The 141,840-nt window shown below is 49.7% G+C and overlaps 3 protein-coding genes across 3 annotated transcripts; 1 reads left to right on the top strand and 2 right to left on the bottom strand.

Moving 5' to 3' along the window:
• Positions 1-40,633: 40,633 nt before the first annotated feature.
• Positions 40,634-64,081, bottom strand: LRRC74A (leucine rich repeat containing 74A; the record flags this gene model as incomplete). Its single annotated transcript, XM_081127552.1, has 13 exons — positions 40,634-40,720; positions 40,855-40,962; positions 42,851-42,997; positions 45,462-45,557; positions 48,332-48,526; positions 49,227-49,312; positions 53,173-53,254; positions 53,627-53,676; positions 55,841-55,937; positions 56,912-57,019; positions 59,642-59,814; positions 62,464-62,592; positions 64,045-64,081. 13 exons carry the CDS (start codon positions 64,079-64,081, stop codon positions 40,634-40,636), a joined length of 1,395 nt encoding a protein of 464 aa, XP_080983678.1.
• Positions 64,082-71,581: 7,500 nt separating this feature from the next.
• ANGEL1 (angel homolog 1) lies at positions 71,582-91,971 on the top strand. The gene is made up of 10 exons (XM_081151506.1): positions 71,582-71,741; positions 74,393-74,968; positions 75,901-76,127; positions 76,589-76,658; positions 77,575-78,008; positions 80,249-80,375; positions 80,680-80,790; positions 87,556-87,631; positions 88,141-88,304; positions 89,056-91,971. The coding sequence occupies exons 1-10, from the start codon at positions 71,666-71,668 to the stop codon at positions 89,214-89,216; spliced, it is 2,022 nt and encodes a 673-aa protein (XP_081007632.1). The 5' UTR covers positions 71,582-71,665; the 3' UTR covers positions 89,217-91,971.
• Positions 91,972-96,778: 4,807 nt separating this feature from the next.
• Positions 96,779-114,593, bottom strand: VASH1 (vasohibin 1). The gene is made up of 7 exons (XM_081151525.1): positions 112,961-114,593; positions 106,945-107,033; positions 105,705-105,761; positions 104,095-104,169; positions 101,073-101,454; positions 99,380-99,492; positions 96,779-98,462 (listed from the first exon to the last, which is right to left on the bottom strand). The coding sequence occupies exons 1-7, from the start codon at positions 113,255-113,257 to the stop codon at positions 98,390-98,392; spliced, it is 1,086 nt and encodes a 361-aa protein (XP_081007651.1). The 5' UTR covers positions 113,258-114,593; the 3' UTR covers positions 96,779-98,389.
• Positions 114,594-141,840: the final 27,247 nt, after the last annotated feature.

The raw sequence follows: 141,840 nt of genomic DNA, 5'->3' as shown, positions 1-141,840 counted from the left end.
GATCTCAGAGGAGCAAGGCCCTCTCCTGGGGGCTGGGGGCCATAGTCCCAGTCTGAGGCCTGAGAGGCACGGTGGGTGGGGGGTGAGGGGTGGGGGGGGTGGCAGCGCAGGAAGAGCAGTGTCCCTCTTTCTCCTCCTGTTCCCCCCTCCTCTGCCTCTCCTCTTTGTTCTCTGGGTGCCTCTCTCTGCCTTTACAGCTGGCAAGATTAGCTGGCTGGGGATGAGCCAGGGCGAGCCCTCGCCTCCCCTGTCATCTGTCTGTCCATCAAATGAGGGTGGTAGTGGGAACTTTAGAATAATCTCTCAGGCTCCTGAACCCCCTAAATCCAGGAGGTTCGGATTTCCAAGGTGCCTGGCTCCATTCCCAGTGTGTTGACGGCAGGTGGGGGGAAGGAAACAGAACAGTGTGCCCTTGGCTGAGGACAGGAATCTGCATGACGTTTTCTTTGACCTTGAGCATGCCTTCTGCCTGCCCTGCCTCCCAGGGGACACAGGGAGCTGGAACTTGCCCCTTTGGCACTGGCAGCCTGTGTGCAGCCAGTTCTCTAGCACAATTGAGCCATAGTCCCAGTCTGAGGCCTGAGAGGCACAGTGGGTGGGGTGTGGGGAAGGGGAGAGGCCTGGTGCTGATGCATATCCTTGGGCCTCTCAGCACCATTGTTGTCACCTCACTATCCGGCAGATGCCAGTCTCACTATTGGCCTGCCTTACCTGGGCTGACAGCCTTTCTCTCCAGCTCTGACTCAAGATCCCTGATGCCTCTTTCATGCCACAGCTGAGAGTCACCTCGCCTCTCTGGGTCTCAGCATGTGACACGAGAGGCCGGATCAGTCCCATCGCCTGCTCCAGTGTTCAGGGAGAGGAGCCTCTGGCTTATTCTACTCTCTGGCCTCTTTTAAGTTCCCTCCCCCTTTTTCCTCTAAGGTCAAACAAATAAATATTTTCTTCATTCTTTTTATACATTTAATACATGTTTGCTGAAGAAGAGAAGCAAAAAAGCTATAGTTACAATTACCACCTAAAAATTAATCACTATTAAGACTTTGGTGTATCTTATCTCTTCTCTCTGCCCCAGACACTGAGGATTCATCAGTGACAAGGCAGGCAGGGTGCCTGCCCTTCAGGTGCTGCATGGCAGTGGGAAACACTGCACGTAATCTACATGACACCTGCTGACAAGTAAGATGGAGCTCTCTGTATGTTCCCTTTCCCCTCTGTCTCCATCTCTATTGCCATTGATTTTCTCCCCAAGAATCTTTCTTTTTCTTTTGCACATCCAAGCTGTGGCAAAAAAAAAAAAAGGGCTTTGTATGCAATTTGAAGGTGCTGGACATGGCTTGGGGGTGGGAGGAGAACACAGCTCCCACCTGGCAGTGGCAGGATTTGCTTGGGTCCTTGCCTAGAGTACCCAACATTGCTTGTGCCCCACACTTTGTATGGCAAAAGCCACATCCCACTGTGTGAAAGGAGGCTCCCTCTGGGCCCAGAGACAGGACTAGTCAGAGGGGTCGGCCCACATGGCGATGGCCCAGCCAGGGGCCAGGACCCAATTTGCTGCAGCCACGGTGCCCAGGGCCTCCCACTGGCCTTTCTTGCAAGTGATGTGAAGGAGGAGGGGGGGTGGTGAGGTGGTGAGGAAGGAAGAGAAAGTGAGAGGGGAGGGATGAGAGGGGAGGAGAACCAGCCTCGTTTCCATAGCAACCACACATGTGAGCCAGCTGCTGTTGCCATAGAAATGAGGAGAGCCGGCTCAGAGGCTGCACTGTCTCAGGGGAGACACGATTTTTTTTTTTTCTTAAACAAAAAAATACCCTTTGATAAAAATAAAGAAAAAATAATGAAAGCCACCCTCTCTGGGATTCAGGGACATCGCTGAGTGAGGTGACAAAGGAGAGAAGGGGGCTGGGCTGCGGGGAAGAGGCTATGTGGCTAGGCACTGTCTACCTGCTGCAGAGAACTGCCGAGTCAGTGTTTTAGAGCCAAGTGGCCTCGGAGATCACCCCCACTTGATGGATGAGGAAGGGAGAGAGGCTGGGGAGGGAGGCAGGTGGCTCACTCAGGGTCCCAGGACAGGAGGAAGCAGTTCCTGGAAACCCAGGGCCTCTCTGGAGGAGGGAAGGGTTCTATGGGGTGGCTGAGTGCAGCCCGTGGGGGTCTTCATGAGCTAGTGTATGGAGACTGGGAAGGAAGAGACAGACAAATGGCCAAGTTCAAGCCCCTTTAACTGGAGTGAGGAGTGTGGCGGGTGCCTTGGCTTTTTTCTTTCTTTCCCTTTACCCCATTCCTCTGCTGAGCTCAGCTTCCCAGGTTTTGACTATCTCTCAGAGGACCAAGCCCAGATAAGTCCCCACCAGTAGAGCTGGAGAGAAACTGTCAGCCAGCAACCATGAGGCAGGCTCCTAGTCTAAAGACAGGAGAGGGGAAAAGGGTGGGAAACGCCCAGAGGAAGCTATGCCACCTTCTCCAGGGAAAGCCTCATCAGCCTAGCACATCAGCGTGATGGAGCTGGGACAGCAAGGCATGGTCACAGGACACTTGGTTCCCAACTAGGTATTTGACCAGGAGATGCTCTTGGCAGGTCAAATCCAGGGGAGATCAATCAAGACATAGTTCATACAGGAAGGTAAAGGCTTAAAATAATCAGGGCTTGAATCAAGGGTTTCTGAACCGCAGGGTTCCAGGAAGCATAACTGGGCCCCTGGCCAGATAGGGGAGGCACAGGGTGGCCTCTGAGTATTCCCATTTCACCAGGAGCATCTCTGCTTTTATCTCTTTTATATGTTTCTTGTCTCACAAAGCACTTTCCCAAATGTCATCTCATTTGCTCCTATCTAACAACACTGAGAAGCAGATGTGCCCATCACCATTGTAAAGCTGAGGACACAGTCTCAGAGAGGTTAAGCCCCTTGCCCAAGGTCACACAGCTGGAAGCAGCCAAGCGAAAATTCCATCCCGGCTTCAGAACAGCTGCCAACCCCGTTTCACAGGAAGAGGAGATGAGACACCAGAGATCCTGCCCAGGATCTCCCCTGATCTCTTTTTGAAAAGACCTGAGCATGAGATGCTGCCTCTCGGCGCATGGCAGGGGCACAGACCAGTGCAGGTCAGGGACACGTTTTGGGAAAGTGATCTTGCTGCCTTTGCCCAGAAGCTCCATCTCCTCTTTTCCAGGGAACTTTGAGGGGCCTCAGTCAGGGGCCCTGGAGGTGAAGGTGAATGGCAGGAGGGATGCCTGGGGGCTGGGAGGGTGGGGCTCTGTCCTCACCTTGCGGGAGTGCCTTGTACCTCCCGTGAGCTGCCCTTCACCGCTCCCCGCTTCAGCCTCTAAGGCAGAGATCACGTGGGTGAGTTGCCATGGAAACTGCGGAGTTCCATTTGAAAGCGAGGCACGGCGTAATCTGAGCTGGCTGGGGGAAGGGTGTGGGGCTCGGCCGCAGAGGTGGGGCAGCTACACCTGTTTGGCTCTTAACCTCCTAGCTGACCTCTTCCCACCAGAAACCATCCTTTTAAAGACCTTGCCACCCTCCTTTCCCGTAAATCACCTGCCTCCCATGGTCCCAAGGCCATTGCCCTCTTTCCCCAAACTCATTTGAAATCCCAGGCAGTGGCCACACAGGCCCTGCCCTGATTCCCCAAAGAAGGAGTGATTATCCCCGTTATGCAACACAGGATGGCAAAAACCCAAGAGAGATCGTTTGTGCCATACAAGGGTTAGGACAGAACCTCAGGGGTTATCAGGATTGCAGGCTGTGTCTGGGGGAAGGGGGAGCAGCTGTGGGGACATGGTGTTCCAGAGACTGGAGCCTGGACCCCACCCCTTTCTCGCCACTAAGGTTCAACTCCAAGGATTCAGGCGGGCCGACCGCTGAGACAGGAAACAGGAAGGCTCTGAGTCCGACCTGAGGGTAGAAGGTGGGTTTGCATTGGCCTCACTTAGAATTTCCCCATAGTTATACTCAGGTCCTGGCTGTCCCCTGCTCACGCCTGATTTAGACAGCCTGCCTTGGTCTTTCCTGCAGTCTCTCTTGCTGTGTCCCTCCATCCTGCCCTAACTAATAGCAGAGCAGTTAAGAATTTTGCTTTTCCGCTTTGCTGTGTGACTTGGGGCAAAATGCCTCGTCTTGCTGAGCCTCAACTGCTTCTTCCATGAAGCAGGAATAAGAAAATAACTGTCTCATAGGGTTGCTGGAGGATTAAAGGAGACCATGTATTCAAAGTGCTTACTTAGCATAGCACCTGGTGTCAACAAAAACAGACATCTGATTAATATCATTAGGCATCCCCCTAAAATAAGCCCGGCCTTCAGCAAACCTTCCTTTCTCTAAGGAGGGAGGAACCGTCGCTTAGGAGCAGCTACCATGTACTAAGTGATTCGCATGCCTCTTATCACTGCATTCTTGAAACAGCCTTGGGAGGGAGGTGCTCTTCTTGTTACCCCCATTCTCCAGAGGTGGACACTGAGGTGCAGCGAGTGCCTTGCTCACGGTCACTGGCTAGTAAATAAAAGCAGGGTCAAGAGTCAAGCTTAGCCTGTCTGGTTTCAAAGCCTTGTGCTATCTCTACCACAATGTGCACCTCACATATATATGACCCTCTCCAAGCCACATTCCTTCCAGTTCAAAGCAGGTTATTATTGCTTCTGGTTTCTTTCTTGCCTTCTCACTGGACCCCTCTGCACCAGGGCAGAGAGTAAAGAGGTAAGCAGAACCAGGGAGGGCCAAGACTCAGACATTCCCAGCTCCACTGGGAGTTTCTACGCAGCGGGGAGCTGCAAGTCAAGCAGGGTGGTTGTAGGTAGCAGGTGACCTGGCGTAGGAATCCCCAGGCAGGGAGAGGGTTCCAGGTGCTGGTGGCGGTTCCCTGGATACTGAAACAAGCTCTCCCCAGCCCACTCTGACATTCCGCTCAGCTCTGAGCTCGGTCTCTGGGCCCCAACCTCCCAGACCAGGGCTGGTGAGACCTTGATAGATGACCTTGACCTAGCTTTGTCTGTCTGGGGACTGGAAGTGTCTCCAGTAGGTGAAGAGGAGACAGAGAAGGCTGGGGAGAAGGGGGGAGAGAAAGGAGAAGCCGGAGGAGAGGAGGAGGAGGGAGGAACTGGAGAGGGGGAGGGAAAGAGAGACTGCTGGAGGGGAGGGTGGTGGGAGGGGGAGAGTGCCGAGTGCGATTCTGAGCTCGGAGGAAGAAGAAAGGATGAGAAAGCAAGAATCGGCTTCCAGGGAAGGATCAAAGAGGGAGGGAACCGAGGTCGGCGAGGGAGGGAGAGAAAGGGGAAGGGGGAGAAAGTGAGGGAGGGAGAGATAGAGCTGGGGGAAAGGAAATAAAAGGGTGGGGAGAGGTGAGGGAAGAGAGAGAGGGGAACAAAGGCAGAGACCCAGCAGCTTCCGAGTCCCCCTCCTGCCAAGGAAAGGCCTCAGATGGCCACGAGCGGCTGAAGGAGCTGGGAGCCAGCCGTGACTCAGTCTCAGGTCGCTCCTGCCCGCCTTTCTGGCGAAGCCTTTCTGGCTTGGCAGTTCCGCAGGGGAGGGGACTCCACCATCCACCCTTTTCTGGCGTGGCATCCTCTCTGAAGCCCCATGATTTCCCCACCTTCCAGGTCTTTGTAGCTGGTGTCTGCTGCCCTCAGATTTCTCCCAGGTGCACTGTCCCGGACAGACCTTCTAGAACCTTCCAAGGGGGCAGAAACCAGTTGCTCTGTGTGTGTGTGTGCGCGCGCGCGCGGGGGGGGGGGGGGGGGGGGTGTGGATGGGTGGAGGGGAAGGGGTAGCAGGTATGCATGCAGCCCAAGGAATTCCCCCTCCTCACTGCCCAAGCCTGGCACAATTCTAAGGAGACAGTGCCCAGCAATGGGCTCCACTCTAAGAACTAAAACGCATTGAGAGCTTAGCAGGAGCTAAACAGGTTACATGTTTCTCATTCCATCCTCATAGCAACCCTAAGAGGTTTGCACTCTTGTTTCCATTCCCCAGGAGGGGAAGGAGAGCTAAGGTTGTTTGTCCAGTTCACAAAGCTAATCAGAGGAGGGACTGGGCTTCTAACGGGTTGGGACAGAGGTCATGGCCCTCCTGGGGTTTAAACCCAGGGCAGGGGGTACAAGTCAGGGGTTGGAAGCTCTGAGGGGCCATGGAGAGCTAATGGACTGTGATGGTTTGGGCAGGTTTCAGAAGCCTGTGCCTCCGTTTCCCCATCTGACATCACTGTTGCTGTAGAAATGCACCTGAGGAGAGATGACCAGAGGAGCCAGGACACAAAGTCTCTGAGGGTCTCTGAGGCTTATGTCCACTTGGAGAGAGGAAGACCTGGGCACTTGGAAAGGGAGCTGTGTAAATAGTGTTCCCCTCACACCAGCCCCAGCAGCATCCCCAGGGAAGGCCAGAGGGGTGGTGATACTGCCCTGTTTTCATGGGGCTTCCTCGAACCTTTCTCTAAAGCACTTTCATATGTGGGTACACCCCCCCATTTTTATCTGCACAGCCGCCTTCCATGGCACAAAAAGTTCTCCTGGCTTTATTTTATATGACAGGAGGAAGCCAAGATCACACAGCTGGCAGCAGGGAGAGCAGATACTGCCTGGGTGCTTGGGCAGTGAGATGAAGTTCTGCCCTTAGGCACCTGTGGGCTCTCAGGGAAACCTATGGAACACTCAGCACCCACTCTGCATCAGGCCTCAGCCCACCTCCCACCCTCACAATGCCCAGGGGTCATCCTGCAGAGCCTGCGGATGCCATTGCTCCCTTGGCACGACCTGGCAGCCTCTCTGCTTCCTCTCCAGTCCGAGTGAGGAGCTGTGCCTTCTCCCTGCCCGCTCCAGGGCCCTGGTAGATTCCCTGTCACTTTTAATCAGGGCCTGTGTTAGATCAAGGGTTTGGAAAAGGGCTTCCCCTCCTCCCCCCTACCCCCAGATGGCAGATCCCCTTCCCCAGAGACCAGGGATGCAGCAGCTCCGGTAGCCTGCAGTTGCCATGACAACGGCTATGCTTGGTTTCTGGGGTTGGAGGGGAGCATGTCAGGAAGGGTGTGTGTGTGCATGTATGTTTCCATTTTCAGCCCCAGGTGGAGGAGACTCAGGGATTGGGATCCCACCCTCCCAGGATGGGGCCAGCTCCTCCTCCCAGCTCAGTCCCAGCCAGCTCAACTTCATCCCAGCCACAGGGAAGACTGCAAGGCAGAGAGAGGGACACTGGACCACAGAAAGATGCCCCAGATAGAAAACTGGAGGGGGAGGGCGGAGATGGGCATCCACACTGTTGTCAAAGGAAGAAGGCCCGGATGTGTTGTGGGAGCTGTAGGAAGGAGGGAGCCAGGGTAGCCAGCAGGCACAGTGAAGGATCCAGAGCCTCAGAAGGGGAGACCAGGGAAGGGGTGGGCGCCTTGTTTCTGCTCCGCCTGCCCAGGGAGCCGTGGCGGGGGGTGTGTGGGGGTCTCCTGCTGCTCTTCCTCAGCCTAGAGAAGGCCTCTCTGCTCCTCCAACATGATCTGTAATTTCCGGCAGACATTTGAGGTCCCTGACATCTGCATAATGTGGGCCAGTCTCTTAGCAACGGGGAACAGCTGTCTGGCATTTCCAAGATTAAACTGTAACTATACACGGTCCTTGCCAGGGGGAGGGGGAGGGGGGAGGGGGTAAACACTGCCTCCTGGCATTTTCAAACTCATTTAGCTTTTATTCATTTCCTGCCTCCAGTAAAGAGGCCAGGGATTCGGACTGGGCCAGGCTGTTACTGCCTCTGCCTCCACTGCTGCCGCTGAGCTTGCAGATGGCTCTTCACCCAGATCACTGTTTGCTTGCAGATGGGGAGAGGAGAGGGGACTGCATTGGCCTTTTTTGTTTGTGTTGTATTTATTTTTTGTAGGTGTAGTAATCCTGCCACACAGTGTAGGTGCCCACCCAGGAGGAAAGTCCCATCAGTTAAAGCCCCCAAGGCGGTTCCAGCCAGGTTTAATTTCATCTAGCTCCGTTGCTAATATTGTGTGACCTTGGGCCAAATCCCTTTACCTGTCTACACCTCCATCTCTCCAGCGGCAAAAAGAGATAACTCTTCCACCCCTGTGGGTTACTGAGAAGATGAACACGCACTAAGGCAATAGAGCTGTGACTCATAATTGCATCTCTGGCCACCCCCTGCCCCATCCCCAAGGGCACAGAGTCACAGCCTGGTTCCCTGGGAGCCAGGACCTTGAACAGTTCCCCGGAGCCCCAGGAATGACCCTTTTGCCCCATAGGACTCAAGCAGAGCTCAGTAGTCCCCAGCAAGGTCCTCTCTGCTGCCTGGTTCGAGGTGTCCCGCTCCCCTGGCCTGCTTGGGCCCTGGCAGCTGTGTGTCCCAGCCCCCCTGCTGCCAGCTCCTGCCATTTGGCCCCAGCTCCTGAACTCGTGAATGCGGTGTTTTGGTCTTGCAGCAAGAAGGAAAAGTAAAAGGGCGGGTGTGGGGAGGGACAAGAGGGGGAGAGGGAAAGGGAGGAGGAGGGAAAAACCCTTTAGCCGCCTGTACTGGCCAGTTCCAGGAATGTGTTCTGGGACATCGGTGCCAAAGGAGTGACCCAGGCGAGGCGGCCAGGCTGGAGAAGGGAGAGGCCGGCTCCAGGACCGGAGCTCGCCTCCTCCCACCGCTGCCTCTGCTGACTCATCTCGGCTCCAGCTGGCAGGAGCCTCTTCTGGGGATGGCTGTTGCTAAGATTCCTCAGAGATGACTGATTGCTTCTCTTTGAGCTTGCTGAAAACATGTTTGTAGACTGCACGCAAACACACACACACACTCCTGTGGGCTCGCACGCCTAGCCCGATACCTGCACATGCATGTTTGTGCGGGTGCACACGGAGCAACGAAATATGCTTCCTGTTCCCATCGCCTTCATGACATTTAGGAACTAATATGTGCATACTTGTGTAGACCAGCACCTGCCCCCACAAAAGGGGCGGAGACCTGCCAGCTTGTCCCCAGGCCAGGAACTCAGGCACTGGGGAACCACCAGTGTCTGGGCCTGCTTTACTCTGAAGGCGTTTTCAGGTTGCCCTGAGACATTCTTGGCCTGGGTCCCACCTCTTCTCCCTTGGTTTCTCCCTTTCTTCCTTTCCCTGTGATCTAATCGTCCCCTCCCCCTCAGCCTGCCAGATTTTTGATGTCTGCTGTTCCAGACATCAGCTGGGAACTAGAATTCTCTGGAACTGGATTCCTGGCCTGGACCCGATGTCCTGTCCCCCCTGCCAGGGGGGCTCTTGGGGAGTCTCAGTGCCTCTGTTTTCCCTGGAGAGAGGGGACTGCTGTGAGGACTCATGGATGGAAAATGCAGGCCTTTCTCTGGGCTCTGCTGCTGCCAGGATTCAGGAAATGTCTGCTTCTCCTCTGTGTGGGCCTGAGCCTTTGCTGGGGGTGAGCCTGAGAGCTCAGGCAGCAGGCAGCCCTGGACTTCGGCCTCCAGGGCCTGGTGGCCAGTGGTGTGTGACCTGGGTCCCACTGGGTTCTTACTGCCTTGGTTTCCCCACCTGCTGGGCTGAAATTGGACTCCTTGCTGAGTCTGCCAGGATTTTAATGCGACAGGACTTGGCAGGCGCTTGGGCACCAGGCAAGGTTGTTTGTCACGGGTTCCTGAAGGGGCGGAGGGGGCAGGCGCCTGTGCCAGGACGGCACCCACACTCCTCTTACCAGCTCTCCGGGCTCAGGCTCAAGTGTGGCTGCTTTAAAGGGACCTACCTTGGGCCTATCCCAGGAGTGCTCTGGGCTGTGATTCAGCAGCTGTTGCTAAGGAAGGCCTGGTACCTGGCCTCAAGCGATGAGCTGTGGCCAGCCTGGATTCAGCAGGCTCAGCAAGGCTCCCACCAGACACAAGAAAAATATCCGTTTGTGCTCAGGGTCCTCATTCCTAAAATAAAGACAAGACTGGCTCCACGGTTCTTGCTGGTTTTGACATGCAATGATGCAGAGCGGGGGTGGAAATTAAGAGAGTAAAGCAAATGAGAAAAATAAAAATGAGCCGCACGAAGAGAACAAGTTGTGCAGATGTCAACAGCCTAATGTAAGCTCTGGATGGCAGGAGCTCTCTACAGGATGTGTATTTTTTATATCGCCACAAGAATAAACAATCCCAGGGCAGGAGAATACACAGCATCGTGTCCTGAGGACACTGGCCTCCAGGCTCGGGACCTATCAGTCTGTTGCCCAGTGTACCCAGCCCACGCATTCTTCCCACTCCAGCTGTAGGACAAAGCTGGCACCAAGCAACTCGCCCGCTGTCCTATTTCCACCAGAGGTGGCCAGAGCTTCTTCTGTGAGTTGCCTGCTGGCCAGGTTTGGGAATTACAAGGTAAATCAGTAAGAAGTGAAGCCTGGGAGCTGGAAGCCCAGAGGGGTGTGCTCTGGGCCTTAGCTGACATAGGCAGGCTGGAATCCTCCTGGCCAGGAAGCTAGCAGATAATAATCATAACGATGCACCTTGATCCAGCTTTTCCTGCATGCCAGGCAGCTTTTTTCATTTGTTGAGTATATCCGTCTATCTCGCCTTCACAACAGCTCCTGAGGGAGGTAGTGTCATCACTCTTGTTTTCCAGGTGTGAAAACTGAGGCCCAGAGATGTTAAGAAGCATCTAGCAAGTAAATAGGGCCAGGATCTCAGCCACAGATGTTTGGTTCCAGAGTCCAGCCCTTACCACTTCCTTCCATTGTCTCCAACTGATTTTCATGCTCCAGGTTTGCACAGCTGACACCAGTGCCACTATCTTCCCCACTGTCGCCACAGGCAGGGAGAAGGCAAGTGTTCTGCTATTCCATTTCCAACGCCCCTTCTGCCTCTGACCTCCGGGAGCTCCCACATCAGCCGAGACAAGCCTCCCGGCCACTTTATTAACTTGTTCACTGCTGAGTGATCCCAAGCGTTGGATTCAACCCTTGGACCTTTTCTTCTCTCTTCTGTGCAGCATGAGACCTAGGGGCCCCCTCAGTTCCTTTGCTGTTCTGACATGCAACAACTCTTAGAAACTTCTTCCTTCCAGGGCTACCAAGCACAAACTTGCAGATGCTGCCTGTGTACCTGGTGATGTGCATACATACATGTGCACACACATGCACACACATGAACATGTGGGCACGCAAGTTTGGACAGAGACCCAGGCGCTATGGAAACTGGGCAGAGTTTCCAGGAGTCTCGCAGGTTTGTTTTGTGTTAGGCAGGATCAGGGGGCAGCTACACTGTACAGCTGTCGATGGGTTTTCACCGCCAGCGCTGTGTGCAACGCCTCGTGGTCTAGACTGTCACACCTTTGAGAAGAGGATGTTTTCTGGTGGTCCCGTTAGTGCCAGACATGGTGCAGCCTCTCGTCGGCAGTCAGTGTATTTGTGCACAGACACTAGGTGATTTACGCTAGGGGGATTTTTGTCAGATGCATCTGCCATCCCAGAGGTACCTTCAGTAGCCATCACCCAGACCAACGCCACAATGTCCTATCTAAGCCGGCTCCTCACTCAGCTGTCCCACCCCGCCTCCCAACACCCTGCTTTCCTTGGGCCGCCTCCACTCCTCTGCCTTCCTTTTCCATCTCACACAGGCCTTGAGTGCACTCACTGCCTTTCCTGCTTTGATGTTGCTTTAAAGTGAGACATGAGACGCTCGTTGGAGGCCTCTGAGTGGCTGTTGGAGAGAGAAGGACTTGGAGCTGGAGGGGCTGGACCTGAGGCCTGGGGGGATACCCCCTCCTCATTGGGACCCTCTCTCCCCTGAGGTCCGACTGGGGCACCAGATATGCCAGGACTGCCACTGGACCTCTGGGTGCTCAGGTGGGATGGGCCTGAGGAAAATAAAATGGTCCAAGTCCTTCCACTGCCTTGTCCACGGTCTCCTGCGCGTGGAGCTCCAAGGTCAGAGGCTAGAATATGAGAGAAAAAAAGTGCTCCCACCAGTCTCCCCCCCTGGGCCCAAGGAGGATGGGAGGGGGCCTGCTGGTGTCTGGATGACACACCTTTAGGACTTGCATTGGGCTAGAAATGACCAGTCAGATCCTCCCAGCCTTGCCTGACCTTGAACCAGCTTTGATTGGGTGAGGGCCACGGGCTCTGCCCTCTGGAGCTGATGAGAGGTAAACGGCTTCCCCAGTGACTGTGCACAATCTACCCAGCGGGCCACTGACGCCTTCTGCGGGGAGGGTGCTTGGGGAGCCCTAGGCAGGGCCCCAGGAAGCTCAACTGAGCTCCTGGATGGGGTGTGCCGAGGGTGGAGGGAGCCTTCAGTGCCACCCAGTGGCTGGCTAGATGAGAAGGTGGGGCCCTATAGACAGGCTGGGAATTGTTCTTCCTCCTCACACTCCTCTCATTTTAAGCCTTGGATAGAGACCTCTGTCCCCAGCTCACAGACCGTGGCGAATGCCTTCACAAGGGTTCTTCTGCTGGCCTTGAGGCTGGGGGGACAGGGCCACTGCTCTGCTCTACCTGGAGTCCCGCCTTTGCTTCCCAGTCAGTCCCTAGGTGGTGCGAGTGCCAGAGAAAGCCTCTCGCCATCACCCTTCATCCTGCCAGCAACACAACGACACCTGGTGGGGCTTAGGCGCCATCACAAGGAGAACTTAGAGGCCCCTTGTGGGCCGAGTCTGGGTTTCAGCATCCCACCAGATGTCTGAGGAGGAGGGGGGCACCACAAGCTCCTGGGCTGTTGCTCAGTCCATTCCCGCAGGGGCTAAAATGCACCATTTCCCCCCAGCCCAGAGTCCTGGGCACTGGGGACCACTTGGGGACAGGAGAGGAGACTTGGAAGGATTCAAAGCCCCATTACACAAGGACTTTCAGGGACCTGGCCTGGTTGTGATGTTGTGGCACTTGACCACTAGGGTTGGATGAAGCTTCCAGAAAGGTCTGGGAGAGGCTGGGCTTGGGGTGAGCCCTCGGTTCCAGTGCCCAGGATGTTCAGGTACAAAGCAGGTTCTGCTGCCCTCCTGAGGGCCGAGGTGGAATCCACGCCAGGCCCTGCCCCGGGATTAGACACCGAGGAGGACCTGCAGGGTAGACTGGTTCTGCACAGTTCTCCTTGTACCACCCACACCGAGGGCCTGTGCCCACATGTTTTCAGGACCACAGAATGAAGGGGAAGGGTTTGGAGCAGCTTTGTCATCTGCCTCTTATTTTCATGACGTGACTTAGGCGAGGTCACATGGCTACTGAGTGGAACACAGAGGGCCACGGTGACAGATCACTTCCTGTGGACCGTGAGGAGCTGGGGAACCCACGTTCATGCCACAGCACAGCCCTGGCAGGTGTCTAAATGCCAGGCTGGAAGGCCGAGGCTTTTATTCCTGCCGATCTCACCGGTGATCCTGGGCAGTCTTTTCCTTACTGCTTTTCTCAGTTTCTCAGGGTTGACGCGGGCTAGATTCGGACTGCCAGGGCTGGAATTCAGTTTTACAGTATTACTGTGTGAGCTTGGTTCCTTAACCTCTCTGTGCCTCAGTTCCCTCATCTGTATAATGGTTATACTGCTGCCCACTTCACAGGGTCCTTATGAGGACTCAGTGAGCTAAGGCAGGGAAAGTGCTTAGAACAGTGCCTGGTAGATGTTAACCACTGAGAAATCTGCTAACAATTATTTTCCCACTCCCACAGCAGGGAGCACGTGGGCCTTCCTGTGGGAGTGGAGGGGAGTGTGTCTTGGCTCAGGCTATCATAGCAAAATGCCACAGACCGGGTGGCTGAAACAACAGACATTTATTTCTCGCAGTTCTGGAGGCTGCAAGGTCAAGATCAGGGTGCTAGCATGGCCGGGTTCTGCTGAGAGCTCTCTTCCTTGCGTGCAGACAGCCGCCTTCTTGCTGTGTGCTCACAGGGCCTTTCCTTGGGTGCCCATGCTTGGAGCAATCTCGCTCTTTTCCTTTTCTTATAAGGACACCAAGCCAATTGGATTAGGGCCCCGTGCTTTGACCTCATTTAACCAAATTGCCTCCTGAAGGCCCTATCTCCAAATGTAATCACATTGGGGGTTACGGCTTCAACATATGAATTTTGGGAGAACACAGTTCAGTCCATAGCAGATGGTACACTACTCCAAGAACCCAGATACTGTGGGCATAGCAACCAGTGACAGGAGGACCCTTCTGGGCCCTCTGGCTGGGGCTGGTTTCCCAGTCAGCAGCTTGAGGCAGTGGGAAGGACAATTCCAACTTGCCAGGCATCAACCTGGCTTTGTGGGCTTCAGGTCTCTGGAATTCCAGTGTCAGGGGATGCAGACGTCCCATGATGGGGGTGGGTATTGAGTGCATAGCCCATGCTGATGTGCACTACACCCTAAGGACCCCTGCTTCCCATCTCTGGGGAAAGCTTACTGTAGGCTGTGCATGACAAATTTCACTTGCCTGTTTCTTGGGGTGCTATGTTACTGGGGGCAAGGACATCTTTTTTCAAGGCTGTTATCAAATTTGAGCTTGAAAAATGTGCATGGTAGCACTGGGCCATGGATTAGGTTAGGAGGGCACCCCTCCACAGGCTGAAGCTAAAAGACTGTCGAAGCACATAGCAAGAGAGATGTGCCAGGGTTCTGGGGTTTGCTGCTCAAGCTGGAGGCATAAACTGGTAGATTCTATCCTTCCATGGACTCAGTACCCTACTCATAGTCCTACTGCACAAGTGTTGTATTTTAGGACTCTTCCAGTGGTAAGTTAAAGAAACCCAAACCAAACAAGCTTAAACAAAAAGGGAATTTATTAATCCACCTGAAGGCATCACCTTCAGGCACAGTTTGATCCAGGGGTTTAGATAATGCCATCAGGGCTTTATCTTTCTCTTGTCTCACTCTCTATGCTGGATTTATTCTGTAGATGGTCTTTCTTCCTGTGTCAGGAAGATGGCAGCTGGTAGCCTTAGACTCACATCTTTCCAGCCTAATAAGTCCCTGGAAACATCATTTCTGTCTTTCCTATCTTAGTATCTTAGGGAACAGTCTTACCTGGCATGCTCGGGACCAAGTCCATTAATGAACCAATCAGCATAGGAAGGATTCTCTGATTAGGAGGCCTGGGCCGCTTGCCTACCCTACATTCTTGGAAGAGGGTAGGGCACCATGACTGACAGCTGCATCGATATCACCTGGGGAGGGAGAGAGCTCTGCAGGGAATCTAGAGGAAGGGGGAGGGGAAGTGAGTTGGATGCGCAAAGCCATGGCTACCACACTCTTTTTCAGAGGAGCTTGCCCAAGAGGACTTTCATCTTCAAATCAGAATGTCAGCCCAGGAATGCTAAAATTCATTAAGTCCACCCCAACTCACTTGACAGAGGAGAGAGCTGAGGCCAAGGTAAGTGCTTTGCTCAAAGTCATCCTCTGTCCTCCTGCAGAGGCATGACATCATTCCTGGCTCGGCTCTAATTACTCCAGTCCAGAGCCAAGCGCAGTGGCCAAAGGGCTGTCTGAGGATCCCCTCCTCCCCCAGAGGAGCTCAGCGGAGAGCCAAGAGGCTCCTTACTGATCAGCCCAAGGCATTTGTCTCCGCGGCTCTGCTCTTCGCCCTTCTCGGGGTTGTAGGCCAGGAGCTCCCGCCCCTCTCTGCCTGCTGAGGCCAAGGAGACTTGCAAGGGGCTGTCAGGACCTGAGAAGGTGTGGCTGGGAGACTGGCTAAGAATGAAGAGAGATTACACAACAGCGAAGTAGACCTCACACGCGTGTCCGTGTGATTCCTCTGCGGCTCTGAAAGTCATGCTGACCCCTGTGGGGGGCGGGGCGCAGCGGGCTTGGAACAGTCTGGTAAATTCCGGTCAGTGTGGGATCCTCAACCAAGATCATTTCAGGCGCCGTCCTAATCAGGGGTCCTCAGGAGAGGAGCCGGGAAGGAAGGCAGCTTTTTCCTCCGTCTCGACGCATGATGTCAGCTTTTCTCCTTATGCCTGTGCACTGGGCCACCTGGACCCGCTTTCACATGTCCTTGCACGTCCACCCCCTTCCTGCTGTACCCATGTCACTCACGTCCCTTTCCCTCGGAGCGCTGCCCCGCTTCTCTCTAGCGCTACCAGCATCTCCAGACCTGGCTCAGACTGTGCCTTCTCTACGGTTCTGCCTTCACTTCTCTAACAGTGATTCTCAACTTCATTTGTGCCCTCCATGGGGCATTTAACAATGTCTGAGACATTCTGGTTGTCACAAATAGAGGGGATGCTACTGGCATCTGATGGGTGGGGGTTATTAGCAGGTATGCGGCACAGGACAGCCCCACAGCAAAGGCTTATCCAACTCCTGGGCCTGGGGCAGTGGGACTCATCTGTGATCTAATCCCCTCAGCCTGAGCCTCCTTGCCAAGGAAAGCCAGTTTGCCTGGGGTTCGAATCCCAGCTGCACTGCTCACTAGCTTTGTGACCTTGGGCAAGTATCTCAACCTCTCTGGGCCCCTGCTTCTCATTTGTGAGATGGGTCTAATAAGAGCACCTACTTCATAGTGTTGTGAAGATCAGATAACTTAATATATGTTTCAAGAGTTTAGATTGGTGCCTGGCTCAGAGAAAACCCTCACTATGTGCCAGCTGCTATTCTTCTAACATGGTTCTCAGGGTTGCATCTCCCTAGGGAGAGTTTGGAAATGACAAATTTACTTTCAGGTTGTTAAATTATTACAAAATATATAAAAATAAGTTTTCAAAGCAGCGATGGGTCTTAGGGGGTTGAGGACCACAGGTCTAGATGAATGAATGCATAGTGCCACTCTTGTTTTGGAGTGAGGGCACCCCAACCCCTAAACTAAAGCCATGGCCCAAAGGCACACATTTAAGCAACTCTCACCAGCTCTCCACACCCCCTCCATGCACACCCAGGATAAACCCAACTCTGCCCTCTTCCCACCCCCAGCTGGCTGGAGCTCCTGGCCCTGCAAATTCAAGCCCCGAAGAATGGAACTCAGTCAAGAGTACATTCTGAGCTGGGCAAAGGTGCCCACAGTTGGGGCAGGCACCCAGCCTCACCTGCCTGCTGCTCGATCTAGAGAAAGTCTGATGTGTTCTGAGGAAGGGAGTTGCTTCCCACCCCGTCCTCGCGCTACTCAGCTCCAGGATCCCACATTTCAGTGTGGGTCTTGCTTGACGCCAGCCCCTTCCCCAGAGGGAAACATGGCCTGGGATCTTTCCTTCAGGTTCACCTTTGCTACAAAATGGTCAATGTAAGAAAAGAAAAGATGGACAAAGTCACAGATGAGAAATTACACCTATTCCTGTTATGTGGAGAAAGTTGCTGCTAATATATAATTTTTTCTTGGAAACCAGACCTCTGTATTTAACAACCCATTTGAACATGCTGTTTTGTAACTTCTTCCCGCCCCCCCCCCCCCAGGATTATATATCTTAAACATCTTTTCAGCTCACTAAATATTCTTTTACCAAGCAATGTAAGAAATGTCAATGACTGCCCAGTGTTCCAGAAATAACCCGTGATTTATTTAACCAGTCTATTGATTGCTGGACACTTTGTACCTCATTCTTGACCTTGTTTGAATCCTGGCTCTTTACTTAATAGCTGTATGATATCAGGAATGTCGCCTGCTCTTTCTGAGCCTTGGTTTGCTCATCTGTCAATTGAGTCGTCTAATGCCCCATGCCCTTGGGCATTGCTTTGAAGATCCCGCAGTGGTGTGTGACGCAGGGCTTGGCACAGTGCCTTGGCACATCCCCCAAAGTGTTTTTTGTTTTTTTAAAAATATATCTTTATTGATTTCAGAGAGGGAGAGAGAGACAGAAACATCAATGATGAGAGATTCATTGATCGGCTGCCTCCTGCACACCCTCTGCTGGGGATCAAGCCTGCAACCCAGGCATGTGCCCTGATGGGGAATCCAACCATGATCTCCTGGATCATAGGTAGATGCTCAACCTCTGAGCCACACCAACCGGGCTCTCCCCATTTCTAATGTGGGATTTCCAACCCATTCGGGCCAAGAAACTGGTTCACCGAGCTTGCCAGGATTGGTTCCTAAGAGTCAAGAGGTGCGGAACCCAGTCCCACAGGCTACGATGAGTCACATGCATGAGCTCTGTGAGCCTGACTTAGGCGGGGGTGGGGCTCAGTGGCTCTAACAAAGGCAGGAGGTGCCAGTGACAGGGGTCCTGGGCCTTCAAGAGGGGTGTCCAGACACCAAGAAGAGACTCTGGTGCCTGGAGGGCAGCTTCCTCCTTCCTGGTTCGACTCTGGCCTGCTTCCCTTATTCTATTTGGCCATTGGATCCTGGCATCTTTGGCTTCTGCTCCCCAATGTTCTGATTCCCAGCCACCCCCACGCCTTACTTTGCTCCGAGGCATGCCTGCAGCCAGGCAGGTGGAACAATAGGCTGCTTTCCTCCTTCTAGGTCTCCACAATGTGGAAAGGCAAGGGGGTTGCACTGGCGGCCTTGGGACCAGCAGGGCTTCGCCACATTTGGGTTGGGAATGTGCTGTACGTACGATGTGCCAACACTCTGTTCTTGGCCCGTGCTCGCTCATTCCAAATTTTTAAGGACTTCTTTGGTTGCGAGTGATGGAAATGAACTCTGGCTGAGCTGAGCAAAACAGGAAATCTATTTCTATTGGAGAGACCCCAGAGGTATCTCAAGAATTTCAGGATGGGCCTGTCACTGGGCTTCAAGGATGCACTGAAGCCAGCGACAGGGGCCCTGTGGGAGCACAGAGTCCTTCCTCCCCTCTGCTCTCTGCTTCCTGCCTCTCCCTCCCCATCTGCAGCCCTGCTTTCTGGAATGTACAGAATTTGGGGTAGAAAAACCAGTAAAAACAACAGCAGCTGGTTTATATGTCCTCCATTCATAGGAGCAACCAGCCTAGGCTGGAACCTCTTGGTTCTGATTCAGAATTTCTGGGGGAAGACTTCCATTGCAGATATGCAAATAACACACTAGGTATCCATGGTGACATTTATCTTGATGGCCAAGACAGGACACTGAAAGAGAGCTTGTCAAAGATTTGGAAGGAGAGCCCCAGTTTTGGGTGATGAGCTGTAAACGGCTAGGCTGGGTTGAAATGAGAGCAGGGACTCTGGGTAGGGCAAGTCTGTGATGGAAAGGGAGGGCCTGGCTAAGGTCTCCTCAACCCAACATGCTTTTAGGAGAAATGACTATAGCTCCAGTCCCCAAGGAGCTCCCCCTCTGGGGAAGGAGTCAGACAGAAAATGTAGACAGAGTGCCCTGTGCATGACAGGGAGTGGGGTGGGGGGTGGGGGGCTAACTGCCAGGGCACATCAGCTCAGGAAAAGCTAGAGGAGGGAACAGCATTTGAACAAACTGAGCCTTGAAGGATGGAGGAAACATCTGGTTGGCTGACCCAGGGAAGAAGGACATGCCTGAGCTCATGGGAAGCCCTAGGAGTCTTGTGTGACCACAAATCAGCATCCATGGGAGGGTTTCTCCTTCCCCTTTTCTCACAGTCCCCTCCCTTCACAGCTCCTCTGGCGGTTTCCTATTGCTGCCGTAACAAATCACCACCAATTTAATGGCTTAAAACAACACACATTTGTTCCCTTACTACTCTGGAGGCCAGACGTCCGAAATGAGTCTAATGGGGCTAACATCAAGGGAGTGAATGAATCCATTTGGCCCAAGGAGAATCTGTTTCCTTGCCTTTTCCAGCTTCTAGGGGCCACCTGCCTTCCTTGGCTCATGGCTCCTTCCTCCATCTTCAAAGAGTATCCCTCCAACATCTGCTTCCATCACGCCACCTCCTCTTTTGTCTTTGATCTTCTTGTCTCACTCCTAATAGAACCCCTGTGATTGCACAGGGTCCACCTGCATCATCCAGGATAATGTTACCTCAAGATCCTAATCATATCAGCAAAATCTGTTTTGCCATGTAAGGTAAGAAATTCACAGGTTCTGAGAATTAGGATATGGACATCTTTGAGGGAGAGGGGGATTATTTGCCTTACCAGAGCCTCCTTTGCCATCCTTCTCACTCTCCTCCCTGCTAGAGGCAAAGTCACCCATCTGATTGGATTCTGAAGGGACAGCTTGACACTCCTGGGAAGGGTACCTCTCAACAGTGGTGGGGGAGCAGCTGGTGCTCCATTTTTGGCTGCCCTGGATTAAGCAGACCGAAAAGGTCTTCTCAGGCTGTGGGGTCCAGCCAGGCCCTTGTTCCCTGGGTCCTACTTTCTCTAGCTCTGATTGGAGGGTATGTCAGAGTTGTGCAGGGTCTAGACTAGAGGAGGCCCTTCCTACTCTGCATCCAGCTCTGTGTTAGTAAAGCTCACCCTGCATGCAGGTCCCTGCTCAGCTCCTTCTGGTCTGTTCTTGATGGGCCAATAGCCCAAGGGGAGGAGAAGTGAGTGCAGCTTTGCCCATACCTGCCACAATCAGGGCTCAGGAGACCCCCAAAGGCGGCTGGGTTGTGTGAGAAGGAAGCACAGTGCCTGGAGCAAGGGAGGTAACCAGCCCCATTGTCCTCCATGCTGTGGAGACACAATGGAGGCTTGTGTTCCATCAGGGACTACGTTTAAAAAGGAACATTAAAGCCGATCCTGGGAGCATGTCCAGGAGGAGAGGAGAAGAGAAACATGTCACATGATGAGCAGTTACAGGAAGTAAGAGAAGAATTAACGTTTGTTGTGTGTCTAAACGTTAGGGTACTTTGCATGGAGGTGCCCAATCACTCCAGAAACCCTTGAGAGAAACACATACATCCTCTTTAAACAAATGAGCAAACAGGAGATCAAAGAGCTTAAGAATATCTCCTACAGTCACACAGGCAAGGAAGGAGGGGGCTGGACTTGGGGTCTATCTGATCCCCTCCGCCGGCCTCCCCCAAAGTCAAGGCCTCACTCAGCCTCTCTGCAGTGCTGCCTCTCCATAGAAGGACTCAGGAGAAAGCTTTCGAAGCAACTGCTTGTTGCCTACCCAGTGCCCAGTCTCTCTTTTTTTTCTTTACCAATAGCCCGATTTTATTTGAGGCAGCAATGAGTGCAGATTTAAACAAATAAACAGAAGATAGACTATTTTGCAACCAGCTGAGGCCATGAACACAGTCCTGGCCTGCGTGACGTAAACAGAAGTCAGCAGGGTGTTTCTGGGGAAGTTTGTTTCCTTGAACTTTCCTTCTTTTCATTTCTGCTTGGAGTGTGGTTTGGAGTCTGGAGGGGGAGCAGCCACCTTGCAACTGTGAGGCAACCATAAGGATAAAAGCTACCTATTCAGGATGGTGGAGCAGAAAAATAGAAAGGAACGGGGACATTGAGGACCTCACAGAGTTGTTGCACCAGCTCCCAGCTGCCCAGCCAGGCCTGTTGTAATGTCAAGAAATATCTACCACTGCATTTGGTTAAGGCGCCGAGGTCTGGTTTCTGTTTCATGCAGCTGCTCTCAATCTCTGCTAGTAAAAAGGGACACGGCATCTCCCCTTAAAGGCCTGAAGACTGTCTTTGGAAGTGGATTTGGACTTTTCCCATGTTTCTAGGGACTGTGGAAGCTTCAGGGAAACAGAAACTGGCTCCGTCAGATGGAGGAAGAAACTTCTAGCTATGCTCTTGGTTCTTGGCTCAACGGAAAAGTTGACGGTGAGCCAGGGACAGTCCTCACCCATGGGAGAGTCTGAGCAGAAATTGGATGACCCCAACTGGGGCCGGATGGAGACAAGGTTTGGATTAGATAAAGGCTGAACTGGATGACATGCACATATCAGAGCACATGTGAGGCTCAGCAATGACATCATCACATGATCTTCTTCATTATGAATCCATAGGACTGTGCCTTTTTCTAGGGGCACATGCAAGGGAATAAGCATCCCTTAATAAAAAACAACTCCCAGCTCTAGGCTAGCCAGGGAAAGAGAATCCCAGAGGCTGAGGGGTCACGGCTGGATTAGATAGATAACCTGGCTGTTCTGACTCCAGAGGAGTGTGTCATTCAAAACTCTTGCAGTTATAAGTGGCATAAACCCCCCAAAGGGAATTTATTGGCTCAGTGAACTAAAAGTCTTAGGGATTGTTGCTTTCAAGCATGGCTGGATCCAGGTGCATAGATGATGCCATCAGGAACCTCCTTCCTTCCATCTCTCCGTGCTGCTTCTGCCTGGGCAGGTCTCAGTCCCAGGCAGCTCTTCCCTTGATGACCGCTATGTGGCTATCAGCAACTCCAGGCTCGCATCGCAGCAGCCCAGCAACCCCAGCAGTGAGGTGGTACTTTTTCTCCAGTCATTCAGCAAAAATGCCCACTTCTGATCAATCGTGGTGGTCAGGACATGCAGTGCTCACGTTGGTTAGGCCTGGGTCATGTGCTTCCCCATGGAGCCCGGCAGAGGGGTAGCCCTGCATGGACTCCAGGAAGCTTTCAGCCTGGCTAATGCTGGTTCCATCCCCCAAGCCGCTGCAGAAACCCGCCACAGCCCAAACACTTGGTTGCTGGCCACCCGTTCCTATTTGCAGGTGGGGGTGGTTCAGGCCACCTCTACACGCCTGGGGTCCTGCCTCCAGGGGGCTGTGCTCCACAGGCAGTTCCTGCCACCTGGCTCTTGACCTATCACAGTCCCCTGTTCTACATTAGCCATTCCTGTCATAGCAACTCTTCAAGATGCCCCTCCTCTCCATTCCCACTGCCCTTGCCTTGGTTCATGCCACGACTTCTCTCTCCTGGAGTCCTCCTAGAGTCTCCTAACTGGTCTTTCTGCCTGTAGGCTAACCAACCACCTATGGCAGCTTTGAAACCTGTCTGCAAATCTTTGACACTCCTCCTTCCCATGAGTGTAGGCTGAACTTCTAAAAAAGAGAATATAGTGGAAGTGACTATGTGATTATATCATAAAGCACTGTGGCTTCCTGTTTGTTCTCTTGGATTGCAGCTTGGATGTAGCTGCCATATTGAGTGGCCCTAAGGGCAGGAATTGAAGCCTTTGGCCAACAGCACTGAGTGAGCTGTCTTGGAAGCACATTGTTCAGCCCCAGTCAAGCCTTCAGACAGCTTGACTGAAACCTCAGGAGAGACCCTGATCCAGAGCCCCCCAGATTCCTGTCCCTCAGAAACCAGGTCAGGTCCTAAATGTTCACTGTTTTCAGCTGCTGAGTTTTAGAGTAATATGTTTTGCAGCAATAAATAACATGCACTAGTAGCTAATACCCTCCAAACCACCGCCAAAGTAATCTTTCTAAAATAAAAATCCAATCAAGTAGTTTTCCTTCTCAAATCCTTCTGTGGACCCACAACTTTCTTCTTCTTTTTTTTTATCCTTACCTGAGGATATTCCCTCCATTGCTTTTCAGAGAAAGGGGAAGGGAGCGAGAGAAAGAGAGAGAGAGACAGGAACATTGATGTGAGAGAGACACACAGATTGGTTTGCTTCCCTCAAGCATCCCGGATCTAGCCTGCTACTGAGGTATGTGCCCTTGGCTGGAATCAAACCCAGGATCCTTCAGTCTGTGGGCCGACGCTCTAACCACTGAGCCAGACCGGCTAGAGTTGTATCCCTACAACTTTCAGGGTGAAGTCCTAACTCCTTTACGTAGCAGACAAGGCCCCCCACATTGCATGTGGTATCTCTGCTGGGCTCTCAAGCTTCATTTATTTCCAACAGTCCTCTTCACACCCTTCACATAGAACTCCGGACACTTCCTTCACCAGGCCATGCTCTCTCTGGCTCTTGTCCAAGTTGTCCTCTCTGCCTGATCACCCCCAAAATTCTCCCTTCCTTTAACTAACTAACTAACCAACCAAATAATCAACCAATTAGCAAACAAGAATGGCTTAGGCTCTGGTGGATCCTGAGCCCACTCAACCCTTGGGGTCTATGTCAGGCAGACTCTGGTTGGCCTGTTGACCCTGTCTCCTGGTGGTCTAGCCAAAGGTGTGGGAGCCAGTAAGTGAGGGTGCCTAGAAATGAATTCCTGCTCAGAAACCCTTTGTGACTTGTCCCAGAGATAACCACGATGATGGTTGGTTTTGGCTTGCTGACACATCGTTCTGTGATTGCTCTCAAGTTGGCTCATGTCTGTGCATCTTTTTCCATAACACAAGCTCCATGGTGATATCTGTTTATTTCGTCCCCCCTTCCCTGCCACGCCCACCCCACCCTGTCCTCTTCTAGTGTGCCTGGAGCCCTAGGCAAGCTCACCTGGTGAATGCAGAGGGAGGGCTGAGTGGGGGGGAGGGCTGGTGGTTTGCTGACTCAGAAAGGAGAGCCACCACCTCTGTTCCCCTACACTGTGTCTCGTTCCCCAACTCTTTGAGGTCAGGTCGCCTAGATGCAGAGTCTGAGGCCAGGATTCTTGTGCAAGTGAGTTTTTGAGGGGGGCTCTCAGGTGAGCCTGTTAGGGAGTGAGGGAAGCAGGAGGGAGCAGGGAACATTCTTGGCAAACAGGTGGGTCTTACAGAGAGCTCTGGAGGATGAGTGGCACCACCAAGTCTGTGCTCTCTGGAGGCAAGGAGACTGGCTTTTGTGCTCCAGTGTCATTCACTCATTGCCTCTCTCTACAAGTAACCAACATTTCAGGCCAGGCAGCTCCAGCAGGACAGGGCAATTCTCAGAAGAAGGGGTTGCAGCAGCTGGGGATGAGGGTGCCAACCTGTCACAGGGGATCGCTGTGCCCAGCAACTTGGATGTATAGTTCCTGGCCAGAAGCTGCCCCTCTAGGTCCACTGCACCCAAGGTTCAAGGCTGCCAGGAACCTCTGAGGCTGGGAGTTGGGAGCTCAAAACAGGTCTCCAGTCTACCCAAGGAACTGTTTATGAAGAAAGGCTACATGGTGAATAAATCTCCCCCAAATTTATGTCCACCTGGAACCTCAGAATGTGACCACATTTGAAAACAGGGTCTTTGGCAGATGTAATAAGTTAAGGATCTTGAGGTATAATCATCTAGATTTAGGGTGGGCCCTAAATCCAATGACTAGTGTCCTTATAAGAAGAAGAGAGGATGCACAGAGACACACAGGGAGGAAGGCCGCCTTATGACGAAGGCAGAGATTGGAGTGATGGGTCTACAAGGCCAGGAACGCTGGAGCTTCCTGAAACTGCACGAGACAAGGAGAGATTGTCCCCTGGAGCTTTTGGAAGGAGTGAGACCCTGTCGGCCCCTTAATTTCGGGCTTCTGGCTTCCTGAACTGTGAGAGAATACATTTCTGTTGTCCCAAGCCACCCCGTTTGTGGTAATTCATTATGGCAGCCCTATGAAGCTAACACGGGCCCTAAGGCCCGGGCAGTGGAACACACACCACCCCAGGCTGGGCATCTCCCTGCCACTAACTCCTTGTGTGACCTGGGCAATCGTTTCCCGTCCCGGAGCCTCAGGTTCCTCACTTGTAACTAGAGAGGAGTGGACGATCAGCCAGTTTGAACTCTGGCAGGCGTGCTGCTCACCTGAGACTCCGGGGCTGCGAAGTTTTAAAGAAATACAGATTCCAGGCACCCTCTGCTAGCCCCCGGCCAGGGTGTGGCCCCAGATCGGTCTCAGGTGACTGACAGCAGGCAGGTACCTGCACCTGAGGCCCCGTTTGGGCATCCCTGGGAGAGCAGGTTTTGGAGGAATCTTCCAGCTCTGGATCCGTGAGAAAGAAGGTTCTGAGGACAGCACATGAGAACGGGCAGCTGGCTGCAGGATCGGCTGTGAAAATAGGAAAGGCTCAGTGCCGGAGGGGCGTGGGGTGTTTCACCGGTGTGAAAAAAATGGGATAGGGCTGCACAACAGGGCCCATAGATGCAGGGACATCTTTATTTATTTATTTATTTAATTTAAATCTTCACCTAAAGAGTGAGGTTATTTTTGCATTGATTTTTAGAAAGAGTGGAAAGGTGGGGGGAGGGAGGGAGAGAGAGGAGAAACATCGATGTGAGAGAGACACATCAATTGGTTGCCTCCAGTACTCGCCCCAACTGGGGGGGGGGATTGATCAAACCTGTAACCCAGGTTCATGCCCTTGACTGGAATTGAACCGGAGACCCTCTGGTGCGAAGGCCGACGCTCTAACCACTGAGCACACCGGCCAGGGCCAGACAATATCTTTGAAGGGAGGGTAGGAGTGGTTGCCTCCAAAGGGGGGGGTCCTGGGACTGGGGGACTGCACACTCTGTTTCCACTGTCTGCTCTCTGTCAGTTTCGAATGTTTTATTTTGTGCATGTATGACTTAAAAAAAAATCAGTATGTTTTAACACAAACAAAAAAGCCCTGGTGCATGGAGCTGAATGTAAAAGAAAGAGAAGTTTCTTTGCTCCTCCCTTCCCCCACCTGTTGCCAACCCCTGGGCAGTTCCACTGGTGCGTCTGTTTGTATATTTGTATATCTGCCTCCTGCAGGCGCCCTGTGCTCGGCAGGGGCTGGGTGCTGAGAAGGGTGGGGGGTGGGCTCAGTGCCCGGGAGCCTCAAAGCTAGGAGTGGAGGATTTTGCACACACAAGCCGTCATGTGTCGGCAACAGAGGCCGAAAAGCAGCCACAGGAGGCCAGCTCAAGGAGGTGCCTGGCTAATTTCAGAGCACAAAGCCTTGCACTCAATTATTATTATTTTTTAATTAGCTAAATTGCCAAATGAGTAGTGGAGACGGAAAGTCCTATGGGTTTGGGGGGTGGAGAAAGGGTTGTGAACAGGAGGGGGAAGGGAGCTGACCAGGTTCAGGTGTTGCTGGGGTGAGGGTGGGGGGTGGGGCCTCTTGCACCCCCTGTGAGCCGCCTCCCTAAGCAGCACGTTTTAATGTAACATGTTGGCACAAAAGTCTCTAAGACCAAGATGAAAAAACATCTGGAGCCTAGTTTCTCCAGCTCTCTGGTGGAGGCCCAATTGTTTTCTTTTTAATTTCTCATCAATGATGGGCCATTTCTTTTATACAATATAACACAAAAGAATGGCTGGGGAAAAAATGAAACGAACAAAGAGGCATATAAAATACAAGCCAAAATTTTTTTATTATTCGATTCAACTGACATAAAATGACTGTCGAATTGCTCTGAAGAGATCTAAATGCTCGCTGACAATTTCTGTACAATTTCTGTACTTATCTCATCCAGGGTCCGAGGGAGGAGTCCGGAGAAGGAGCCAGACGGTGTTTTGAGTCGCCCTGCTCCAGGAGAGCCTCCCACGGCAAGATGATGAATATTCAGAGAAGAGGACCAAAGCTCGGGGCCTTGAAAACACTGCTTCCCGGCCCCCTGCTGCTCCCTACTTCTCAGCTTCTGCCATCCTGGTATCTGACTAGACTTCTGCTGGGAGAAGTGTAAGGAAAGTGAAAAGATGTCTCTGGAAAATTGAGCCCAAGCCTCCCCAGGAAATTCTGCTCCAGGGATTACAGCAGGCTGAGCTTTTTTGCCCATCCCAGGATGACCACCTGGGTGGGATCCCCGTGGATCTCTTAAAGCAAAGGGACCTTAGGAGATGACAAGCTAAGATCCACTCCCATGGTTCTTTCCTGAAAAGTGCTGGGGGTTCTTTCTCGGGGAAGGAGAGAGTGACGAGTCCATGCGGGTACTGCAGTAACACACCCCTCAGGGCCCCCCAGTGGAGAGGAGCTTAACATGTACTGAACACCTTCTAAGTTTCACAGCTTTGTTAGACACATGCACAGCTCTACATGCACTAACAGTACATGTCACGCACATAAATGTTATGAAGTGTAATTGACAAATGACCGTGCGCGAACCCTCCATCTCCGGCCACACACAGCATCTACTCCTAACCACAACTGTGACGGCAATCGGATTGCTCCCATTTTACAGATGATGAAACAGAGACACAGTGAGGTTAATTAAGGTCACAGAAACCAGTGAGTGGCTGAGTCAGGATTTGGACCCGGGGTTTGTCTGAGGACAAAGCTTATGCCCTCTGTCTTTTCTTGGCTCACTCACTGAGGGTCAAGTTCCCTGCCCAGTCCCTCTGTGCTCTCATCCTGTGTAGGGCCGGGCACTCCCTCCCCCCCCCAGGTGCCAGCACTCTGCTCAGTCACAGAGCCTGGAGGGACCTCTGGACACTGAGCTGGTTCCCTCCTCACCCCAGACTCTGGGCACCCGTGCAGAGCCAGCACAGCCTCTTTCTCTACCCACCAGCAGCCAACCATGAATGTTAACTGCCAAGAGGGTGAGAATGCCCATTTTATCAGCTGTTGCCAAGCTTAACACACGAGGCTGCTACTGCCCACCACAGGAAAGGCAGGCCCGGGTTTGGATCATCCACGATTTTGGTGACCTGGCCAGGTGTCAGGCTGGTCCGTGGCATTTGGTTTCCACTGCCTTCTCTTGTCTCCTCCCCTACCACATGGTCACAGGCTGCCTCCCACATCTTCAGGCTGCAAAATGAGGTGACCCCTGCCCCAGGGCGAATGACTGATAGTCCCTGAACTTAAGGGGTCTGGAGCCTGTGCTCTGAGTCCCTCTGTGTTCCCACTCCCTTTAACCCTGTGTGGGCCATGCAGCAATTCAAAACCGCGTGGGCCACAGACCCTCTCTCCGCCCAGCCAGCTTCCTCAGATGTGTAGAGCTCATGGCTGGAAGTCTAAGGTCAAGGGTCAGGCCTCAGGCAGGGACAGAGGTCAAAACAGGAGGGAGAACAACTAGGGTAAAAATTCTGCTTAGGGGGAAACTGAGTAAGGTGGGCAGAGAAAAAGCAGGTGGAGGGGACAGTGAGGTCAGAGGGTCAGGCTAGGGCCATGTTATCAGAAGATCATCTGGTCAGGAGGGAGAGCTGGCAGAGTTGCTCTCCAGGGTAACCAGAGGGGGCCCTCCACGGCCTGCAGAGTAGAGGCCTGTCCTGGCACCTTCTTATTTTTAGAGATGATGAATGAAGATTTGTATTCTGAAGTGTTTGTAGATTTGGTAGGCCCGGAGGTAAGTCAAGATACTTTCGGATTATTTCAACAATGGAAGGCAACTCACATCAGGTCTTTGGAGTTCAGACAATTCACCTTTTGTTGGTGGCTGTGGCAGACGGACCTGGGACCAGAAAATGTGACAGAGGACAACACTGGCTCCACGGTGTTGGGGGCTGGAGCTCAGCTGGGACCTGGGAAACTCTCCCAACGATGTGTCCAGGTCTCATCTAGCTTGTGTTCTGAGCCTGAACACTGGGCTTGGAATTGCCACTGAGCAATGGGAACGTGGGGATGCAGCTCGGGTTAGGGGTGTGCAATATCAGTCGAATGACAACTTTGAGCCAGGACTGAACAAAGCTCCTTGCAATCCCCCATGAAGTCTGAGCTCACAGTGACCTGGGGAGGGGGCTTTACAGTGAGAGGCTACAGCTGGGAGATGGCAAGTAGCCACGGCCCTGTGACCAGTAAGAGGCAAAGCTGGGGTCTGAATCGTGCTCTTCTGCCCTGTCCAGGGAGGACCCCTGAGAAGCTGGCAGCAGAAACTGTGCCTTTTGCTTGTGATTGCCACTTATCTGTGGATCTCACCTAACTTTTCTGAGCCTCGGTTTCCTTGTCTGCAGCAACAGGAGGGTACAGGCAAGGAGAACAGCAAAACAGAAGCAGCCTTGGCAAACCTTTGAAACCGCCAGAGGCCTCAGAAGTGTAAGGGGGCCCAAGGGAACCTCTATGCTGGGCTGAGCAGGGAGAAAGGGAAGGGGAGGGAAGGGGAGGGAGGCGGAGATGGGCACGTGGTTGTGAGCTGGGCCATGGCAGGGAAGCCTGCCCGGACACATTTTGAAACTGGTAAGTTCATCTACCCTTTTGCCCACTTCCGTCCCCCCTGCAGAAGCAAATCTTCACTGCCAACTTCACCACATCCCCTCCCTCACCCTTTCCTCTGGGTCTTACTCAGGTTGGCCAGCCTCAAACTTCCCACAATGAGAAGAATGAAAGCTGAAGGGATGCCCAGGACTGAGGCTCCTGGGAACATTTGCATTTTAGTGGCGAGGGGATCAGCAGGGCGGCATCCTGGGAGATGCCAGGAAGGAGTCTCCTATGGCCAGTTCTCAGCCTCAGGGACAGAAGGTGGGGGTGTTGAGACAAGTCCTGCCTTGGGGCTCCTGGCTCCTGCCTCGCCTGGCTGGTCTCTGCCAGGGAGGGCAGATTCTGCTGGGCCTGGTTTCTGAGAGCTGGCCAGGCTCCAGGCTGGGCCCTCCCAGGCTAAGTCTCGCCTCTTTCTCCCCCAACACACACAGGGTTAGGCCCCCTCTCCAACCCCTTCTATGAAGCCTGGACCCTCCCCAGCCTTGGGCCCCCTCCTGCTAGCTCGCTTCCTGGCACTGTGTGACCCTGGACCAGCTATGAGTGAAGGGGGAGGATCAGCTGGCTGGCCTCTGGGAGGTGGGGACGAGCAGTCTGCCCGGCCCTTGCAGGCTGGCTAGCTCAGGCTGGGGAGCAAGGCCAGCAGGCCCCTGCAGCCTTCTGGAGAAGTTTCTGAATTACCTCCTGGCTGGAGACCAGAGGCCAGAGAGGGTCTGGATTGGCCCTGCTGGCTGTGGCCCCTGAGGAGCCCTTCTCCTGGCACTGAGGCCTCACCGCCTCCACCCTCCTCTCCCCACTCCCCTCTGCCCATGGGCCTCACAACTGCAACTTCCTCCAGTGGCGGGTTCCAGCTGAAGGGGATCATCAGTGCTCCCCACGACCCCATTTGTGGAAGAGGCAGCCCAGGGCCGGAGGCAAAGCAGCATGTCTCCCTCTGGCCTCTGCCTTTCTTTCTTCCTGGACTTACCTGCAATCTGTGGAGGTCAGGACGGTCTTTCTCCCTTCTGGATACCCAAATCCCATCTGGCCAAAGCCCAGAGGCCTCTGCAGTTTCTTCACCGTCCTAGGAGTTTTTGCGGGAGATGAAGGGTTGGCTGCTCCAGCACCCTCCAGTTCCATTTCCGACAGGAAGCCCCTATGGACAAATGTCCACACCCCCAGGCAGGGCCAGCTATATAACTTGTATAAACATTATTAAGAATTTTAAGACAGTGACAAGAGAACACGAAGCCAAGGCCCAGGACCTTCTAAGTATGGGGCCTTGTGTGACCGCACAGCTTGCACCCATAAAACCAACCCTGTTCCCAGAAACCCTGGCCTTCCTCTGCCCCACCCGTCTCACTCCTGGACCATAGAATGTCTTTGAGACCTTGGCTGGAAGGCAAAATCCACCAGTTCTCGGATCTTACCTTGTCTTCGTGACCAGTGTCTGATGCCTCACCTTGACCTTCCTCCCAGAGAAACTGAGGCAGCAGGGAGGCATGGGGTATCTCCATCCCATGCAGTACCACCCATTCTAGACAACCAGTGGAGGAGGGCCAGGGGTGGTGACTGGGTCCAGGGCTCCCCTCAGCTGCCCACAGTGTGCCCACCCCAGTGCTCTGGGTGGGTGTCCAGTGGCGGAGAAGTCCCTGCCCTGGCCTTCTGTTCCCCATTAGTGTCATTCTTCCTGAGGGGAAAGAGAGGGGAAGTCCAGGGTTGTTTCGCCAGCTCCAGGCCAGGCCTGCACGCAGCCAAGTCTGATGGCTTTGTTCATTGTCTCTGCTGCCCAGCAGCTGGCACAGCTCCCACCTGGCAGGGTGACTGCCCTTGGGGCTGTTTAGTCCCCTGAGCCAGGGGGATGGTGGGGCCTGGGTCCAGGAATGACTGGGAAATTTTGCTTGACTCTGGCAGTGGTAGCTGGGCCGTCAGAACCTGCCTAGAAAATAGAAATGACCCCTCCACTTGCTGGGCAATGCTTGGGCCAGAGGGAAGGTGGGTCTGACAGGGACTAGAAAGCAGCCACTGCTCTGCCCTAGTGGACCCCTGAGGCCACAGCTGGTGCAAGACACTCCTTTCTGCAGCCACAGCCTCAGCCCCAGGTCCAGGCCTGCCACCAGCTTCAGGGTCGGTAATGCTTACCATACCCTGGGCAGGAGCACTTAGGCAGGGCTTGGCAGGGGGCTGAGTGGTCTGTGTGCAGCGTCCCATTGGTTCTCACAAACCATAGGCCATGGGACCTATTATCACATAATGAGAATCAGATTAACGGAGGAACTGGTTCCAGTCACATGGCTGCCACGTTGTGCCCTGTGCAGGGCCCTTCCTTCCCTGAAGGCATTACAATGGTGATGTCTGCGTGGCTATTTGTTGACTGTGCACTTTAAAGCTTAAGCTCCGTGTCACTGAGTAGAACTGACATGTTAATTCACATCTGGCCAATTGCAATGCTCAAGGCTGTAACCTGGTGCCATGCACAGTGCCTGGCACATAGTAGGGCCCCCACAAATAAGGGAAGGAAGGGAAAGAGGGAGGGAGGGAGGGAGGAAGGAAGGAAGGAGATGGTTGGGCCAGGATTCCAACACAGGGCAGTCTGACTTCAGGCCTGTGGCCCTGACCACTGGCCTACACTGCATCCCTTTCACCCAAGGGCTCCCTTGACAGACTGCTGCCTGGCTGGTGTAGGTCCCTGCAGCAAACCCCAGTGGAGCCCTGCACCCAGCTCAAGCTGGAAAAGGGGCAGGACCAGCCATGGCTTGATGGCAGGAGCTCTGGGAGAAGGGAACAGAGGTCCTGCCACCCTCCTACCCCCATTCAGGGGTTCTCACCAGTGAGGCTTTGGGGAGGCCCCTCTTTCATGGGAGACCCTATGGTCCAGCTGCTTCCTGGCTGACTTATTGCCGACCCCCCCAGCCCTGTCAGCAGGGGTCCTGGTGGCTGGAAGGGTCTGTCTCTGTGGGTTGGGCAGCTGGAATGTGTCCACAGGAGGCCTTTCCTGGAAGAAACACCTGCATTTACAGCGTGCTTCCATTCTGGCCCACGGAGCGATTCCGCTCCCAGCCTTCCCGAGGCATCTGCTTTCAGGCACCTAATAAGAATTTAATCTCCCTGAGCCAGTCTGGGCTTCTATTTTCTTGTTTTGTGCTTCCCCTACCCTGCTTTAGAGAGCTGAGGAGCTTTGCGGAGTTGGCGGGCTTGTGAGATTAGAGCGCCCTCTGCTGGGAAAATGGAGGTACAGCCAAGAGAGGTACAAGCTGCGGGGAGGGGCTGCTGCAAAGCCCAGCTGTTACTACGTTAGGATGCCAGCTAGAAAGCAGGTTTGTCTGGGTTAGTACTCAGGCAAACCCCTCTTGTTGGGCATGAACATATTTGACTACACACACCATGCCTCTGTAATTCAAGTGTGAGCATGCTTTTGCACATACGAGTCCCATTTCCACTGGGCCTGAGGGAACACCACCTCAAGGTGCACTGCAATTCAGTCTGACACTAACCACCCAGAGTTAGCGTCAGGCACCATAGGTTTAGGCCTCAGCCCCCCACAGACTACTCCAGCTGCAGACACCAGCTGTAAGTGGGGTCCCAGGACACCTGTACTTCTGATCAGTCAGCTCCAAAGTAGGGGGCTCCCATGACCCCTCCATTTTTCTAATTCTCTGGAATGACTCACAGAACTCACTGAAAGCACAATGATTACAGTTTTATAAAGGATATGACTCAGGAGCAGCCGAATGAAGAGACACGCGGGGCAAGATCTGGGAGGGACGCAGAGTTTCCGGCCCTCTCCTTAGGGAATCGGGCGCCACCCTCCCAGCATCAGTGTGCAATCACTCCCAGGAAGCGCCACCGAGCCTCTGCGTCCAGAGTTGTTATTGGGGTTTCCTTAAGGAGTGTGATTTGAACACTGGACTGAACTCAGTTTCCAACCCCCTTTCCTTCTGTTGGCTGGAAGTCCCAACCTCTGCTCATGAAGTTGGTCTTTCTGGTTCCCAGCCCCATCCTGAAACTGTCTGGACACACCCTGAGTCACCTCATTAGCATAGGAGATACTCCTCTCAGGAAATTCCAAGGGTTTTTGAAGCTCCTGCCAGGAACTGGGGGAAAACCCATTATGTTCCTGATTCTCCCACAACAATGTGCACATGCAGAGTTGTCTCATTCACCCAGTCGCCGCAGCAGCCAGCCCGCCCCACACCAGTTCATCAAGGACTCCCTAAAGTGGTAGCAAAACAACACCTTAAAAGGCACCACTGCGCCCAAGGCGCCCCCCTCCCCACACTACCCCAGCCAGGATGTCTGCTTCCTGAAGGAGAACTGGTTCTTTTCTCTAGTTCAAGGCCACTGGTCAGCAGCCAGTGTTTAAGACACAGGCTTGCCTTGCCTATCATTGTTTAAAGCAAAACTAAGGAGAACCAATCCCAAACCCTGCGTGATAAGGCAGCCTGGACACCGCAGTTCCCACTGTGGCCACGCATCAGAGGCTGCAGCTTCTCCTCTGACCCGCAGGCCCTGGACCAGAACAAGCCCACTGGCATCGCCACCACCACTGCTCCCAGCTGCAGTGACGCAGCTGTCAGAGGAAAGTCTCTGTGGGCCTTGGTTTTTTTGGACATGGGCTCGTGAAAGTAGCCCAGAGAGTCAGTGTCTGGTGCAGGAACGGTCCTATGTCCCAGCTGCAAGTCTCAGCTCCCCTCCTAAGGCTTGTAAGGTGAGGCATCCTCAGCCCAAGAAGGGGGTTCAGACCTCAGCAGCCAAGAAAAATGCCAGATGTCCACTGTATCCCCTGCATTGCCCACGTAGTACTTCTGGTCCCTGGCCTCCCACCTCCCTCCAGTTCTTAGGATTCTGGACAAATTCTTTTGATTTTACGCAAGCTTAAACCAAAGCCTGAGATTGGCATGATACCCACGGTTTTCAAAGACCCCAGTACTGCCCTGGCTGGTGGGGCTCAGTTGGTTGGTGTGTCATCCTGTGCACCAAAAGGTTGCCGGTTAGATTCCTGGTCAGGGCACACACCTAGGTTGTGGGTTTGATCCCTGGTTGGGGTGCATTTAGGAGGCAACTAATCAATGTTTCTCTCTCTCATTGATGTTTCTCTCTCTCTTTCCCTCCCTCCCTCTCCCTCTAAAATCAATAAAAACATATCCTTGGGTGAGCATTTAAAAAAAAAAGATACCAAAGACCCCAGTACCTAGGTGTTTCAAAGGTGGCTGTTCAGTTTGGTCCCTAATGTGCCCTGCTGGACCTACTGCTCCCTGCACCCCTCCTTCATAGGAGTGGAGCTGCACTGCAATGAGGTCATGGTTATATTAAGCACTTATTGTGTGCCAGGCCTTGGCTCAGGGTTTCACATGCCTGATTTCATTAAATCTTCACAGTAACCACGTGGGGGAGGGGGTACCATTACTATCTCTGTTCACAGAGGCGGAGATTGAGATTCAGAGAGGCTGAGTGATTTGCTCAAGGTCCCAAAGCTGGTAATTGGTGAAGCCAGGCAAAATTCAAACCCAGAACTGCCAAATGCTAGAATGTACATCTTACCCACTTAACGACTCTGGTACACAGAGCTATTCCACAGGCTTCCTTCTCTTCTCCCACCCTACCTTCCCTGGTACGATTTCTTTGCAATGCAGGGGGCAGGGAGGGCACATCTACCTGACCTTGAGAAATCGGCCACAAAAGAGCATTACCATCTGCCTTCCCATGGCCAGTCCAGCCTGGCCTGGAGATCATGCCTGCTTATCAACTGAGTTATTCCTCACTTTGTTTCAGAAAGGATGTACACAGAGTGAGTGCATTTACATTTCTCCGTGTTGATAGAAAGCTGTGTGGAAGCCACAGAGAGGCGGGGAAGTACAGTGGTTAGGACCTCAAGGAGCCAGAGCCACATTTCCAGGGTCTGAATCTCAGCCTTGCTACTTACTAGAAGGAGGCCTTGGGTGAGATGCTGAACTTCTCCATGCATCCATTTCCCCAGCTGTAAAATGGGGATGATAGACTTCATTGCACAGGGTCGCTGTGATGATGCACAGTTAGTGCGTGAAGCCAGTGAGTTGGGAATGGAAGGGGGCCGTTTCCAGGGCTGCAGCCTGACCCTTTTCAGTGCTGGGCGTGTGAGCCAGCGCCTCTGGGCCATCTTTGATCTGATGGCCTTTCCTACTCCTGCAAGGCCAATCTACCAACACCTTGGATTTGAGCTCCTGCTGGGGTCTTCCTGCCTGAAAGCCCTCCTCACTTGGCAAGTTGGCGAAGTGTGAGTCAGGCCATTATCAGAGGGCACCTGCCTTGTGCAGTCCCCCCAAAAGGAGCACGTCTCCTCTGTGGTCTTGCTCAGTTCCAGGGTGGGCTGACTCGGGGGGGGGGGGGGGATTGTTCATGGAGCTTATACTGGGTGCCTGGTTTTCTTCCTTATAACTAAGGTGCAAGGTAGCTGTTAGTTACCTTGATCCACAGTGAGGACACTGAGCCTTGGAGAGGTCTGCTCATGTGCCAGACTGCTGGGCCCTTCGGGGCTCAGATTTCATGCCAGGATCCTCAGGAGCAGAGGTTTGAGAGATCAGAGAAAGCGCAGGGCAAAGAGGGCTGTTGTAAGCTCAGAGCGCAGCCCTCATGAGGACTTTTGGAGCTGACCTGACACCTTGTGGCCACAAGTAGGAATCACTCCACCGGTGGGGAGGCTCCGGGGCTGTTGCAGGCGGCTTTTGGGCTTGGCGGCCCCTCACTTACTTGGGGGTGGCAGTGTCAAGAGGTGGCCTGGGGGATTGAGGGGTGGTGGTGGGGGGAGAGTTCAGATTCCCTGTATCTCCATCATTCCCCAACAGCTACCCAAGCAAAAACTAACATTTCACTCAAAATTTTCTGCCTTTTCGTTTTTATGCAAAAGATACATAAAAGCATCTTGAGAAAACTGCGGTTTTTATTCAACTCTAACCTGCAGTTCATGACAAATTTTGATGCTTTGTGGCCTCATTGTCCTCAGGGTTCCACCCAGACACCGGCAGTGACTGGACACTCACTTACAAGCAGAGGACTTGGTGGAAGATTTTATGGATTATAATAGATGTAAAAGACATGGTCCCCGACTTCAAGGGGGTTTGATTTATTTGGGGAGTTGGAGCAAAGACATCTACTTAGCCCGACAGGTATGACAGACGTGAGTTTCAGCCTGCGAACTCCTTATTGCATTTCTTTCTTTCCTTTTATCACCCTAATTCTGACTCTGAGCCCCTATGCCGCCCAATGAATGGAAATTTGACTTCAGGTTAAGACTTTGAATAAGGCAGTGAGAGGGGAAAACATGCTGTGGGAGGTGGACATACATTATTTCAAGCAATGACTCTGCCACATGTGCGGAGAGGCCTCGGCATCACCCCCAGCCTTGCAGCACAGCGACACCCCCGGGCTGGGGGCTTGATTCCCAGGTGCCATCCCTTACCCACTGGTGCTCTAAAGCATTAGCTCCTGGACACCCCCCAAATGTTCCCAGTTTTTCACCACTTGCCCAAAACAATTGCCAGATGAAAGTGTTTGTTCAGTCCACAGGTATTTATTGAGCATCTACTACATACCAGGTACCATGCGGCGCTACAGACACGTATAAGACAGCCCCTGGCCTTCTCCCTCCACAAAGATGACAGATGAGGTAACCAAAACCCTACAGGCTACCCCCTCCTCACTCCTCCACCCCGTGTATGCTCTTCTTGGCTATTCCTGCTCTCCCTTTTGCTAAACTCCTCAGGTCTCCCCAGTTTCCTGAATCATGCGGACTGGTAGGTCCCGCCAACGGATTGGGAAGCCTCGTTGCAGCTGCCTCGCTTCTCAGGTGGAAACCATGAGGCTCCAAGGTCAGGTGGTCAGGTAGGGCCAGGCCTCGGCTAGAAGCCAAGTCTCCCTGCCTCGCATCCTGGGCTCTCTCTCCGTGACCCCTCAGTGTTTGCTTCTAAAGGCCCCTGTCCTCACTTCCTCAGCAACTGTTCCCTCTGCCGCTCCCTCCCGCATCTCATCTCGAAATCTGTCCCCTTGACAGTTTACAATTACCACGGCGACCGCTTGATGCCCTGACCTCCTCCCCACTGCTCTTTCCCTGCCGCCTAGCAACCCCATTGCATTCCCGATGTGTCTTCCTGGCTCTTCAAGAGGCCACCAAGGATATGCTCCCTGGTGGACCCTAAAACCAGAGGGCGCTCCCCGGGTGAAGTGTGCACCGCCAGCAGCCCAGAGACGCCAAGGCCAAGCCGGACTTTATTGGCTCGCTCCCAGCCCCGGCCTTGGTGTTTGTCCACGGAAGTCTCAGCCAGCTCTTGGCCTCCTTGCCACCGTCCGACCTGCCAGGACTTCTCTGTCGCAGAAACTTCATTGCAGGCCAGACTTGTTGCTATGGCTTCGACGTTTGCAAGAAACTGGTTGGAAAGGTAAGGGGATAATGTTGAATGTGGCCTCATGGCTGAGGGGCAGAATGTTTGGACAGGCTCAGCTCCAAGCGAGAACATTTGCAAACCCGTCTCTCAACCTGGCAGAGCACTGACCATGGGTGATGTTCTGTGTCGGCGTGGAGAAGGGACAGAAAGTTGGGTTACGTTGTTGGCAAGGGGTTGGCAGTAGGTTGAAGTTTAGAAAGGGCACCCTGCCTTGGCTGGTGTGGCTCAGCAGTTAGAGCGTCGGCCTTTGCACTGAAGGTTCCAGGGTTCGATTCCCAGTCAAGGGCACTTACCTGGGTTGCAGGTTCAATCCTGGACTCCAGTTGGGAGCCAACCAATCAATATGTCTCCCTCACATCGATGTCTCTCCCTCTCTCCCTCCCTCCCTCTCTCCCTCCCTTCCACTCTCTCTAAAAATCAATGGAAAAAATACCCTTGTGTGAGGATTAACAAAAAAATGAATGTGCACACACCCTTTGACCAGCAATCACACCGGGTCTGCTCCACTGAGCCCGTGTGCAAACACTGTATACAGAAGGATGTCGGCCACAGTATTATTTGTAGTCACAAAACAGAAAATAGACATCCGTAAAAATGAGATTAAATTACGAGACTTCTATACTGTGAAATACATGTGGCAGCTAAAAAGACCAAGGTGGCTCTAAATGTACAAACGTAGAAAGATCACCAGGCATGCTGTGAGGCACAGCAAGTTCAGGAGAACATAATAGCGTGGTTCTGTTTTTGATAAATAAGAAATAGTGTGTGTCTATGCAATATATGATAAAACCCATGTGTACTCTGAGACAACCACATGCCAGGTAAAGTTCTAAATGCTTTTATAAACATCAGTTCATTGAATCCTCAAAAACTCCTATGCCATGAGTACTATCATTAGCCCCATAATACAGATGGGAAAACCGAGGCACAGGGAGATTTAGGTAACTTGCCCAAGTTTCCACAGGAGTGGAGCTGGGATTGGAATTCAGGTGGTGTGGCCCCAGAGCCCATGGTTTTAATCATTTTATCCCACACTCACTCACACACACGCTTGATTGCAACTACATGGGAAAAGACATGGAAATATGCACCTAAAATAGTTCATGAGGGCGCTCGGGGAGGCAGAGTGAACTGTGGGAGGGGGTGAGATAAAAGAGGACCTTAATTTTTCCTTGCTATACTTCTGTGGATTTAGAATTTTTATAAGTAAGTGTTATTTGTAACAAAAAATGAAAATCAGAAATTCATGCAATGATAAATATTACAACTCTGCCCTTCATTCAGAACTAAGAGCTGCAGGGTGTGGTCTCAGGGGCAATTTGATGCACCCACTAGAGCCCCTCACTCAATTCTCGAGATTCAGGGACCCAGACCCCAGCACTGCCTCTTGATGGCCACATGACCACATTTACAAGCTGGAGGGTTTGCTAGACCCGGAACCTGGTCTCCTGATCTCTGCCTTGGGCACTTTCCACCAGCATCCCAAGGAACAAGGGGCTCCACTTTTGTGAGGGCAGGTGGAGAGGTTTGGGACAGAGGCATGGGTGTTGGGGGAATGACATATAAGCCCGAGTCCCTCTTCGGGGGCCTCTTGCTGGATGACAGCTCCTTACGTGCATTGTCCCCACTTAGTCCTTACAAACCCTCTTGGGTGCTGTGGTTATCACCCCATTCTAAAGACTTGGAGACTGAGCCCTGCAAATGACCACACCCTTACTAAGAGCAAGGTTTGCAGATGGGCCAGTCTGCCCTTCCTGTCTGTGCTGTGGCTTCTCACCATGGGAGGGGGATGCTGATCATGACACAGGACAGAGATATCAGGGGAAGTCTTACGGGGCAGGACCGGAGTGGGGCCTCCTCTATGGAGTGCCTTAAGGACGCCGCAGGACAGGAAGCTGCAGGGCCCAATGGGAGCCCCGACCTGTAGACCCAGCGGGGCCCCGTCGCCTTGGCGAGGAGGTCTAGTGTGGTGGAGCAGATTCGGGAACCTCCCAGCCTGGGTTCAGTGGCCACTGCTGTCCCTTTCCAGCTGTGAGCACTTGGCTCCTGAGCTCTCCTTCTCTGAAGCTCGATTTCACCAATAGCATGGGGGTGACATAGCACCACCAGTGAGTGCATGGGAATTCAGGCACCTGTGCCTGTTTGGTGACTGGCAGAGGACTTGGCACCTGGTCAGGGCTCACAGGTGGCGGTTATCATTATTAGCATTATCACAGTCCTTTCCTATCCCATCAAGGACTTCAGCCTGAGTCACAACCTGCGTCACTCCCTAAGCTACAGCACAGGTGAACGATCCGCAGTTCCCCAAGGCATTGCGCCCAGCTCACACCTCAGTACTTGGAACTTGACGTCCCTCTGCCCTCTCGTCTATGTCTGTGTGACATCCCCGGCCTGAGCGACACCTTCTCTCTGGGCTACCGTGGTACAGTACCCCTTTCGCCATGCCAGGGCCTAACCATTGCTCCTCAGCGTCCCCTCCTGTCTGCTGAGCACTGTGTCCCCAGAGCCTGGCCCGCAGCCTGCAGCATGCGGTAGGGGCTGAAGCGTGGCGGAGTGAGCCCAGGAAGGTGAGAAGGGAGGGCGAAGGCGGCCTGTTGCGCGGGGGCGAGCAGGCCTGATAGGGTGCAGACGGGCGCCCCGCTGGGCCCGGCTGACAGGGTGGCCGCGGGGCCTGTGCTCACCTGAAGTTCACCATGCCTGTCTTGTCATCCAGCCGCTTGACCAGCTCCCTGAGTTGGAACCGGTTTAGGGGGACCTTGTTTTGCTGAGGAGGTAGATGGAACATGTGAATTAACGGAGCTCTCCGCTTACCTGCTCTCCAGCCCCCCCAACGCACGCACACACACACACATGTGCTTGCACACACACAGTGCCCACGGGCACTAGGGATCAGCACACCTGTATCATGGCTTTCCAGAACTTGCCCACAGGCATCTTCACCATCCCAGTAGGGTTGAAGCTCTTGAAGAAGTCCAAGACTGTGATCTTGTTCCCGTCCGCGTAGCTCTGAGAGAAGCAGGAGACACCAGGAGCAGACACTTGACCTTAGAACATCTGTAACAACTCTCCCTCCCTCCCCTGCCCCTCCCGTCACAGGGTGGCCCGGCTCCAGACCTGGCAGGCAGAGGGGGAGTGTGACAAGCAGACCCAAGAGCTTGAGTCTCAGATGTGAGAGTCACTTAAGATCAAAAGTTCTGTGCAGACTGATGCTGTGAAGGTCCCACAGCATCGAAGGAATTGGGCAGTGATAGTATTTACGTGAGTTATTTAGTTTTGAAGTTGCCTCTGCTAAGACTAGTGTAGATGGCACACTGCGGACGGTGGGTGGACTTGTGTTGGCTCAGAGTCCAGAAGACTGAACCACAGCCATGCTGTGTGATGGGCAGGACTGGCTCTCAGAATTCATTTAAGTCTCATCATTTCACACAAATGCTTCTATGGAGACGTACTGTGTTAGAGTATTTAAAATATATATTTCATTGTTTTCATTTCAAAAATATTACCCACTCATATTTTAAGGTAATTTTAGATTAGTAGAAAGAAGAAAATGAAAAATAATCCATAAATCCAATCCCACCATCCAGAGGTAACATCTTAATGTGTATCCTTTCATCTATCTGTCTGTCTGTCTATCTACCTATCATCCATCCATCCACCCATCATCTTTCTACTGTACATACTATTTTATGAAATGCACTGTAACCAATACATGTGAACACCTTTTCAATACCATTCAAATATTCTTTTTGGGGTCCTTTTTTTAGTATCTTTGCTCACCTGAATCCTTGACCTTCAAGGCCCTTCCCCAACCCTGTCTCTGCCAGGAAGCATCCCTTTCTGTTTGCTCTGTCCTACATGCCCTCTAATGTGAATTCTGATTATATTTGCTGCTTTGCCACTTATTTATTACTTATCATATGACACTTTCTATTAGCAGTTACTGTATCTGTCCCATTTCCCAAACGCAACTGTTGGCCCCTGAGGGGAGGGACTGACTGTATTTCACATTGTGTGTGTGGCTTGGTCTTGACTAGGAGGTTCCTGCTCTGTGCTGTTTTAAACAAGGGGCAGGCCCCCCACTTTGCATCAGATAACTCCATTCCTGTTCACTGAAGCATCCTGCTTCCCTTGCAAAACAGGTTTCCCCTTGGTTCCACCTGAGGTCATCTGACCTGTAAAGATACTTGATACCCCTTTGCCTTTTAGAACTTTGGGGTGACTGCCAGTGGTGGAAACACCAGGCCTGGGGCTGGTTGCTGCTCTGAGGTAATCAGACCAGAGGAGCCCTAATATCCCCTCATAGCTCTAATAGGCTCTGTTTCTTTATTTTCACTGTTACACCTGCTTCCTGTGATTGTCAGAGTCAATCTAAGACTCAAGCCAGGTTACCACTAGATATAAAGGACTTGAGGCTCCCTCTTTAGCTGAAGCCACCAAATAGCTGTCCTGACCACGGGTGTCTTGGCTTCCTTACCAGCTGCTGGAAAGAACCCGCATTTATTGGGTGCTTGTTATATGCTAGGTGTTGTTCTAAACACTTCATGTATATGATAGAATTTAATCTTCACAGCAGCTCTGCTAGGGTGTGTATATTTATTATGCCCATTTTACAGGTGAAGAGACTGAGGCACAGTGAGGGTCCTACAACAGCAAGGGGAGGAGCCTGGATGGTAGAAACCTTCCTGTTCCAAGCCCCTCCCACTTCAGTCGGTTCCCAGCGGTTCCCCTGGCCGAGTGACCTGAAATCCATAGGGAATATTCCACAGCTGATCGGAGACAGTCCTGGTCAGAGAGGATTGTTCAGGCACTTTGGGGGAGGGGAGACTCTGGGTAGCTGATTGGAGCCAAAGGACAGCTCTCTCCAGGGATCCCTGAGCGGAAAGCAGGGGCTTACCTGGATCATTTTCATGGCGTTTGACCACAGGAAGACGTTCTTCTTGACAGAGAGGCCTTGCACTGCCTTGTAGACCACGTCCAGCTGCGGGTGGATGGCATACACCCCGTCTAATAGTTTCACGAACTGCTCGGACACCATCACATTCTGAGGCAGGGAGAGAGGGGACCCATCACGGGGAGGGCACCACCATGGTGCCATCTCCCTGCCCAGACTAGTGTCCCGCCCAAGCCGGCAGAGTGCTTTGTCTTTCCAGTTTGTTCTGCAGTGCTGCTCCCAGACTGCGATGGTGCCCATGGTTTAGAGCTCCTGGTTTAACCTGTAATACATTTCCCAGGTGATTGATCAGGTGCTCTGTTTGAGCGCTGGGGGCTATGGCACACTGTCACCTCAGCTATGCCGTCAGGTGGCAAGCACACGTGTCTGCGTGTGACAGATGAGATGTAGAGACAGGGTTGTGAGACTGGTCTGGGAACCAATGCCACGACATGCCCATTTCTACACCAGTGCTGTCTTCAGAGCAGGTGCCCTGGAAGAGGACCTCTCCTTCCAGCCATCTGGGCACGGCTCAGAGTGCACTGGGAACCCCCTTATGCAAGTGCCCTGAGAGCTGGGTCACAGGCCGCAGGAGAAGACGCGTCCCGTGAAATAGCGTTTGATCGAGCCTGGCCTTCGCGGGTTTGATCCACCTGCGTCACTCCTCAGGCGTGGTTCTGAGCATCTCCTGCCTTTCCAAGAATTAAACTCATGCTTAAAGGCTGGAGACTTACTCCCTTCCCTTTGCAGATATTCTAGAGAAATTTCTAGAAGCATCTACAAGGAAGGAATTCCAACACCACTTGGAATTATGGCTGCATAGTTGATAACAGGGAAGGAAAAGGCTAATTCAGACCTTTTGGTTCTGGTAGGCTTGTTAAGTGGCAACATGATCCTAGCCCATGGGGCTCTGTGTCATCTGGAGCCTAACCAGCACCGTTTCTGACATTCCCCTCAGACACACCAAGCCAGGCCCTGGCTCCATACCAGCTCTGTGGGAGGGAAAACCAAATATCCACAAAACCTGGACCCGAGGCTGAGATTCAGAGGCAGGGCTGGGTGGGAGCTGAGGCAGCACTGTGGGGTGCGAGGTCAGAGCTGTTGAATGAGGGTGGAGGGAGGGCCTCCGAGGAGAAAGACCATGAGTACGGGAGCCTGGGGCAGGGAGGAATGGGTAAGGGGTCACAGTGGAAAGAAAGTAGGTATGTGTTTATAATGTTTTATAATCTATGGCAAACATTAAATCAAAAACATACTTGTCATTCAGTTCCAAGGAGCTTGGGTTTAAATATTCAAGATATCATCACTGAGATATTGCAAGGCATTAATATCTTAGCAAAATATTATATATGTGCGGCATTAAGAAATGTACCACTGTGCCTTTCTAGAGCTCTAGAGTAGGAGGCAGAAGCCCTGGGTTTACTCCTTGCTGTGGTTCTCACTTGCTGTGTGGACCTAGGCAAGTGACCTGACCTCTCTGTTTCAGTTTCATTATATGTAAAATGAGGAAAAGTTCTGTTATGGTTGAATTTTTTTGGTGTTCCCACCAAGAAAAAATGTTGAAGTGCTAACCCTCAGTAGCTGTGAATGTGACCTTATTTGGAAATAGGGTCTTTGCGTTAAGATGAGGCCATTAGGGTGGGCCTGCTCTGGTGTCCTTAAGAAAAGGGGACGTTTGGATACAGAGACAGACTTGCAGGCAGGGAGAATGCGAGATGAGCTGAAGGCAGAGACTGGGGGGATGCATCTACTAGCCGAGGAAGGCCAATGATTGCCAACAACTACCAGACATTAGGAGAGAGGCATAGAACAGATCCTCCCTCGTAACCCTCAGAGGGAACCAACACTGCCAACACCTTGATTTTGGACTTCTAGTTCCCATAACTGTGAGACAATAAATTTATATTGTTTAACCCACCCAGTGCATGGGACCTACCTCCCAGAGTAGGATCAAATGAGCTGGCATATATAAAATTACTTTGGGGGGAAAAAGGGTATAAAGTGATAGACAAGCATAGGATATGGTTAGTATCAGCTACCACCTTCAGGATGATTCAATCAGGAGTACCTGGCAGAGTGGAGTCACCTCCTCAGGCTTTCCTTGTCCATCAAAGGATTTTTTTTTTTAAACCCTCAAATACTTCTCTGAGTAGAGTGGGCTAAGTTATGAAATAAAAATACAAGCTGGTCTATGTTTTACTACTCAGATTCTAAAAGGCTTGTGATTCTGGAACCATCTGGGATTCAGGGCCACCCGTCAGCAAAGCTGACATAAACGATTCCATCCTGGGGTCCTCCTACCTTTTCCTGGCGTGTCCATGTCTCTGCTCTCAGGCCCCCTCTCAAGTGCTCAGGGCCTGGGTTCCTGGGATCTGGCAGATGATTTCACACTTTGCTCCTATTGACTAAATGGCTGCTCCTACTGAAAGGACCCCTGGGGCAGAGTTGTGCTCCAAAAGGAGCAATCTTTTCAGGGAGCATTTGTGTGAAGGCCTGTGAGGGATGGAGCTATTGGCAGCTGCCGACATGAGTGGCCATGGTAACTGGTGAGAGTAACTACTACTTGATTACTTACGGAAATGTCAAGGTTTTCCATCTTGGATTTGGGGTTCCTTTTGATGGCATGGATAAGTGAGCTAGCCCCTTCCATGTTTATAGGGTTCAGGTAAAGCTGTGGGAAGGGGGGCGAGACAGGAGGAGGCTGAGGTGGGAACAGGAGAGGCTGGCTCAGAGCATGGCACTCATTTCTTTCCATCAAATCACAATCTGCCTTCCACCCAGACTTCTCTGTAAGCACCTGTCTCCCTGTCCATCTGTTTGTCCAATTATCCATCTACTTGTCCATCTCATTGTTCATCCATCCACCCACCCACCCACCTGTGCATCTTACTGCTCATCCATCCATCCATCCATCCATCCATCCATCCATCCATCCAACAAACTTTTATTAGGACACCTGCCATGTGCCAGTTGCTGGGTTAAGTGCTGAGGGAGGCATAGCAGACACGAGAAGGTCTCTGTCCTCAGGTAGCTTATGCTCTAGAGGTGGACACGGGCATTTAAATAGGTAAATGGCATCAGAAGTGAGATGATGACAGTGACAAAGGTACACACTGGTATTGCAGGAGCATCCAGTACAGAGGAGGGGACACTTGAGCAAAGCCTTGCAGGAGGGATGGGGATTAGTGAGGTATAAAAAGGGGTGTGGGGTCGGGCAGGGCCAGAGGAGGGAGTAAAATGCAGCAAACATGACAAGAGCAGCAGTGCCAAGGGGCAGAGGTGTCCGGGCCATAGCAAATATCTCGTGAGCAGGAGCAGAGAGGACGGGGCCACAGAGCTGGCCAGATCACACAGGGGCTCGTGGGCTTAGCTAAGTACCCAGGGCATTATCGCAATGGTGGGAACAGCTGGGCTAACAGCTGGGAACATGGAGCCCCGTTGCTCTGCTTACCAGCTTCCTGGCTTTGCGTTAATTCCCCGACAACTGTGGACCTGTCACCTAGGGCTGCTCTGAGGAGTCAAAAAACCAACTCAAGCAAAGCATTCAAAAGAGTGCTTGGTAGACAGTAAGCAGCCACTGAATGGTAGTTATTCTTATTGCAGGCTTTCAGCTGGTGGTTTTGTGATGAGGCAGGTCAGAACTTTTCCTGAGCATCTACTGTGTCAGCTGTTTCCCAGGCTCTGGTGCATTCCAGTGCGAGAAGTCCTGCCCTCAGGGCTTAGCATCTAGAACTCTTTGCTTGCCTCACTGCCCAGGGCGAATTATTTTTCCAAGATCAGGGAAAGGAGGGCTGGGGCTGGATTATTACTCTTCAGTAATAATTCCAATGGCAAAATTGATGTGGCCTCCACCTATGAGCCAACTGAGAGCTATAAATTAATCTTTTTTCTTTCTCACTTTTAAAACATTTAAAAAAAATTAAAGTATATTTATTATACTTGGTCATTGTAGAAAAAATTTTAAAGAAGAGAGAAACAATGTTCAATTCTCCTGTATCCTAATAACCAGGAAAAACTTTTGCTGTCATTTTGTTGAGGCAGCCTTTTAGTCTTTTAAAATTCAGCTTGTCTGAACTTTCCTTGGCTTCCCTGGCCACCGAGGTGGAATCACTTGCAGACTGGATCAGCCTCTCTTCTCTGAATTATACTTGATCCCACTCTGTCCAGGCCAGAGTCTCAGCTCTCCTAGTCACTAGATGGCCATCTGGCCCGGTCTGGCCTCCAGTCACCATGTTCCCTCCACTGATCAGAATCTGACCTCCTCTTGTAACCTTAGCAGCTCTAAGGTGATTGTCCTCCCGGATGGCAGCTCCTGTTCACTGATTCCTAACTGCCATTCTTCTTCCACCAGGACCTCGACCTCTGTGGTCCCCTCAAGCCACGCCCACATCTTATGGGAGTCAGTTGCAGTGGAAAAGCCAGGTAGAGCTGACGTCTCTCTGCCTCCTGTTGGCTGTGTGGCCCAAACAAGTCACATAGCCTCAGTTTTCTCGTCTGACAAGTGGAGCTAATGGAGTCCACATTGGAGGGTTGGCCTGTGAGTAAGGAGGCAAATCACCTGATATGGGACCTGGCTCTTGGTGGGAGCCCCAGAAGGGAAGCCTCATCTTTCATCTGTTTTCCCACTTCCCAGAGCTTCTGTTATAAATTCACATCTATAAGCAAATTACTTTAAAATGAAATATGCATTCATTCACTTAATAAATATTCACTGGGTACCTACTATATGCCCAGCACTATGCGAGGTACAAGGGCTATAAATATGGGCTACAGGAAACACAGTCTTTGTTCTCATGAAGCTCTCACACTAGTTCAACACAGGCAGTCATTCAAATGAGGGTGTAAAGAGAAACTCTGGCAAATTCTACAGGAGGGGAGGGAGCATTGCAGGCTCAGGATGGGCAGAGAGAGGCCCTGGCAGGACCAGGGAGATGAAAGGAGACCCTGAGGCCTTGGGTGGGAGCAAGGGAAAGCATGGGGTAAACTGAGGTTGGGGAAGAACACAGGGCTGGGAGAACTGGATTTGAGCAGCACGTGGCCATGGCGGGGGCTATAAGCTGGAGGAAAGTAGATAGCAGGAGGTGGAAATCAGATTCATGCTCAAAGCCTGCAGGACACCCCAACAGGGGGAAGGAAGACCAGTTAGGAGATGACTACTGTCCACGCACCAGGTGAGAGAAGGGGGTGACATTCAGTTTACAGCAGAGACAGCCGAGAATATATGCACATGTGAAGCACAAGGTAGGTTTTCCCAGTGATTCTCTTCAGCAATATCCAGCCCCATCACTCTGCTGTCCCCATCCCAACATACATGGACACACACTCACACACAATGCACAGATTCGTACACGGAAGCACACCCATGGATGCGCACACGTGGATGCATGGACACACACACAGATGCACACACAAAACAGCCCATTCCTAGCCAGGTAAAGACTCTACCTTCAGAACTTTGAGGTTCTCATTGAATTCCAGTCCTCTGCTAATCTTGGTGACCCCTTCATTGCTGATGTCATTATTGCTGAGGTCTAGGTAGGTCAGGCAGCTGTTGAGTCTGAGGACATCTGCGAGGGCCGCAGCCCCGTCATTCCCAAAGCCATTCATGGAGAGATCCAGTGTCTTCAGGGTCATGTTAGACTCCGGGGGGGGGGGGGGGGGAGGAGCATTGGCATCAAGGTTGCATTCTCTCTCCTGTCGGCATCCAGACTGGGGACTCAGTGGTTCCCAGGAGAGAGATCTCTGCCAGATCTTTCCAGACCTCCCATCTGGGCTCAGAGTCTCAAGTCTCGTTCCTTTTGGGTTCTGGTCATTCCCTACCCCATAATTAAACTGCTCTCTTGAAGCACCCCAAAGATGCCATCTAGGCCAGGGAAGAGTGAATTTTCCTAGATAGAATTTATACTAAATAATAATGGGCAGCTCTGGCCGGTATTCTTAGTGGTTAGAGCACTGGCCCGCTAACCAAAGGGTGGTGGGTTCAATTCTCTGTCAAGGGCACGACCCGGGTTGCAGGTTCAATCCCTGGCCCTGGTGAGGGTGTGTGCGGGAGGCAACCAATCGATGTGTCTCTCTCACATCGATGTTTTTCTCTCTCTCCCCCTTCCTCCCTCCCTTTCACTCTCTCAGAAAAGCAATGGAAAAATATCCTGGGGTGAGGGTTAACACACAAAAAAGAAAAGAAGAACATGTATCCAGGAATTGTGGGAGGGAGACCAACAATATGAAGAGCACTTGGTGAGAGCTCAGTATACCCCGATCAGCGGTGACCACGAGGAAGAGGTTCAGGATGGCAGGGCAGGCCCTCCCCTGCACGCCCCACGCCCAGGGAGCACCTTACCCGGAGACCGTTGCTCAAGGCCACAGCTGCCTGCGAGCAGAAGTGATTCCAGCTCAGATTCAGTGACAGAAGCCCTATGTTGGAGGCTGGAGAAGGGGGGAGTCAACTTAGCGTCTTCTGCACCCTGGGGACCCACTCTCGGGGTTGGCAGACATCCACACATAAGGCTCGCTCAGTGCTCATGAAAAGTAAAACGCTGAGGTAACATTTTTTCTAGTTATTCATTTAAACCCAAAATCGTATGGTGATTTCCACTGCCGGCAACGATGAAGTAAAATAGTCATATTCATGTATTGCAGGCGGAAAGCGAATTAATATTATCTATTTGGCAAATATCATCTGGTCACAAGTGTTTTCCTATTACAATGTGGATACCCCATCACACAGCAGAATCACCTCTGAGACTTCCTAAGGAGACAGGATATGAGAAGAGCTACATGCTTGTAGCTGTTTGCCATGGCATCACCTATAAAAGTAAGGCTTGTGACTCACAGGGAGCGGGCAAAGTACACATATACCCATCTGGTGGAATGTTCTGCCAACATTAAGGCAGCCGAAGATAGCCCGGGGCAGAGGTTGATTTACACAGGGAGGGTGCGATGGGCGTGGGGCATCCCGTCAGGTGATGTGCACTTGGGGACCTGCAGGAGTGGTGGCTCCGGAATTTCTATCCTGTTCAGCCTTAGGGACACAATCCGTTGGAAGTAGTGAGGCATCAGGCTTGTCCAGATGCCAGGTTTGCATAGAAATTGCACTTTTTTTTTTTCTTTTTTTTTTAACTGAAAGATGCTTTTGCTTACATGCCGCATAGGCTTGGAGAAGCATCCTATTTAAGCACATTATCACTGTTACTTTTATTTGGGGAGGGCAGCTATGCTGAGGACACCTGATAGTTTTTAAATGGACTGTGGACTGATCATGTCTCTCTTGGGTCAACCAGCAGCATGTATTTTCAGTAAAGTGCACAACACTTTATATTATTTGGAGAACAAGCTTTCTCCCCTTTCTCTCTCTCATTCTGTTTACCCTGTCCCCTTCCTCTGTCAATTCCCTCCCTTGCGTGCCTGCCTCTCTTAAATGGCCACAAGATTTAAACGTTAGTTCTGTTCTCACCACTCTCGCTGTGTGACCTTGGGCAGGTTACTTACCCTTCCCTGACCTCTGTTTTCTATTGGTAAATGGAGATGTTAGCCCGTGTGCGAGGGTTGTTGTGAGGATTGATGTAAAATGCCTAGTGTATGCTTGTCACGTGGTAATCACCTAATAGTTGGTAGCTTTAGTAATAATGATTTTGAAAGCTGCACATACAGTATGATGGTTACTATTTAAAACAGAATGTTGTCTCACTTATTTTGTTTTAAAAATTAAAAGTTTAAAAATGTTTGAAAATAAGTTTTCAAATGGAGACTTGGACTGCCCAACAATTCTTTTACACTTTATTCCTCCCTAAGTGCTAGTTCATACCTTCTCCCCCTCCTCTAATCTGTGGGCCTGTACCCCACTCTCAGCGGGAGATCTCGCCTCATATTCAGGGGGCAGTGAGATGGGAGAGCTCCCCCCACATCACCGGCCTACACGCACCTGCACCCCCTCTTGGCTCCTCCGTTTCAGTGAATGAAAGGTCCCTGTGCCCTCTGAGGCGACCCCTCCATTTTTGTTCCAGATGCCACTGCCTCCAGCCTTTTCAAGGACTTCGCTCCTATAACTATCTCCTCTTTCTGCGCCATCAGTTTCCTCTTCTTTCCCTCTCTCGGCATCTTCCGTCCTTAAAAACCTTCCTGTCCTCCCTGTCACCCTGCCTTTCTCTTCCAGCCTTGTCTCGGCCGAGCTTCTGGAGTTGCCCATGTTGCCGGTTCCACTTCTCTGCGTCCCATTTTCACTCAGGCCACTCAGTCCGCGGCAGCCGGATTTCCATACATGCTCGCCCACGTCACTAACACAGAACTTGTCAAGGTTGCCAATTATCTCCATGTCACCAAGTGCTGCGGTCACTTTTCTGTACTCATCTGATTTGGCTTCTAAGCAGCACTTGACCCAACTGACCACTTTCCCTTTCTTGAAATTCTCCCCGCTGGCTCGTGAAATCCTCACCTTCCCCCTGTTCGCCCCACCACTCCCTCGCAGGCTCTTCCTCCCCCTCTGTGCCACCTAAAAATGTTGGCGTGACCTGGGAATCAGTACCACCCAACTGCTCAACTCCATGTACACTCCTTGCCGGGAAGGTTTCACCTTGCCCCATGGTTTTAAGTACATCTATGTGCTGTTGACGACCAAATGTATTTGTCCAGTCCTGACCGAGCTCTAAACTCATATAGCAAACTGCCTACCTGACATCCCCAAGGATGTGTTGAACGGGCATTGCCAACATCACATGGCCCACATGGAAATCTTGCCTCCTAACTCTTGCCTCTCTATACCTGTGGCTCCCTGAGTTTTCCCCGTCTAACTCAACGACACCGCCATGCAACCAGTACCTGAAGCGAAAAGCCATGAGTCTTTCTCTTTCCTTCATTCTTCGAGTCAACAAGCTCTTTTGGCTTTACTTCCAAGATACACTCTGCTCCATCACCATCCACTCCCGTGGCCCAACCTATTATCCTGTCTTGCCTAGGTGGCCACATGGGCCTCCTAATCTGCCTCCCTCCTTCCATTCTTGTTCTACTCAGTTGCATTCTTCATACAGAAGTTCTAAAACTACAAATCAAACCGTTCACGTCATCCCCCACGTTCACGTCCTTCAACAACTTCTCGCCACATGCAGAATAAAATCCAGACTTCGTGCATGTCCAAGTCCCCAGAGACTGACAGGAGTGGCTGCAGGTCACCTCAGTGACCTCTCGTCTTTCCATTCTCCTCTCCTGTCCACTCTGCTCCAGCCACACTGCCCCCCTCTCCCCATATTCCTCAGGCATGACAAGCTTTATTCTTTCTGCCAGGAATGCTGAGCTTCCAGAACCTAGCACGGCTGTTTCGTCAATCTTTTCAGGTCTCAACAGAAAGCCACCTTCCCTGTGGGGCTTTCTCTCACCACCCCACCTAAATTGGCACCCTCCATTCCCACCACTAAGAGTGTCCTCCCTTTGTCTACTCATTTCCCCAGGGATGCACATTTAGGAGCTTTCTATTTTTTTTTCTTTTATAACAAGTTTGCAATGAACCTCCTTAGATTTGTGTGTCTGTGTATGTGTGTGTGAGCTTCTCTGAGACATGTAGAGGTGAATTGCTGCATCCTAGAATACATGCATTTTCAATTTTACTAAATATTGTCAAATTCCTCTCCAAAGTGCCTTTACCTGGCAGCTTCTGAGTGTTCTTATTTCTCCCCGTGTTCACTGCACTGTATATTGTCTGACTTGAAAATTCTGCAGCTTTGGTAGGTGACAAGGGGGCATCTTTCTGTTGTTTTATTAATGGCATTTCTCTAGTTACCAAAGAGGCTAGGCACTTGGCTTTCTTTTTTCACTGACCACATGCCTTGACCACTCTTTCAGTTTTTTGGTGTTTTTTGGAGTGTTTATCATCATCTAATTGATCTCTAGGATCTTTTATCAACATTCTGAACACTAATCTTTTATATTCTACAAATGTTGCAAATATCTACCCCCGACTGCTGCTTGTCTTTTAACATTGCCCACAATGTCTTTTATCATCTCCAGTTTTAAACCTATTGTCAAGTATATGTGGATCACTTTTGTTACGGTTTATACTCACTGTGCGTATATAATAACTGTTAGCCTCCTCGAGGTCAGCAAATTATCTCTCTAGATGTTCTTCTGATCATTTTAAAGTTTTACTTCCCACATTTACAATGTATTTCAGGTGTGGCCTACATCACTTCTATAATTAGAACACTTAATAACAATAAAACCTGGAGGTGCAGCTCTTATAAGAGACTGTTAGCCAAGTCCCTCTCCTCTGCTGGCCCCCTCCCTCCATGGGGACTCACCCAGCATGTGTCCCAGGAGCTCCCCTCCCTTATCAGAGAATTGGTTGTGACTGAGATCCATTTCCTTAATTCGGTAATTGACCTAGAGATAAAAAACAGTGGAGAAAGAGGCCTGTGTGTCTTCTATGGGACTGCAAACACCTCCTGTATCTTGGGTCATTGTGATAGAGGCTCACGCACACCCAAAATTAGGCGGACAGGGGTCTTACACTGAAGACAATTTCTTGTTCAATTCCTGTTTGACTGTTGATGACACCTGGGAGAGTTTATTGATAACCAAACAGCTCTATCGCTTGCTGTAGCTTTTGCCAGAATCGGCAGAGTCCAAACACTCACCAACTCTCTAAACCATGCAAGCGGCCTCATTTCCCTATACCCAGAGGCACCCTAGGTCCCCCGGATCTCCAGGGACATCTCCAACAGGGCTGGGCTGTACCCACCCCCTGCTTCTTACCGACAGGGCCTGGCACAGCAGCTCTGCAGATTCATCCTTAAAGTTATTTCCTGCAATGAAGGGGGGCGTTAGCAGTGCCCTCCAGGCTAGCGCTCCTGTACCCTCCCATAGCCTCACTCTGCCAGGCCCTTCCCTTGGAACAGTTAGATGTAGAATAGGTGGCAAGCACTTAAAGCAAAAATACGGACACAGAAGAAAACAGGAGAAAAAAGAGCAACTATTTACCATCCCCTTTAAGGTTTCCTTCCTGCTCCGCCGTGACTGTCCGGGGAGCTCCGGGAGCTAGTACACTATATATACCCTGTGCATTACTGGCAGCATCAGCCCCTAGCCGAGGGCCTACAGTCTGCAACATTGTAAGAAATGCTGATGTAGTGTAAGCAGCGGAGACAGGCCAGGAGGGGGCAAGCGAGGCCCTTGCCTTTGCCTGCAAAATCTAGGGGGTGCTGAAAAGCTCAGTAATCTCAATGAAAAATATCTTAGCATTAAAAAAAAAATCAAAACCAATGCAAAAGGGCCTATGATGAACAAAATTTAAAAATTTTAAATAAGGGCAGGATCTGACCCTGCACTTCTATAGCTAAGCCTCACTCACCTCACCCCAATCTGTCCCTTTTGGATCATGTTTTTTATTTAAAGTGTTGATATTTTGTTCATCGCAGGTTATTTTTGTATCAATTTTGACTTTAAAAAATATTGCATCAAGATATTATTTACTTAGTTCTGAGCTTTTTGGAGCCCCTTAAATTGTGCGACTGAGGTGAGTGCCTCCCTTATCTTACCCTAGTCCCTGCTCTGCTAAGCAATCTAAAAGATTTCTGGGAAATAAATGACACAGAGGCTCATCCCCAAATTTCTCCTTTGACCCTTTAATAATCTTTGTATCTCTAGCACCTAAATAATGCTTGGCACATAACAGGTACTCAATAAATGCTTACTGAATGAATGAATGAATAAATACATCCACCGAAATACAAATACTTCTTTGGCTGTGTCTGGTACTGGGGCAATAAAATGACATAAAGAGCTAGTCAATGTATAAAGTTAGGTAATTTTAGAATTTAGCAATTCAAGGAAACGCAGCAGCTATAATTTGTTCAAATACTGTTGCTCACCGGTTCTCTTCTCCTTCTGGAATTCTTATTAGCTATATTGGGCCCATTCATTCTTTTATATCCTCTTATCTTTTATATTCTCTATATTGTTATCTCGTATACTATAATGATAGGTAAAATATCCTTTTACCTCTCTTCCAGGTCACTAATTTTATTCACCTATATCTAATTTGCTGTTGAATTTATCCACTGAGTCTTTAATTTCAATGATTATATATATTTTATATATATTATTATATTAATATCTATTTCTAGAAATTCTATTTTGGGGGAGATCTTCTAAAAAAATAGTGATTTGTTCTTGCATGTTTTTATTTTTTGTTTTCTTAATCATATTAAACATAGTTTATAGTTGGGTGCAAGATATCTGCTTGCTGTTTCACTTAATTAATAATGCTCCTATGCTGTTTAGAGGATAAGTTATATGGTCACTCAATGTACAGTATATATCTGATAATTATATTTCTGAAGTTACCAGCATAGGATCACTTTGTATGTTAATTTCTTGCCTTGGGGATTCCAGGACCCTGCAGGTGGCATACATTCAAACTACAAACCTGAGGGAGGGCAGGTCTGTGGGTACCAGAATTCTCAATTGACTTTTTGTTTTCTGTGAGATGGACAATAAATTAACTAAAAATAGGTATACAATAGGGGGTCAGGTAGCAATAAATGCCATTAAGGAAACCCAAGCAGGGAAACTGGATAGAGAGTAATGGTAATGGAGAGGGGCTGCTTCCACCAGGCGGTCGGAGTAGTCCCCCAAGGAGATGACATCTGAGCAGAGACGTGAATGAAGTGAGAGAACGAGTCTTGAGAGAGCGAGCCTTGCAGAGATATCTGGGGGCAGAGACTTCAAGGCAGAGGTAGGAATGTTGCAAAGTGAATCATAAGTGGATTGCCCAGGGAAGCCCGGGAGGCAGTGTGGCCGTGGAGGGGGGCAAGGATGACTGGAAGGGCTTAGCAGGGTGTAGACATAGTGTTCTGGTCTCTGGAATCAGAAAGGCCTGGTCTGGCTCAGTTCATCTTGGGTTCTCCCTGCCCTTCCCCCCTTCTCTTTCGTTTCCAATGTCCTCTCCCTTCTCTTCCGTGGGCTCACCTGATAGCTGAAGTTTTAAGAGTGAAGAGGAATTTCTGTGGAGAAACTCTGAGATGATTTTTGCCCCCTGGAAGCCAAGAGCATTGTCGGAAATATTCTAGAAGGCAAGATAACAGTTAAGTATGTACAAATCCCAATAAAGGGCCCTCGTTAATAGAAGATGTGAGAGTGGGGCTGACTGGAGGCCTATACTAAGGGCGTAGGTCCCGGTGGGGAGAGGGGTCCTGGGCTGGAAGGAGGGGAAGAATTAGCAGGTTCAAAGGAGGGGATAGGCGCCTGGCTTTTCCAATGCCTTGCTGTGGGGCCCTCCGGCTGGTCTTAGCGTCTTCTGAAGTCATCTTCAGTGTCGCCCTATTTCCCCAATTTAGCTCTGATACTGTAGATAAGCACATAACAACTTTTTTGAAACCCAAGTCAGCTATACTGAAGTGTTTGGCATAAAACAATTGAAAAATGAGTTTAGAGCAAGTCATCACTTGTAAATACCATTCACTGATTCATGAAGCATGAATGGCTGTGCTGGGAAGAGCTAGGGGGATAAATGCACAGTCCTTTCAGGCTAGTGGGAGGGACTTTATATAAATCCACTACTATGATCTTCATTTTTTCATTTTTTTATTGTGGTAAAATAGATATAATACAGTGTTCACCATCATAACCATTTTAAGTGTACAGTTCAGTGGTCTTTAGTATATTCATATTGTTATACGACTATCACTATCATCTATCTCCAGGCACATTGTAGTTTATGAAATTATTTCACATCTTTATTTTTTTAAATTTTACTTTAAGACAACTACACAGACGTAAGTTAATCTATTTTAGGGGTTTCAAGGTCCAAACAGAAATGGTTTCTTAGGGTTTCCTACAACCACCAGGAACACAGTCCCCCTGGCCAGCCTCTGATGTGTGGCTCTCCTCTGAGGAGTCACTTGTAGAGGAGAGAGGCCCCCAGACTGGCTGCAGAAAGCCTGGAGCTGGCCTGGGCTCAGGCAGGGGCCTCGGGCTTGTCGGCAGTGGGCTCTGAGCCCCCGGGTGTGGTGGTGGGGACCAGCAGGGGAGACACAGTACCATCTCCTGGAGGTAGTAGTTCTCTTGCAGCATCTCCACCAGGCTCTGGATGCCCTCCTCCATGATACTGTTGTCTGCCAGCTCCAGGGTGGCCACAGCCGTGTTGGACTTCAGCCACAAGGGGCGGGCGAGAGAGACAGAGGTGGTTGGCGACCTAGGCAGTTCCCTGACCTTGCCCAGCACCTTTCCCCATCTCTTGAACGTCCCAGCCATGCCAAAGGGTATGTGAGATACAGACTAGCAATTTTGGAGGAGTAGACAGGAATAGGGGAACAGTGCAGGAGATGAGCCATCCCACTGATGGCTGGGACAATACAGGGGGGCAAAGGAGGTTTACAGCTGTGGGTACCCGAAACACAGTTTATTCTTGTATAATTATTTATTAATTATTGGATTGTCTATTTGTATTGCAACTGTAAGCCTACTTTTGTCCACCTCTCTATGCTTGTATTTTATATTCACAATGGGCAATATGCTCATTCTGGGCATCTCCACCAAGAGGGACTCTGCACGGGAATTTAGAAGAACATTAAAACAAAGCCCTGAAAAGTAAGAGGTCCAGGATGAGCAGAACATAGTTTAATTATTTATTTAGCCTTGAGGAGAGAGGCCTGTGACCTACTCAAGATTAAGGAGAATTCGATACACTTAATAAGAGTATTTAAGCAGAAGGCTTTAAGCATAAAGCGTTTGCTGCGCCTGCTTTCCTCAGAAGCCTTTCTTCTAGTTTAGGATTAAGGCATGTCTGGTATCCTCTTCTATTTTTCATTTTATTTTATTTTAAAAAAATATATATCTTTACTGATTTTAGAGAGAGGAAGGGAGAGGGAAAGAGAGAGAGAGAAACATCAATGGTAAGAGAGTCATTGGTCAGCTGCCTCCTGCACGCCCCCGACTGGGGATCGAGCCCGCAACCCAAGCATGTGCCCTGACCGGGAATCGAACCGGGATCTCCTGGATCCTAGGTAGAGGGCTCAACCACTGAGCCACGCCAGCCGGGTTCTGTTCCCCTCTTTCAGTTAGGATGTTGCCTTGGTCTATTTGGAAGGAGTTGGACTTAAATCTTAAATAAATATCTATATCCAAGCTAGTCTGCGTTGCCATGGGGAGAAAATGACTGGCGTTGAAGCATGAGGGGCTGGGGCTAGCTCTAACCAGAACTTGTATTCTTCCCTCCCCCACTATGTTCCCAGTGTGGAAAAGCAGACACACCTTTGGCTGTGAGCATTTTCAGAGCCCACCAAGCAGTGAGAGTGGTGGGCAGTAAGGAGCTCTAGCTCCAGCAAAAGGGAGAATGTGCTGGTGCGAGTTGTGCCGTGTGGACGGTCCACCCAGGGCTTTCCTGAAACGTCTTTCGGTCTCAGCGCTCCGGGATGGGTGCAATCCCGTTGTGCTCCAAGTTAAGGGAGACAGCTCAGGTGGCCTCCTAGTTTAGGTGTCACTGAGCAGTGGCTAGAAACAGGTCAAAGGACCACTTCCAGAGTCACTCTGGGGACCGGTGCAGCGTGTGGTCCCCAGAATCCACTGAATCCATCCACATTCATGTCACACGGGCGAGTCTGTACTGGTCACCCTCTGTGCTGAGTGTTGGGGAAACAAGGCGAACAGCGAACATCGCTGCTCTCCGGGGCCCACACTGCACCAAGTGCCAGGCAGGGAGCTAGGCGGTTGAGGAACAGAAGTGAAGAAGCATAAGTATGAGCCCTACTATCAGGACACCTTTATCTGCACCAGGTAAACACAGCATGTGGAAAGTTAAACAGTACAAAAGATAAATGAGCGATACAGGGAATCAAGGAAGAAAACAGGAATTGCTGTCACTATGAAACACGTGGTCCAAGTCCCGAGGGGCTGTCATTATTACCCTTTCCGCCCCCCATGACACTCGGGAGGTAATGGTGCACCCCGAACACTCCATTAATCAGTCTCAGTGCTCAATAAATCTCAAGATGGCTTTGTTCTTTCTCTGCTCTTCCCTTCCTTCCCTCCCCCTCCCCAGAAAGTAGCACAATCTCACATTTTATGTAACTTCTTAATGGGCATGAACTAAAATGCAAATGCTGTTATATTTCCAAAAATGAGAGTGCTTTTTCTTTTTTTAATTGAACTTTCCCTTTGCTGTTCTAAGTGGACAAACAATGTATTGCTCACAGTTGTTAAATTTTCTGTTTTCCTGGGATGGGAATCAGTTCTGTATATAATCAATTAGAATTATATAAAGCTATGAGGAACTCAAGGTCAAGTTCTTGTTCGCTCATGCCGAGCCGAGAGAGAACATTATTCCTATGGGAAAACACGATCCACTCTACCGTGTGATCCTTAAGAACCACAGCGCTGCAAAAGGCAGACAGGGAATGGCTGGCTCAGTAGTGAACCCATTTATAGCAAAGGTGAGCTTTGGAATTGAGACCCAGGATGACATTTTGTATTGTGCTCTCGAGTTAGCACCCAGCTCAGCCACTTTTCCAGGGCCTGTGGGCTGGTGCCTTTGCTTCCTGAGGAGGAAAGAACATAAACTTCCAAGGCTCAGGTCTCTAGCAGCCTCCTTCCCAGGACCTAATGGGGAGTCCATGCCTGTTGGGGAAACTGGCATTCAAGCAGAGCCTGTGGCAGGGTGTGCATAAAGGATGCAATGTAGGGTCCCATGGGGGTCTCTCTGACTCTTGGGCCCACCACCCTGTCAACCCCCCACCTCTGCCAGGCTTCATGTGCCTCCACTTGCATGCTCACCACCAGGGCGATAGCAATGGCCTTGGTACCCTTGGGGCCCAGCCCGTGGTGGCTGAGGTTCAGGTAGGACTCCTCCATGTTCCGGAGGAAGTAGGAGACGGGCACTACGCCCACCAGTTTGCAGGCCTCCATGTACAGCTCCCTTTGTCCGGTGGTGAAAAATTTCTCCGTATCTGCAGAAAAAGGTGCAAATGGATGAAGTGGGGGTTCTCTTCTGCCTTTGCCTTATCTCTCCTCTAACCCCAGGCCATAATCACTTCTGAGGATCTGCCCCTATGGGTGTAAGCTTCAGAGGGCAACTCCGATTGGGAAGTCAGTCACCGGTGTGGAGGGAGACTCTAAGTCCAGAAAGCCTCATGTGGGTGTCTCCCTTTGGGGAAGACATAAGGCTCCTGGATTTAGGCCCCAAGCTTTCCTAAGAGAAGGAGCCCCACCCCCAAGCGTCCTGGGTTGGCCGCATCAGTGACTGATCACCAAGGGTGCGTGAAGGCCTAGGGCTCCTGCTCATCTTGGAACAGCTCTGAAAAGCCAAGCAGAAAAAGGCTGGTGATCTGTGGTGGCTGTGAAGGGAGTCTCCATTTCAGTTTTAGTTTTGCTACCGCTGTTAAAATGTGAGCCATAACTAAAGTATTACTGAAGATTTAGAGAAGGACCAGCTTAAAAAGCCCGAGTAGGGCAGCATGGGCTTCCCAAGGTGGCAAATCCGGGCAAGATGGAGACACCCCCAAATCAGCCAGAAACAAAAGAACTTGCATGGGAGTGGGCTTTCCTCTTTTGCAGACTTGCATGTCATTTTTCCTCCAAAAAGGACTGTCACCCCTGCTTTACCAAGGACAAAGCTAGCCCCAAATTACACACAGCTGATCAGTGCTAAAGCCAGCTGACAGAATTAGGCCTTCATGTCTCCATTCCAACCTCTTGGAGCCTTTGTTCTGTAGGCTTTAGACCAGCCTGGCTCGTGGGCAGTGGGCAGTGGGCCTGCCTGGATTCCGGATGCCCCCACAGCTGTGTCCTCATTAGGCAGAGCCTGCTGATGGCAAGACTTCCTGGGGCCAGCTGGGGTCTAAGCCTGCATCTGTGTTTCCTCGGATCCCAGGGCCTTTGGCCAACCCACCACAACCATTTCTAAGGCGGACAATGAGAGCTTTGTTGGCAACAGGACAACGGCTTGACAAGGAAGTTGATTCTGCAGGGGCAGCTACACATTGGCCTTATCTCTGCGATGGTTGTAGAGCTGGGTTTCTCAACCTTGGCACTGCTGATTGACACTTGGTGTTGGGTGAGTCTCTGCTGTGAGGGGCTGTTCTGTGCAGCGTAGGAGATTTGCAGAATTTCTGGCCCCTGCCCATGAGATGCCAGTAGCATCCCCCACCCCAGTTTGCCAAATGCCCCCTGGGGTGCAAACTCACCTCTCTCCCTCTTTCGTAGCCTCACACCATCTTGCTATTCCCACCCAGGCTCATGTCTGAGGCTGTCCCTGGAAGCCATTCCTGCCCCAGTCCCAGCATCTCAGCACCAGCTGCAGGGGCACCAGGAGTGGAGCCGCTGAGCCCTGAGTTTCTGTCTCAGCACAGAGTTGGCACCAAATTTAATCATTAGAGGTTCTCATTTGCCAAAGCATCATAGGTAACCCCCAGCTTTGTCCTTGGCACTAACCCTGCTCTCTTTGATTCTGCTGAGTCCTTCTAGCTGTATTCACTGTGGTTGTATTTTAGAGGCAGCTTGTAACACTGTTACCAGTTGTGGGGTGGGGGTGGGGGGGTGAGGAGGGGAATGAGAAGCTGGAGTCCTGCTTCTTCCAACCAGGTAAAATTCAGCGTTGAAAGCAACAGATTTGAAGTGAAAAAGAAGCCCGACAAAGAGCAACAAGATGCCCAGGGGTTGGCAGGGAGGGGGTCTGTGTGCAGGGTGAGTTGTATGTTGACCGGGGTGGGGGTTATGAACTGACTGTGTGGAGAACTTGATGGCTGAAATTGGCAGAACAGCCTCCCCTGCATCTCTGCTGCCTCTGATCCCTGCCCACCACCCAGCCGTCAGAACACAGGAGAGGGAGTCACTGGGCTAGCCTCCGCCTGGGAAGTTTGAGGCTGGCCCCTCAGGTAGGGCCAGCGCTAGCCTCGCCTTGCTTCACGAGCGTTCTCTGCAGCACTTACTGCTGGGAGGGGAGGGAGGAGGTGCTGTCTGCTGCAACGGAGTCTTTGCTGCAGCTCACAGCCCCCCTCCTTCACCCCCCATACCCATGCACTTGGGTGTGTCCTGGGGCTCTCAAGTAGGGGAACAAGAACTCTAATGTGGGTAAAGACACCAGTATGCAGGTTGGGCCGCGAACACTCCAGGGGCCCCTGGAATGTGGATGCTGGAGGCTGATTGGCAGTGTGGGGTGAACTTGGGATCAGCAAATATTGGTAAGCTCTCCGTGGCCTTGGGCAACTCACACAACCTCTTTAAGCCTCAGTTTCCTCCTCTGTCAAGGCAGGTAGTAATGCCCACCTCCTGGGACTGTGGCAAAGGTGACACAAGATGCCACATGTGGAAACATTTGGAGCATCAGAAATCCCTGTTTATTTACAGGTTCAGCACTCAACAGGCTGATGTGACCACTCTGCTCACAAGCCAGGCCCCAAGTGTGGGGCTGCTGCAGCTGCTGCCACCAGCCTCCTGGAGGACGTGGCACAAAAGTGAGCACATGCCTTCTGCCACCTTCCTCCTGTAGGACCCCCCCTCCCCCCCCCGCAGAGTCATGGCCCTGGGGAAACCAGATCTCTCCCACTTCTAAGGAAGGAGGCAAACTGCCCCCTCGCCATCCAAATGCCCACTCTCACCTTCGATCTCGAGGTCTGTTTCTGAACTCTCCCGGGGGGGTTTATCTTTATCGACGACTGGGGGGGCTTCGGCCTCACAGTAGAGCATTTCATCACTGCTCTGTGATGCTGGCTGGGTTTCAGTGTCCTCTGGAAGGAAAACACGTCCCTTTGATTTTGGAAATGAAACCCGCAGCCTTTCAGGTGGAGCCACCACCAGCTTCCCTCCACCTCTGTTCCCTTCCTCTGCCTCCCAGGTCCTGGCTGCAGCCTTTGCCCCCCCCCCCCCAAGCTTCACATGGCTCAAGATGCCAGGGGACTCCATTCTGCAAGCCCTCCCTCCCTGACACTGCTGCTTCCAGACCCAATCATCTGTGGGGGCTTGTGCTACCCTCTTGTGTTCTCTGGAGACTTGCTGCCCTATTTCTTGTTTGAGGCCTAACTTGGACATTGGCTTCTTGCTCCCTCTTTTCTTTCTTACTGGTTTGGGTGGGGTTCAGGGTTGCTTTACTCTTTTCGGGAAAGGATGTGTCATTGGCAGGCACAAGCGATGCTGAAGGCAAGGGGCAGGGTAGGAAACTTGGACAAATGTAAAAGAAACCGGAACAGGAGCAGTCCCAAGAATCAAGAGGGTAACTGGATTCTTCCAACCCAACCTCTATTCTATGACCATGGGGAAGGAATGGCTTGCAAAATCTCCCTGGGGTTGAAATTCATTGCTGTGATTAAATACACTTGTCCTGAGCTCCTCTCACTTGCTAGATACGGCTTTTCTGCCACTGGGCCACTATCTGGGACCGGCTGTGGGTTCCTGAAAGCCACACACAAATGCCCAGAGCTTGTCCTCTTACACCAGTAGGAAGCAGTGCTTTGGGGAAGTCAGGCTTCACTGCCAGGTGGCCAGTCAGAACTTAGCCAACCTATTCCTTGGGTGGGCTGAACATTTGTGGCAGCCCACCCAAGTTTTGACCACCCAGGTTCTAAGATGGGGGTTCCTAATGAGTCTACACAGGTCTGTATCTTTCTTGGTATTTATCCATAGACCCAAGCCCCAACATTTATTTCCCAGCCTGTAAGGTAAGATCTGTGTGATAAGGGGGTGAAGCAGCTAATGGCCTGGTAGTTAGAAGACATACAGCAGCTTAGCTAGAAAATTTAGCTATCAAGAAGTGATGACTTTTTGAGTCTTAATTTCCTCATTAGTCAAACAATTTTAGAATTCCACCCAAGCAGTGGAATGCTGGTAAATGTTTAACTGGCTCTCCAGAAAAAAATCCTGATGTGTAGTGATAGCCAATCCCAGTGGTGTAAATATTCCCAACACGGGTGACTTCAAACTACCAACATGAAATTGACCAGCTCAAAAAATGAAATTTAAAGTCAGCTAGAACTGGTAGGAGCCAATTCCAGCACAACATACATTCAACTCTCTCACTCCCTGCTTGAAAAGTCCTGAAGCCAAGTAAATATAACAGGCCATCCCAAGTATAGAGGGTCCCAAGTGAGAAGGGCACTGGGTTTTCTGGGTCCCTGTGATCATTGGGTGTTATACTGAGGCAGCCTGGAAGGGCCTGAGTGGTGAGAAATGGGATGCCTTTTCACCTGTCGTCTCAGACTCAAGAAGTTCGTCATTGTCCATGGTGCCAGAGCCCTCTCGGGGGCCAGCTTCTTGCCACCTTTCTGTTGCCAGGTTCTTGCCACCTTTCTGCTGCTTCCCTAAGAAGTACACCTGTCCATTCACCTGTTTCAAACTTTGTGCACTCTGCCCTCACATAGACAAATCCTGGGGAGGGGTGTGTGTGTAGTTATCCTTCTACCCCAGTAAGCCCTGGGGAGAGTGGGCTTTGGTGGGAATTGGACATGTATAGATTTGACCCCAACTCTGGGAGACGTAGCTACTTTCCAGAATCATCAGGGAGAGTGGTACAGCTCAATTCTTAGGAGCCCGTCGAAAGGATGCCTACCCGCCTGCAACTTTATGACTTAGGAGCCACTTTCATTTCATTGGCCACATTCCATGACCTCATGCAGACATTGTGATCCATGTGAGCGGGCCTGGCAACAGCAAGTTTGCCACCCTCTTGGTGGCTCCGACAGTCATCTTTTTTCATATGTCCGCTGGGGCCAAGCTAAGGCTTGGCTGTGATTACGCAGGTGCTGTGGGGGTGCCTCTCAGTGGTGTTGTATTTCTCTCTGAGTTAGGACCAAACCCAGGCCCCTTAATCAGGTGACTGTGAAGAGCTGCCACCATGTTCTTCTCTCAAGGTGGTTGTGCTTCAGGTATGAAATATTTCAGTGATGGGTGAAGTCCATTTTCTTCTACCCAGTTCTCCTTCTTTTTTTCTTTTCCCCTTGGGAGAGTATCCTCAACCTTGAAGCAGAAGATCAAAAGCAAAGCACAACAAACATATGTTCTATCACTACAATTTGTTGCAGCCAAACCATTGTTCAAGCCAAACTACTGGGCTGCCTAACTTGAAACCACTCAACCGTCATTCCCACGCTTGGCTGTTTTCACATGCGTTGGAGTTGAAGTTCACTTGCAGTTTACTGTCAAGAGAATCTGGAGGCATGTTGGTTCCTTCTTGATAAGCTTTCAGCACATCAGCGGTCAGGTCAGTGACTAGTGGGCTTGGGGACATGAAAATCTCTCTTTGCAACTCAGAAGAATGATGAAGATCTAGGAATTTGTGTAGGGAAATTGAATCTTGGGTCATAGAAATATGTAGAATCTTGGATCAAAAGAAATACATAAAATCTGAGATGTTACTAATTTCTTCAGGCACTCATTCTGAAAAATGTTTATAAGAGCATCTACTATGTGCAAGGCACTAAGATAAGGACCATTATGGGGAGGGGATGCAGACATGATTAACATGGACCTTTCAGGGTATATTATAGATAACAAGATAGAAATTGAAAGGGCCACCTCTAGAGTGTGAAGGTCCTGGGCAAATATTTCTGGCAGAGCTCCTGTTCATATAAACAACTTGAGTCACCCCAAATCAACATGGAAACACCATTCTGGTGGTCCAATCTCATGTGGTTCTTTGAAAGAAATATCAAATATCAAACAGGCGAAGGGAGTGATCAACTCCAGGCATAATTTGGTAAGCAGGAGTCTTGGAGGCCCTCAGATCATCTGGTCAACCCTATACTGCTGCAAAGGATAAAACATTATCCTTAAAGGGGAGCAATGGGGACCAGAGAGTATGCAGGTATTGGTCTAAACTCTGGTCCACCCGGGCAGGATCATGTCCAGATACAAAAAGCAAATTAGAAAATTTGGAGGAAGGCACTCCAAATAGCCACTGGGCACCAGCACCACTTGCCTGGGTCTAAAGGCAGTACTAGAAATTGATAAGGGTCATGAGGGAAATTCTCTGGGAGTTCAAGGGCGGGGGGTGAGGTTTCTTTATGCTGGGGAGCACTCATTGGCTCTAGACAAGCAGAATCTGGGGGAAAGGCTTTTACATTAGCTCTATGATCCATTACAATTTTTTATTATGGTAAAATATACTGTACTAACATAAAATTTAACCCTGTTAAGTGTAAAATTTAACCCTGTTAAGTGTAAAATTTAGTGGCATTAAGTATAGGCACAGTGTTGTACAACCATCACCACCATCTATTTCATTTCCTATGATCCATTTTGAGTTAATTTTTGTATAAGATGTGAGGCATTGGTTGAGATTAATTTTGCCTGTGAATGTTCAAATGTCCCAGCACCATTTGTTGAAAAGACTGTCCTTTCTCCATTGAATTGTTTTTTCACCATTGTTAAAAATCAGTTGACTTCAGGCATTCTTCCAGTGTTTTGTGGGGCTAGCATTTCAGAAACCACATAACCAGCAATGTGATCTAGCGTCTATCAAAATGTCGTAGTGTTTCCCCTTATCCACAAGGGCGATGCTCCAAGATCCCCAGTGGATGTCTGAAACCGTGGATGGTACTGAATCCTCTACACTATGTTTTCTCCCATACATACATACCTATGATGAAGTTTAATTTATAAATTAGGGAAAATGAGAGATTAACAACAATAACTAGTAATAAACTAGAACAACATAACAACATGCAGAAATAAAACTTAGGTGAATGCGGTCTCTGTCTCTAAAATGTCTTCTTGTACTGTACTCCCCCTTCTCATGATGATGTAGGTCTATCAGGCAGTAACCAGGTGAAGGCAGAGGAATGGGGTAGACCCAGTGGGGGAGGAAAGGCATTTGAGGGTGAGAAAACACAAATACAAAGTCCCTATGGCAGGTCGAGGGAGTCTCAAGAAGTTTAATGGGGCTGGAGTGTGATTCTCATGGGGGGGTGAGTGGTGGTAGGAAAGAAGAGCTGAGATGGGAAGTGAACTGAGGCCAATAATGAAGGGTCTTTAATGCTATGCTGAGTTTGGCCTGTATTTGAGGATAGCACGGATATGCAGGGAGGCTTTAAGCAGCAGTGTGACCTGACATGACTTGTATAGTAGAAAGATTGTTCTGGCCGCAGGGTTGAGAGTGGATTGAGGATAGGAAGAGGGTCAGCGCCAGTTAGGAGTGGCTTCAGGGATGAAGTGCACTGACTTAACATACATAAAGGCCAAACCACCTGGACTTGGGGACAGATCAGGTGTGAAAGTAAAAGGGGAGAAGGAAAAGCAGGAGGCCAGGATAGCTGACTGTGCCATTCCTAAAGAAAGGGACAGAGGAGCCAGGGCAGTGGTTTCTTTGGAGGATGGGGTGGGGAAGGCGATGAGTGCAACTCTGGGTGTGTTGAATCTTTGAGATGCCCCTGGGACATCCATCGGAGAAGTCCATAGACAAAAGGATTTATGTGTCAGTGGCCAAGGAAAAGGTTAAAAATGCACATGTGTGAACTGTCAGTACATGATGGTACGTGGTGGAAATTTCTCAAGGAAGGACCTTAATGTAAGAGGAGGAGAGAGGCCAAGGCTGAAACCTTAGGAATACCATCATTGAAAGCAGGGGGTGGGGCGGGTGGATGGGGCTGTTCAGAGGAACAGAAATGAAAGACGCTAGGACAAAATGTCCAGAGAATTAGAAGGAAAACAAGAATGTCACAGGAACAAGGGAAGAGAATCTTACAAAAAGGCGGGGGAGTCATGCAAAATTACAGAATGTTTAAGAACTAATAAAGCCTGGAGAGTGTCCATCAAATTTAGCAACAAGGAAGGCACTGGGAGGTTTTCATGGAGTGATGAGAGTGGAAGCTATATTTTAGTGGAATGAAGATGGATGAGAGGTGAGGAAGTACAGACAGCAGGGACAGAAAACTCTTTGAAGAAGCTTGGCCGTGAAGGAGAGGTGAGGAGATAGAGGGATGGCTGGAGGGAGACATGGGCTAAAGGAGGGTTTCATAATATAAGAGCAACCTGAGCATGTTTAAATGTTGATGGAAAGAAGTCAGGGAAGAGAAGGAGAGGGGTAAACAGGAGCACAATCTCTGAGGAAGCAGGGGACTCCAAGTCTAGTGGAGTTGGGAGGGAAGGAAGAAAAGTTGGTTGTGCATGTTAGTGTGTTGATGTGGCAACAGGGAGTAGCGAGTTTTCACGTGGTGGTTCTATTTTTTCTCTAAAGTTGGTAGGGACATGATCTCCAGAGAGCAAGAAGGGAGGCAATATGACATCAGGTTTGAGAAGAATGGTCATTGTGGAAATGGGAGAGAAAGCTAATAGAGAACACAGGATTGCTGAGGAGGGTTGAGGGCTGAAGTGAGGTTGGAGACCAGCACACTAATAGCTCCAATCTGGGTGGCTGGTAATTTTTGCACCAGTGCTCAGCTCAGATGTCAGAACCAAGAAGAAGAATGGTTTTACTGAACCTAGGCAGGTGTAATCAAGGAATGGTGGGCAAGACAGTTGATTTTGGGAAGAGAGTAATTTAAAGGTTGGCTCATGGGGAGTGCATGTTGGATAGAGAAAGAAATGATAACTAAGGGGAAGCTTGAGGGCAGAAAAGAGAATTCAAGGGATTGATGGAGTTAAAGAACAAGGTACAGAAATGAAACTGCGAAAGGCAGAAAGCCAAGGGGTGATCCATCAATTTATGATTTCAGAGGTGGAACAGTACCCAGTAATGACACATCATGGGTGTCTGGAGTACAGTGGGAATGAGCTCAGTGAGGAGGTGGTGACATTGAGCTTCTAGGATTTGAGATGGCTCATCCACATTAGTGATGGAGGACTGGAGATAGGGAATGCTGTGAGTATAGGACTAGAGTCTTCAATGAAAGAGGAGTGAGGTCAAGAAAAGACAAGGGTGAGGTTGGGGTGAAAACTGATGAGTGCTTGATAAATCTCTAATGAATACATGAATGCATGGATCAGTGAGTGAATGAATGCATCAACTCAGACTAATCTGGTACATTCTGGGAATATCTTGCCATAAATCCTGAGATGCCACAGGAAACATTGGGTTCAGAGAAGGCAAGTTACTGGGAGTGTATGAGTCTCAGGTTATCATAAGAGTTAAACAAAGACAATTCTTTTCTGCCTAACCTGTGTGAGAGGCTGTTTGAGCCCTCTAGACCTGCACAGGTTCAATATGATAGCCACTAGCCCCTTGTAGCTATTAAGCACTTGAAATGTGGCTGGTCTGAAGTGAGATATGCTTTATGTTCACATAAAACACATGCTGGATTTAAAAAACTTAGTACAAAATTTTTTTTAAGAGAACATAAACTATCTCACTTTTATATATTGATGACAATAAACTGTTAAACTTTTTTGGATATATGGGGTTAAACATAGTATTAAAATTAATGTCACCTCCTTTTTTTTTACTTTTTATGTGAGGCTATTAGAAAATTTTAAATTACATATGTGGGTCGCATTATATTTTTCTTGGGCAACATTGCTCTAGGGTCTAGGCCTTGTCAGTCACCTCTGCAATCCTGAAGGAAGCATTATGCTACCTTATATAGTCAGCCAATGAATTAATAAAGGAGTCATTGTATTGAACTTCCACACATACCTGTTGGCATAAGTAAAATGTGAAACCTCAAGGGCTTAAATTTTCTATATAAAGAAAATTTGTCTCTAAAAGAATATTTTAAATTCTTCAAAGTATTGCAAAACCTCCCCTTTGCCCATTAGAGTGGTCTGCACCCTTGAAACCACTCAGTGGTGGACACAGATGTTTATCATTGCTTTCACTGTTATCACAGTTGGGGTGAATTGAGGGGCTCATCCGGTCTCCGTCAGAATATTTCTGACATCAGGAGGCTGCAGATGGTGCAGATTATACTTGTAATTTTCCTTTGACTGGGGAAGCCTGAGGCTGCACTTCTCCAGGCCAAGTCTCCTTGAAATCTGCAGTCATGGCTTGCTTAAAAATGCCACATTACGGTTTGAAGGGCCCTTATTTCTGCCAGGGATTGTAGAAGATGACCCTACATTACCAGTAGCCAGAGCTGTTTTTGGCCTAAATAAAAAAAATATAATAATAAACATCAAGAGCTTACCCTCAGCTGGGCACGGTAAGGTTACTGAGGCTCCAAGAAGTTAGGTACCTGAGAAATTCCATGGATAGAAAGTGGCAGAGCCAGGATATGAGCGCAAGTGGTCTAACTCCAAAGCTTGTGATCCTCACATCATCCTACTCTTTTCAGAGGGCAGCCTTGCTTAATTGGCCTCAGGAAAAGCCTCTGAAAGAATATGGCATCAATTAGCCTGACACACTTTACCCATACATGCAATGAGTAGCCCAATTGAGGCTATGTCCTTCAGCAGAGGTTCCCAAAATGTACACCAGAGTAACTTGGTCAGTGTTTAAGGGCCCCACCCCATAACTCTGGGAGTAGGGACTAGGAATTTTTATTTTTAAAACATTTTCCAAGTGGATAAGGAAACCCTAATTTCACAAAATGATAAAAATACTCTCTAGATAAATACTTTGATTTAGGATTTAATTTTGGAACTTGGACTTCTAGGTAACTACCGGGGCAAAATGGAAGGAAGGTACAAGAAAGGAATATTTAATTAAGCCACATCAAAGGAGTGGGCCTGACTTTGGGGGCCCCTTAGGTAACATTTGTGCACTAATTTCCAAGAGGCTTCCCAACCTTCAGATTGCTCCTGGGGCCTGAGTGCTGTTGCCTGAAGGCAGACACTTCTCTGGGGCTAAGGGAAAAGAGCGGGGAGGCCACAGTACTGACTCTTGCCTTCTTCCTCCTTTCAGCCTCTCAGTATTATGATGTATCCAGCTGGTCCTGGATCTGGTGACTCCCCAGAGGGCTTCCCTGAACCACCGAAGCTCCAGCCACAAGTTGGAAACTGCGCAGCTCAGACACTGGGTACTGCAATGGGTAGCATACAGCCTTTCCTCCTTCTGAGTGTGGTTGGGGCGGAAGATTGCGCTTGAAGAACGGGAAAGAGAGACTCAAAGAGGTCTTTGGGTAGCACGGAACTGCTAGAAGACCTGGCCCTCATTTAGGGACGTATGCTTTGTTCAGTCAACAGATTCACTTAGTCCCTGTTATGTGCCTGACACTAGAGAGACCTCAATGAAAACCAACCAACCAACCTGACTTGGTCCCTACCCTTGTGGAAGTTTTCCCCCCATTTCTTGACTTCCTTACCAAAGGGACATCCCCATTTTTTTTAGATTAGGTTAAAAGAGGGCCCATTTGGAACAGGATGAGGAAGTGACAAAGGTGTGGACTCAATTTGTGACCTAGAATCTGAGCTGGGGGAGCTGGTAGGGCCAGGAAAAAGAGAAAAATGGAGAACTCGCTCCTTCCTCTCTCTGGGCTGAGAAGGGTGAGATTATAGAAGCCAGGGCTGGGTGAAGCCTTAGAGAAAGCCCAGCCCCCCCATTTTACAGATGAGAAAACTGAGGGGTGGAGAAGTTACAGGGTGGACCCCAAGTTAGGCGGCAGAAGTGGGAATGAAATCGTGCACTTTGAATAACACTATGGAGCCTCCAGCATGACGCTTAACTTCAAAGTGCTGAGTGTTGATGGCTTCCGGGAGCCAGGCTGCGCCCATTGCCATGGGAACAGGTCCCCGCCCCCGCGTGAGACACGCTCCCAATAAAGTTTTTGTTGAAGCTCAGCTGGGGCCCCTGAGCCGCCCCGGGGGCGGGGCCGGAGCCGGGGGCGGGGCCGGGGCCGGGGCGGGGGCGGGGCGAGCCGGGGCGGGGCGGAGCTGGGGAGATCCCGCGGGCTGCTGAGAAGAGGGGAGGCGGACGCGCGCGCGCGCGGGCGGCCGGCCATGATAGCGTCGTGCCTGTGTTACCTGCTGCTGCCGGCCGCGCGCCTCTTCCGCGCCCTCTCCCGCGGCCTCTCAGGTACTGGCCCCGCGTCCTCACAGGCGGGAGCCAGGCCCGGGCCGGCCCCGCGGGGCTGAGGCGGCGTGCGGCGTCGGGCCTCACGACCACCTTCCCCTGGCAGCGCCAAGGTGCGGGGGGCGGCCCTCGACCCCGGTGCCAGTCCCGAACTCCTGGAGGCCCCGGCCCGGCGGACGACCCTTGTGGGCGGCGCCCTGCTCACGCCCGTGGCGTTGGGCCGCAGTTAACGCGGAGGAGGCCTGGGGAAGGGGCAGAAGCCGCGCCTTCCCGCTCCGAGGTGCAGAGAGGTCGGGGTCCGCTGAGTCACTGCTTTGGGGGGTCGGGAAGGGTGGGCAACTCCGGGCCTAGGCGAATGCCCGAATTCTCTGAGGGTCGGGCCGGCCGGCTGAAGACCGGGACGTCCCTGTGTTCCCCGGGGTTAACCGCACACTCACCTTCCCCAGCACCTCTCAGCTCTGCTCTCTCGGTGCAGCGTTTGGTTTAAAAACATGCTCGGAATCGAGAGCCGCGTTTAAACCTCAGCTCTGAGGCTGTGCGTTTGGAGATGAAGTGGGGTGGAGGCAATGCCCAGGTGATCCTTGAGCGAGAGGAGAGAGCTAGTTTTTGACTTTTCACGACCCGCCTGCCCTTTTCATTCCTGGTCTTTAAATTCCCCGATGCTCGCCCGAGACCGTCAGTTCCTTTCAGAGATCCTGCGGGACTCCAGACTTCTCTGGCAATTTAGGGGGCAGGACAGGCCAACGGGTATTTTCTTAGAAATAAGGGGTCCAGCTGTGTGTTCTGTGCTCTTCCTTTCCGGAACTTTACGCAATGTGTGTGTGTGATTTATTATGTATATTTCGTATAAAATGTTTGCCTGTCTGCTTTTAGAATGCAAGCTCCAGGAGGGAGGGCAGGCCGTGTCTGTTGGCTTACCGCGTCTCTAGTGCTAGCGCACTGCACAGAAAATAGTAGGCACTCGGCGTGTCTACTTCTGAGGAATGAGAAACGCCATAGGAGTAATTGTTTTCAGAGAACTAAAGCATATTCCTGTCATTTCTGGAGCTCTTCCAGCGTCCAGTATGGCGGCCTTCATGACTGCTAGTCCAGAGGTTTCTAGACTAAGAGTTTTAGGGGTCTCAAGAGGGGCCACCTCCCCCCCCCCCAATTAAAGAAGTCCCACTTGTCTTAACTTTATTTGGTTTCTACAGATTTTTAAAATTTAAATAAAAGGATTCTGCTGCTGAAAAACAAATCACCACCACCAACAAAAACCTACTAAATTTGGAAACTGGTAACAGCACACATGTAAATAAAAGAACGTTTGCCATCTGTTATACGTGGAGGTTGTTTCCAAGGACATGGAATTATCAAGCTCCTGAGGCTAAAGCCAGCAACCCAGGCAGTGGGTTTAAAGCAGGGCTTTCCAGTCTCAGCACTATCGACATTTGGACCTGGATAAGTTGTTGTGGGGCTGTCCTTTGCACTGTAGGATGTTCAGCAGTATCCTTACTCTCTAACCACTAGATGCAGTAGCATCCCCACAGCTGTGACAACCACAGTGTCTCCAGACAAGGCCAAATGTCCCCTAAGAGCAAAGTCATCACTGGTTGAAAACCACTGTTAAATCCACATAGGCCATACAGTAGTGTCAACATTTGAACCATTTAGACAGTTTTCTTGCCTTAAAAAAAAAAGTAGATAAAATGAATCGTGATTGAGGGTCAGCATCATGCTTGACACTTGTTCTGTGCCATAAATGATTTGGCGTGTAGGGAGTGCTTGCACCAGAATACTGTGCATGGAGTTTGGGGCTCTAATTTTAGAGTTTTTTCCCACCTGCTTTCTTGCCTGTTGGCTGTCATTTGTGGCTGCTGTAGCAGAAAGACGATAGCTGTCTCTTGCTGTTACTTGTTGGCACCTTCTGATTTCCAGCCTCTGTTGTGTTATGGAATGGGAAAGCTAAGAATGAAGTTTGTGAAGATTTATGAGTAGAATAAATAGCTTTGAGAAGAGCACCAAGGGCCTTTGTTAAGTCAATTATATAGATTTTGAGACACTTTTCTTGACTACTTTAGAACTTTTTCCTTTGCAATGTGTTCACAGATTAGGGGATTTATAGAACTAGGAAAGATCTTGGAGATTATCTAGTTCACACTTCCCCTGTCCCCTTTTTATAGTCAAAGCAAGTCCATCTCACTAGGGGCATTGTCCAAGGTCATGTGATTTTGTTAATTTCAGTGCTACGCCATAACCCACAGTTCTAATTCATGATCAAGTTCTGGTTCCAATGTAATGTGGCTCTTAGAACCGGAGAGTTGATGTTTCATAGGAGTTTTAACCTCTAGCTATAGAGGTGTGATTATATGTGACCATCTCTGTCCTAGATTATGTGAGTCAGCCATTCTTTTATTCCCACACTGAATATTTATCCAACCCCTACCATATAAATTAGTTAATACTTGTAAAGCACTTAGAATAGTGCCTGCCACATAGTAAGCACTTCACTCTGATTACGAAGTTCCGGGTACTGAAATGGGTAGGCTCATTGATGAAACAGTGATGAGCAAGGTGAATATGCTTCTTGTATGGGATTCACATTCTAGTTGGGAGGAGAGTGTGGGTGGGGCGGTGCTGTATCTTATAACATGGTATTTTGGCTTTCTTCTCAGATGCATTCTTCACATGTCGAAAAAATGCCCTCCTGGCGAAAAGCTCGTCCCCCCAGATAGAGGGTGACTTTGCCATGGCCCCTCAGGGCCTGGACCAGGAAGAGTGTGAGGGCCTGCTGCAGCAGTGGCGAGAAGAAGGGTCGAGCCAGTTGCTCTCAACTGTGAGCGAGGGTCCCCTGGTAGATAAGGGACTAGCCCAGAGCAGCCTGGCACTCCTGATGGATAATCCTGGAGAACAGGATGCTGCTTCCGAGGACAAGTGGTCCAGCATGCAGCTGAGTGACCTGCAGGCAGCAGAGAACCTGGAGGAACCTTCCCCTGAGGTCCTAGGAGAGGAGCCACTGCCAGAGGTCGAGGGCCCGATGTGGGCAGCTGTCCCCATGCAGACAGGCCCTCAGTATGCAGACTGTGCTGTTCTCCCAATGGGTGCCCTGGCTGCAGAGGAGTGGGAAGAGGACCCTGCAGTGGTCGCCTGGAGCATAGCACCTGAGCCTATGCCCCAGGAAGAGGCTCCCATCTGGTCCTTTGAGGGCCTGGGGCAGTTGCAGCCTCCCCCAGTAGAAATTCCTTATCACGGTGAGTCTGAAACTGGCTGAGAGAGCCAGGGTAGCAGATTGTCAGGTTGTCATGGGTGTGGGCAGAGCCATTCCTAAAGAAGATTCTCTCTAGGGAGCTCTGCCACTGCATTCTCTTTTTCTGAGACTCTTACAGTGTCAGATCTAGAGGGGTCTTAAAAATTATCTCATCTAGCCCCATGGTCTTCAGATGAAATAATCCCAGTGCAGAGAGGTAGTGGGACATGCCTAAAGTCATATAGCTAGGTAGTGGCAGAACAAAGCAGACCCTAATTCTGATTCTCCATGCTATTGTTTCTCTGGAGGTGATCCAAAGGCTTTCTGGGAGGAGGGGTGGAGAGCCCTTGTGGCCTGCACTCTGCATGAACCAGAATAACTCCAGTTTTATCTGTCGTACATATTTGGCTTCCATTAAATTTTAAAGAATGAGTTGTGTGGCTCATATAGGTTTGAAATCCACTATGCAGCTCAGTGTGTTAAGGGAGATGGGGGACATATGATTTCTAGCCCTACAAACTTTTCCAGATATAGAGGTTAGAAAATACCCAAGGCTGAGATTACTCTAGAAGTGTCTTTAATCTCAGGTGACCATTAAGCATATTCACCTGAGTGATTCCACAGAGACCAATGGATTTGTCAGTTGTAAGAATTGTTAACCTATATTTATTGAGCATGTACTAGGTACAAGGTACTATGCTAGGTACTGGGAATACAGTGGTGAACAGGCTAAGATTGTCTCTGGCTTTGTGGAGTTTACTGTCTAGTCTGAGAATGTCCTTAGAGTTCTGCTCAGATTGCCACAGAGAGGGATGGGTGACATGGAAGGTGAGAAAAGGAACTTGAGACACAGTATCCCTAAGTCAGGAGTGGAGATGGTGGGGCCTGTGGGTAACATGTACTTGTCATGGACCTCTTCTTCCCAACCCTTTGCAGAAATCTTGTGGCGAGAATGGGAGGATTTCTCCACTCAGCCAGATGCTCAGGGCCTGGAGGCAGGGGATGGCCCTCAGTTCCAGTTCACTCTGATGTCCTATAACATCCTGGCCCAGGACCTGATGCAGCAGAGCTCCGAGCTCTATCTGCACTGCCACCCAGACATCCTTAATTGGAACTATCGCTTTGCGAATCTCATGCAGGAATTCCAGCACTGGGACCCTGATGTGAGTGAAGAGTGGGGAGGGCAGTGCATCTTGCATTTGCTTTGGACTTGGGCTGTTTCTCAGTGCTCTAAGAAAATGAGTTCATTCCCACAGTTGTTCATATGATTGGAGTCCTTCCTGGGGCTGGAGCTTGTCTGCCTGAAGTAAATGAGTTTTGGCAGATGCTGAGATGACTCTCCCTAGGTGCACTCTAGCACCTTTGTGCAGGGGAGGGAGACTTGAGGAACTCAAGGAACAGGAAAATCCAGTATATGTATCTGGTCTCCTCAGCTTAACTCTGGGCCTGTTTTTGCTGGGGCTGGCTATCTGGGAAGAGTCAGCCCTGTGAGAAGTTTCAATGTGACCCTGCCTGAGACCCGTAGCAGCTGTCCACCTGGCCACAGTTACCTACTCCTAGGGCAGGAGTTATATTCAGCACTCTGGGCACTCTGGAATGATTGGTTTCCTTGTCAATTTCCCAGATCCTGTGTCTCCAGGAAGTCCAGGAAGATCATTACTGGGAGCAGCTGGAGCCCTCTCTGCGAATGATGGGTAATGCGGCACCCTGGCGTGTTTGCCAGTCTTTGTTCCCATAGCCCTGTCTGCTCTCTCTCCCGAAGACACCATGCTTTCCTTTTGTCTCAGTAAACCCTCAGTCTCACCTGTAAGCTAGCTCCTTCTTTATGTGGGTGAGAAAGACAGTAGAGTTCTGCAGTTTTAAAGCAGTTGTGACATATGTTGCCATCTAATCCTTGAAGTAACCAACCCTGTGAGGCTGAGTATTATTATCCTCAGTTTACACTGAGGAAACTGTGGTTCTCAAAATTTCTGTGACTTGCTCAGGGTCACAAAGGTACAAAGCGAGTAGGTTGAGGAGCTAGGATTCCAACTTGTCTGACTTTATTTTATTATTATTTTATTATTATTTTAGTTAATCCTCACCTGAGAATATTTTTTCCATTGATTTTTAGAGAGAATGGAAGGGAGGGAGCGGGGAGAGAGAGAGAAAGAGAGAGAAAGAGAGAAAGAGAGAAAGAAACATCAATGTGAGAGAGACACATTAATCAATTGGTTGTCTCTCAACCAGGGCTGGGGATTGAGTCTGCAACCCAGGTATGTGCCCTTGACTGGGAATCAAACCTATGACCCTTTGGTAAGCAGGACAATGCTCTATCCACTAAGCCACACTGGCCGGGGCCAACTTGTCTGACTTTAGATTCCATGCTTTTCTTGTCAGCTTATATTGCTTCAACCCTTCTCTCCTTCCTTTCCTTTAGAGCCTCTCAGTCATCTGGTTGAAACTGTAAGGGAACCAATGCAGAACCAGGGAATTGGCAAGGGCAAGAACTCCCATTATTGAGCAGCAGGAGCAATTTCTTATGCACACCCACCTGGGTTACTGCCACTGGTTGGAGGGATTCAGGGTTCAAGGACTCTGATCCATCTCCTTGGTGGGGTGTTCCTGCAGGCTTTACCTGTTTCTACAAGAGGAGGACCGGGTGTAAGACGGATGGCTGTGCTGTCTGCTACAAGCCCACGAGATTCCGTCTGCTTTGTGCCAGCCCTGTGGAGTACTTCCGGCCTGGCTTGGAGCTCCTCAATCGGGATAATGTGGGCTTAGTGTTGCTGCTGCAGCCACTAGTCCCAGAAGGCCTGGGGCAAGTCTCAGTGGCCCCATTGTGTGTGGCAAATACCCACATCCTGTACAACCCACGCCGAGGTGATGTCAAGTTGGCCCAGATGGCCATTCTCTTGGCTGAAGTGGACAAAGTGGCTAGGTTGTCAGATGGCAGCCATTGCCCCATCATCTTGTGTGGGGACCTGAATTCCGTCCCTGATTCACCTCTCTACAACTTCATCAGGGACGGAGAGCTCCAATACCATGGGATGCCAGCCTGGAAGGTGAAATGGGGCAGGCCACTGCGGGGGGTGGGAACATGGCCTAGGGAGAGATTCGGGCCTTGGCATCCAGTGCTGCTTCTGTGGCAGGGACTTAAGTTAGACCTGTTCTGGCTCCCTCCTGCTTCCTTGTACCCAAAGCCTGGAAGTTAGGAACTCTTGAGTGCCTTTGGCATATTGAAATCCTTTCAGTTTTTGTCATTAATTTATTTTTAGTCTATAAGTAATACATAAGTGCATCCTTACAAGAATTCAAATATCATAAAATTGGGCCAAAGCCCCTTTCATTCCCTACATTTCCTGCCTCTCCCCTTAAAGTCAAGTAATAACTGAAGTTTGGTGGCATTTTCCCAGGTCTTTTTCTGTGTATTTATAGTGATATCTGTGTTTTCACGATAATGTAATCATAATTTACATTTATCAAGCAATTACTGTGTGCCAGTTGCTATTTTAAGCACATGTATTAACTCATTAATTTTCACAGTTTCTATCATTGCCTCCATTTTATAAATAAGGGAACTAAGGCACAGAGGAATTAATAATTTGCTTACTTGAGATTATGTAGGTCATTAGTGGTGGAGCCAGGATTTGTAACTAGGTGGTCTGGCCCCAGAGCTCTCCCCTCCACTATTATGCTGTGATTGCTTCTAACAGCTGATATATAATCTATCGTGTGTGTGCTTATAAACATGATATATTATTGTATATTTCATTTTGTAGCTGTTTTTTTTTCCCCACTCAATAATGTATATGGGTCTATCTTATTCCTTTTAACTGCTGAATGTTGATAGCATAGATATCTCATAGTTTATCATAGTTTATTTAGCTGTGCTGATGGGCATTCAACTTGTGCTAATTTTTATGTCACTTAATCTCCCTGTTCCTCTGTTTTGCTTCTACTGATCCATCTAACTTATTGCTTAACCTTTGGCATGGCACAGTGGAGAAAGGACACAAAATGACTGAATTATCATTGAGCACTTTGGGCTTTTATTTTAGTGAGGTTACTCAAGTGCCAGCAATGTCTTGGTTGCCATGTGTGCAGAGAAAGGCATTATCCTGCCAGAAAGTTGCTATAATCAAGGAGCTCAGGAAACAGGCAAAGAATTTACTAAGTGCCTACCTTGTGACAGGTGCCGTTAGTTTTAGTGATTAAGAGCACTCATTTTGAAGCCAGGCGGTCCTGAGTTCAAATCCCTGCTCTGCCACCTTGGGCAAGGTACTTAACTTCCCTAAGCCCCATTTGCCTCATCTAGACACTGGGGATATAATAGGACCGACTTCAGAGGGTTTTTGTTTGTTTGGTGGATTAAATAAAATAATGTGCATGAAGTGTTTTCCAGTTCTAGGTAATGGGAACTAAGGAAGCAGTCAGTAATTTGGTAGTGGTTATTATTATCAAGATTCTTAATTATATGTGGTATTATTATCCCATTTTATAGTAGAGGATATTGAACCCAAGAGTTAACTAACTTGGCCCAAAGTCTCACAGCTAGTAAATGGCCATTAAATTCCAGGTCTGTTTTACTTCAGGTGGCATATTGGAAACTTATGTCCTTTAAGGGCAGAGAGATTGTGCCTATCACTGCTCTCTTCCCAGCACTTAGCTCGTATCTTACATAGTTGGCACTCAAATATTTGTTGTTAAGTGAAATAAAGGGAATTTTGCTACACGTGTTGGAGATATGCAGATGACTGATGTTGCCGAATGTTTCCCCTGCTACGTTCTGTTCGTTCCCAGGCTGCTCATTGGCTTTGACTGAGGATGGTGACGTAGATACGGTGAAGTGCTTTGGTGCATTTCTCATTTGGTCCAACCCTGTGGTTTCCGAATAATAGGCTTAAGATGCTAGACTTTGATCCAGAAGATCCAAAGATCAGGATAACCTTTTCCCGTTGCACATTAAAGCCCCTGAAAGTTGATATTCTCTGTGAAAAATTGTGAAAATTTTTCTGAGGTAAAAGTTAAGGGATCACATGTTCATACAGTTCTATTCTCTTTGACTCACACTCCTCACTCTCTTACCCCTTTCTTGTCTTGTGGACATTTCAGTGTTTCTAGTTTTTAAAAAAAGTCTTAATTAGCTCTTTATTTTTAATCTTCCCCTAAGATGTACGTTTTGCTTATATTGTGTATGTAGTATGTGACCGTATGTGTGTATATTTGTCCCCATGTCTCCGAAAATGGGCTGTTTCCTTTTTACATCTTGGTTTCCTCATTCCAACCTGCTCTTTCCTTGTAGGTATCTGGACAGGAAGACTTCTCCCATCAGCTTTACCAGAGGAAGCTGCAGGCCCCACTATGGCCCAGCGCCCTGGGCATCACTGATGGCTGTCAGTATGTCATGTCCTGTCATCCCAAGAGATCAGGTGAGCATGTGCCATGTTCTTGGTTGGCTGTGCCTTCTTGCCCATTTTGGGAGAACGCTGGCACCTCAATGACGAGAAAGTGTAATGCCCTCAATTCCCTTAGCGAGTTCCTTTGTTTTTCTCATTGTCCTCCTGGCCACCTAATGATATGGACAACTTTAAATCATAGCCTTTGGAAAATCTCCTTGTCTTCTGAGCCAGACTTTGTCTGTGTCCCTATGCTGGAAGCTTTTTGATATTAAGGAGGGCTCAGCATGTGGCTCCTCTTCCTTTCTTTTACTGTATGGCTTTTCTTGGTTTACAGAGAGACTTAAGTATAGCCGAGACTTCCTGCTACGTTTCCGCTTCTGCAGCATTGCCTGTCAGCGACCAGTAGGACTGGTTCTTATGGAAGGAGTGACAGATACTAAGCCAGGTAATGGGAACAAAGCTTGTTTTCTTGGTCTTTTTTAAACCTCTTTACCCCTGATGTTTATCAATTATGTGATTTCTTAGTCTTTCCTAGGTATAATTCTTAGAGGTCAGCTTCTGGTAGTAAGTATGCTTAGAAGGAAAGTCAGTGGAGTTTAGTGGCCATATACATGCATGTTGTAAGAACATGGACCAGGAGTCAAGACCTGGGTTCTGATCAGCTCTAAGACCTTGAGTAAGCCACTTAACCTTTATAGGCATAAGTTGCTACTAACTAGCTTGTGGTCAGCATATATGGGAGAGAAGATACACATGATAGGACTTTGAGGATCAAAAGGTGACAGTAGTCCTGGTTGTAATAAGTTAGTGCTACTGAAAACTTGCAGATTGAATGCAGCAGAGTATAGTTGATATTCTACTCTTCTTGTCTCTGAAACCACTCTGAGGCAACAAGGAAAATGGAATAAAGAAATGTAAACTCCGTCTTTGAAAAAACAAGATCTGGAGATACCTGAAACTATGAACCACAGCACAAGTGGAATGGCTGTGAGTACTAGAGATCATGCAGGGGTGCTGGAAGAAGTGTGGGGAGACTTATCTGTGAGGCATGTGGATCTCAAAAAGAGCCAGCCGAGTGCCTTTCTCCAAGGTGAGGAGTGCACTTGAAGCACAAAACCAAAATCCTTGTTCCATCAATAAGGAAAGGATGCACAGGTTGTAATAGGACATTATCTCAACCTGTTTTAGTCCTAAGAGGCAGCAGAGGAAAGACTGATGAAGGAATCAAGCCATATTTGCATTGAGCGGTCTAAGTGGCAGGGGGGAATATACAGAGCTACCTAGCTTTTGCCTGGGGAGAAGTAAAGATTAAAAGGACCCATACACACCCTGTGTCATAAGGAGAATTTCTGTTACTTGGAATGCATCTTTAATCTTCCCTTATATAAACTTTGTACAAATGACTGGTAGCAAAACCTCAACTAATTAAAAGCTGGGCTGCCCCAAAGAAAACAGCATGAGAGCTGTATTAAAATACTACAAGAAGAAAAGGTGGAAGGACAGGAAAAATAAAAGGCGGATAAAGAATACTTACTTCAAAGGCAAAAATTCTTGCCATGGAGCATATGAAAATTATAATTATTTTTTTCCATGAATTAAAAAATGAAGCAATTGCCTTTATAAAATAAGAGCACAAAAATAAAACCATTGCCTTTTAAATGTAAGTTCAGGCACATGGCAAGACATCAGAAGATGAAATGTAAGCTGCAGAGCTGAGGAAAGAAATGGAATAAAAAATTTAAAAATGACATAAAATGAAGACAAAAATGGATGCAGCACAAGAAAGAATAGATATTGCTGAAAACAAGACAAGAGACAGGACAAGAGGGGAGAGCAAAATAAAAAGGAAGTGAAAGGATAAAAAGGACCAGAGAGAAAATGACAGTAGTGGAAGATAAGGCAATTCAACACAGAACTGGAGTTCACAAAGAAGAAAATCAGTACAGTGGCACAAAAGGAGTCTTTAAAGGTGTGATTCAGGGAAGATTTTCCAAAGATGAAAAGATCTGAATCTTCAGTTTGAGAGGATGTGCCATGTCTCAGTAAAAAAATGACACAGGAGAAGCAACACTAACATCCTAGTGAAGTTACCAGAAGTCAAAGATAAAAGGATCCTTTGGGCGGTTGAACCAAAAAGATTGGGCTACTTTTAAGGGTAAAAATAATCAGGTTGGCGTCAGACTTCTTAACATTAATATTTAACTCTAGAAGACGGGAGCAAGGCTTCAAGGAAAAAAGGTATGGCTCAAGAATTTTATACTCTACCAAAAGCCTTTTTTGAAGAAATGTTAGAAGACTAACTTAAAATAACCAAGCAATGACTGGAAAAAACTATAGGAAAAGGACTGGTGGTAAGCAATCAATTTATTTTTTTCTTGTAGGAATTTAATTTAAATTGGCATTTTGCACAGAGCTGTGAATATTTCAATGGCTCAGTTTTTTTTAAATTGCAAAGGTAAATGTATTATTACAACTGTAGCAATATATAATAATGATGATGGCTGCCATGCATTGAGCAGCTAGCATGTGCCTGGAACTGGGATAGTGCTTGTATCAGTTGGGCTCAGGCAGGGAAGTGGTGGCTCAGTGTTTTAAGATTATAAAATCCTAATGTTAAATAGTAGTAGGATCCCACATAGATAATTTCATGTTAACACTAGATTATTATTATTTTTTAAATCAGTGCTGTATTTGAAACATAAAATAAGCATTTCAGTTTTAACAAAATTAAACCCAAGAACCTTTAAAATACATACTTACAGTCACTTTGTATATAGGGGGAAAATACCCAGTTCACTAACAATGCAAAATAATAACAGTTTTTTGAAAATTGAGATTAAATTTGGGTGAACAGACCAGACCCACTCACCACATACTGTGAACATGCCCTTCCATTTGTTCAGTACCCCTCCTGAAAAGGCTCCTGATGAATCTCTTTTAAAGACTCCAAATCTAAAAAGCTACCACCATTTTTAGACCATGAGTAGAAAGACTGAAGTGCAATACAATGAGATCATAGCGTGTGATCTTTTTTCTAGAGGATACCTTTAGATGTCCTACCATATAATATTTCCAGGCCCATACCAGAGTAATCCAATCCACTGTGCACATCAAAACTTGTCAACTTGACTGACACTGACTTTAATGTAAAGCATTTGAGTTGCAAAAGGAGCTACAGTACTAGGTAGTGACGGTCTAACTTTCCCACAAGTTGACGTTGCGTTGCACTGGAGTATTCTACATTGCCCAGGTTGTGTAATAAAAAACATTGTGATTCCCACTCTCCCCAACTCCCTTTGTGAGGGAATAATTAATGAGAATGGAATCTAAATTTTAAGGCCCCCGCTTACATATATTTTCAATTATTAATTATTTGTCTTTCCAATATGGTTCATAAAGACACTGGAAGGGCTTACTATGTTTTCTTTCTTTTTTTTTATATCTTTATTGATTTCAGAGAGAGGAAGGGAGAGGGAGAGAGAGTGATAGAAACACCAATGATGAGAGAGTCATTGATCAGCTGCAGCCCGCAACCTGGGCATGTGCCCTGACCGGGAATCGAACCCTGATCGCCTGGATCCTAGGTCGATGCTCAACCGTTGAGCCAGGCCCCGCCTGGCTATGTTTTCTTTTTCATGAGTGCTTGCATGTTTACAGAAACTCTGGAGCTTTGAACTTAACATTGACCCCTTCAGGTCTTTTAACACTTAACCACAAACCATGTGCCCAATTAAGTGCATTACAGAAAAAACCATTGCTAATAGGTGATTTTTGTAAACCGCTGTTTACAAACTGACCAGATGGTCATAGAGCAAAGGCTCTCTGATCAGTTTCTAACCAGGAAAGTTCTGAATCCAGCTTCTCTGGCCCATGCATGACACAACTTACTATCCCCTTCCCTAGTACTTGCAGAAGAACTTACTTGCTTGGCTTCCACTCGCTTACTTGGGTGCTGAATGGGCCCAGAAGATGTTGAAGCTCAGGTGGAGGCCTCTGTGGCCTGTGTGCTAGTGCTCTTTCCACACACACAGTGCTGTCTGTACACAGTGCTGCATGGACAGAACCTGGGACTGGGGGAAACCATTTTCAGTGTCCTGCTGGTCGCTGATTTTCCTGGCATATCATAATGGTAAAGGGTGTGACTCAAAATGAAGATATTAGTGCTATGAATTTTTATGCTCCAAGTAACATTTTATCAACAATCACAAAGTGAAAACTTTAGGATTTAACAAGGAATAATAGAAAATAACTGATGGTAAAAGGTTTTAATTCATCTTTCTTACTCCCTAACTGATCATGTAGATAAAAGATAACTAAGAATATAGACTTAAGTAACATGTTATAGGGTAAATCTGACAGATATGTATCAAACTCTGAACACTGAAAGTAAAACAGAGACATCTTTTTAAGTCTTCATAGGAAATTCTTAAGAGTTAACTATATATTATACCACCTAAAAAACCTCAGTAAATTTTAAACAACTTTTAAGTCAAAGGTGAAATTTAAACTGAAACTGCAGAATATCTAAAAAATAATAATGAAAATACCATATATTTGTGGGATTATAGTTAAAACTGTTCAGTGAAAAAAAATCATAGAATAATATGGAATATATAGAACCATAGAATTATATTAATTAAAAAAGATGAAAGTAAGTACATTAGGCATTCAAATTAAGAAGTTAGGAAACAGAACAAACTGAAAGAAAGCAGAAAGAAAGAAGATAAAAATGAAGATAATTTAGAAAGAAAAATAGTAGATCTAGTAAACTCTTAAGAGTTGGTGTTTTGGTGAAAACACACTGTCAACTAGATAAACCCATTTGCTAATCTGTTGAAGGAGCAAGTAAAAGTGTCCGGATACACAAGTATTAATAGGATTATAAGGGGGTTCTTTGCTCAACTAAGTGCGAAGAAATTGAAAACTTAGTTGCATATATTAATTTTAGAAAATGTAGTTTACTAAAAAAATGACTGCAGGAGAGAGGTAATCTAAATAACTACCACAGAGAAAAAATTTAAAGTTTTCAGTGATGCAGCCCCAGAAAAACACCAGGCTCAGATTGATGGAGAATGTCATCAAACCTTTTAAAGAACTTGTAATTCCACTACTATTTAAATTGCTGCAGAGCACAGAGGAAGAATGGGGCCAAGTTATTTTATGAAGCAAGTATTTTGACACCAACACCTGACAATTACACAAAAAAAGAAAACTACAGACTGATATTCTCCCCTGTGAATACTGACGCAGAAACATTTAAATAAAAGATCAGAAACAGAACCTAGCAGTGCATTGAAAGGGCAACACCATGACCGAATGGAGTTGATCAGAAATACAAAGATAGTTTGATATTGCAAAGTCTATTAATATAATTTATCATGCTAATATGTATATATGAAATCTATTTAAATATATGAAAAGCATCCTACAGATGTCAGAGATATTTGTTAAAATTCAGCATCTATTATAGATTCTTTTAAAAGGAGCTCTCTTAAATTAGGGGGAAAAAGAGACCATCCCTTACCCCATTCCAGTACATTTATCTTAGTAGGAACATGTGGTGGTGGCAGTGCACCCTGGAACTAGGCTCTGAGGCTGCGAATAGTGGGAGGAGGGCATGGATCTGCCGTGGGCCTGAAAAAAAGAGTTTATCTCAACTCCAAAAACCAGGATACTGTTTAAAGAAAACAGTAGTAGCAAAGTTAGGAACAAGACAAGGATAATCACTACCATTATTCAACTGAGTTCAGAGATAATTAGAAGTAGAAAATAGAAATATAGGTAAGAAAATAGAAGTGAAAAATGGAAAGGAGGGGTAAATTATTAGTCTCTGTCAGTATCATTATATAACTGGTGATCCAAGAGAATCAACTAACAACCGTCATAAGCATTGAGATAATTCTGGAAAGTAGCTGGGTACAATATTAACAGAAAGCCATAGTAGTCATATATAAAAATAATGACATATTTGTTAAAAGATACAATGAAAACTCTATTTATAATAGCAACAAAAATAAAAAAACCCAAATTAACAGGGAAATATAAAATATATAAAGGAATATTTCATTTCATGTACATTATCAAATTTATTGGCATGAAATTGTAATATTTCCTTATCCAAAGAGCTTTATTGAGATTAAATGCACATACCATAAAATTCACCCATTTAAGGTATACAAGTCAGGGACTTTTAGTATATCAGAGTTGTGTAACCATCACCAAAATCATCATCCCCACAAGTAACCCCATATCCATTAGCAGTCATTTTCCACTCAGCCGTCCCTTTGTGATAAATCAGTTGACCATGGACATATGGGTTTCTGGACTCTTAATTATATTCATCTACATGTTTATCCTTAGGCTAGTACCACATTGTCTTGATTATTTTAGCTTTGTATAAGTTTGAAATAGAGAAGTGTAAGACCTGTAACTTAGTTGTTGTTTTCTTTATTAAGTATGATATTTGCTCTGGGATCCCTTTCATAGGCATTAATTCCATTCATGAGGGCTCCACTCTCATGATCTAATTACTCCCAAAGGCCCCAGCTGCTAATACCATCACATTGGGGGGGTTAGGATTTCAACATATTTTGGAGACACACAAACATTCAGTCCATAACACCCATTAATGTCAGTCGGATCTGTAATAATATCCCCTCTTTCTTTCCTGGTACTGGTAATGTGTGTCTTCTTTGTGCATATGTGTATATATACATGTGTGTATAACTATGTATATGCGTATGTGTACATCTGTGTATGTACATATATATTATACATACACACACACACAAAATGGATGGTGTGTGATAGCACATCTCTGGAGGAATATACCAGAAATGTGGTGCCATTGGTTGCCTCTGGACAGGGAAATTGTGTGGCAAGGGACCTAGAATGGGAGGGAAACTTTAGTGATAGTTTTCTCAACATTTTGATTTTTGTACCATGTGACTATAGTACCTTTTAAAAATAAATTTAAATTTTAAGAAAAGGTTCTGTCTGAGTCAAGGAAGATAAATGGCTACATTAGAGGCCTATGTCTGCCTTCCTGAGGTTCTTGACTTTGGTCCATTTTCTTCCACCCTTCTTTTTTTCCTTTTACCCTTCTGGAGCAGTCCAATCACGGACCCGAGAAGGATTTCAGGGTGCAAGGTTCTGACCCTGCTTCACTGTCTGCGAATGATAAAACATCTTTCTCTCCGGTCTTCTACAGAACGACCTGCTGGCTGGGCCGAGTCAGTTCTGGAGGAAGACACATCTGAGCCTGAGCCTGAGCCTGTCTTCCCCAGGTAATCCTTCTTCCAGTTCCCTTCAGCTTGCATTCCAGGTATATGAGAGAGATTCCTGTTGGTTTTCCTGAGGCTAATTTGGGCGAGCATTTTTTGCTGAGCTCTCCCTTCCCCTAATACCTGCTAAGCTTATGGAGGGATATACAGGTGTACAGAGACCAAAGGTGACTCACCCAGGTTCTTGCAGATGAAAAGTCCACACACTTTTCCTCAAGGGAGTCAGGCCTCACAGAAGAGCTTGCTGACCTATGGAGGGGTATATTAGGTATGCTTCGTCAGCTGGCAAGTGGAGAGTGGGGGTGAGGAATGTCAGGGGGACTGAGTATACATGTGTCTGTTTCTAGGCTAGTTTTAGCTAAGACCATCAGCCTCTTAGCATGGGGAGGAATTTTTTGAGACTGTTATTTGGGATCATTCATTAAAAATACTTGATAAAACCCACAGAGAAAGTAACCTTGAGAAAAGCTCAATAATGTTTGCTGATTGAAATTGTCCCCTCCATCCCTTAGGGCCGTAGGCACCATACAGCACTGCCTCCACCTGACCTCGGTATATACTCATTTCCTGCCCCAGCATTGCCGCCCAGAGGTCACCACAATGCCCTTGGGTATCGGAACAACGGTGGATTACATCTTCTTCTCAGCTGAGTCCTGCGAGAATGGGAACAGGACTGGTAAGCCTGGTGGATCCTGAGTTCCTAGAAACCACCCCCATGAGTCCCTGGAACAACTGATGGTAGGTCAGGCATTTTGTGGCATGGCTTGGACTGCTGGGACTTGACCAGCAAAAGAGCAGATTTCGTACCTACCTAGCACTGGTCATCCTCATCACACTTCCCTTAGGCCACTTGTCTGACTTCTCTTTTTATCCTTGTGTCATTAGAGGTGGGCGGAACAAACACTCTCCATCCCTATTTTGGAGGTGAAAATAGAGCATCATGAGTTTATTGGATTTGTTCAGTGGCAGCTGGTTAGTGAGGAACTTGGTTAGGTTAGAGACCCTGTTTCCTCTCTCCTCATTCCATACCAGTGGTCACAGTGTAGCAATCTATCAGCCCCATGTCTATTTGTTTAAAGTAGGTCTTTTAGAATGTTTAAATTGATTGCCTGTGTTTAAAAATAAGATTTTTTTATAGAAAAATCTGGATTTCCAGTTTCTTATGGAAATTCATAAGTTCTTGTAATGTTGGACCTGGGCATACACTCTCCATTTTGCCACAGTCCCCCAGAACTCAACCTGCTTCAAGCATTGATATATCATGGAGTATGAGAAAATGAGGCCTCACCTAGAGGCAGCAGGAGGAGGTGAGGGAGGGTGGGCAGCCAAGGGGATGCAGCTTCCATAACACATAGCTTCCATAGGCCCCACCCTCCCCATGCATTGTGACTGACTGCTTTAACCACTGGCTTCGCTTTGTGCCCCAGATCGCAGGCTGTATCAGGACGGAACTCTCAAGCTCCTGGGCCGTCTCTCCCTCCTCTCTGAAGAGATTCTCTGGGCTGCCAATGGCTTACCCAACCCCTTCTGCTCTTCAGACCACCTTTGCCTGCTGGCCAGCTTCGGGATGGAAGTCATCGCCCCATGATGGGGCTTCCAGGGGAAGAGAGCTGCTCTTCCAGAAGAGCTCACTGGATCAGAGACTGTGGAAATATCCCATGCTTCTGGAAACTTAGATCCAAGAAACTTGCATCCCCTCCCTCGCCCTCCCCCTCCCTGTTCCTTTTTTCCCATGGTTAGATTTTTTCAGGGCCTGTCCAGGTTCTCTGCCTGTGGTCCCTTCCCTGCCCCAACCTTTTCCTAATCCTCCTGTGCCACATACTTGGTGGCCCTTGGAGAGGCTGAAGGGGGGTACCCCTTTCCTTCCATGTATCCAGCGCTCCTCTTGATTTTTAATTACCAGGGTTGTGGGAGCTATTGATCTCATTGGTTATTTGCTTTCAGGCCGTTTCTTGGTGGTACTTTCTGATCCGACCTCCTCCCTGCCTTCACAACCTCAGCACCCAGCCCTCTTGCCAGGCACACACGTGTGAGATGTGTATAGTATGTGTGCATCCTCTCAAGATGGGACTGCTCTGCGTGGCCATGCCTGCCTCTGATCAGCCTCCTTTCTAATCAGGGACTGTTGGCCTAGGGGCTGGTCAAGAGCATGACCTGGTATCTGTGTGCTGCCAGGCAGCAGTGGGGCATGGGCCCTTCTCCTTTTATCCTGCGTTTCCTTAGGCGATCATGCCAGCCAGGCATACTCATCATCTGAGCCCTGGGAATGAATGGGTCCCACGGCCTGGAACAGCAAATTTGGGGATGAATTACCTGCCCCAGAGGCCTCTGAGCCTTTAACCCAGAGCTCCCCACAGGCCCAGTATGCTTTCACTAGGGCTTGTCCCTTTTCCCAGGCTGCGCTCAGGAGGGCAGAAGTTTGTGTGGGGTCAGTGGGCTTGGATAGTGATTTGAGGTTTAAAACGCCTTCAGGGTGAGGAGAAAGAACCCTTAGGAAACAATTGTCTCACTGGACTCTGCAGCCCGCCGACATGGGGCAAGGGTGGGGATTCCAGTAGGGGAGGAGGTGGCAGGCTCTGCAGCTGCCTCAGCTGGGACTCAGGACCTCAGGGACTTGTTCTCCTTTCTCCCACCACTTTTTACTGTTTGCTGCCTCCCTCATTCCCTTCCATTTTCTCCCTAGAAAAACCTGCTATTTAGCTCAGGCCAAACCTTCTCAGCAGAAATGCAGCCTTGGGCAAAAGTGAGTTGTTTAAACTAGCAAGGCCTTGGCTGATCATTGCCTCTGCTTTCCCTGTCCTAGCACAAGGCTATCCTGGCCCATTCAGGGGAATCCCGGTGCCCACATGTGTCACCTGCATACCTTAATCTTTTATTGCTGGGTGTGGCCCCTGGTGTTCCTGGGCCAGCTGCTGCTCCTATCCCTTAACTCACAGAAACTGTTGGCCCTGTTGATCTTTCTGTTCCCAACTCAGCCTCCAGAGCAGGACTGAAGGGATAGCCGAGAGGCTGGAGATAGGAACATTTAGCCAGACGTTAATGGTCTCTCCCTTCTTTTAAAGCCAAAGACCCAGCTTGAATTCTTCTGCTGTGTTTGTGGTTATAAACTTTCCACACCTAGGTTCTGGGAAATTTATGTGTGTATTTTTAAACATTGTTTCCTATGTACTGGGCATGTGCCTGTCTGAGCCCCAGGCCTGTCTGTCCATACCCCACCGTTCACTCTGTTTCTCTCTCTCTCTGCACCTCCTGAGATGACCTCAAGACAGTGCTCAGTTGTTTTCTAAGACAATGCCCATTGCTGTTCTCCTGCCAGGAAATGCAGTTAAAAATGGCTGAAGATGGCAGAGGGCAGGTAGCCTGATAGACAATCTTTTGTTCTATTTGTTTCTGTTTCAGAAATGAAATGGGGGTTTTAAGTGGTCATTTAAATTCATTTCTCCAAATAAAGGTTTACCTTTCCCCCTTCCTGTTGGTTCTTTTATTAGGCTCCTGAAGGGCACAGGGATAGAAGGCCTGGAGAATGAGTGGGCAGAGAAGGCTGATCCTGTGGTGGGTCTCAAGTCCTAAATCTAGACCAGAGAAAGGTGTGGGACTCTCCCTCTGATCACTGAGGCAGAGCTCACTGTTCTGAGGCCTGGGGAGATAGGGCTTGGGTGAAGCCTCCTGTCCTGACTTGTGGGGCAGCTCTCTTCTCCATCCTTGCCAAGCTAGAGGAGAATAGCTCTTTCAGCTGCTTTTGTTCTTGTGCCATCTGCTGCCCCCCCCCCACCCCCCAGTCCACACTGCATTTCAGGAGGGTCTGTGTGGAAAGTGGAATGAGAAGTGTTTTCCTGGTCAAAGCTATGGCAGTTTTATGAGGTATGGTGCATGCGGCAGATGCCTCTTGCTGAGCTTCTATTTTTGATAATCTCTTTTGCATTCTGGAGCCAGAGCTGAGCTGTGGGCCATCTGTTGCTGGAAAGGTTTCTCTTCCTTCCTGGGCTTCACTCCTCTGGTACTTTTGTCTTCCTCCAGCCTCCTTAAGCAGCAAGTCCACCAAGCCTGCATGCACATGGGAAGCCCTGAAACCAGGGGCGGTTTTCTGCCTTACCTGAATGTAACCCCAGACCCCACACCTTTGAGTCAGTCTCTGAGAATCTGAGTTACTTAAAGCTACCTGGGTGCTCCTGTTGAACCCCCTGGGTTGGGACCCAGTGGGAAGAACACAGCCTAGGATTAGAAACACCACTTGTCATCTTGGCCTAGTCACTTGGTCACTGTGGGTCAGTTAACCCTTATGTTTCAGTTCATATATCTTGGTGAAATGGAAATTAAAGTAATAATCTTTCCCACTTGTGAGGAATTTTCAGATCTGAAATTGCATTGTTTGGGCGTTGGTAAGCAAGGGCTGCTAAGAATTCCAAAGTATTCGTGGGAGTTGAGGATGGGTAGTTCTCCCCAGCCAGGCTGGACTGGCTCATGGGCTGGGAATTACTTTATAGTTCCTAAGCTTTGAGGTGTATCCCCAGAGACCGCTTTCCTGGCCTACAGGGTTTCCTACTAGTCGCCTGAGGCACGTAACATTTGTATAGCATTTTATCAACCATTTACCCAGGGCTTCACTTCCACTATGAGTAGGTAATAGCATTGTGATGGGCAGTACAGGAGTTCATATGTTACCTTTACACCTGAGGAAATAGAAACCCCAGAGGTAAATTGAGAATCTCCTTTGTTTTATTTCTTGCCACTCCAAGCTCCTTAGCACACAGACTTTCTAGGAGTATGAGAGACAGCTTATCTTATAGGGCAGAAACATTGACTGGGGAGAAGGGAAACTACCAACCAGGCTGCTGCTGGTTTTTCTTTTTAAACTGTTTTGTGTCTCCAGCTCTTGCCCTAGTGGTTACTTAGTGCAGTGTGGCTTCTCTCCTCCCAGGTGTAGGGGGATCCACCCCTTCTAGTTTCCTCCAGGGGCACAGAGCTGACCTGTAGCCCTGCGCTAGAGACGCAGCCTGGTACACCTGTCTCTTTCTCCTCCTGAGCAAACGTGCAAAACAAAACTGTTTCAGGCAAGGGCTAGTCAGATGAGAGCTTGGGGTGCAGATCTTGCTTGGGTTAGGAGAATGTAAGTTAATGTGTTTTGAAGGGAACTCTGCCTTCTGCCCCAACCCTAATCAGTTTCTGTGCTCCTGAGGCCTGAGACCTCACCCAGCTGTAGAGAGGAATGGAGTCTCTACATTTAAGTTCTTGGAGGTTTTGTCTTTCCCACGACCAACTCCTTTCTGGCTGCAGGTTCAAGAGGGCACGTTCCCAAGTAGGCTGGCCTCAGAGAGCTGTCCCTTCCGTTGACTGGAGGTGGCCCATTTCTACCACGTGCCAGGCTTCAGCAGCATGTCCACTTACCAGCTTGGCAAACATTAAGGATACCAGGGAGCCTGCATCTGGGCCAGTCTTTGGTATGACTACCACACTGCCCTCAACACACTGGTCAAGATGTCAGGTCCTGGCAGAGCTTCAATCTCGTCATGTTCAGGGCTCTGAGAAGTGCTACCTACATCCAAAGGTCCAACCCAAATTAGTCATGTGCCTAAAGCAGATGGGCATGTACTATGAGCCTGAAAGAAGCAGGGCAGCAGGAAATGAGGAAACTCCCAGAAAGTTGGGCTCTGATCCTCCTGGAGTCCATGATTTACCTCTGCATCAGTTCCAAGAAAGTGGCCAACCACGTCCACCATGAGCCTGCTTGACTCATGAGATTCTCGCCCAGCTCTTACCCAGCTTTCATTTGAGGCCCACCCACAGGGCCGTTAAAGGTATGTTGTTAGCTGGATTGAATGTGTAAATTGCAACATTGTCTTTGTGTAAAGGTGTATAATTCTAGTTAGTCCCACGTTCTGGTTACCTTTATTGAAAGGCCCTTTTTTGGTATTAACCTGATTTAAATGAGCCTATAAGTAACAAAACTGTCCCTATTTAATGGTGTGGAGTCTGAGACATTCGCGGATTCCAATGGACTGCCTCTCCTCTTCCCAGCTGCCGCGCCTCATCACTGCTACTAAAAGTGAGGGAGTCTTGCTGTGCTAAACTATACTTCTAGTTAGGATTTTGTGGGGACTAGCTGGGATAAGTAGGAAGTATTCGACCTCCTCTTACAGGTCTAGGTTTTACTCTCAAGCTGAATGACAGGAGAGCAGGAAGAGGGAGGAAGGGTTAAAGGTGAAAAATGCTTCGCGGTCTAAAAAACATTTCTCTGAAAGCTACTTGCAACTCTGGGCTTATGTTAAAGCACGGGAAGAGGTCCAGATCAGGAATGATGCAGAGGACTGGGTGATGGATGGAACCACACGTGTTTTCCAAAGCTGTGGCTTTCACTCCATAGATTCCGCACTGGTTACTGTGATAAGGGACTTCAGATCCCCGTTGCTATGGTTTCCTGAAATAACCAGGAGAACATTCACCCTTCTTCTGTTACAGATGGACTGCTGGGATTAGGATAGGAAGAGCAGGGGTTCTGGAATATATGCTGTCCTGGGAGCAGGCTCCGGCCTCCCTTCGGGGCCAAGCTGCTGTATGAAGGAGGAGGGGTTCGTTTACAGCCAGCAGGAAAGATCTCCCAGGTTGGGGTTAACAAGAGCTGTGTGGCTTCAGCAGGCTGAGGGTGACAGACTAGGAACCCAGAAGTTTCATCATGGCTGCAGGGGCTGTGGGGTTTCCTGTTGGCTGGTTTGGGGCTCCCCTCACCTCTGGTCAGGTTCTTCCCGAATCCGCCGAGGGTGACAGCGGTGGCTGGGGTGGGCTCCAGCCCCGGCTCCCAGAGTTAAGGAGACAAGGCTCACATGTCATGATTCCCGTCCAGCCCATACAACCAGAGCGGGGGAGACTTTATTCCCTTGGGGAGGAGGGTGAGAACAGGAATGAGACGAAGTGTGAACATGGAAGGGGAGGTGCAATACTGATATGAGAAGAGGAAGGACAGAATCTAGTACAACACAGCCCAACACAAACTCAAGGGAGAGGGCGGCCACATTGTCAAGCCTGGGGCCAAGCACACCTGGTTGCTTCTCTCATCAGATTTGAAGAGAAAGTGAAATTTGGGCGGAGCACTAAGATGGGGTGAGAGGGGTCAATACTGATAGATCTGCAGCTGGCATCACGGCAGCCTCGGCAGCCTTGCCTGCCCTGGGGCAGACCTCCAGGCTCCAATCCCACACTCCTCTGGAGGACTTCCCAAAGTGGGATGTCAACACAGCGGAACTCTGACAAAAAGAACACAGACAATCAGCTGGCCCAGCTCTCATCGCCCTGTGCTCCAAGGCCACAGGGTGGGCCTGGGGATGCTGCTGCAGCTAAGCCAAAAAACCCAGACTGGAGGCCCAGGTGCACACAGGCCTCTGGGCAGGCTACTAGCCAGAATTAGACCCATCCCAGGGCCAGGAAGTCAAGTCCCAGCTGGAAGGGGTGGGGTGTGAGATGACAGGGACAAACTGGGCTCTCTCCTCCTCAGAACCCTGGCCCTAGGCTTCACCATTGCACCAGGGGCTGGGGCTACTGCTCTCCCCACTTAGCCAGGCCCAGGGAGGATGGGTTGACTGGTGTGATGGGTGAGGGTGACTACGTATTGAGGCCATGGAAGGGAGAGGATGCAGTTAGGTGGGTGGGCAGGCTTTCTAAACTCAGTTTCCTGGCACCAAACATAAGGAGTCAGGCTTTGGGGAGCAATCACCCCCCCCCACTTGACCCACCTTCATCCAGCAGCTTTCTCTGACCTCACCTTGACCCCTCCTCAGCCAGCAGCCCACACCCTTGGGAGCAGAGGAGCCCATGCTGAGAGCTGGAAGGCAGTCCTGAGTCAGGAGGAGCCAGGCTCCTGTTTCTCACAGAAAGTGAAATGAGGTGATCTGAGGATGGTGACTAAGGCCCCAAGTCCCTGCCTCTGCCTCCCAGAAACTCTGCAATCAGACCAGCCCCAGGGAGCAGAACCTGTGTAAACATGCCCGAAGGGGAGGAGGGGTTGCTACATATGAAAAACAGTTAAAAATAAATTAAAAAGCACCACTGTATCCCTTGGTGGTCTCCACAGGCCCAAGGTCTCAGCTAGGAAGGGGGAGTGCTCGGCATTATCAACTGGAATGATCAGCACCCTCCCTCACAGACAGCAACTGGGTAGACACTTCATTCTGCTTCCTTCTCCCCAGAGGGCCCTGTGGAAGGAACCTGTGGGTTGCAGGATCCTTCTAGGCTCCTGTACTGGGAGCAGCTTCCGTTTTCCTGACCTGAGCTCCCAGCTCCCTCTCACATCTCTTCCCCTCAAGCCCTGTGGTCCACTGTGTGTTGGGGGGGGGGGGGAGGAGGGGGGAGGCTGGGGCCACTTCCCTGCTGAGCAGCCTGCACAAGGCACTCACATCCAGACCCAGAAATGGCCTCATTTCCAGCCCCATGCCTCCCAAAAGTGAGCCATCTGTGTCTCAGGTGAATGTGGCAACATTAGGACCATCACCCCACTCCTTGGAAGCTGGGATGGACGGTGAGTCTAGGGTCACAATGACCCTCAGATTGTTCTGGCTGGGGTATAGCCCAGGGGCAGGTTAAGTACCTCCCGAGGGACCAGTAACCTATGAGGAACCCAAGGGACTGACCAGCTGGCCTCGCTGCTGGGCCTGGCTCTGGGCTAAGAGCTGCTGGTTTGAGAAGCTGCCAGTCCCTGGTGCCTTCCTTAATGGCAGCTACGTCAGCAAAGAAAACCTGTCCTTCCTCCCTTCCTCTTTCTTTCCTTCCTGGGCACCATAGGGTAGGCTGAGAGCTGCACTCTCTCTACTCCACTCTACCCCCTTCTGGTGACCCAGCAACCACAGGGTCTCTAGTCTGCAGGGAGAGTGAGGAAGATGATCATGGGACGGCTGCCCACTCCGGGAGCCTGAGCAGCGAGGCCCCTGGCCTGGCCCAGCCTGCCCTGGGAAGCCCAGAACTTTCATACTTCCCACCTCAAAGCATGTCACTGGACTTCTCCCCAGCACAAGCTCTCTCTACTTCAGAGATGGCAAACAGGCTTTCTCTTTCATGTTGGTTTTTAAAATTTCCTGAATTGATTGCCGACATTTAAAATTCAGTATATTTCACATAAAAATTCAGAGTTCTGGCCTCTTGATAAAATCAGAAAATCTGGCAATGCAGAGCCTGCACTCTGAGCAGTAGCAGCTGCTTTAATGGGGTATATGCCCTCTTTAGTTTGCCACAGTCCCCATCCAGCCCTGCAGTCCTCTTTTTTATCACCTGCCTGGCCCTGCAAGGCATTTGAGTTTACAACTGTAGTTCTGATCCTCCCTTTTTCAGGCTCCCAGCCCCTCTGCAGCCTTACTAACAGCGGCCCCTGGCTGAATCATAGCCTCTCAGTTAACAGAAACCTTAATGGTGCTGTCATCCAGCTACCCATCCATAACCTGAATCCTCTCAACAACTTCCTGACAAGTAGCCATCTAGTCGTTGCTTGAATACCTCCAGCATTAGGGAACTCACTACTCCCCAAGGCAGCCTGACTCTATATTCTCCTCCACATCCTTTCGTCACTTACACCCCTCAGTTCTCAGGCTCTGCCCCTCCTTGGGGGCCACAATGCACCCTTGCCCTACACCTCCTTGTTGCTTAAACTTCTAGAACCTTCCCTCAACCCCATCAACCTCTTTCTACAACCTCTCACCTGCCCGCCAGTTCTCTCATGCCAGACGGGAAGGCTGTGCAGACTCTGGCTGTTCAGGTTCTTCCCTGACAATAGGCCTGATCATCACTGGGACCCCCAAACCTAAATAGACTGCTAAATGATGGGAGGTGGGCCTGGGGCGCAAGCATTCTGGCCTGGTCTTCACTTCCCCAGCAAGGGCTGAGGTAATAGAAAGGTGGGGAGAAGCAGTGCCCACCCCTGGGGATTTCCAAGGGACAGACCCAGGCCTGAGTGTACCACCCTGTCCCCAGCCATAGTTCCTGGACCCATCAGCTCTGCTTAAGCCCCATAATCATGCTGAGCCCAGTGCAAATCTGGACCCTTGGCAAAGCCCAGCCCCTCTGCTGGGATCCATAGCTTCAGCAAGAGGTGGAGCTAAGCTGAGCAAGAAGGGGTAGAGGGAACTCTTCCTCCAGCAGGGGGCGTGCTAGTCTACACAACACCATCTGTTCATGGGGCTGCAAGGGCATGAAGGCTCTCCTGGGCCATGGACTCCCACCCTTGGGGAAAATGTCACTTGTGTCAAGCTCCTGATACGGATCACACAGACCTCTCCCAGGATGCTTCCTACCCTGCTTCCTTTTCCCTGTGTCAAGATGCTGCTAGGGCAGGTGGAAGTGGAGAAACACCTCCACCCCTCTGCCGTCTTGCCACAGGCCTAGTGGGCTGGGAGATTTCCCATACATGGGATGGACCCAAATCCCAGAGTCGCCAGGGGCAGGGGAACCAGCAACCCCTCCTCACCCAGCTGTATGGCAGTTAGTTCTCCTAAGCATAGGCCTGCCAGCCATTGGCAGATCCATTACATTTTTAGTTTTTCCCAAATACCGTAAACTTTAGTTGTCAAGTTAAAAACTCCAAATAAAATACTAACTGCCTCGGGGCCCAATGTTAGGAGGCTTGGCCCAGTGGGAGGGGCAGCAGCTTGGTGGCTGAGCTGGAACACTGTTCCTGCTGCCCTCACCTGCCCCCTCACCAGTCCTTCCTTCCCCATGAGCCAGGCTGCTTCTGGCAGGTGATCCTGGCCCCCAGAAGTGGGCGAGTCTGGGGCGCTGCCACCTGCCTCACACCCGGATCTGGTACCCATTGAGGTCTGGCATGGCTTTGGGCTCGGAAGGCTTCTTCTCACCCGAAGGCCTGCAGAGAGGAGAGAGCAGAGGAGGGAGGGGGTGAGTGGTCCATCAGGGAGGCGGAGGCGGAGGCGGAGGCGGAGGGAGCAAGTGGAGGCTTCCCCCGGTGTCTCCCCCACCCCCATTCTTCAAGGTTTCAGAAGGCAGCAGTAGAGTCTGTGTGGAAGTGTATTTCTGGAATCCCAGCCTGGCTGTGCTGTCCTGAGTGGTCCCTGTACTCTCTTACAGACTCCTGCTGTTTGCCAGAGGTCAGTAACCTGGCTGCAGTTGCCTGTAAAGGTTTCATGTTTAAACCTCTGTGAAGGGACCCCGTTCTCTACATAATCCTCCCAGATCAAAGTGAATGATGCTGGACATTGGAAGCCTACTTGGTGCCCCTAAATCACGCCAGAGAGGTGGCTCCTGAATGACAAGGATATTGAAAGCGAGAACCAGACTGACAGGTAGGAGACAAATCAGAGGTGGTGGCCTGACATTTTAATGGGATGTTTCTGCCATCTAGATAGAGAACAAAACCACAGACTTGCAGGGGCAAAAGTTATGTTCAAAGCAGTCTACCAGCTGCCACCTAATGATCACGCCTTTCCCAACGAGATTCCTGCACTGTCTGGGAGAACTCACTGTCTGGCAGGGGCCTATCCCTCTTCATCCCTCCTCTTCTCCCTCCCACAGAAGCTGGCCTCAGACCTTTTGCCTGGCACCAGGGCAACCTGTGGGTCAGTGAGTATCGCTTTCTCCGGGGAAATGGGACCGCATTGCTGCTGCGAGGTGTCAACACATAAACACACAGTCTGCCATCCCGTATCACCTCCCTCCAGCGGGAGCAAAAGAGAGCAGTGGGAATGAGAAAAGTGGGGTGAAAAAAAGCGGAGATCTAGAAATGAAAGCGTTCTTCTAGCCCCCCAGGCTTGACCCATCACTCACCGCCTTTCACTGCGGCTGTTCCTGCGGTGGGGGCTGGACTGGCTCCGCTGTGGGGAAGACACATCCTTCTTCCGGTCCTTGGTGGGGGAGGGAGGGCCGGTCCCTTTGCCAATCTTGGTGGGGAGAAAAAAACAAAGTCTCACTCCAGGGCCGCCCTCTAGGGCTGCTGCAGAGCCACAGAGCTGTCCTGCTCTGTAGGAGCCACATGTCCTGGTTGCACTTGGCAGGACCCAGGAAGCTTAAGTAACCACTCTGCCCTGTCTCCAGGTCTTCCCCAACCTGTTTCCCAGGCACTAAAACTGCCAGGGCAGGGGTTCCTCAGCAGGGCTGCTCAATCCCACTTGGCCCCTAAAATAGTGTGGATGTGGGAGGACGTCACCAGCCTTTGTGATATTCTAAGAGGCCCTCGAGAAAAGGGCCATTTACTCATGCTGGCAGTTGTGCCATGTCTGAGCTGTGGGCTGGGATCCTACCAGCCCCAAGGGTGACACTGGTTCTCTCTAGCCAATCAGAAGCTCAGACTGGTAGCTATTAAGAAACAATTGAGAAAAGCAAATGAATTACCCTTTATGCAGCAGTCAGCTTGATCTGAATTTTGAAAACATGGGGTACACTGTGGGGATGCTGGAGAGGGGCAAATAATGTGGGGAGTCCCTAGCACTAAAGAGATAGAAAATCATAGCACTAAAGACTAGGTAACCATTGGTTTCAACTCTAGGTTCAAATTGTTCCCTTGAAGATGCAAAATACTGGCAACTAGAACTACAGGGGGGGGGCAGCTCACAGCAGAGGAGAACGGCCCCTGAAAGTGGCAGGCCTGCTGCAGCCAGCTTCTGTCCTGGGGGAAGGTGCTTTCACCCCATACGGTCATGGCCTAGGGGCTGGCAGGGCAGGGCCGCCAGGGGCAGGACTGTGGGGAGCATCAGTGGATGTGAAAGTACTAAGGTCATGGTTTCGGTATGAGGCTACCACGAGGGACAGTCACAGCACAGCACTGACTGAGCAATGGGGAGGGGCTGAACACCCAGGGAGGGCCTGGAAGACCCCAGGGGAGGCACCCTCAGTCCAGGGCTCTGCCTACTGTAAAGCTGGGGGGGGGTGGGGGCAAACTCCTCAACAGCTGAAACCAGCTGCTCAGGGGCAGCAGCCCCTCCCACCCCTGTTCACTGGGATGGGAACCATCTCATTGTCTTCCCAGGGTCTGACTTCCTTTTACTGACTTCCTTCTAGTCCTTTATTGGAGGGGGGGTGTCTAGGGGTCAAGAGTCAGGATGCACAGGGGGTGATGGAGGCCACTTGCACCCAACCCCACCATTCCTTCCAGACAGGCTGTGACTTCCCACCAGTGGATCTTTACTCACAGATCTCTACCCTCCACCTGGAGTGTCGTGCTGGCCCTTCAAGTGTTCAAGGCCCGCCCTCTCCCCAAACCCAGCTCACTTGCTGCCTCCTTTTGGAGCCTTCCTTGGCCTGCCCACCTGAGGGGACTGTCTCAACAATAGTGATCTCTGAGCAAAGACACTGCTGAAACTTCCCAGCCACCATCTCCTCGAACCACCTCTGCTGGGGTGGCAATGAGGGTGAGGAAGGTGGCATTCCCTGTAGGAGTGTCCCACTAGGAAGCGGCAGCCCTTTTATTTCCACCCCGGGGAAGGGGGCCTTTTGCGCAGGGTCAAGGCCCGCCCGCACTGACCTTGAGCCGCATGTCGCGGGCATGTCGCTCCAGCTCCTTGCGGAAGTCCTCGCGGCCCAGCCTGTCCACGTCCAGGACCGAGTGTTTCCACTCGATCTGCTCCACACTGTGCGGGTCATGGGACACGCACTGGCCCAGCTTCACTTTCTTCAGCACATGCCAGCAGCGGCCGTAGGCGGCCTCGTAGTCCAGCACTAGGTCGCTGAGCGTGCGGAAGGCCGGGGGCTTGTACATCAGGTCCTCGCGCCGGCTCATGCCCAGGGCCCCGTAGCGGCCCCCGAAGTTCACCCCCAGCACAATGTGGCGGAAGTAGTTCCCTGAGAAGTAGCTCTTGAAGCTGATGGGGAAGCGTTCCAGGGTGGGCATGCTGTTGGTGAGGTAACTGGCCACGTCGGCTCAGCTAAGGAAGCAGCCAGGGAGCAGGGCAGGGCCAGCGCGCAGGGGCAGGATTGGGACTGAATGCCCCCCACCCCAGGGAACAGTCGGTATGAGGGCCCCTAGGCCCCTAATGCCATGCCTTGCTCACCACCATATCCTGTTGTCTAACCTTGAGCCTGGCATACAGCAAGTGCTCAATAAACTGCATCTCTAGGGGGCAGGGTCCTAGTGATTAGTGGCGGCTGCTATGATGTCAAGCACGGCTCACAAAATAACTGCTAATAGTGAGTCCTTTACTCCACACTGCAGGGCTCTCCAAAGTCCTTGTGGCTGGAGGAGGCATGAGAGAGGCCTGCTGGCTGCAACCACTGCCCCCCTTCTCCCTCCCTCCTTCCGTCAGGCACACACACATTTCCCCTCACCCCTACATTCTCTCGCAGGCCGTTTGTTCTCACATTGTCTTTCTCTCTCACGCATACATTTTCTCACAGATGCAGACAATTCTGTTCTTTCACTCCCCCCCTCCCCCCTTACTGCCCATTGCCCTGCAAATAAACCCAGCCTGTTCCCACAGCATAGGAGGCCAATGCCGCCAGGCCCAGCGGCTCACTCCAGCCTCCTCCCTCCCTCGCCCCACGGCCTCAACCTCTCCACCCACCTGGATTTCCCACCTTCTGCACTAGCTTTTCCCAGAGGGCTGCTCCCTGCCAGCCCTCGACTGGCTCCTCCTCATGCCTTAGGCGTGGCCGTCATCACTGACCTCCCTTTCCCCAAGGCACACTCCCCACAATCTGTAATTATTTTCCTTATTTGTTTACTTGCTTATTTTCTGTCTCCCTGGCTGGATTATACACTTCTGAGAAAGGGAACCTTGTCTGTCATTTTCTTTGCTGTATCTCTGGGGCCCAGCCTGAAGGCAGGCACATAATAGTTACTCAATAAAACTCTTCTTGAATGAATGGGTAGAAGATGAATGAGGTGAAAGCTTCGCGTAGATACTGTGTACAGGCGCCAAGTGTCCTACATGTACCCACTCATTCAATTGTCTTAGCAACATGTCAGACAGGTACTACCATCGTCTCCTTTTGCAAAGGAAGCTGTCGAGGCTCAGAGATGTTAAGGAACTTGCTAGGGGTCACACAGTAAACAGGTGGCAGGATTAGGATTTGGGATCCTAAAGTCTATGCTCTGTCATTACAGTCCTTACTGAGCAGATCCCTTGCAAGTCACCAAGGACACAGAGATGAGCAAGGCACAGGTTTAGAGAGCAGAGGGTGAGGCACAGGGATAAACTCAGTCCATTGGCCACCAGGTGTGCAGTGACTAAGGGATTCACTGTGGAGACACTGGGGAGGTCCTCTGCCCAGATGAAGGGTTTTCCTGTTTTCTTCCTGCCCACAAGCCACCAGGTAACCCATGAAAGGCCTCTGAGATGACATGACCCTGTGTGGACCAGCTTCTGTGGGTCTGGGGGGAGGGGAGGTGTCTCCCTATTCAATATGGGTGGGAGCCCCACTTTGGTGTGTGATACTGAAGGAGAAGCAATACGAAGGTGCTGGCAGTGGCCTAAAGTTCTCAGGCTGGCCTTGTGCTCGTATCAGCAAAGGACCCTTTAGCCAGGGCAATGCGTGTCAGGCTCTGGGAAATAGGAAATGACCGCCACAGAAGTGTTAGCGCTTGGGACCTCAGGGGGAGGGGCACTAGCCCCCACTCCCGCAGTCACGTCTGTGGGGGAGTGGCCCCCTTGGACTACAGTCCTCCCCTTGACCATCTTCTCCCCGACCTATTCTAGCGAGTGGACTCCCTGTTCTGCTGGATACCCTCTGTCCTCCTTGCGCACTGAGCCAGGTGCCCGCCCCCGAGGTGGCACACAGAATTATTTAAAAGCCTATGGTGCTATGGGGAAGGGGGAGATGTGTGAGATACAGAGATGAATCAAGATTGGCCTTGAACTGATAAACTGAGTGCTGGGCATATGAGATTTATTATATTGCTCTATGTTCATACCAGATTAAATTTTTCTATAGTAAAACAAAACAACAAAAAGGGGCATGGCTCTGGCAAGAACCAATCAGGTCGGAGAACTGGCCATATACACCTGCCTCCACACCCTGCCCGAACTGGGGGCTTGTCTGCCCACCTTGTGGCCCAGCTATAGGTCCCAGTTCTGCCCTTTGGGTGGGAGTGACTGATAAACAGTTTGCTTTTTATTTTTTTTAAGGCAGGCAGCTCTGTTTCAAAGATCCCAAACGTCATCTCCACAAATCATCATGTCCTGGAAATGCCAACATTTGGGCATTCAACCTGCTTTTCTCAGACCGTTTGGTTCTTGGAAACGGCACAGCAGCCTTTGTGAGACAATGTGCCCTGATTTGGGGTTCAGAGAACAGGGTCACTATATCCACATGACTCAAAAAAGAGCTTCCCAGTAAATATGGGGAGTTAGCAACTGAGGCATGGGGGATTGAGACCCCTCAAGCCCCTTCACCTTGAAGCCAAGTTCATGACTGCTGGGAGAGAGAGCCGGGAGGTCCCTGGAGCCCATTCAACCCTCCCCTTGCAGAGGAGGAAGCTGGGGCCCAGAGGGGCGGAGCACATGCCTGCTCTCCCTCCCCCCAGGCCTCCCAGGGCTGAGGAAGGATACATTCCCAGGATCACGGCTTCCAGGCATTTGATTGGCAGAGCCTCTTTGGTCATTTCCTTGGCCAGGTCCATCAGCCTGGAGTGGGGTGGGGGTGGGGGCAGGGAGGCAGAGACATGAGGACAGAGCCTCTAGCCCTTTCCAGTGGGGGAGTGTCAGGAGGGGGCAGGTGGATTAGAAATGCCAGAAGAACAGAGACCTATCTCCCTTCCAAGCTGCCTCAGCTCAGCCCCAGCACCTCCCTTCCCTCCCCCATGTCCATCTTGAGCCAGAGAGGGTGGGAAAAGAGGCAGCCAACTAAAGATAAGGAAGGAGACTCCTTCCCTTCCCTCCTTTCACTTCCTCCTCCCACCCCAGGCCCCTGACCTCTGGGGGCGGGGAGCATGAATGGGGAGCACACAGTCACAGGCGGCTCTTTGACAGCTACTGAGCTGGGGGCCTTCTGCCATGGTGGTGCGGGCGGTGGGAAAGCATGCCAGGGATGCTGGGAACTGTCGCATTGATCCTGTCCCTTCTGAAGCACAGCAGATGCCCTGATCCAACCATGGTGTCTCCAAAGGGCTTATAACTGATTGCAACTGCTCCCCCACAGCTGGCCAGCTGCCCGAGTCCTGGACGCGGCATCTCAGGCAGTTAGCCCGGCAACTCCCCATTCAGGCCACTTTAAGAAAGCCTGTTCCTGAGGCCTGGTTCTTCCTTCCTCTCTGAGCGCTGCCTCCAGGTCTAGGAATGCAGCCTGGCCCCTGGCTTTGCCCAGGAGGGTGCTGGGCTCCTCCACCCACTGAGGCTGGAGCTGGGCCCGTCACACAGCAGCCATAGCACAACATGAGAAGAGCTTTTAGGGTGAGGGAGGCTGGATTCCAGCAGGGGCTCGGAGAGGGTAATTAAGTAACTCAGCTAATATACCACTTAAAGCATTCTTCGCAAGAAAGCAAACATGGACAGATTATGTGTGGAGCAAGATGTAAAAGCTACATTAATTTTGAAAATACAGCGTTTGAAGTCTGTGGACAGTGTTGGGCTGAGCCCCCAGACCCAGTGAGGAAGCAACATTCACTCCTCACTCTCCTTTGCCCTGGGGCTTCTGCAGGGCCAAGCCAGCCAGGAGTCTACACGTCTGATGGTAGACTAAGAAGTGAGAGATGCAGTGGGGTCCCTGTTGCTGAGACACTGGCCTTGTACTAAATGAGCAGAAGAGAGTCCAGTAAGGCAAACGGGGTGACGCACAGGTTGCCTGCAATGGGGAGATCTCTCTCCTGCTAGGCTCGCCTCTCATTAAAAAAATAAATAAATAAGGCTTATACACAGACTTCTACCTGGGACCACCCTGTTATTACCAAGGCAAGCTGGGGGCTGCCCGTCACCCTGCCAGCCCAGCATGGGGGCCCTGGTGTTATCTCAGTCAGAGTTCTTCATGGCATCCCAGGGCCCCTGCAGTGCTCGGTGAAGGAGATGTGGCACTGCAGGGGGACACTTGCTCCTGCTGGCGTGCTCCCTCGGGAGAGGCCCTGCCTGCCTCACAAGCTCCCACCCAAAGGCCCCCTGAGGGGCTCCAACCCACGGAGGAGCACAGTCAGCCTTGGTGCAGAGGGATAGTGCATGCCCACACTTACCCTGTGAGGGGTCTGCTCTTCTTAATTTCAAAGAACTGGGTCCCTGTGTGATTGTACCTGTGATGCTGGTTAAGGGCTTTCTGGCTTGGTCTGGAAGAGGTGTGTCCCACCTCCCCCACCCATCCTCCAGACCCTGGGGCCTAGCACTCCCCAAAGTGCAGGCTGAGGGCAGACCCTATAATTCTTGAGAGGCACCTGGGAGGATGCTCCAGACCTGATTGTCTGGAGGGGAGAGAAGGGCACAGCACATGTGGTTCTTCTTCCCCACACGGTCCCTCTCTGTCCTCTCTGGCTTCCACCCTTGCTCTCCCTTGGCCTTACCTCCCAGGAAGGGCGCCATGGAGCAGGCAACCAGGTCAGCCAGGGCTGGGAAAGTGGCTGAGCTCTTGACAGCTGAGAAGCAAAATGAACCAAGAGGAGAAAGCTGGGGGGAAGAGGGGGCGTGTGCAGTGCAGCTAAACTGCCGGGTGCTCTTCCCCTCTCCAGGCCGAAATTTCCGCACTGACGAAGGGCTGGAACCGAATTTCAGTAATTGGCCTGCCTTTTCTCCTGCTTAGGACATGGTCATTCCATTTCTGCCTCACCTGCAGCTAACAGGGCTGGGGGAGAGAACCCAGGACATGCAGGGCAGAGAGCAGAAGGCAGAGGGGCCCAGAGCAGGGACACTGTGCAATCTGGGGCTCAGGGGGTCCAGCTCTTTCATTGTTGGGCAACTGGTCCCCTGCCAGGGAAGAAACAGGTAAAGAACCTGGAGAACATCCCAAGATGTGGATGTTATCTCCTGGAGTATAAAATCTTTTTTCTCCTCTATCTGCCCCCCAACCCCTGACCCCCACTGCCTTTAAAACTACTAGTTTTTAAACTTCCCCAAGGCAGCTTTCCTTCTCTCCTTCTGCTGGGATGGATGGACAGCAGAGGAGGTCTGGGCTGGTGGACCTAGACTTGGCCACCCACCAGCAGGTAACTCAGGAGACATTTGCCCCATCACATGGAGATGGAAGTGGGTGGCAGAGAGTGGGCCTGGCACTCATCAAAGTCCCTCCGGTACCTGGGAGGACTCAGGCTGGGCTTGCACAACTCCAGGGGCGCAGAGATACCACGTGAATGGTGGCCCTGGAGCTGTGGCATGAGGCTGCTCTGTGGATACCTCTCCAGCCCAATCTGAAAACAAGCCCCACTCAGTCTTTGACCCCAGCATGCCAGCCAGACGGTGGCCATGACCCTGGACCTGGGAGGATACTGCAGCTCCCTGATGTAGCGCTGCACGGCTTCCAGGCGCTCAGGGACAGGCGTGGAGGGCTGGAACGTAGGCACAATCGGTATGGGAATCTAGGGACAGAGAAAGACCCTGGTCACAGAGGAAGGCTCACCCCGGAGCTTCCAGCCCTCTGGACACCCAGACTATCCCCCAGAGAAGCCAATGCCGAGGGGGCCTCCCCACTTCCCTCCTGCTCTGAGCCTGTCTCCTTGGCAACACTTTATGCAGCCCCCCCCCCCCCCCCGTGGCCATTCCTCTCCCTCCCTGCACTTAACAGCGTTCCTAATTTGGAGCTTATGTTGATGTTCCAATTTTGTGTTTCTTTAATAATTTTAGAAAAACAGAGGTTGACTCACCAACTGTTTTGAATTTTAAATATTCATTAACTTTAAGGCTTAACAAGAATGTCAATATTGCGGTTAAGTTCATTTGGATGTGGGGCTCGTTCTGGTTCAAGTGCTGGATCAAAACTGGTTTACCTGGTGTTCCATCCTCTCAGGGCCTACCTGGGCTGGGGGAGCACTTCAGTGAGGGATGAGCACACCCTCCACAGAAGGTGTCACCCCCCTATCAAGGCACACTCCCCAGGCTTTCAGCTCCACCCCGAACTGGAGCAAGTTAGTGGTGGCAGGCCAGAGGGACATGTTTTGTAACAGGTCTTGCTGTGGCTCTACTTGCTACAGTGTAGCCACTTTGGAGGGTTTCATGGAGGCACAGAAACCCTCGCTCCCCTTCACAACTTCCCTTTCCTGCCAACTCCACACCTGTAAGCAACGCCGGTGACCAGGTCACCAGGCAGTCTCCCACCAGGGCTTAGCCCAGGAAGGGGAGAGATGGGGGTGTTGGGCAGGCACCTCCTGATGGCTGGACACTGACAGGCGTGTGCTGCCAGGAGTTAAGGTCAGAAGCTGCAGATCCCTGATGCTGTCCCCTCAACAGTCAGGCAGTCTCCAGGGAAAGGGGCACCGTGGAGGTATAGGTCCTCAGGCCCTAGGCCCCCCCTGACCAGGGGAGCCCAAATCCTGGCATAGCTGCAACAGGTCAGCGAGGCCGAGAAGGCAGAGAAGCATAAGCTAGGGTCCTCTGGGGCCACAGAACAGACTTCTTTGGGCAGAAGAACCAGGTTTCCAGGAATAAGTCCCACTCCTCAGGGCTTTCCCTTGGCTACCAGCACTGCCAGCTGTGAGGTGGCCTTGGGCTCCTCACAGAGAGAGGTCCCACCCTCTTGCCCCAGGTCCCCACCAAGCCCCTCCTCCCACAGAACCCACCCAGCAGGCTGGGGCTGAGTCACAGTCTGGTGGGTAGGGGGGTATGTGAAGGGAAGGGGTAAAGAAGGGCTGGGGTGGGGAGGCCCTCCCTGTAGTGAGATGCTGAGCCCACAGGGCACAGCCTTTTTAATAACATGGCTGCAGTGTCTGGGGCTCTGACCTGAGGGAAGTGACACAGTGATCACCACACCCTCCTGTCTGGGGTGCTGCCGATGGCCAGGGGTCCCAGGAGAGCCTGTTATAGACACCTACTCACTCCAAAGGCCCAGACGCAGGAGGGATGGCCTAGGAGTGGCTCTGCAGGAACTTCCTCTCCCCGGGGCGCTGGTCCCCTCCTCCGCCTGGGCAGTACCCCAGCTGACAGCTCTGTCTGGAAGAAGCTATTTCCCCTTTCACATCCCACAGCTGCCTAAACTGGCACCACTACTTACAGTCACCAAGGGGATAAAGGTCCCGGGATGGGGGGAGTATCCTGTTCCAGCCTGAGCACCCTGTGCCAACGGGCCCCAGAGCTCATGGAGGGCCTGGCCTTACCTCCCGTGTCAGGATGTGGGGTGGGTGGTGGGTAAGGAATTACTTCGCACTTGACTATAAACAGGATGGAACCTGACCTCCTCAGGAGGAAGGTCCCTGAGAGGCCACCTCCACTTCTCAAGGGAGGGCATCCAGTGATTTCCAGGAGCTTGGGCTACAGACTGTAAGTGCACCCTCCCTTGAGACACTCCAACAAGGAGGGAGCTGCAGTCCAAGGGTCCTTTGCCTAAGAGGACCTGCCAGAGCTGGGCAGCACCACAAAGACATCCCCTGCCATCCAGACAGAGGAGCCAGGAACTGGCTGCTCTGGGAGAAGGAAATGACTCGGAAAGAGTGAAAAAAGACCTGGGATCACAAGCAGGGTCTCGGAGGCACCACCACTGAGGCTTAGCTGGAAGGAGCTGGCCGGCCAGCTCTACAACATGATTCAGGCTAACTTGCGTTAACCACTGCAGACAATGCAGACACCGTTCTTCCAAATGTTCATACAAACATGCACTCATTTGCTCAGGAACAAATAAACAAGTTTCTGCAAGTCCAGTTGACCAGGCCCACTTTAGGACTGGTAGCCTGGGTTTGCCCCAACCCCCACCTCCAAACCAGGAGCCAGGACATGCTTCCTCACTGTTGAGGGTCAGGGTAGAGTGGCGGTGAGTGACATTGGCTTCCCAGACCTCTTTAGGGACAACGCCTCCTCCACTACCAAGGCCCAGGGTTAACCTGCTGCAGGAACCCCTGAAGTCCTGAGTTCTGTTTAGTCATTCCCCCTGACGAAGTCTGTTTTAGTCCAGTACAATAGGGAGGCTTGGGGAGGTAGGACAGCCCAACAGCCGAGTGTGTGGGCAAAAAGCAGGACAGCCTAGAGGTTGACAGAGCAGTTCCAGAACCAGACCGTAATCATCTAAATCTCTGCCCCGCCACTCACTGTCTGGCATCAAGCTCCTTAATGTGTCTGTGCCTCACACGCCTTGTTTGTAAAAGGAGCATCATAACAGAACCAACCTCAAAGAGACAATGAGATGCTCATGTCAAGGCCTCAGAACAGGGTCAGGCACACAGCAAAGCTCAGCTCCTGCTCACTGTCACTGTTGCTCCGGTGCGCACCAAAGCTCCTGGTCAGCACATGCTGACCCAACGTCCAGATTTGTATTCTGTAGGAGCCCCATGGCCAGAGACACAGCCAGAAGACATTCAGCAGCTGGCTCTGGGATGAGTGGCCACTGAGCTTTTAAAGGTGGTGGCAGCTTGGAACATCAAGATGTGTTCTTATGAAGGAGGAACACAAACTGTTCCTGGATCTGGGATCCTTTTAGAAACGGCTGCCCTTTAACGTACCGGTACCATCCTTTTAGTGGACGTTTCCCCAAAAAGCCTGTAGGGTGCCTGCACCCTGAGTCCTTGCTCCATTTGTTGGGTATGAATTACGTGCTCACCTGTTTCACGTGCTTTTATTTCATCAGTTCCTCCCAACATCCTCGGAAATGGATATTGCTATTACTCCCATTTTATAGCTGAGAAAACAGAGGCATGAGGAGCTTGCAGACATTCCCCACATTCCTCACATAAGTCATCATGGGAGAACCAGGATTTTAACATGGCAGAGCTCTCCTTTTTATCACACTACACGACAGGGATGGCAGGAATCCTGGACTCAACCACCTACAGGGGCCGCTCAGGTACCAAATGGGGAAGGCAGGCTGGGAGTGAGTGGTGGAGACTGTAGCCAACAGGAGGAGGGGGAACCACTCCTCAGCACCAGCTGCCACTGCCATGTGTGAGCGAAGATTCTCTGTGCCCAGATCTTCTCATTTTCTGAAAAGATGCCAAAAATCTGGATCTTCAAAATCTCCCAATTTTAAATTTTAACTCAAGTGGTCTTCTAAAACATTGTGCTGTCCCAACAAAATATCTCTTGGGCTCACTATGGTGTGACCTCTGCATAGAATGTCTCTGTGCCAGCTCTAAGGACATGGCTACTTGGGGAGGGGACCGTCCAGTGGCCAGTCTACTCTGCTACTGGGACTGTGGGATCCAACCACAAACTCTGGGGCTGCTTCCTACTCTGGGACAAGGTGATGAGGAACCCCACAGAGACCTGGGTGGGTTTTCTGTCTCTGATACTTTTTTCTGTGGTTTGAGGAGGGGAAGTTTTGAATTTTCCCAATCTTCTCACAAAATTCCTTTGACATACTAAGTCATGACACACACTCCTCCACGGACAACAGCTTCAATCCTTGATTTGTATCTTTCCTAGACATGAAGGTTGAGGATGACTAGATGACATTATAGACCAGTCACTAATAAACTCACTGATTTTTTTTTTAGTCTCCAGGAGAACCATTCACATTCTTTTATAACCTAGTTTAGACATAAGCAAGATGTCTGGAGAACTATCTACTAAACACCAACGTGTTCATGTGGGAGAAACTGGGAGAAACTCTGGCCCCATTGGTACATATGCTCTGAGTAAAATCTAGCCTCCCCTCCTGATGAAGGACATGAAAAAGGAAATGGACATTCAATAACCAGTTTTGGTTTGAGGCTTTAGTTTGTCAAATGCTTTAACACACAAATGCTTTAATCTTCACCACAATCAACCCATATGACAGATGAGAAAACTGTGGCTTAAATAGGTTCAAGGGACCTGCTTAAGGTCAGATAGATAGGTGAGCAATCTGGACACAATGGTCATATCCTTTGACTCGATACTTTTTCTTTTGGGAATTTATCTTAAGGAAATAACCAGAAATGGCCCCCCGAATTTACATTTTTAAAATGTTCACCACAGTGTTCATTTTAAGAATACGTTATTGGAAAAAATGTCTATCCATAGTGGATTAGCTAAATAAATTTGGAGTTAGTAGAGGGCAACTGTGTATCCCTTCAAAATCAATCCACATTTTATTTCCTCAGGAAACATTAGGCAGTTGCTCAAACTTCCACCTCTGAGTTCCCTTTTCCCAGAAAGCAATTTCTCATGATTCTACCAATAACTTGGTAAAGACAAAACGGGACACTTGTCTCTGTCTAATCCACTGGAACTGCCACTCTCCCCAGCCTCCTTCCTTCTCACCTGAGCAAGCAGGACTAACCTCTGGGTTCTGACCTCTGTCCAAAGGGCTTTTCTTTGGGGATTTCAGGCCTCTGCATTTGGCAGAGTGCTTCTTTAGTTAACTTGACCATAAATGTTAGAGAGAAAAAGTCAGGCATGTATTTCCACTGTATAGCACGGAAAGTCTCAAGTGGCCTTTTATTGAGCAAACTCATATAAGTGCCTGTTCTGTGCCAGGCACATAGGAACCTCAGAGAGACAAAGATGAATTAGACACAGCCTCAGCCTTTACAGGTGACACAACTGAAGACAGCCCTTATGAAGGATTTCCAGCCATACACAGAAAACTTATTTAACTTTACCCCTCTCCATGGGCCCTCTTTTATTTTTTATTTTTTTAAAGGAAGGAGAGGGATAGATCGGATGCCTCCTGCACGCCTCCCATTGGAGAATTCGGCCAGCAGCCCCAGCATGTGTCCTGACCTGGAACTGACCCAGCAACCTTTTGGTGCAACATCCAACCAACTGAGCCGCACCGGCCAGGCCACCATGGGCCCTCTTCTAACTGTCCCAATCTAGTGTCCAGCAGAGCAGATGACCTGGAACCCAAAGACTAGAGATGGGTCCCAGCTCTACCACTCATTGGCTATGGGACCCTGAGTTCTGACTTGAGTTTTCATATTTCCCATCTGGAAAGTGGGGCCCCAAACTACACTGACTTCACAAGACTGCTGGGGAACTCAGTGACATAACGCATGAAAATATTTTTCAATATATGAAGCCCTCTATCCTTGTTAGTCATTCATCTCTCTCTGCCCACAGTTCTCTGGTTCAGCAAATAAGACGTCAATCCACATTAGTGTATTTGTTAATCTGCTGCCCTGCCCACAAAACATGAGCATTTTAAAAGCGACAGTAGAGGGCCTCCTGGAAATCGCGCATGTGGACCTCACAGAACCACCTCGACTGCGGCTGGGAGAAAGTTCTTCTGGACAGGTACAACCTGTCTGTATTTTTAAAATCTTACCATGACAGTGGTCCCCTCCCCCACCAAGGAAAGTGGGGCTTTGCTCTCCCAACCTCAAGGTCATGAAAACCCTAGATCCCCACCCCTCCCCGCAACACACACACACACACCTCTCACCTTGGGCAGGTCCGTGGCCCCACGGATCCGCTGGGCCACCTTTTCTCCATCGGGGTGGATCTTGGCCACGTGCTTCCACATCCTCTCCCAGGTGGCCTCGTCCACAGGCAGTCCCCCCCGGTTGACATAGAAGGGGACCCCTCCATCTCGCAGGTCCTCTTCCCCTTCCTCCTCTGGCTCGTCGTCTCTCTGGGCTGAGGCCCCTTCGCTGGTCTCCAAACGCCTGGCCCCAGAGGAGGCAGCAGCCGAGGTGGCGGGGGCAGCACTGCCCCCCACCACCTTCTTCCCGCCTGGCATCCCCAAATCCTTGACGGGGCAGAAGAATGTCTCGGGAGGCAGGAAAAAAAATAAGGTGGCTCACAGGAGGCCCTCCCCACGCCAGCTGCGGAGACAACACATGGCCAAACAGAGCGCAAGGCGCCTTTAAGAAACCAGGGCGTGGCTCCGGTACAATAAAATACTACTCGGTAAGAAAAGAAATCAGCGCCTCAGCGTGAAGTGGGGGGCGGAGGGGGCTGGTGGTCTGGGGTCAGCCTTAGAGGCCTTGTACTATTAGAAATACGGGATAAAGAGGACACACCCCAACCTGGGAGCCTTCAGAAAGCACCCCCGCTTGACAGCGAGGACAATGACTGGCAGCAGTCTGGGCTTGCAGAGAGGAGAAATATGGGGGGGGGGGCGATCTGAAGCCAGACAGCTCAGGCCTGGGGCCACGGAGAGGGTCAAGGCACCGGTGCCCACGCTGGCTGGGCTCTCCAGGTTCTAGTTTTGGAGAGAACAAATTCTCCAGAATATCGCACGCTCACACCTGCGCGCGCTCCGGGGGTGGGGGGCACCGGGGAGACTTCAGGCCGCATCAGCTCTGAGCCGGGACCCCCACACCCCCGACCCGGGGGGGGGGCGAGGGGGCGCGACTTCTTCACCACGACCAGTCCGGGAGCCAAGACTCGCAGCTGGCGGGGCGCCGGGCGGGGGCACGCGCCGCTGCGCACATTCCACGCCCGCAGCCAGCTCCCCGCACAAAGTGGGCTTTGTGCCTGCCCCCGGCCCCTCACTCCCGGGACGCCGCAGCGGAGCCCCCAGGAGGGGGAAGGGCGCGGCGGGGAAAGCCCGGGCTCCGCCGGTCCCCAGCCGGGCGCGTCTCAGCGGGCAGAAGGCGGGCACCCGGCGCGGCGCTGAGCCAGCCGAGCCATCACGGGCGCGGGTCCCTTTCCGGGGCCCGGGGCTCAGCAGGGTCGCCTCGGGCGGCGCGCAGGGGCCGGGCCGAGGGCACCGAGCGGCGGGCTCGGGCTGCGGGGTCGCCGCCCAGGACCGGCTGCAGCATGGGCGGTGGCGCGGCCGGGCGGGCGAAGGATGCTCCGCGGCTGCTCGCTCGGGCTCCTGCGGCCGCGGCTAAGCGGGCGGAGAAAGGACCGCGGGGCGGGGAGGTCGAGCCCGGAGGCTCGCGCAGCCCCGCTCCGCGGATGGAGCTGGATGCGAGTGATAAACCCCGGCGACCGCGAGCTGCGCTAGTCCCCGGAGAGCAGCCTGCCGAGCGCCGGGTGCACGGACGGGTCGCGACTCCGCGGCTGGGCGAAGCCGGGGCGGCCGCCGTCCCAGGCGCCCCAGGGCGCAGCTGCCGCGGGCCGCATCCCCTGCCCTCCCACCGCCCACCCGCCGGGCGCCCGCCCGCGCCGCGCATGCGCCCTGTCCCCCCCTTAAAGGGCCCGCGCGTTCCCGCGGGGTTTCCCTCCTCCCGCCGCCCCCTCCCTCCAGTCACCTCTGGGACCCCGCTGCGCGTTCGCTCACCTCTTACCCCCCTCTCCCCGCGCCGCGAAGCCGGTGCGGAGCTGCGGAAGAAGTTTGCGACGTGCCCAGCTGTGCGCAAACTCCAGGGCGATTCCCGGCCCGGGGGGCGCGCGGCCGGGAGTTTCCTAAGGGGAGCGCCTCGCGGGGACCCGCAGGGTGTAGAAGCGAGAGCATGGCCTGGAAGACCCGGGCTCTAGGCCGGATTCAGCGCCTCTTTCCCTGTGGGACATCCGACAGGCCACTCCTCTCTGTGGGCCTCAGTTTCCCAGTGAGTCAGCGGAGCCCAGCCGGCGCGCGCTCCTGAAAGGTGTATACCTGGGGGTCCGGGTCCCTGCCTCTGGAAGTGAAAGGGTTAAAAACCACCCCGTCCCACTCCCAGACCCGCACCAGTGGGAGCGGAGCGGGGTGCGCAGGGCTCATCTTTAGCCCACCTCCTTGGACAGGGCTCTGGGCGCCCCCCCTCCCCCCCCCCCCCCCCCCGCTGTGAGCAGCTTGCGCCCTAGGGTCTTGGGGCGCAGCCCGCGGGGACGGAAGGCGAGGGTTGGGGACGGTCAGCCGGCCCAGTGGAAGGTGAAAGCAGGGCCCGTCGCTGTGAGCGGCCCGGACGGCCGAACCCCACCGCCCCCACCCGGTCCTCAGAGCTGTAAAGGCAGGACCGGGAGCTTAAAGGAAGCCCTTCCCTAAATTAAGACACCCCGAGGGCTTTAACCGTCCCCTCCCCGCTCTCCCACCCGGGTTAGTGTGAATAACAGCCTCGTGGGGGAGATGCGAACCCCCGGGCTTCCTCAGGCCTGTGATGGTGGCATTTCCCACCCTCCCTTCTCCACACCTGGGCGGGGGCAGGGAAGGCCTTGGAGGATCCGAGGTCCTCAGTGGTTCCCCATCAGTTTCCAGAGCTGTTCCCGGTGTTCGAACTTCCTAGGTCCCCTGAGCTCCAGTAGCAACCTCTTGCTGCCTCCAGGGTCAGAAACCAGGTCTGATCAGTGATGGGAAGGGTCACAGGACTTCAAGAAAGCTAGTTAAGGGGGGATCCTCTTAAATTAACCCAGGCGAGAAGATGCCAAGCATTTAAAACCCACCAGGGACCAGCCACTGCAACACGCTCATTGTATAGATGGGGAAACTGAGTCTCAGAGAGATTTTTCTCTAGATCACACAACTGATAATTTGAACCGAAGTCTGAACTTCTTCAGACACTTAGCTGTCACTCTCACTTTGCCTCTTGTGCTAGTGAAGTGGTTGTGGTGGTTTAAAATGATCATAAATTCGTTACCACTGCTCTTTCCAAAGGACAGAATTTTAATTCCCCTCCCCTTGACTACAGGCTGGACTTATCGACTGGCGTCTAACCAATAGAATGTGGTGGAAGTGATGTAATGTATGCCCCCCCAAGCCTGAGTCATAAAAAGTAGACAGTCCTCCTCTCCCTTTACTTCCTCAGGACAGCCACCCTTGGAACTCATCCACTGTGCTGTGAGGAAGCCCAAGACACATGGAGAGGTCGCATGAGGTGTTCTGGCTGACATCTCCAGCTGGGCTCTCGGCTGACAGCCAGCATCAGTCACCAGATGGGTGGGGAACTGAGGTGAACCCAGCCCCTGGCCTTTGGGTCTTTCAGCTGAGGTTCTTGACATGGAGCAGAGACAAAACCACCTTGCTGTGCCCTGTCTGAATTTCTCTCGCATGGAAATTAAGAGATAAGATTGTTGTTTTAAGGCAGTAAATTTGGGATACTGTGTTTGTTATACAGGGTTTCCTGAAACGACACATGATAAAATAGATTTGGGATATTAATTTAAACAGGAAGTACTTATTGAGCACCTTCGATGTGCCTGGCTCTGTCCTAGCTACAGTGCTATCTGTAGCTACAGTAAACAAGAGGGATGTGGTCTTTGTCCTATCAGGGCTTATGGTCTGTTAGTGGAGGAGATGGTTAAACATGATTCCAATAAAGAGCTTTGCCGGAGGCTTAGCACATGAAACTGTGGGAGTACTTACCCAGGGCAGCTCCGTGGTCAGGTGGCTTGCTGGGGAAAGAAGAAATGAGCTGTGTACAAGGCCAGTGTGGTCTAGGCTAGAGAGTTTTCTGGGATGTGTTCATGAAGTGGGAGTAGATAAGTGTCAGGCAAGGTAAAACTGGAAAGGGATGAGTCTAACTCAGCCGAAAGCCCAGAGAAGTCTAGTGTCTTGCCCGGTGTCACACAGCTTGTGAACTAGTGTCTTGCCTGGCGTCACACAGATTGTGAACTGGTCCTGCATGTAGCAATGCAGGCCCGACCCAGATACTGGGCACTCTCCCATGATTCCCCCACCCCTATATCCAGAGAACAACACCTCTGACAGATGCTTGGGTAACTCCTTGTTGGCTCAAAGCTCTTCATGACCATTACCTGTCTTCATGAAAACTCTGAGGGAAGTTAGGATAAGTTAATTTCCGTTTTACAGATGAAGAAATGATGCACAGGAAGCTAGGAAACTTAAGCACCTAGTCTGGGAGCTGGCATATCAGAGCTGCAAGGTACAAGTGACTTCGATGATGACAGAGATGATGGCGACGATGATGCCCAGCTCACATCGTCTGTCACTGTTGGTTTCCTCACACAGTGTCTCAGGGTATCAACATTGGTCTTAATTTGCTCCGACTCGTTTTCTATTCTTGTGACACTGTCACTAGAATCAAGTTCCCAGAGAGGAGAGTCTGTCTGGCTTAGTTTGGGTCCTGGGCTTACCCCTTGGCTGGAGAAGGGTAAGGCAACTTCATAAGCTGCCCCCCCCCCGAGTCTGTGGGCAGCAGGGGCAAGGGGCTTTCTTAAATGAAAATGGGCACTGTTAGTAAAAGAGGGACATGGGGTTGCACAGATATAGATGTGTTTGTGAAAGGTAGGTGCTATGTTGGCACTGTCCAATGTGGCAGCCAGAGTCTTACGTGGCTACTTAGCTTTAATGAACATTAAGTAAAATTCCATTCCTCAATCACGCTAGCCACATTTCAAGTACTCAAGAGCCACACGTGGCTTATGGCTGCTGTATTGAACAGCGTAGGAATTTCTATTGGTTAGCGCTGCTGTGGGATTCTTACTCAGAATTCAACTCTTTCTTTTCTTCTCTGACCTCAGACACTGTGAATGTGGAAATAGCAAAAGAGCTGAGTTAGAGTCTTTATTCATTTATTTAACACACATATGATAAGTGTCTACTCTGAATCATACGTTGTTGTAGGCACTCGGATGCCTGGGAGGGATCTCGGAGAGCTTCTGTCCAGTGCATCTCACATTAGAATCATCTAGACCAGAGCTCTTTTAAAAGTACTGACACCCAGGCCCCACCCAGCAGAAATTCTGGTGAAATTGGTTTGGGGTGGGGCTTGCACACCCATGGGCTGGAAAAGCTCCCAGGTGATGCTAATATGCAGCCGGGCTTGAAAACCACTGCAATCTGGTTTGACCAGTGAAGTGATTTGCCTGAGATAACCTGAAAATTTGAATCCCCATGGGTCTAACCTCTGTGCTGGGGTTCGTACGACAAAATCAGAGTTCTCCGCGGATTTGACACCTGTGTGAAGAGAGAGCACAATTCTTAGAGGAGAACACATCTGTTCTTCCTTAATCCAAAGGGAATCCAATTCACTGAGAATGAAGTGCCAAAAGAACCTGTGGTTTAAAATAGTTTCTTTCTCAAACTGTGTGTTTCATGCCTAGAACTGCATTATTCAGGCAAGGGGGTGACATGCCTATAAAGATAGTACCCCTTTCTGAGCACCTGGTGTAGGCCAGGCATTTCACATACAGTTTTGTTTACCCCTCCCCCCCCAAGACACTCTTACAAGATGAGTTTTGCTGATACCAGTTTACAGATGAACAAACCAAGATGCAGAGAGGTTAAGGATTCTAAGCTTGTCCAAGTTGTACAGCTGGAGTTCCAGCTGCAGAATTTGTGTTCTTTCCTCTCTACCACCCTGTGCCTACCCCTTGGCAGAGAGTACAGGGCAGCTGGCAGGCAGTGGCACTGTGCTCTGGATCGCATAGGAAGGAAAGCTCTGTGAAGGTGTCAGGGGAAGCCCCAGAGCAGAGGTGACCCAGACACTGTGCTCAGTGATAGTGCTGGGGGCCTGGAGGGCAGGGGGATTCAGGGATAAAACAGGTGAGGGGATTGGGAGTAGAGTTCCCCTTTTAGTTAATGGTCGTGCCTGGATTCCTTTTGTTAAGGAATTTGGAAGAAGCAGCTAAGAGCAATGTTGTACCTGGAGAAGTCAGCTCTTAGACACCTAGCAATTACGGTGCATGCTTGGTATAAGCATTATCTATTCTTGGCTGGATTCCTGTGGGCTGGCAGAGTGTCTGTGTTGCCACATATCTTTGCAATCTGAGTCCCCACCTGATACTTCCTGGGCAGCCTGGCCTGGCCTGGGCGGGCTGAGAAGGGGCAGAACTCATTGTGTTCATTCCAGAGAACTTGAACAGTCAGGGAGATATCTCTCCCCTGCCATTCTCTGGGGGGCCACCTCGTACAGTAATAGGAGATCCAGGCCTTGGAGAGCAGTGAGGGCTGGAGTTGGAGTGGATCAGGGCTTGTCTGTGTGACATTCAGCAGGACTGTGTGGGAGCGAAGCCACAACGGGCCATAAAAGAGCACAGACTATCACAGTCTGAAGGATCCCTTCTTGGTCAGGTTTCATTTCATACTTGGGAAACTAAGGCTCAGAGAGGTGACAGGACTTTCTTAAAATTGCTCACACTTGCATGCAGGCCTCCCTCCTGGCCCAGTGTGCCTTCCCTGATGTCTTCTCTGGGAGGGGAGAAGCTGGAACTAGATGAACCCCTGAAAGCTTTGCAGTGGCAAGGGGTATTCATTTCAGGGTGTGGCCAAACTGTGTGTGTGTGTCAGTGGGTGGGGTGGACTGGATATGGACTTGGGAAGGCTCTGGTCAATTTGGAGGACTAGGTGATGTCCCCCCTCATTTTCCAGGCGAATCATACTCCTGCAGACTTGCATCCCTCCTATTGGGAAGCTGGCCTTTCCAGTGACTGTTTTCTCTATGCACGGTAGCAGGTGTTTGGCTAGTGGGGGATTATCAAGTCAGCGAGGAATGGTGGGGCTGTAGTAATTGCGCCCAAGCAGTGGCCAAGGCTCTGGCAGGCCCAGAAATAATCAAAAGGTGAATCTCAACCTCCCTGCTTACCAGAAAGGCCTGAGACTTGGAGACAGGGAGAAACAGAGGCTGTTCTGAGATGTCAGTTCATCCTGAAGACTATATCAAAACCATTTATAGTTGCAGGACTATAGGTCCGTGAGGTGGGCTGGGTTTACTTCTCAAGGCTTGGCTTCCAGGGAAGATTTCACTTTAGTTCAACAACAACTTCTGAGTGTCTACTATGTACATAGCATAGCCCAAGATGCTACAGGTGATGCAAAGATATGCAAGACGTTACCACGGCCTTCCGGGCTGCTCTAGTAAGACTTTAAGACATGTCTCTACAACTTACATGTGCCAGGTGCTCTACACAGAGTATTTATGCAATCCTTACCATAACCTTGTAAGCAGGGATTCTAATTTCCATTTTTTCAGATGAGGAAAAGGTCTCAGAGAAGGAAAATGACTGTTTCTGGGTCCCAGCCAGTGTGTGGCTGAGCCAGGATTCAGAGCCCCTGCCCTTTCTTCTGTTCCAGGAGGCCAGCAGCTAACACCACCTCCTGGGAGAGTCAGGTCAAGGCCCCAGCACAGGCTCAAACAAGGTGTCTGAAGAGCACACAGGAGGTAGAGATTGGTTGTAATCCAGGCAACAGTGTCTGGCTTCAGGGACTATTGATACATGGGGTCGCGCAGTTCTTTGTTGAGGGGGGCTGTCCTGGACGCTGTAGGATGTTTAGCAGCATCTAGGGCCTCTACCCACTAGGTGCTAGTAATAAGTCCCCGGTTGTGATAATCACTCCCAACTGGGAACCACCGGTTATAGGTAAGAAGTAATCTTGCCCCTGGGCCTGTAAGGCTCTTACAAGGCCAGGAGGTTGGTAATTGCTGAAAGGAGGAAGAAAGCCATTAGTTTAGTGCTTTTCCACTTGACAAAGAGCTTCCACTTAGAGTTTCCAGTCTGGTCTTCCCACGGCTCTGTGGCTTGCCTGTGTCCCCATACGAGGCCAGTGACAGCCACCAGAAGTTGCAGTGGGGCTGCGGTGCCTGCGGGGGTTCTTCTTGTCGATTGTGAGGTTCCTCTGTAGCCAGCTCCTTCCTGGCCCCTGGGTCAGCCTGCACTTGATGCCTGTGTTAGTCCGCTGGCCCCTATTCCTTCCAGGGGGCTTTAGGGAATCTATTTCATCAGCAGCCACCACCGCCAAGGACGAAGTACAGACGCCCGGTACTCGCTGGGGGAGTGGCTCTGTGTTAGGGGCTGTGGTTATAATCATCAACTCATGTAGTCCTCACAGCAGCACCCCTAGGGGAAGGTGTTATCCCCATTCTCCTGGGGAAATGGGGGCTGGAAGAAGGGGGGCAACACACCTAAGTTCACTCCTCTGCTAAGTGGTGGAGGAAGGATTTGAACCCAGACCTTGCTTAATCTCCTTTCTTTTTTTTTTTTTTTAATATATCTTTATTGATTTCAGAGAGAGGAAGGGAGACAGAGAGAGAGAGAGCAAAACATCAATGATGAGAGAGAGTCATTGATCGGCCACCTCCTGCACGCCCCCCACTGGGGATGGAGCCTGCAGCCGGGGCATGTGCCCTGACGGGGAATCGAACCGCGATCTCCTGGATCCTAGGCTGATTCAGCTGGGCCTGAATCTCCTCTCTTAATCACTGTGCTCTACTGTCTCCCAAGGGTGCCCTTTCTCCATTGTGCTGCCCACTGGGCTTTATGTACCCTTGTGATGAAGTCCCAGGAGACGATTGGCAGCAGCCAGCTTGGCAGGGGTGGGGGTGGGGTGGGAGTGGCTAGAATGTCCTGCGCCCCTGTCAGTTGTGTGAGGAGGGGAAGGCAGTGTTTCCAGGGGATCCTCCCCGGTAAAGGGCAGTTATCAGGCTTGTATGGTGTTTAGCTGTCAGGGAGGGCTTCCTGTGAACAGCGCAGAGCTCCCAGTCGGGCTGCAGGACAAATGGTGACATATGTGCTCCAGATCAGCGCACAATGGGCTTGTTATTTTGCATCTGCCAGCAATGAAATAACACTCTATTACTGCAGGAGGCAGAGAATAAATAAACACAGCATTTGGGGCTGGGTGCTGAGATCGGTTTTCCTCTGTCCTCACTTCTCTCTGGGGTCACTGTGCCTTTGGGACTATTAGTTCTGAAGCTTGGGGGTTTTGGTTGCCACGGAGTCAGACCAGCAGGTGCAAACAGGCCCTAGATTAACCCCCTCAAGGATATCTTGACATTGATGTTCTGTCTGGCTCACAAAGGACCCTTGTTCCATCCCTTCATTGCTGCAGGGAGAGACAGGGAGTGGGTGATGGGACAGCTGAGGCGTCTCTGGAGATGGGAGAGAGCGTGGCCTGGCCTGTTCTCATCCGTCACAGGCAGGCTATGATAGAGACCACATGGATGGCCAGGTTCCAAGGTTTCAACAAAAGTCAGGAATAAAGCAGCATCTAGACAGCGTGTGATGGGGGTGTTAAGCAGTGCTTCTCAAACTTGAGTGCGGCAGAACCCGGAGGCTCCCTGCAGCACCAAGGGCTGGGCCCCACCCCAGAGCTGCTGATTCTGCAGGTCTGGGTGAGGTCTGAGAATTTGCATCTCTCACAAGTTCCCAGGAGATGCTGCAGCTGGTGGAGGACTTCACTGTGAGAATCACTGTACTAAAGTGTACTTTTCAAAAAGATGAAGTTGTAACTTTCATACACATATATATAGAATGAGTTTGTATTAAAGATTGCATTCATTTAGCTTCTTAATTACTGAGGGAACCAGGAAGTTGTTAAAACCAGTTAAGGGGGAAATCTGAACAGACATATATAATCAGTACTACTGGAGTGAATTTGCCAGTGGATATAAAGCTGCTTAATATCCTGTAGGGCAATGAACTGGAATGAGGTTATCTTTCCTGAAAACCAATGCATCTCTACTGGGCAAAATTCACTTGCATTTCTATGACCAAGAAAAAATTCCATTCCTATCAGTTTTTCTACAACTAAACTTCTATCCTTACAGGGATGTGAAATAGCCTAGTCCATAGAAAGACAACCACAGTGTGCAAGCCTATGGGATCAGATAATCTCCAGAGAATCCCTCTGTCATTTGCATGGCCTGTAAAACAGACTCCCGGGTCCCACTCCCAGGTTTCTGCCAAGGTTGAGAGGGGAGGTTTGGAACTCTAATTTCTTAAAAAGACTTTCAGGCACTCTTCCTGTTCTTTGCCCCACCTTCACCCTCACTTCCAGAGGTATCTGCTGGCTGATGTTTGGAGCTACATTTCTTCTTGGCTACCCCCAGCAATATCTTAGTATTTAACTTTCTTTTCTAACTAAGCCATTTGTTCACCGGCCATCTATTTGCTGGCTTCCAACATTTTGTCGCTTTCATTTCCTCTCCTGTTGCCTTGTCATCGTGGGTTTCTGATCCCCCCTTTAAAAACCCACATCCCCTTGTTGTCATTTCAGTAGAGTTTAGAAGGACTGCCACACTCTGCACCAATTATCTTGCCTCTTGAAGCCCAGAACAGCACCCCGAGACATGCTGTGGCCTGCTTGTCATTGCGCCTGTATTATAAGTGAGGAAACAAACTCAGAGAATTTACTTGACCAAGAATCTACTTTTTCAGATCTCATTTCATATTCTGGGCTTTTTCCACAAGAAAATAGTTTTGGCATGTTCTGGTGTCTAAAGCACTTTCTCAGCGTTTCTCTCACTGACTCCCCGTTACAATCCAAGGAGCCCAGCGAGGCCGGTGTTGAGTCTGTTTCATGACTGTGAAGACAGAGATAGGCAAGATGAAGGGCCTTTCCCTAGGTTACCCAGCCTAATGTGTTCCAAACCCACTATTTGCAAGTCCTAAGTTCAGGGCTTTTTCTCCTGATGACTCTGGGATAGCTTCAGAGACGTCCAGATGATAAAACACCCAGTTACTCAACCAATACTGAGTGCCCACTAAGTACCTGAAACTAGGTGCTGGGCATGTAACAGGGAGCAAGATGGTCGGCAGCAGCGGAAGGTGCGAGGGCCGCCCACACCCCCATAATCCATCCCAGGGGTCACCTGGAGACAGCTCTGAGCATTCTCCTGGGGTATTGCCGCTCTCCGCTGGGCATGCCAGGGAGCAAAGACCCGAGGAGTGACTCCCTGCTCATGAGGGATGGGGGTGGTGGGGACACCCCTGCGCTTCCTTGCTCTTCAGTGGGATACTTTTGAGGCGCATTATGTACAGCCTCTCGAGGGTCCCCCAAGGACTGAGCCTGCGTTGCCCACAGTGGTAACCCTCTCATTAATGAACTGTCTCTGGCTTTCCTCCTTCCCTGTCACTTCCTCGCCTGCTCAGCTCTGCTTCCTGGGATCACTCCTTCCATAAGCCACTGGCCCTCAAATTCTCCTAGCGTCTGCTTTTGGGGGAACCCAAACTAAGACCCCAAGGCTCTAAATTCCTCTTGATTTGCAACCGATGGTCCCTCCCTGGGGGCATGCTCACCTCTCCTCCCAACAATGTAAGCTACAGGAAGGAAGGGGTTTTAACTGTGCAGTTCATTGTGGTATTTCAGGTGCTTAAACTATGTGTTGATTCCCGGTAGGAGCTCAGTAAATATCTGTTGATTCAGTGAATAATGATTATTACTACATTGACCCAGGGGGCAGGGGTCCAAGGGACTGGAATGGAGCCATGTGGGGTAACAGCAAAGTCTTTCTCCTTTTTTGTATTTTATAAGTAATCTTAGTGTCCCAAAGACTTCATCCAGACTGCTGGAAAGAGGGAGGAGGTGAGACCCAGGGCTGTGTCCACAGCAGGCAGGGCTTGGCAGGGGGCGTAGGCTGCCTGCGGGGCTGGGCTGGGGAAGGCGGTGTGAGTCACTGGTTCAGACGCGGATCAGGGGCTGATCCCAGCAAGAAGCCAGGTCTTGGCCTTAGTCTGTTCTGCAGATGACAGTTCCTGTGAAGATGGGAGGGCAGAGAGCTGAAATGGGACCTCAGCTCCCACTGAGGGCTGGTCTAGGCTAATTTTCAGCAACAGTTTTAGGAACACATGGACTGAATGAGACTTGGTATCAAATATATCAAGCCCCTGAGTTTTGATTGAATGGTGTGCTTTTCAAGATTTTTCTTTTTTCTACCCCTGAGGCCATCTGGTGGCTGGCGGGTAAAATTCAAACTCAGAGTGAGCACTTGCTTTTTCTTAGAGTTTATTCCAGGTCAGCAGTTCTCTTCTTGACCTCTGATGTCACTTTTTCTTGGCTGTCCTGGTTGTATAGCTTCGGTATCTTGGTTAATTAATAGCTACAGGGAAAGATGCCTTAAGAACGTGCAGACTGGCTTTCCAAAGTGATGTGTTCAGCAGTGTTGGTGAGAAATAAAATCTCAAATTTGTGTGAAGTTTTATATGTTGTAAGGTACTTCCCCAAGATGTTATTTCATTTAATTAATGCCTTTAGTATTTGCCTATTATAATCACCTAAAAGCATCACATATCTGGGAATAAATTTAACAAAGCAGGTGCAAGACTTCTGCACTGAAAACAGCATATCATTATTGAAAGAAATGAAAGAAAACCTGAATGAATGGAGGGCTAGCCCACATCCATGGCTTTGAAACTTCAGTCCTGAAAAGGTGTCATTTTTCCTCAAATTAATCTTTGGATTCAGTGCAATCCAAGTCAAAATACTAGCAGTTTTATTTTATGGAAATTGACACGCTGATTCTGAAATTCATATGGAAACTCAAAGAGCCCGGAAGAGTAAAGATAATCTGGAAGAAGAAAAAGAAATCTGGGAGATGTATGCCAGAAGGGTCAAGATGTATTAGAAATCTGTAGCACTGAGGACAGCATGGTATTCCTCCTTCCGCCCCGTTTTATTTTAACTTTTACTTGTTTGGATGGTTCTAAGGGCTGAGACGGAGAGTCTAGGAAGCATAGAGGTCCCAGTGCACAGCTCTACTTTCAGTTGTCTAAACCAGGCTGGAGTAAGCCTTACCATAGGGTTTATACCACATACCAACCATCCCCAGTGACTCAAGGGCCACTGCTGGAGTTTCAGGCAGTCTGTTCTTTACACAGGAGCAAAGCACCCCTTTGCTTAAAACTCTGTTATGTCTGCCCCTTGGAGTAAGGACAATAGTCCCGGCTCCTTTGCTGGACTTACAGCCCTTCACATTCTGGCTCCTGTCTGTCTTTCCAGCCTTACCTTCTGCCACACTCACCATCCCTTTTGGACGTCTTCAATTCTTAGCGATTCACAGACTCTAGTCATAGATTCTGGGCATTAGCATCTTCTTCTACCTGGTGGATCCTCCCCCTCCTGCTTGGCCTACTCCTACCTACCTTCCGTGTCTGGGTTTAAACATTCATTCCTTGGGAAGACTGGATCCTTGACTTCTTAGACTGGGTGCAGTCCCTTTGCCACACACACTCGATGCACCCATTACCTCTTCCCTTTCAAAGCACCCTGCACCTTGTTCAGGGTCTCTCATTCCAGAGACATGGCTACAAGGACTGTGTCTGTCTTGTACACCGCTGTGCCTCCTGCTCCTAGAACAGTGCCTGGCACAGAGTAGATATACTTAATCAATACTTATTAAACACACCAATACATAAATGAATATATAAATTAAAAACCTATACTTGGAAAGGCTGACTTTGTAAAATCAAACCTATTAAGTCTTGACAAACTTCACAGCTTGGCAAAGATGACCAGTTTCTGATGCATTGGTGCCATCAGTGAAACTCTGGAAGGCTTGGTTAGTGCCTTTTATAATAATCAGAGCCTGCCCTTCTTGTCTAAATGCCTGTCAGACTGGGTCAGAGAGTGTGCTGGAATTTAGCAAAGCATCTCCACCCCTGGAGAAATAGGCCAATGTGGGTTGGTGGTGGACATCTCTGTGTGTGAAGGACAGGGCATGGACCCATTCTCTTTGGTAAGCCAGAGAGCTACTTTGTTTGGAAACCCAGAGGTACTGTTTTGTTGGTTGGCTAACGCAGGAAGTCATGTGACGGGCTAGATGAGCTGCACCCTAAGGATGCCCAGCTGTGTACCCAGTGGGGATGCTGTAAAACCCCGGAGGGTGTTGCCTCTAGAGGCTGCCTTCGTTCTCAGTTTTGTGTGTTGGCATTGCATAAAATGGGCCATAAATTTATGTTCGCCAATTTCTTTGTTCAAATAATTTTTCATTTTAATATAAGAATAAATCTTTAGTATTGAAAATTTAGAAAATGCAGATAGGCAAAAAGAAGGAAATAAAAATCAAATAGTCTCATTACTCAGATATCAGGGCTGACTTACCTAATTGGCCCAGGAGGTACAAAGCCTAGGGCCCACACCGTTTTAATTTTAATTTCTCTTAAAATAAGAAGCAAAAATGACTATAATGCTAATACACATATAACAATGAATCTAGCCTGGATTGTATCCATCTTTATTATACCAATGCCATCATAAAATATAATTTTCAACTTTTTATTTATTTTATTTTTTATGAGGGAAGGGATCCATGAAGGCAAAAATGCCTATTGCCCATAAAAGTCATAACGCAACCCTGGCAGAAATAACTACTTTTAATATTTTGTTGTATACCCTCCTGTTCCCCTGTATATCCTGGGTATACAACACATGTTTATATAATTTTTATAAAAATATCATATTTACTCAGAGTTTTATAATTTTTTAACAATATAAGCTTCATGCCTTTCCATGTTACCAAATATTCTTCTAAAGTATTTTTCTGTTTTATTTTTTATTATAACAATAACAGATACAGCCTCATTCTTAATGCCTACATTGTGTTCCAATGAGTGGCTACATTGTAGTATATTTAGCTAACCTGTTTTTGCTGTTTCCAGGGTTTTGCTATTATAAATGACAGTAAGATGAACATTCTTCCAGCCAAATCATTGCATTCATCCGTGGGAGAAATTCCTGGATGTCACATTTTGAAACTCTATATATTATGCATAATTTAACAGTAGAGATTTTGAGTGCACAATGGATCTTATATAAGGATACCTGTGCGATGTCCTGGGGCCTTGCCTTTCCAGCGGCTACTCTGTGGCAGCCTATCCTTGGTTTAGGATGGACATCTCTGAGCGTGCAACCACGGGGCGCCTGGGGAACCGCGGTGTCCTCAGGTCCTGTCCCAGAGTATGGCTCAGGATGGAAGCTCAGTAACCTTCTCAAATGAACAAATGGATGAATGTACAGTCAGTGTGAATGTTCGTCCACAAACTCAGATGTTCAAGAACATTAACATTTCTTTGGTTCTTTAAATCAACTTGGGTTTATCCCAATCTGTTGCATTGGTGGGAAATTAAATTTCAGTGATTATTGGGTCTCCCCCATAACACCCCACCTTCTTCAGGTTATACAAAGATCCTAAAACCTTAAGCACTAAAGCCTCCTCTGAAATACTCTGCCAGTCCGAGTCCCACGGGCCACTCCAAGACCCCTGTGTCCCAGCTGTATGTTCCCGATAGGCCCCTGCTGCATCGATGCCACGTTTGGGCCAAGGGACTCTTGAGAAGACTTGAAGCCTTGGTGTCTGGGACTCAACAGCCCTGTGTGCACCAGATTAATTAACTTCTGCATTTTGGTAACAAGTACACAAGCCACAGAAGCATAATTGGGCAAAAAAGTTGGTTTTTGTTTTTTTCTTGTTCAATTTTTTTCTGTTTTTCTCCGACCAACCTTGGGATTGACATTCTCCGGTGCAAAGCAGATCAAACCGTATATGTATTCTTGCAGATTTCACTTGGCTTGAGTTATGTGGGAATGAGATGGTTGGAAACAGTAATGATTTTGAGAGGAAGTCAATGTTTTCTGAAACTTTTGTTTTGGGTGTGCCTTAACTGCACCTGCATTTCTTGCAGTTTCTTACAAAGAAACTTCCTTTTGAGAGTCAAAATGTTTCAACTCAAGTTATTTTCAATCAGAGGGAAATGTTTGAAAGCTCAGTCCAAAGACCATTGTTTCATCAACTGTGATTGAAAGAACAATTTCCCTTGGGAGCCTTTGCCATTGAAACAACTTTAATTCTGGAAGCAAATGCTTTGGCTCTAAAGATGGCATCCAAATGTTACAACTTCCGTTAGCTCCCCAGCTATTTATTGCTGTGCTATGGCAGTAAGGCTCTTTGGGCTTGGACAAGAAAACCTGCTCTGGCTGGCACGGCTAATGTTTAGAGGCAGTAGAGTATGTTCAGCGGCGAGGCGCAGGGGCCTTACAGCCAGGGTCTGAAGTCCTCACTCTGCAACTTGCAAGCTGGAATCTTTGATATATTATGTAACTGGTCTGAATCTCAGTTTCTGTATCTATTAAATAGGGGTGATAGCATTTACCTCCTTAATTGTTAAAAATCACCAAAGAATTAGTGATTTTTAACAATAATAAAAAGCACTTAGTGTAATAAAAAGCACTGAGAGAAGTCCAATAAGAGTCCCTTAGTTAACAGTATGGTATCCATGTAAATTTTCTGGTTTTGGTAATTGTACTGTGATAATGTAGAATGTTATTGAAGGATGTTGGGCAAAGGGTAGTGTTTCTATGTGAGTAGAAAGTTATTTTAAAATAAGTTAAGAAAAAGCATTTAGAGGAACCATTTGTGGGGTTCTCTGAATCAGTCTTGTCTTTGACATGAAGCCGTAAACTCTCTGAAGTTAGGGACCATGACTCCCCCCGCCCCCCCCCCAGCACCTAGCACAGTGCCTGGCACATAGTAGGTCTTCAATAAATATTTGTTGACTGAATGAATAAATAAGCTGAGATACTGAAGGCACTGGCCAGCAGGTGCCTAAGCAGCAAAAGAGAGGCAAGCCAGTTCCTGCATTTGGGGGGGGGGAGCGAGAGGACCATCCACCAATGGCTACATGAGGGGGTAGCGAGATGATCCTAAAGTTAAATCATTTAGCGGAAGCAGCTCAGAACAGGGACTGTGAGAATGTGGGATGAATCAATATTGTCTAGGTCTTGGGCGGTTCGGTAAGCCCAGAGAACAGTTTTAGTAATTAAACATGGACCGTTGCGAGGGAGGCATGTTTACTTTGACCCTTTTAGGGTCTCTGGCTGATCCTGAGAATGAAATGGACATAAGATAGAGGAACAGAAAAGCCTACAGATTTTTATATGAACTTGGGAGCCGCATAGGGAAGTGAAGACCCCAGAAGCAGCAAGGACCAAGTGCTCATATACATATCGCACAGAGTGTGCAGATTGAGAAGTAACTAAGGTATGTGGGGAGAGTAAGGGAAGGTAGGGGTTATGTTAACAAGGTCTGTTTGTACAGATTTCTCTCAGCCTTGACCCCCAGTCTTGGTGGTGATAATGTTTCTCTCGTCCCGTCTTTCACATGGGAGTATTAGCTCCTGCTTTCAGGAAAGAAAGGGAAGGCCACAATGCCATTCTTGTAGCTGTTTCTTCAACTGTCTTTAGCTCAAAATAGTCCTTATGCCAAGGACATATTTTGGGGTGATGCATTCAGCTGTCTTTTTCTGTACTCAAATGTTAACATAATCAAATTGTCCTAATACTGTCCTAGTGTCAGGAATGCTGTGGATTGTGCTAGAATATACTGAAAAACAGGGAGAGAAGATCAAACTCAGGAACTAAGCTATGTTCCTGGCAGCATCAAAGTCACACCAAGCAAGTGATAAGCTTATCAGAATATCACAGAGTTGACACTGATAACACTGCATGATTTGGAAGTATTCTAAAAACTGAGAGGTCTTTTGGTGTATTTACGTCTCTAAGAAATACAAAGGGCTTTGGTATGAATTAGGTTTCTATATTATAAATAGGGTGTCAAGGCAGAATTTTTAAATAGTTCTTAGGCAAAACTTACAAAGCCTGAAAGCATTTCCTAGAAGCTATTCACAACGCCTGAATTACACATGCTCTGTCTATACCATATATAATACAAAATGTTTTGTTCAGGTTTTTTTTCCATAAGCCAAATATTTAAAATTCAATGTTTTGCTTTGATATATATCATCTCTTTGGGAAGGTGGGATATGTCACAAATATTCTATGGCTCACAGAAGATGGAACCATTTCCCCTGTCTATGTCTTAGCTCCCCAAGTAAGCACTTGGTTCTTTGAGGCCATGGGCTCTGGATCTATTTTTTATATTCTCGACCCCCCACCCTCCCATATATCATGTTGTTCTGCAAATGATAGATATTTTTTAAGCTGTTTACCATGCTTAGTAGCATATATAATCTTACTAATCAGTTATATCTCTAAACATTCATAGTGGAACTATTATAAAAATGTGTATTAATTGCAACAAATGCAAAAGTACAGAAAAGTGTAAAGAAAATAAAAACCAATCACAATTCCACCATCTTACAATAATCACTGCTGACAGCTTCACATTTAACCTAGACTCAGAGATGCGTCTGCCTAAGAGTAGGCTTATATAATATACAGTTAATAACTGTTTTTTCCCAATTATTATCTAAAGAATTCCCTTTATTAAGTATAGGTCAACATCATCTTTAATGACTTCATAATATCTATGTATGGGCTGTAATTTCCACTTAGGCATGGGCTGTAATTTCCATCCCTATTATTGAACATTTGAGTATGTCTACATTGTCTCCATTATGTTACAATTCAGTGGCTATATTTAAACACAATTTCTGGGGAGAAAATTTGTGGGAGCAGAATTGCTTTGTTTCTTTTAGTTTAAAACTTGATTATGCTCTAAGTTAATTTTGAAGGACATTGAACAATGTACCTACGTCTAGGTTCCCCACCGTAACTGTAAGCTTCTAGACTAGAAGGAGCAGTCCAGCGCTTGGATGTCTCTGTATCCTTTACAGTTCCTAGCACAGCACTGGGTGTCAGAACTGCTTTTGGCTGCAGGTTATAGAACACCTGCCTAAGAGCAGCTTGAATAAAAAAGCCCCTTAATGATCTCCCATAATTAAGGAGTCCAGTTATAGGCAGTTCAGGGGTTGGCGCCACAGTTCAGCGATGTCACTGAGGACCCAGGTTCCGTCTCTCATTCCACCTTCAGCATGCTCCCTGTCCTTGGGGTTGCCATCCCGCGGTGGGGGGATGACTGACTTAGTACCAGGCATCTTGTCTTTCCACCTCCCCATCCAGAAAGGAAGATATTTCCTAAAAGTCACTCAGGAGAATTTTCCTTCTCTCTTGGTGGCCAGAACTGTGTCACAAGGCTACTTCTGGCTGCAAAGGAGAAGAGTCAGGGAAAGGCTGTTGGGTGGGCCACTAATGCATGGGGGCACAGTGCTAGGCCTAAAAATATCCCGAGTTGGTATCCAGATCGCCTCCTTTCTCCCCTCTTCTTAGTCTCTCATGAAGGAAGCTGATTCTTGTGGTATCACAATAGCTGTGGGACACTCTGGGATACAGTGGCTGTGACTGACAAAGACTGTCGCCTCAACCAAACTTGAGTCAGGCTCCTTGGAGCCCTCTTCTCTACTGGGACTCGGCCCTGCCCTTGCTGGGCCCGCATAGGCCAGTTGGAGCAGGAATCCTTCTAAGTCAGTTTAGGGAGAATCCTCTCGCCCGTGGTATCTGGTTGGCCAGGCTGCCTTCAGCAGGAATCCTGTTAAGTCAGTTTAGCAAGAACACCCCTACCGTTGATATTTCCTCTGGTAATTTTCCATTCACTGACCCTCACCCAAACCTGCTTCTTGGCTATAAATCCCCATTTGTTCTTGTATTTGGAGTTGAGCCCAATCTCCTCTATTGCAATAGTCTTTAACACCTACCGTGCTAATCCTGAATAAAGCCTTCCTTACAGCTTTGACAGGGGTGAGAACAATTTTTTCTTTAACAGTTTTGTGCCATGACTACTTCTTTCCTGGGCATTTGGTGGGACTTCCTGGCTTTCGTGGGTGTCCTGCGGGGGAAATTCTGGCCCCATAGAGGCCTCCGGCTGTGGGAGGTGACATCAGGGCCTCTCAGAGATTGAGGGAGACTTGGGTCCCCTCTGGTTTCAAAGGCTCCTAGTAAATTAAAAAATGAAGAGCAGAACCCTAACAGCATTATAAAAATTGTGACTTGTTTTAAATGTTTGCCTTGAACAGATTAGCTGTGAAATACAAAGGAAACACTGCAATACAGCTGGAAGCGGTGGTCACTGAATTTGTGAACAAACTGACTCATCCATAGCGTACTGCACTGGAGTGGCCAGGATGGGGACAAGCTTCACACGGAAGGCTGAGCATCGTCTTCGTAAAAGGCAGGTCTGTGCTTCCCAGTATCTCGTTTGGAGGTGTTTGCAAATCTAAATTTGAGGTGCTGTATGAGTGAGGCCCAGTACACAGCCCTCTGAGCCTCCTGTGACAAGCCCCCGGGCAAGAGCTGACCAGAAGGGTCCAAGGCCTCAGGTGCTGCAATTTCACAATGAGTTGCTCACTTGTTTCTCTCCACCTGTCTGATTTTCCCTTCTAGTCAATACCTCCACCCCTCTCTCCTCCCCTAAACTCGTGGTTATCTTATGATCTGTTCTTTCCCTCCCCTCCCTCCCTCTCTCCTTCCCTTCCCTCCCCCTTTTGAAAAGTCTGGTCCTCTGGAGTGGTGGAAAAAGCTGGAATCTGAGCTCTGGCTGGCTGCCAGCGGGGGAAGGGCAAGGGGAACACCTGTGGAGTCACAGCAGGGTCAGTCCAGGAGAGAGGAAGTAAGGCTGCCCCAACCCTCCCAGGCAGACCTCCCCCTACCTCTTCCCCTCCTGCCCCTGTTCCTGGGCTCAGGTAACACTCAGAAAACACTGAGATCAGGGCTTACTTTAAAAGCAACCCCGGATCCGTCATCCCAGCATCACTTTGCTGAGGACCGCTCTGTCGAGGGGTCCCTACACCCTCAGTGCAGGAAGCTTTCTATCCTTTCTCCTGTGGAGTGGCTGTCCCAGTGCTGCTCAGAATTTGGTTGGTCGGGGCAGAGCGGGAAGAGACGCTGTCCTCCTGACCCAGCTCTGGGGAAAACCCTGCAGCTTCCTCAGCTAGGAGGGCCTGCCCCTCTACCTGCAGCACCAACTACACATTCTTTTTGTTTAAGTTTCAGGGTCTTATAGTGCGAAGACCCTAGTGGTGCCAGGGCATTTGGACCTGGTTATTGGTCCTATCGGTCACTCCTGAGTCACCCCTCAGTCTTGATCTCTGCAAGTGTTTAGACTTCAGGGATTGGGAGCTGGGAGTTCTCGCAGACTCTGAGTGCTGAGGGCTCTCAGCTTTCTGCCCTTCCACTGCTTTCTAGAAGCAAAGGATATGGATCCATGTAAAAAGGGCAGAAGGCAAAGGAAGCGGATATCTCAATAACGTGACCCTACTTCTGAGCACTTCTCCCCGGCCCCGCACCCAGCACGGTCGTTAAATGAATGGTCGTTAAAAATGAATGAGTGCCCTGCCCAGCTGGCTCTGTTGGTTGGAGTGTTGTCCAGATGTACCGGGGCTGTGTGTTCAATCCCTGGTCAGGGCACGTATGGGAGGCAACCAATGGGTGCATAAATGAGTAGAACGGCCAATGGATGTTCTTCTCTCCTTAAAATAAAAAATAAAATAAAACGAATAGCAAGTGAGAGAATGAATGAACGCAGGACGCCTGGCCTAGAGCTGCAGGACTTGAATTCGAACCCCAGCTCCCTTGCTGACCCACCCCTGTGGATCCCAGTGACTTCATCCATCAAGGAGGGGAGAGATTAGATCATCTCCTAGATTCCTTCCAGCCCCCCAAACTCTAGATTTTGTATCCACATAGGCAAAAGAGAATGCGAATGGCATCATCCTGCTGAACTGGACAGGGAAGAAACCCTCCTCAATAATTCAGGCTTGCACCCAGTTGCCTCCAACTATTTTTCCCTTCTGTGGAATATCCTCTCCCCCAGTTACCACAGCAATGTGTTGATGAGGCAAAGCTGAGTTTATTGCTCCCATAGCGGGGAAAGCAAATTTGGGGTATTTATGAGACTTTACAGCTGGTTTTAGGTGAAGGTGGCATGTTTAATTAGGATTGGTAAGAATCAGGGAAAAATATGAATACATTTTCAAAATTAGGTAATTTTCAGAGAAAGCTCAAATCATAACTCTCATACCAATATAAATGAACACATTAAAGACTTTATTTAGCTCATTGTTAATGAGAGGTGGTGAGATGTTCCAGCCAGTTCAAATGAGAAGTGGAAGCCTGTGGAGTAAAGGAATGGTGGAATAAATTTACAAATAGAAGGAAATCTGCTCTTCCCTTGGGGCATAGGGAGGGAAGTCACTCAAAGCTCCAAGGGACAGAATTTATGTGTGTCTGTAAACAGGAATTATTTGTATTGCTGTCATTTTCTCCAATTTACAGAGTTGTAAGATAGCTCAAAGGCACTGAAAGGGCCCCCACAGCATCACAATCACATAACCCAGAAGAGTACGCTCTAATGATGCATAGTTTTCCGTTGAATCACACATTTTCTCCCCCTTGCACAATATTTATAAAACACTTAATGCTTGCAGGGAGTGATCCAATACATTGGAACTGCTAGTCTACTTGGGGATTTAAGACATAAAGAGCTGAGCCATTTCCCTCCATCAGTCTCATCAGTGGCAGGTTGATTACACTTAAGTGACGGAAGATATTTACAAATTGAGTTCCATTATAAAGTTTTTGTTTGGGGAAAAATGAAAGGTTCCACTGCTTTAAAAATGTCAAAAAACACCCGAGCTGTTTTGGCTTAGTGATTAGTGCGCATCAACCATGTACTGAAGGGCCCCGGGTTCAATTCCAGCCTCGGGCAAGTACCTTGGCTGCAGGCTCAATCCTCGCTTGCGGGAGGCAACCATTCACCGTGTCTCTCTCACATTGATGTCTCTCTCTCTCTCCCTCTCCCTCTCCCTTCCACTCTCTGAAATATCCTCGGGTAAGGATTAAAAATAAAGAAAAATGTCAAAAAAAAAAAAAAAAATCAACCCATGTCCAACTGATCCATTTTATAAAAGAGAAAATTAAGGCTTAGAGAGGGGAAGTGACCTGCTCTAGGGCACACAGCTTGTTAACTCATCTCTGGTTGGAAGGGGGTTTGAGGGCCAAGAAGGCATTCCTTTTGGCATTATTAGGTGACACAAAGAGCTCTCCTGGGAGGAAAGGCTTAGGAAGCAGGCTGTGACAGATGGTTTTCATCTCCTGTGCTCTGGGAAATCTACTACCATCCCTCTGATGGATGTTGGGAACTTCCAGCAAACGCAATCTCCATTCTATCACTGTTCAGTATCCCTAATTATACCTTGGAATTTGGCTTAAGTGCAGCTTAGAGGAGGATGTTCATTAACAGTGTCGACAGGGACATGCAACCTTTATAAAGTTCTTTACAGTCCCGCATTGTTCCGGTGCGTCAGGGAAGCATGTTTGCTCCCAGCTGAAAGATGACTTAAGTTCAGAGGATGGAAACCGGCTGACTGCGCGTTGTTTTTCCACATCCCACTTTGAATTCGAAGCTTTACAGTCCCTGTTTTCATCAGCTCAAGGAAGCTCCTTGCTGAATTACAGTCAGGGCTTCATTCACCAAAGTCGGAGCGCTCTGCCCTTGGCATTTCAGAACCTATCTCAGTTTCCTATCTCTTGGCCGTCATATTGTCCAAACCTCATGTTCTTGCTTGCACGACCAGTATAAAGGGAAGCTTTGTCGCCAAAGAGAGACCATGGTTCCATCTGGCCCTGCCACCAAGAGCCTTGTGATTCCAGATGGAAAAAGCCCCAGTCCTCCCCCTGTTTCCAAATGAGTCCCCACTCTATTGTTTTATCTGCAGCCAGCAGCACAAATCCTCCCCAGTCGCTGCAGGGCTGGAAAGAGCCACTAATGGGGGAAACAGCTCATATTGCTCATATTTTCTTCCATCCTTAAACCCTGTGCTGTGTGGATGGAAAAAAATCACACATCTGCCTGGATTGGTGGAAACGAGGGTGCTGGGGCAGAGGAGCTGGGGAGGGCTGGCCTTTATCAAGGAAGACATTAGGAAAAAGGCTATTCTTGCTGCCAAGGAAAATTATAACTTTCCATTGTGACTGTAGCTATTCAACCATTTCAACTTTTTCCCCCCTCTTCAAAAGACATTCTTAGGGACCCCCCAGTATTTGGCTGGAATCTCTGGTGGTGGCCAGTTTTCTGTGTGTGTGTGTGTGTGTGCATGCGTGTTTGGGGGAATAAAAGGAATTGAACTGGTTTTCTTTCAACAATATCCTTACCCACCTGCCGCTTGAGAAGAAAGAGGGAGAGACTAGCATGGGAGAAAATTTCTGAATTTGAGGAGTAAAATGTCAGCTGCCAGAAAAGCCCCTGGAGATGTATGTGCCACCCTTTCTCCTCTGCCTACAGGCCCCTCGCCACCTCCCCTGGGTGCCTCTGGGACCTCACTCTCACCACTTATTTCCTCCCCTCTCAGCTACCAGGGAGGCCAGATTGTTGGTACCTGCTGACCATGTTGAAGTTGACCTGAGCCCTGTGCTCCCAGAGAGCTGGAGAGCCAGGATGGTAGAGAAACTTCAAAGGACCATCCTGCCTTCACATGGTCAACATATTCCCACCTCCCTACAAACAACATCCATCCACCCTCAGATCAGACTTGTCCACTCTCCTCCTCCCTCTCTTACCTCTGTAAAAGCCCAGGCCCTCCTCCCTCTTCTCGAGATGTTCCTCTGCATTAACGAATGTCCTCCCTGTTACAATAGCCTTGATAAAATTGTCTCAATTATCCGGTGCATTTCTTCCCCACTGGGTGTCTGAAATAGAACCACAAGCATGTTTGGAGTTAAGAGGGAGATTTACCCAAGATGGTCTTGGGAGAGATGTGCACAGAACTAGTTAATGGACTGAGGGTAAGGAGCCCCTGAAGCATGCATACTCCGTCTGGCCGTGTTTTTCACTTCAAAACCTCAGCATCAGTCAGCCTAAGAGGGAGCTGATTTCTAAGAAGTAAAACATAAATCTGTGTGTGTGTGTGGCGGGAGGGGGTGTGTGTGTGTCAGCGCAGGACAGGAGGGGGTGCTGGAGAACCTCCTGGGGAGGGGTAGGCGAAGTTTTGTTCCCTTCACAAAGACCCCTTGTGGCTCACTGACAGGCTGAAAGCTCTGACCACGTCCATTCAGCATCTGCTCTTACAAGTGCTGCCTGGGAAGCCGGGCAGTCCTATGTTTATATGGATTTGCCATTTGTCAGGGATTGTTCCTGGAGGCCTGCGAGACAATGACTTCTGTTGGGGTCTGTTCGAGGAAGTTGGCTTTTCAAAATCAGAAAGCTTTTTGGCTTGTTAAGTGGAAAAAGGCAGTTGGGCCTCTTGGCCCTGGTGTGTGAGACCTGGGGAAGCCAGGCCTGAAAAATGCTAACTTAAAAAATGCTGCTTTAAAATATGTAGTGAAATGACAAAAAAATATGTAGTTTAATAAAAGGCAAACACTACCCATAAATACATCATCCAAACATAATATAATAAGTGTTTAATGCTTTCATGTTTACAATTAGGTCCTGATCTCATATGTTTACAATTAGTGACAGTACCATTTTATATCTTTTCACTTAATATTATATCCTATAGTCATTATATAACCCTATAATATATAATTCCATTGGCTTAGTGGAGCATATTTATTATTATCAAAAGTTTCCCCTGATATTAGACATTCAGCTTGTCTCTCTCTTTTTTCTTTGTTATTGTAGGTTGCTCACTGGCAATGGACTAGCCAAGCTCACAAATAATTAAAAGACCAAAAGGAGGTAAACATCTCATTCTTTTAGTGGTAGAATTATTATCTCCCCCCTCCTCTGTCTCTCTCAGTACTACATACACACAGAAAAGTGCCTGTACCACATCTCTTATTAAGGAGATTTTTGGATGGCTTTTTGTCAGGAGGCAGGGTGGAATAATAGAAAAACAAGCTGGCCTGGGAGAATTTGTAAACCCGGTCTCCTGACCTCTTGGGCTCTCTTTCTTTTTCTGTAAATGTAAGGTTTAGCCAAAAAAATTTTTCGCCAAATTTTTGCCCACCCTTAACATTCTGTGAGCCTCGGTGAGTTTGGGGGACTGGTTTGTTGGAGCGCTGGTTGGCGATCATTCTAGATTGAAAATTGAGAGCGTGAGGAATAAAGCAGGAAGCCTGCCATCTAGTGGTGAGTATATATATCGCTCTTTTGCTCAGCCTCCTGGGCTGATCTTTCAGAACCAGAGCCCTTTTCTCCTGGCCGCCAGCCACCTCCCTTAATTACAAGGGTTTTAATTGTGCCACAGTTACAATACTTCATTGTCTTAGCTAGATTATAATGAGCGAAAGGAATACACTTGTGGCTTGGCTGACCACATGAGAAGGGAGGGGTCTTGCATTCACAGTTAACTGCTACAAAACTCTGCCTGCAGGCTTTGCCATGGCCTCGATGTGCACTTGGGCAGACTAACAGGAGCGCTAAAATGTCAGTGTCCCTAAGATACTGTCTCTGCCTCAAGACTTCCCGCTGCAGGGAGGGATGCCCGCTGGAGCTCTGTCTTACAGCATATCTTTAAAAGAGGGATTGTTGGGCTCTACCCCCAGCCTACTGGATTTCTGGGTGTTTACTTATTAGATGGGATACAATAAAGAATAAATCCCTGGGCAGAGGCTCTGGGCATGGAAGGGGCCAGAGTTAGGGAGCCGCATTGAGGGCTGGGTTTCAATGGAAGAAGTGGCTGGGCTGCTGGAGCTGAGTGTGTGCAGAGCCTGGGGCTCCAGCAGGCCCATTATGGAACATTCTGTAGGTCTCCTTCACATGTCCCCACTCAAAGTCTTGCTGTGATGAATCGGGGAGGGGTGAAAGTCTCAACAATAATCTCTTTCTGGCTGGCAGAGGACAGGAAACCACATGCCACAATAAAGGCTTGGCAGGGGAACCTCAAGAGTGTGGCCTGGCCCCCCAGCCTTAAGACTAGAAAGAAAACAACCTATCATTCTATATGCCTTGCCAAGAAATATTTTTAAAATAAGAATAAAAGGGCCTTTTATGTCCACCCATCTCTCAGGAGGCTAAAACAGGAATTGGTGGTTATGAAATACGAAAAGCTGATAACCACTGATTTAACCAATTATTAATTTAAAGTAATTATTGAACATTTCCCAGGGGCCAGGCCCAGTGCTGGGTGCTGGGGTTAAGGCTGGCAGATGTGCAGTCCCTACCCTGGTGGGATTTATAGTCTAGAGATGAAGACATTGAACAAATAACTGTACAGTATACACCTGATTTGAAATGACTTCTGATGAAAGTGAAGGAACAAAGTGCCTAAGTAGGGCTGCATCTGAACATCAAGAAGACAAAAATCATGCTACAGAAGAAATACACAACTTTAACACAGACAATGAAATTGTTGGAAATTGTTGAAGAGCTTGCTCACTTTGGTTCAGCCATCAGTTCAAATAGAGGCTGTAGCCAAGAAGTCAAGAGAAGGCTGGGACTTGGGAGGGCAGCGATGGACGAATGAGGGAAGACCACCAAGAGCAAAGACGTGTCACTGGAGACCAAGACTAACATCATCCACACCCTCACATTCCCAACTACCATGTTCAAATGCAAAAGCTGGACAGTGAAGAAGACGGACAGGAAAAAAATGGATTCATTTGAAATATGGTGTTGGAGGAGAGCTCTGCAGATTTCCTGGACTGCCAGAAAGATGACCTAGAGCAAGTTAAACCTGAAACCTCACTGGAGGCAAAACTGGCAAAACTAAAGCTGTCCTACTTTGGGCACATCATGAGAAGGCAGGGTTCTTTGGAAAAGACAATAATGCTGGGAAAATAGAAGGTAGCAGGAAAAGTGGAAGACCAAGCATGAGCCGGATTGACTCCACGAAAGAAGCCACAGATATGAGTCTACAGGAGCTGAGCAGGGCTGCTGAGGACAGGACCTTGTGGACATTCCTCATTCATAGGGTCACCAGGAGTCAGAGGTGATTCAACAACACAAACAACAAATACGTCCGGGGAGCTGATGACACTGGTGGTACTTAGAGAGAGAGAGAGAGAGAATGAATGTGTGGGATGTTCCAGGCAGAAATAAAAGTGGGTGTAAAACTGCTGAGACAGAAAGGGGCAGGATGCAGACAGGGAACTGGAAGATGGTCTGTTCTTCCTGAGAGGGCTGGAGAGTAGATGGGATGAAGCTGGAGAGTAGGCAGGGGCCAGCTCGCATGGCTTGTTCCTTTATCCTCAGAAAAGTGGGGATAAAGAAGAGGGACATGATCAGACTTGCGTTTTACAAGCTAACTTGGCTGCAGTGTGCTGGACAGATTGCACTAGGGCACAGGAGGGGACAGAAAGAACTAAAGGGAAGCCAGTTGAGTGGCCACTATAATAACTCCGGAGCAAGCTGATGGAGGGCCTGAGCTAGGAAGACAGAGAGAAGTGAAAAGAGTGGAGAGAGAACTGGGGTCACAAGGCCTGGCCAGGGCCCAAAGCTTCGGGGGATTGTAGGCTCCTGGAGTGAAGGGCTATGATGATTGCCAGGACCTCGGTAACTCCCTGGGTGGGAACTGTAGGCAAAGCGGTGCTATAAGCTGCATGTGGCAGTAGGCTGGCTTGGACCTTGTTAGAAGTGACATTCACTTGGTATGTGTTCTGGAAGTTGATACAGTTATAGCAAAGCTGGTTCTTGTCATGACCATGGCAGAGCCAGGCCTGGAATGAACAGGCCTGTGGAGACGGCAGCAGTGAGCTATTTTAATCTGGTGTGGCCTTTGTACATGGAATGGCCAAGGATGACAGTGGAAGCGTCTGCGATGCTCGAATGCAGCACATCCTAGCCTGCGTCCAGGGAGGGCGCTTCCCCCACCTTCCGTTTTTTGATGGGATGGCGTGGAGAACAGAAGGCTGGCTGAGGCTGGTGATGCCTCTGCTGGCACAGAACCCTGAGGGGTGTGACAGGAATGGCCTCGGGATTCATGGACAGTGTGCAGCTGCAGACCTGGTGCTGGCCCACCGCAGGTGTTCTCAAGGTGGTGGGAGGGAAGGCT

Source organism: Miniopterus schreibersii (genome assembly GCF_964146895.1).
Source record: "Miniopterus schreibersii genome assembly, chromosome: 1".
Taxonomy (NCBI): Eukaryota; Metazoa; Chordata; class Mammalia; order Chiroptera; family Miniopteridae; genus Miniopterus; species Miniopterus schreibersii.
Note: the sequence above shows the minus strand (reverse complement) of the source record. Positions and strands in the feature narration are given on the sequence as shown.

What these genes read in the sequence shown, in the direction of transcription:
- ANGEL1 (XM_081151506.1), top strand. Translation starts at nt 71,666, where the DNA reads ATGATAGCGTCGTGCCTGTGTTACCTGCTGCTGCCGGCCGCGCGCCTC. An exon ending in CCTCTCCCGCGGCCTCTCAG is followed by an intron (nt 71,742 to 74,392) that starts GTACTGGCCCCG and finishes CTTTCTTCTCAG; the next exon opens with ATGCATTCTTCACATGTCGA. An exon ending in CTGTCATCCCAAGAGATCAG is followed by an intron (nt 80,376 to 80,679) that starts GTGAGCATGTGC and finishes CTTGGTTTACAG; the next exon opens with AGAGACTTAAGTATAGCCGA.
- VASH1 (XM_081151525.1), bottom strand. Translation starts at nt 113,257, where the DNA reads ATGCCAGGCGGGAAGAAGGTGGTGGGGGGCAGTGCTGCCCCCGCCACC. An exon ending in GGGCCACGGACCTGCCCAAG is followed by an intron (nt 107,034 to 112,960) that starts GTGAGAGGTGTG and finishes CTCTGTCCCTAG; the next exon opens with ATTCCCATACCGATTGTGCC. An exon ending in CGCTACATCAGGGAGCTGCA is followed by an intron (nt 105,762 to 106,944) that starts GTATCCTCCCAG and finishes CCAGCATCACAG; the next exon opens with GTACAATCACACAGGGACCC.